This window comes from Hemicordylus capensis, chromosome 7 (assembly GCF_027244095.1).
Source record: "Hemicordylus capensis ecotype Gifberg chromosome 7, rHemCap1.1.pri, whole genome shotgun sequence".
NCBI lineage: Eukaryota > Metazoa > Chordata > Lepidosauria > Squamata > Cordylidae > Hemicordylus > Hemicordylus capensis.
In genome coordinates, this window is record NC_069663.1 from 20,677,092 (window position 1) to 20,817,299 (window position 140,208).

General features: G+C 47.8%; 6 protein-coding genes and 1 long non-coding RNA gene across 16 annotated transcripts in view; 3 read left to right on the top strand and 4 right to left on the bottom strand.

Annotated features, from left to right (window-relative positions):
* Positions 1 to 250: 250 nt before the first annotated feature.
* On the top strand, positions 251 to 31,538 carry LSR (lipolysis stimulated lipoprotein receptor). 4 transcript variants are annotated; one of them, XM_053268479.1, is made up of 10 exons: positions 251 to 388; positions 6,489 to 6,830; positions 14,196 to 14,315; positions 19,960 to 20,016; positions 23,558 to 23,704; positions 25,437 to 25,607; positions 26,853 to 26,912; positions 28,802 to 28,933; positions 29,137 to 29,753; positions 30,831 to 31,538. In XM_053268479.1, the coding sequence occupies exons 1-10, from the start codon at positions 361 to 363 to the stop codon at positions 30,864 to 30,866; spliced, it is 1,710 nt and encodes a 569-aa protein (XP_053124454.1). In that variant the 5' UTR covers positions 251 to 360; the 3' UTR covers positions 30,867 to 31,538. The 4 variants fall into 4 exon arrangements, with proteins under 4 accessions (XP_053124454.1, XP_053124453.1, XP_053124456.1 ...); XM_053268478.1 differs by lacking the exon at positions 251 to 388 and adding an exon at positions 395 to 883; XM_053268481.1 differs by lacking the exons at positions 251 to 388; positions 28,802 to 28,933 and adding an exon at positions 395 to 883.
* A 9,908-nt stretch (positions 31,539 to 41,446) lies between these two features.
* GAPDHS (glyceraldehyde-3-phosphate dehydrogenase, spermatogenic) lies at positions 41,447 to 59,528 on the top strand. 3 transcript variants are annotated; one of them, XM_053267523.1, is made up of 13 exons: positions 41,447 to 41,712; positions 43,037 to 43,200; positions 47,373 to 47,481; positions 49,144 to 49,341; positions 50,938 to 51,034; positions 52,043 to 52,149; positions 53,586 to 53,676; positions 53,925 to 54,043; positions 55,475 to 55,556; positions 56,064 to 56,215; positions 57,517 to 57,679; positions 58,418 to 58,515; positions 59,099 to 59,528. In XM_053267523.1, the coding sequence occupies exons 3-13, from the start codon at positions 47,414 to 47,416 to the stop codon at positions 59,172 to 59,174; spliced, it is 1,251 nt and encodes a 416-aa protein (XP_053123498.1). In that variant the 5' UTR covers positions 41,447 to 41,712; positions 43,037 to 43,200; positions 47,373 to 47,413; the 3' UTR covers positions 59,175 to 59,528. The 3 variants fall into 3 exon arrangements, with proteins under 3 accessions (XP_053123498.1, XP_053123501.1, XP_053123500.1); XM_053267526.1 differs by lacking the exon at positions 47,373 to 47,481 and having other exon boundaries at positions 41,556 to 41,712; XM_053267525.1 differs by lacking the exons at positions 43,037 to 43,200; positions 47,373 to 47,481 and having other exon boundaries at positions 41,558 to 41,712.
* Positions 59,529 to 67,298: 7,770 nt separating this feature from the next.
* LOC128332422 (uncharacterized) lies at positions 67,299 to 70,132 on the bottom strand. Of its 2 annotated transcripts, XR_008310650.1 has the most exons (4): positions 69,692 to 70,132; positions 67,942 to 68,103; positions 67,769 to 67,863; positions 67,299 to 67,560 (listed from the first exon to the last, which is right to left on the bottom strand). It is a non-coding gene; the product is annotated as an uncharacterized LOC128332422 (long non-coding RNA). The 2 variants fall into 2 exon arrangements; XR_008310651.1 differs by lacking the exon at positions 67,942 to 68,103.
* Positions 70,133 to 70,178: 46 nt separating this feature from the next.
* On the top strand, positions 70,179 to 76,984 carry TMEM147 (transmembrane protein 147). Of its 4 annotated transcripts, none has more exons than XM_053266681.1 (8): positions 70,179 to 70,319; positions 71,319 to 71,451; positions 72,625 to 72,694; positions 73,037 to 73,102; positions 74,094 to 74,230; positions 75,132 to 75,216; positions 75,947 to 76,068; positions 76,699 to 76,984. In XM_053266681.1, the coding sequence occupies exons 2-8, from the start codon at positions 71,375 to 71,377 to the stop codon at positions 76,817 to 76,819; spliced, it is 678 nt and encodes a 225-aa protein (XP_053122656.1). In that variant the 5' UTR covers positions 70,179 to 70,319; positions 71,319 to 71,374; the 3' UTR covers positions 76,820 to 76,984. The 4 variants fall into 4 exon arrangements, with proteins under 4 accessions (XP_053122656.1, XP_053122657.1, XP_053122659.1 ...); XM_053266682.1 differs by having other exon boundaries at positions 70,312 to 70,420; XM_053266684.1 differs by having other exon boundaries at positions 70,319 to 70,440.
* A 2,455-nt stretch (positions 76,985 to 79,439) lies between these two features.
* Positions 79,440 to 106,638, bottom strand: ATP4A (ATPase H+/K+ transporting subunit alpha). The gene is made up of 23 exons (XM_053267603.1): positions 106,627 to 106,638; positions 103,589 to 103,723; positions 102,205 to 102,264; positions 100,446 to 100,649; positions 100,158 to 100,271; positions 98,971 to 99,105; positions 97,978 to 98,095; positions 97,410 to 97,678; positions 96,139 to 96,337; positions 95,652 to 95,761; positions 93,985 to 94,119; positions 92,612 to 92,804; positions 91,507 to 91,682; positions 89,927 to 90,063; positions 89,666 to 89,816; positions 88,309 to 88,477; positions 87,442 to 87,596; positions 86,021 to 86,144; positions 84,678 to 84,823; positions 83,821 to 83,954; positions 83,286 to 83,387; positions 81,293 to 81,384; positions 79,440 to 79,833 (listed from the first exon to the last, which is right to left on the bottom strand). The coding sequence occupies exons 1-23, from the start codon at positions 106,636 to 106,638 to the stop codon at positions 79,805 to 79,807; spliced, it is 3,099 nt and encodes a 1,032-aa protein (XP_053123578.1). The 3' UTR covers positions 79,440 to 79,804.
* Positions 106,639 to 120,309: 13,671 nt separating this feature from the next.
* Positions 120,310 to 126,884, bottom strand: LOC128333261 (cysteine-rich and transmembrane domain-containing protein 1-like). Its single transcript, XM_053268533.1, has 3 exons — positions 126,786 to 126,884; positions 123,535 to 124,080; positions 120,310 to 121,302 (listed from the first exon to the last, which is right to left on the bottom strand). The coding sequence occupies exons 2-3, from the start codon at positions 123,871 to 123,873 to the stop codon at positions 121,144 to 121,146; spliced, it is 498 nt and encodes a 165-aa protein (XP_053124508.1). The 5' UTR covers positions 123,874 to 124,080; positions 126,786 to 126,884; the 3' UTR covers positions 120,310 to 121,143.
* Positions 126,885 to 137,200: 10,316 nt separating this feature from the next.
* LOC128332839 (synapse differentiation-inducing gene protein 1-like) overlaps positions 137,201 to 140,208 on the bottom strand; it is a 3,086-nt gene continuing 78 nt past the window's right edge. The window contains exons 1-2 of the mRNA XM_053267604.1: positions 140,026 to 140,208; positions 137,201 to 137,897 (exon numbers count right to left, since the gene is read on the bottom strand). The exon at positions 140,026 to 140,208 is cut by the window's right edge and continues 78 nt beyond it. Coding sequence (XP_053123579.1) covers positions 137,730 to 137,897; positions 140,026 to 140,208 — 351 coding nt within the window. The 3' untranslated portion in view covers positions 137,201 to 137,729. The remainder of the gene's footprint in view (positions 137,898 to 140,025) is intronic.

A 140,208-nucleotide genomic window follows, 5' to 3' on the forward strand; every position in this document is an offset into this window, starting at 1 on the left:
CAGGTAACGTATCTGAGGGCGGACAACCCTAAGTAGAGACACAATGCAGTTCAGTGTCCGTCCTTTCAACTTTTGGACAATTCAAACTTTGGCCCCCATGGGAGAGGGGGGGAAATGAGCTGCTGACCAATCACGTCGAAGCCTCTTGGAATGACAGCCCTTCGCCAGCACCAATCACTTTCCCTCTCGTGCACTTTTAAACTGTATCCCTTCTATTCCCAGGCAGTACCTGGGCGAGGTCATTTTCAAAGGAAGGGGGGGAGAGGCGGGCTTAACAAAGTTTGTCCTCACCCCCCCTTTCTCAGGTCGGTTGGCTCGCTCTCCATATATTCACAGTGGCATGGAGGCTAAACCACCTTCATGGGAGGGGGCGGGGGCATGCCTACAGGTGAGGTTTGAATACGTTCTCGTTCATCCTCGCCTTTGTAAACAAGCGACCTCCGAACAAGAGCAGGCTGGCGTTAACACAAAGTCTTCCCAGGATGAAGGAATGCCTCAGCAGTTGCCCCGCCCCCCTGCGAAGGGAGTTGGTAGTTCCCAGCCTTGGGGCGAGGCGTCGTCAGCCGGAGCAGCACCTGAGGCGCGCGCAGGGTCCACTCAGTCCAGAGCGAGGCGCGGTAGCCCGTCGGACGGGACAGAACCAACTTTGAACGGGTGCCGGGGGGAGGGCTCAGTCGAAGAGTCCACGAGGGGGCGCGAGGCGGGGGGGAGAGATCAGTGCGAGGCGAAAGAATCAAGAGGGCGCTTGTCGCTTCCCTTCGGACGGACCGTCTCCCAAGAAGTCCGCGCGCGCGGGAGGTGGAAATGGAGACGCGGCGCAGGACGACCCCTCGCCCGGCTCTGGCGCCGCTGCTGTGGCTCGTGGGCAGCGCGTGGATCTTAGGTAATGCCGCCTTTACTTTCTCCCACAGAGCGAGCGCCTAGACCCCCACCCCGCCCTCGTCCCTCCACCCTCCGCTGGAGGAGAAGGACCTCCGGGGTCTCTCGCTTTAGGGGACGGGGGCAGAGGGAACTCGGGAGCTGATTGGCTCGAGGGGGCCCGGTGCGCGCGCACTCGCGCCTTCTCGTGGGCTGCTTTTCGCGGGGCATGGGGAACCCCCCCCCCTTCGAGACGGCCTGACTGACTCCCTCGTGGGCAGGTGCAATGGGATGCCCGCCTGTTCCGAGTGGTGGTTCATTATGAGCAGGGTTCTCCCCACCCACCCAGCAGGCAGAAAGTCAACAGGCACAGACTTCCTTGCCATTACTTAGCAGGGAAATCTGCACTTGTTGACTTGCCACTTGTTGACTTGCCACTGTCTGAAGGCATAGGAGCCCTGCCAGAGAAAATCTGGCAACTGTGTTTTTATTTTTATGCATTTTATATTCCGCTCTTCCTCCAAGGACCCCAGAAGGGGGCCCATGGTTGTGTTTATCATCACAACAACCCTGTGAGGTAGGCTAGGTTGAGAGATCAGTGACTGGCCTGGAGTCACCCAGTGAGTTTCCTGGCTGAATGGGTGAGAGTTGACTTGAGTATCCAGCATTCCTCCAGCTGGAGTTTTATAGTTCTTGTCTCTCTGATCTCCTTCACTTCCGTGTTCTGCTTGTTTTTAGGAGAACCGTCTTACCTGCCATGTGGCTCAGGATGTCTTGCTGTGCTCCTTAAGTCTCCAGTGCTCCCATCACGGGATGCCTGGTCCCTGCTTGATACTGGTGGTGGTAGTGTTTCTTAAGCACCTAAAGAAAAAAGCATAGTTTGTTCCCCAAAACTTTCTTTCCTAAGTTGTTCTTACACCGCCTTATGGGATGGCTTATGAAAGGCAGTATACAAATTGATCCATCAATAATGTTCTCCATGCCTCCATTTTGCTATTTGGAGACCAGAAATGCATAGCCACATCATGAAGGGTCCAGCCCACTAGCCAGTGACCTCTTGGGAACTCTACTTTCCCCTGATTTGGTTGCCTTTGTTTATTTAGCCATTGTGATTGAGCCAGGTTTCTAGTATTGTGGGAAGGCCAGGAAGCTGCAGTTCTTTGCCTCCTAATCCTCATGCTCAATCACCAGACTTCTCATGCTCTGTTTTTATCTGGAATATAGGATATAAGCTTCTCTTCAGCCTCCCCAGGGTTACTTTCCTGGATTGGAGATCTAGCTTGTTCTGTTGACTCTATTTAAGAGTCAACTCCATTTTCACCCACCTGTCTTGCTTGATGGCTGCTTTCTCTTTCTTTGCATGCAGGGTTACCAGATCACAAATGAAAGATATTCCCTGTTTTCTTATTAATTTATCCAGTGCATTGGGGGGTTACTTCTCCTCCCTGTTCCTCCCCACTGTCTCCACAGGGCCTGTCATCTGCCTCCTTGTTTGCCGTAAATTCTAAGATGATAGATGGACCTGGGGGTGAATAGAACCCTGTGGGAGGGAGAGTTGGCCATAACATGTCTTGGCTTCCCACTCTGCTGAGGGATGTAAAGAGACAAGGTAGATCTCTGGGGTGGGATCTGCAAAGCTATGTGATGGGAAGCTTGCGTGTTGATGGAGGGAAAGGCAATAGTCTCAAGTGTCTGGGACCAGGGAAGCAGCTCCTACATCAGAGCTGCACAGTGTTGGCCCTCCTACAGTTGTTGGACTACAACTCCCATCATCCCTACTACTGGCCACTGTGGCCTGGGGTGATGGGAGTTACTGGCTGGAGGGTCTAAGTTATGCAGCCCTGTCCTATATGGTGGATTCTCAGGTGGTGGGCTATGGGAGCCCTGAGAATACTTTAACAAGTAGCCAGCAATGAGGTTATTTTGTTCCCAGGATAAGGACTGGTGACCGTTAGGATGCCGGTGATTACATTCCATTAATTGTCCCCTAAGTTTAGCTTTCCTGTTCCTTTGTCCAGCATCAGTCAGGTTGTTGTTTGTTGGGATGTGCTCGAAGCATGATTCAGCGTCCGAATCGCAGCAAATCCCTTTAAAACAGAGGGCTTACACAGCCCCTTTAACACGGAGGAGAGCAGGTCCATACCTGCTCCTCCTCCGCTCGCTGCCACTTCTGTAATCGTGGTGCTCCCCCCAGCTATGATTGTGCACTGGCAGGGCATCTCCCAGCGGCTCCTGTGCAATGCTGGCATGCACAAGGCCTCTGCACATGCACAGCGGCCATGTGCTGCACAATCATAGCTGGGGGGAGTGTCCTGATTACGGACATTAAGGTGAATGTTGGAGGAGCAGCCCTTCTCCGTGTTACTGTGTGAGTCCTCGGTTTTAAAGGGATTGTGCTGCGATTCGGATGCCAGATCGTGTTTCGAGCACATACATATTCCCTAGTCGTTTGGCACACTGCCAGGCTGGGCATGCGCTTGTTGTGTCATATTTGCATGTTTATTTTTTTCTGAGGTCAACACACAGCCCATGAAGGGCTAACCTTCTTCTGCAGTCCTGGCTTCATGACCTCTGGGGAGGGGGTGGTTCCTTCGCAGCAACTGATTAATACCTGGGCCCCATGTGGTTCTCCCTCCTGTGTGTGCGCTTAGCGCCGAGACTCAAGGTGTTCCCAACTGGGGAGCATGTCGTTGGCTTTTCTCCCCGGAAGGGCGATGGCTGAGCCTGGCTGGTGTGGCAGCCGTGACACACGCTCACGCACACACATACACGTCTGCCGAAACTCCCTTTGTGGAGGAAACTGATCCAGTATCAACCCCCTTCAGGCTGGAATGAAACCTCCAGAGCAATCGGAGAGGAACGGAACTGGGAAGAAGGCAGCTGTGAATAGGGGCTTGTTTTGTTTCAGTGAGAACGAAACTTCCATTGAAACTACTTGTCCTATTAACTCAGACGCAGGAAAATGTTTCGAATAAAAGTGAGAAGCATTTTATGTTTAGAACCTTAAAACTGCTTCTTCATCAAACAATGCATAAAGCAACAAGCATTAAGATGCGTAGATGAAAGAGGCCATGCTACAGGCACCTCTGGTTTTTCAGAAGCTAGGATCTTCTCAGTGGTGGTGCCCGATTTCTGGAACCTCCTCCCCAAAAAGGTTTGTTTAGTATTGCTGTTTTCATCCTTTAGGCATCAAGTGTAAACTTCTGAGCCTGTTTGTCAACAGTGCTGGCTTATTTTTTGTGCTACTTCTAGTCCTGTACAGTGGCTGTGGTGGTACGTTGGGTCTTAAATATATTTGTAAGGTACCTCAAAACATCTGTCTGACAGACAAACCTATTTCTATACCGCCCAAAACTTGAGTCTAGGCAGTTTACAGTTAAAATCATTAACACTGAAATCATTTAAAGCCCAACATTAAAAGTATTAAAACGTATGTGGAAAGGTGGGAGATAAATGTTTTATAACATGTTTTGTAAAGGAACTTGATTGAAATAGGGGCAAAACCTGGTGACCTGAATTTTGAGGGAGGAGCAAAATCTGCTTTTTGCTCTGTTCGCTGAAGAGTTGGGCTGACTGGAGGTCTTCGATTTGCTCATTTGCTTTCATTTGTATTGATCTGATTATAGGAGGAGTGCTGGTTTTGTGGTAGCAAGCATTACTTAAGCATGACCCTTAGCCAAGCAGGATCTGCCCTGGTTGCATATGAATAGGAGACTTGATGTGTGACCACTGTAAGATATTCCCCTCAGGGGATGGAGCCACTCTGGGAAGAGCAGAAGGTTCCAAGTTCCCTCCCTGGCAGCATCTCCAAGATAGTGCTGAGAGAGATTCCTGTCTGCAACCTTGGAGAAGCCGCTGCCAGTCTGTGTAAGCAATACTGAGCTAGATGGACCAAGGGTCTGCCTCGGTAGAAGGCAGCTTCCTATGTTCATATGGAACTGCCTTGTATTGTTGGACCTCTGATCCATCTTTCCCAGTTCTGACTGTAGGGATTGCCAGGGCTTTCTAAGAACTCCTTTCAGTGGTCATTATGAACACTTGTTACCTGAGATCTGAAATAAGTAAGTAAGTTACCTGAGATCTCGTGTATGTGTGTGTACACACACACGTCATTTCTTTGTCAGTAATTTAATAGCATTTGGTGGACATCTAGCCTTCTAACATGACTTTTGACTGCTGCTTCTGCTGGTGCAAAAAGCCAATGTGCTCTTTAGCAGTGGTCAGTTGTGACTTGGAAACTAGGATGTCATGTGAACTAGTTAAGGGGTGGTTGTTGCCCCGAATTTCATTTGAGTTCTAGGATGCTGGCCAGTCTTAACCAGGAGAAACACTTGGAAGCAGACCTTGCTATTCAAGGCGGAAACAGACTGGAAACCAGGACCCACAGGGGTCCTCTTCCTGCCCATTCACTTGCGAATCCTGCACCTCCTTCTAGATGAAAGGTTCACGCAGATAATAAGCTTCTGGCTCTCATTTTCTTGCCAGCCAGTCTCCGAGAGTGTATGAATGCAAAATGCTTCTCTTGTTGGTAGAAGTGTGTTCTCCCCTTTTTGGACAGATCCTCTTAAGACCCATTCCCATGCTCCCTTGCAGTGGTGATCCTGAAGTGTTACATTCTTTGCTCGATAAGCTTGTTCCTGCCTTCGTGATAGCAACACTCTCTTGCCGCCCGGGGCTAGAAAAAATGAGTTAAATTCCCAAGAGGTCAGCCAACTGGGACATTCCCTGCCCCGCCATTGCAGTTGACTTCTTATGTCTCAGATTCAAGTGTCCAGTGTGGAGCCGAGAACAATGTGATCTTCTGGCTGAGCTGTAGCGGTGATGGCTGGCTCTTGGCCATTTCATAGTATACTCTTGAATGGCATTTCTCTTGAAAAGGGAAGCAGAGAAGCCAAACTGGCATAACCAGGTGGTGGCAACTAACCATGTTCTCCTAGAACAGTGGTGTCTTTCTGGACACGGGAAAAGATGATCTAGCCCAGAAGAACCGGCTTCTGATAAAGTCAAGAGTGCAGCCTCCTCTCAGAAATCAGTAGGAGTGCCACTCAGAATAATTTCACGTGCCACTTTTGACACACATGCCACTGAATGCTGACTTCTGTCAACAAGCATGAAGTATGTTTTCTGAGAGAGATGGGGGGGATTGTGGGGGAAAGTGGTGGGAGAACAATCTGGGAGGGGGATTTATTTATTTATTTATTAGATGCTGGTCTACGACCGAAATAAAGTTTTACTTACTTTACTATTTATTAGGCATTTAATATACTGCCCAAATTAAAAACTAAAATAACTACCAAAGAACAGAAAAATGAACTACAGGGCAAAAGCCTGGCGAAAAAGAAAAGTCTTCAATAGCGATTTGAAGATCAGTAAGGAAGGGGCTAGCCAGATCTGTAGGGGGAGAGAGTTCCAAAGGAGCGGGGCAGCAACCGAAAAGGCCCTTTCACGGTCCTAGAGCCCTAAACATCTTGGAAATCAGGGACTGACAGAAGGGCCATCTGAGATGATCTAACCAGACGGGATGTAACTGGATGGGAGAGGCAGGTCTGTGGGTAGGGATCTGTAGCATTCAGTGCTAGTTTTTCCGTGTCGTGCTGCTCTGCCTTACGTGCCTCTGTCTCCCTCCCCAGATCATGCAGCTGCGATGCAAGTCACCGTGGCGACCCCCTTCAACGTGGTCATCCTCTTTCAGCCTGTCACTCTGCAGTGCAACTATCAGACCGCGGCCACCCAGCCGCCCATTGTCACGTGGAAGTACAAATCTTACTGCCGGAGCCGTCTGGCGGATGCCTTCAACCCCAGCGGCCAGGACAGTCAGATCACCAACCAGCTGCAGCAGAACAACCCCGGCTACAACCCGTACGTGGAGTGCCAGGACAATTCCCGGACTGTGCGGGTGGTGGCCACCAAGCAAGGCAACGCGGTGACCCTCGGGGACTTCTATCAGGGCCGGCGCATCACCATCATCAATAGTGAGTACGAGGCTGCCGCTGGGTGGACTGAAATAGGAAGTGGGGCTGTCCATAGCCCCTTAGCTGGTTGTCTGGGCAAGGAAGACCTATCTGCAGATAATCCCTATGGCCTGGTTCAGATGTAATAGGCAACCATGAATTCTTATTGCGGGAATGAGTCTTGGGGAGCTGTGGGCTCATGTGTGCTTTCCCATTATTATTATTATTATTATTATTATTATTAATTAATTAATTAATTAATCAAATCAAATCTCTTTATTTCGGTCAGCGACCAGCATGAGATTAAAACAGTTATTATTATCTATTTACACACAGTCTACTAGATGTTATTGACTGGATTTGGTACTTTAATTGTCGGGCCCTTTCCAAGGGTCTAGGATAACTAAGGAAAAATTAAAGATAGCGTCGTAGTATTCGTGCTGTCCCAGTAGTGTGGCCTTCTGTAGCTGATGTGTTGTAATTGTTTCGATTCCCAAGGTGTCAAGATGGTGTTCAAGTTCTTTTGGTGCTGCACCAAGGGCACCAACAACTATTGGCACCACTATTGTTTTCCTTTTCCAGAGCCACTCAATTTCAATCTGAAGGTCCTTGTGTATTGTTGTTTTCTCCAGTTGTGTTTTGCTGACTCGTCTATCCCCTGGGATTTCAATATCAATTATCAAGGAGAGGAGAGCTGGTCTTGTGGTAGCAAGGATGACTTGTCCCCATAGCTAAGCAGGATCTGCCCTGGTTGCATATGAATGGGAGACTTGATGTGTGAGCACTGCAAGATATTCCCCTCAGGGGATGGAGCCGCTCTGGGAAGAGCATCTAGGTTCCAAGTTCCCTCCCTGGCAGCATCTCCAAGATAGGGCTGAGAGAGATTCCTGCCTGCAACCTTGGAGAAGCCGCTGCCAGTCTGTGAAGACAATACTGAGCTAGATAGACCACTGGTCTGACTCAGTATATGGCAGCTTCCCATGTTCCTATGTTCCTAAAACCCAATTCTTCTTGATGACTGTTAGATCTGGCTTATTGTACGCTACATGTCTATCAGTTTGTATTCTAAAATCCCAAAGGATTTTTGCCGCCTCCATTTTCTGTGACCTTCTCAACTGGATGATTCCATGAATTCTTGCTTGCTGGCAATTTGTAATTCTTACAAAGGTTCCAGTTGATGATGATGATGATGATGATGATGATGATAAACAAGGAGGAGTGGATGCCAGCCGGGAGAGTATTCCAAAGCCAGGGGGCAATGATTGAGAAGGCCCTGTCCCATGTGCTCGACAACTGAGTCTCCCTCACTATAGGCACACTATAGTTGTCCCTGGCACAAGCAGCTGTTAATCAACTGCATAACATGAATTACTGCATGGTTATATCATGGGTTACTGCATGACATGAAGTGTATTTTGCGTATTCTTTAAATCCTAAGTATTCTTGGCTCTGGCTTTCTCTGGAGCAAACCCTGTCACTGTTCCCTCTAGCAGGGATTCCCAGATGTAGTGGACTACAACTCCCATAATCCCCAATCAAAAGCCATTGTAGCTGGGGATTCTGGGAGTTGTAGTCAACATCTGGGAATCTCTGTTAGAGGGAACACTGACCCCTGTACTTACCGCTTCTCCTACTTGCGTCTGACAGTGAATAACAAACGGCGCCCTGTCTAACTCCGACACATCTGACTTGTGCATAGCAGATTGCTCAGCCTGCAGGTTCAGCGGTTGCAGTTTCAGCCTGGGTAGATTGAGAAATCCTCTTTCCCGAAAGCCTCTGGAAATGCTCTTTCTTGGGGACGAGGTGCCTTTGAATACCAGCGGTAGTTTTGGGCCAAGGGCCTAGTTGGGAGGCGCAGCTAATATTGATAGTTGCATTCCATCGCGTGTAAACGAGCATTCTCCCTCCTGACAGGGAAACTGGGGCACAGGGAGGTAATGGAATCTGCTCACGCCCAGCTGTTCTTGGCTGAGCAGAGGGAGGAATTCTGGCTTTCGGCCTCTCGTCTCTCCCTGTGCTGGAGTTGGTTAAACTAGCTCTCCTAGTGCCATAAGTGGTACAAAAGACACTGAGCAGTGATATAGGAAGATGCTGAAAGGCATCATCTCATACTGCGTGGGAGGAGGCGATGGTCAACCCCTCCTGTATTCTACCAAAGAAAACCACACTGACTCGACGGCGCAACTTGGCTTTACTTTGTTCGTGTGAAGGTTCATGGGGGAATGATGGGGCACTTGACCTTGGAGAGAGCAAGTCATCTGAGCCCTGCTCACCTCCAAATGGATTCTTCTTCCAGCCCTGATTTGTTGAGGGGGTCAACGCCTGAACTCTGCATGCTCTGTTTCCAGGGATATTCTGTGGTAGTGTGCATGTGCAGCTCTTGGCCTCAACCTGTTTTAGGGGTGGGTTTATTTTTGGATAAGGGCGGGGGGCTTCTAGAGATCCCCTTCTCCCCCCCCCCACAGAGTGTAGGGCCTCAAAATGTCTACATTCCAGTACTCTTTTAAAATAGAGGGTGTGATGATAGGGATGTCTGCAAGTTTAGGTGTTTGATACTCAGTCTTTGTTTAAGCAGTAAGATAACTGGGAAGACAGCTGGTCTTGTGGCAACAAGCATGAAGTATCCTCTTTGCGAAGCAGGGCCTACCCCCTGGTTTTCATTTGAATGGGAGGCTACATGTGTGAGCACTGCAAGATACTCCCCTTAAGGGCTGGGGCTGGGGAGAACACCTGTTTCACGTTCCACGTTCTCTCCCTGGCATCTCTAGATAGGGCTGAGAGAGATTCCTGCCTGCAGCCTTGGAGAAGCTGCTGCCAGTCTGGGTAGACAATCCTGAGCTAGATGGACCAATGGCCTGACGGTAGAAAGCAGCTTCCTATGGAAATTTTGACTTGGGGTGCTTGGAAAAGGGAGGTGTACTAATCCCAATAATTTCATGTTGTTGGCTCGAAAAGATCACAGCTTTGTGATGAAGAATGTGGAAGGTGTAGAGTGTGTGTGAGAGAGGTATATATGCTTGGATCATTTATCTGCTTTGGCTGATTATAGGCTACAAGGAAATCTCTCGTCTGAGCTGGTGGATCCAAACCACAGAAACTCGGCTGACAGCAACAACATTCTTAACCTCTGACTGGCTGTGGAGCTTCTAATTATTTGCCTAGCTGCAGACAAACTTAACAATCTCTGTAGATAAGGTGAAGGAATACTTGATCTGGTGCACAGTTGGGGGTGGTTGAAAAGCTATTTCTAGTAGATTTGGCATGGAAGTGTGACATTGGGGGAAGGTGGCCTTCTAGGGCCCAAATTCCTTCGCTTCTACATACGCAAACTGTAATGTGTCCTGTCTGTGTTCTGCCTTCCTTAGCCCAATTTGATTAGTCATTGCTTCTGTATTAACATTTTTAAAGCATGTTTTTCAATAACATGTGATTCACTCTCACAACCAGCAAGTGAAAGGTTTTGGGACAGTTGCCAACCGCAGTGGCCATCCTGACTAAACTTGCTAGAGGAAGTCCTGTTGAAAGTTAGTAGTCTTTTAGAGTAGCTCCTGAATTAGTGCTATTGAGTAACTTAGTCTGGAAGTTAAGCACTGCCTGACTTGAAGTTGCTAAGAGCTTTGAGTCAGAGTTTCTCAGTTCCCAGTTCCAACACCATTGGCCCAGTTCTTGTCATCCTTAGAATACTGGCAGAAATCGCACAATCGAAGAGCATTTTAGGACTCATACTATGACTTCTGAAAGCAGCAAATGTTAGATCAACTATTGTTTGAATGGATAGGGGCTATCAACCAGTTAAAGAAATAAAACTGCATATAATTGCATGCGAGCAAACATAATCTAAAGTTATATGTAGTGTCTTAAATAACAAATATTTAATTCTGCTGATTGGGGAGGCCCCTCTTTAGTTAATGAAAATGCACTATAGCTAATTGACTAAGGCTTTAATCCTAAATATTCTTGCTGGGGAGCATACCCCATTGGACCCAGTTGGGCTTACTTCTGAGTAAACGTGCATATGATTGTGCTGTAAATTTATTTTAATCATCATCATCATCATCATCTTTATTAGCCGCCCCATAGCAAATTGTTCTCTGGGTGACTCACAACAGAGGATTAAAGCATACAATAAAAACACATTAAATCAGATTTTTAAAAGGTGAAAAGAAAATACAACACAAAACAAAAATTTTTACATTTATATCCTGCTGTTTGTCCAAGGAGCCCTGAGGGGTGTACGTGTTTATCCTCACAAAAACCCAGTTGTGAGGTAGGTTAGGCTGAGAGAGAAGTGCCTGGTCCAGAGTCACCCAGTGAGTTTCATGCCTGAATTGGAATTTGAACCCAGGTCTCCCCAGTCCTAGTCCAACAAGTTTCTTACGAATTGGAACGAAACACAGCTGCTTTTTGTTGTCTTTTCACAATCTTTTCCTGTGTATACTGCCATTGCAGACTGTAGAATCAGCCTCTGCTAACGTCGACTTTGATTTTAAAAAGAGAGGAAAAAGATCTAACAGCAAAGATTTAAGAAGAGAGGCAGAATGGGAACAAACAGAAATTACTGCTCAGGAAGGTCAAAAGTCCATGGCCAAACATCCAGCCTGCAATAACATGTTTCAAAACAAGAGTGGGTCTCCAGTTTCTGAATCATTACATGCTGTTCTCTCTCTTGCCTCCTAACAAGCCCACAGAAATTATAGTGAGATAACAGGAGATTTTCTTCCCTGCCACAGGATAGCCTGACTCATCTTGTGAAAATGCCCCTTTGCCTACCTACGGTGCCTTTTTTGCTTGCCTGATTTCCTTCCTGCTAGCACACGGTGAATTATTCAGGTGTGGAGCCTGGTTAGCAGCATCATAACTAGCAGTTAAAAATGTAATTATATCCTTGCCACACACTTTTCCATCCTTGCAGCACTTCTGAGCACAACTGGCGTTCTGATGGTCCAATTAAAACCTTGTGTGGCTGGGTTTGACAATTTGACGTAGTCCTTCTCAGCGTCCCCCCCACCCCGAACTCTGTAGGGAAAGCTCTGGGAAGGACTCCATTTCCTAGCACTCTGTTGATGCCTTCCCAGAGGACATGGGGGCTTGGATGGGCTCTGTTTCCCCAGTCGCCTCCTTACAGTGCCAGGGAAGCAGCGTGGAACATTTGGCTTCAGCCAAAGCATAGAGTTAGGGAGTTAGTTGCATAGAGTTGCATAAAGCATTGAGTGAGTTGCATAGAGTTAGGAAGCCGTACGTAGGGCTGATGGGAGCCGCCCCTGATTCCCAGGTGAGGCAATGAAGAACACTGCACTAAGGCATTCTGCATGGAGCAGAGTACGATGCTAGAATGGACTGTACCACTTCCGTTCAGCAGGCAGGGAGAGTCGTTTTTCATTACTCCCCTGCTCCTGAAGCCTCCCTGCAAGTAGAGAGTAGCATGCAAGGAGCATCTGGACTCATTTCTTTCTGGTGTGCTAGTTTTCTACTTGCAGGGTTTCTTCCTTTCTTTTTTTTAAATATGGAGAATATTCAAAACTTTTCTATCCCCTCCGCATCGAGTTTGTGGTGATATTGTCCATTCTGTCATCGTGTCTGCCTGCATATGTAAACCAGGCCTGAATTCCTTGCCCTTCGGTGTTGCCAACTTTTTTAAAAAATAGAGCCTGCCCACCTAGAGAGAGGGAGAGATGGTCTAGAAAACTGAGCGACTTTGAGATAAATCAGAGTTGCCACATCTGACTTATACTAGACTGAAAGGCAGGGGTGATGGACTTTAATTATTGTGGAGGGTCAAATCAGACATGTAATTTGTGCTGGAAGGTGCAGCCAACTTGCATGTCTAACAAAATTTGCAGGTAACTTTAATCAGTCTGGCAGATACAGATAATTCACGTTGCCTGTATTCTGTGTGGCATTGCGAATTTGCAATACAGAGGGTTGGGGCAAAGCTGAAAATGACTCCTCCAAAAATCTTTAGGAGATAATGGCTTGGAGAGGGGAAAGCCAATTTAATTCTGACTTTGACGTGCTTCTAAATGTCCTTGGCGGTTCTAGTTTGCCAGTAATGTTTTCCTGCATACTGTACCTTTTGAACTATGCGGGGCTTCAGGTTTTTCTTTTCTTCTTGAAAACGTGATTTCTTGGGCTACAGAGAAGTTGCCCTTCTGCTGTAAGACTGTCTGCATAAGTCTGTAAGACTGACAGGAATTGGCAACCCCCTTCACTCTCCCTTATCCTGTTATCCTTATTGCCTCTGGAGACATCATCAGTGGGCGAAAGGAGAACCTTCTTTCATTTCAGCCCCTGTGATGCCCCAGTCAGTGATGTGAGTTTTCTGGAAGTGTTGAATTAGAGCAGTGGTCCCCAGCCTGGGTTCCTCCAGATGTTGCTGAACTACAACTTCCAGCATCCCCTGCCACTGTGGCAGGGGATGCTAGGAGTTGTAGTTTAGCAACATCTGGAGGAACCCAAGTTGGGGACCACTGAATTAGAGAGAGTATTCCAATGCACACAATCAGTTGGGATCTGGGGTGCAGCATGTTTCTCATAGAAAAGCAAAACAAAACAAAAAACAACACAAAACACCATATTAATTACAGTATAACATTGCATAAATATCTCTCTAAGGTAATAGTCAAAAGTGTTTGAACTGAAATATTTGACTAGGGAAAAAATCAATAAAGCACACTTAATGTGACTTACATGTTATATCCAAATCTTTACTTGGCAATTATTTTTATGGGATATTTGTAAATATTTTAAGGCATGGCAATGCAATTTGCCACTTCCGTTATATTTGTTTAAATGTTCCCTCTAACAGGGATTCCCAGCTGTTGATCAGTGCAACTCCCAGCATCCCCAGCTGCAGTGGCCTTTGGCTGGGGATTGTGGGAGTTGTAGTCAACATCTAGGAATCCCTGTTAGAGGTAACACTGGAGCGAAGATGATTTTTATTATTTATACTCTACCTAACAGGAGGAGGCAATGGTAAACCCCTCCTGTATTCTACCAAACATAACCACAGGGTCTGTGGTCACCAGGAGTTGGAACTGATTTGACAGCAGTGTTCTCGCTAATCCCCCCCCCCACCTATGTGTGGAATGAGTTTGGGCAGCAATAACAGGGCAGTGTGCGCGCACCTGCATTCAGAGTGGGGGCCTTCCTGAATCCACCTGAGCGGGATCTAAAATGAACTGAGCGGACATCAGAAAAACTTGTGCTTGACGGCACACTTTACCTTTTACCTTTCTGGTATCACCTAGGATATGTGGCATGTGTGTTACAAACAAAGAACATGGCTCTCTTGCCCCAGAAACAGATTTTGTCCAGGAAGGTCTTGATTCTCATCGTAACACATTTTGGCTGCCTTTCCTTCTCTCCCCTCCCCGCCCCCATCTACAGATGCTGACCTCAGCATAGAGCAGACGGCCTGGGGGGACAGTGGTGTGTACTACTGCACGGTGACCTCCTCTCAAGACCTGCAAGGCAACAACGAAGGCTACGCCGAGCTCATCGTCTTGGGTAAGTCACACGGCTCCTCCTGCACACCAACATTTTGTGGGTTAGAGTTCAGGGCGGCCTAGCAGCTTGGCTTGTCGAAGAGGATGCTCTCCTTCTGGGCCAGCTGGGCCTACTGGCTTAATATCCAAGAAGGGAGGATGCCAGGCAGGCTGGCTTTGTTGGTTACCCATTGAAACTGGGTGTGCACGCTTTCCATCCCTACGGTTACTGTCTGGGTCCCACCCACTTGGTAAATTATATCTCCCCCTCTCTCCCAGTACAACATAAGAACAGCCCTGCTGGATCAGGCTCAAGGCCTATCTAGTCCAGCATCCTGTTTCACAGACTAGCCCACCAGATGCCTGTGGGAAGCCCACATAGGGGCATGCCCTCTTTCTTATTGTTGCTCCCCTGCAACTGGTACTGAGAGGCCTCTTGCCTCTGAGGCTGGAGGTGGCCTCTAGCCACCAGACTAGTAGCCATTGATAGACCTCTCCTCTCCATAGATTTGTCAAAGCCCCTTTTAAAGCCACCCAAGCTAGTGGCTATCACCACATTCCGCGGCGGAGAATTCCATAGATTAAGTATGTGCTGTGTGGAAACGTACTTCCTCTTGTCGGTCCTAAATTTCCAAATGTTCAGTTTCATGGGATGGCCCTTGGTTCTAGTGTTGTAAGAGACGGAGAAAATTTTCTCTCTCTCTCCAGTCTGAATGAGGAGGTAGAGGGCACCTCATTCTGCAGGTGGGGGTGGGCCGCAACCTTTTTGAATGCTTACCCAAATGAAAAACATACTCTGCAAGAAGAAAACGAGCACAGCAAGGAGACTAACTCTGCACTTTCCTCCGCTGTTAGTTTTCTACCTGCAAGGGTTTTTTTAAGACATAGGGGAGCATTTGGAAATGTGATTCTGCCCCTTGTAGTGGTGCAGTTCATTCTGCTGCATGTGAAGATCCTGCCCGAGTTTCTGTTTTTACATTTATATCCCGCTTTTCCTCCAAGGAGCTCAGAGCGGTGTACATAGTTAAGCTTATGTACACACAACAACCCTGTGAGGTAGGTTAGGCAGAGAGACACCTGGCCCAGATTCGACCAGTGAGTTTCATGGCTGAGTGGGGATTTGAACTCGGGTCTCCCCAGTCCTAGTCCAAGACTTGAACCACTCTTTGTGGGGACACTGCCCTAGCTTCCGTGATGACCAGGCATGTTGCTTGTCCTGTTGGTTGGCCAGCCACATGAGTCCCACTACCCTTTTATGATGGCTGTAGCCTTCTTCTCTCTCTTGCTTCCAGGTGTGTAGTTCTCTCTTGTCGTCCACTGCAGAGTTTGAAACTTACTCCCATGGATGTCTGTGCTGTAGACTCAAAGCAGAGCTCTGTCGCCTGAGGGATGGCGAGGCTGAGCTTTGTTTGCTGTGTACACATGACTCTTTCTCTGCAGTGGAGGAACCAGTTCTCTGTGGGCGTGTTGGTGGCGGGCTTTGTGAGACTTCCCTCTTTCCTGGGCAGCACCAAACGTCCTGACTAATTTCCCTGTGGCCAAAGCTGCGTCCTCCGTGCTGCTTAACCAAGGATAAAGTTAGTGCTTGAAGTCGGTGAGTGATGCAAACTTGCCTGACTCTGTGTCGCTGGCATGATTCTGCTTCCGTTAGTCACAAAGAAGGGCAGAGATCCGTGCAGGGCTCTGAAGCAGTGTGTTCTCCCTTTTTTTTTTCCCCCAACGGTGTGCGGAATGAGTTTTGTTCTGGGCAGCAGTATCAAAACAGTGTGAACATACATGCATTCAGAGTGGGGCCTTCCTGATTAAACCTGAGCGGGATCTAAAATTAACTGAGTGGACATCAAAGAAAATGTGTGAGCATTCATCCACGCCTTAGAGGGAACATTGCTCTGAAGCATTGCTTCCTGATGGCTGGAAATATTACTCCTGGAATTGATTGTTCCTAGGACTTTCTGCATGTGGAGCAGGGGCTCTACCAGCATTCCCTGTAACAGGGAGTTCCAGATGATGTTGACCACAACTCCCAGCATCCCCAGCTGCAGTGGCCTTTGCCTGGGAATTCTGGGAGTTGTAGTCAACAACATCAGGGATTCCATGTTAGAGGGCTCTACTATTGAACCATAGCCCTCCCCAGCATAGCTCAGGCACTGTAGCCCAGGTTCGATCCTCCTTTCTGCATGCAGAAGATCTCAGGTTCAGACCCTAGCAGCTCCAGCTACAAACCTGGTTTGCAGGGCTGAGACTCCTGTCTGAGATCTTGGGGAGTCACTACCAGGAAAAGCAAACGGTGCTAGTCTAAATCGTAATGCTTCTTGGCTGCCATTGACCAATCGCCTGTCCCCGTATGAGGCAGCATCATGTGTTACTTCATGCCCCTTGATTCCAACGTTACAAATCCTTTGCAAGGAGATCTCATTTTGCAAGACACTGCTCATGTGCTTTCTTGTGTAAGGACTAGACGGGTTCTAGACGTCACGCAGCATGGTTTTTAACCTAGAGCCGAGATTCTCGGGAAGCTGAATTGTGCACTTGCACAGAAAGCACACTGGCCATAGTAACTTACTTTGATCACTTTTATGGCAGGCGCAGGGATGAAGGATGTGGAGCAAGTTCAGCAGCAGAGGTATGCCTCGGTAGTTTCTGCTGAGCCACCTGTGGCAAGGCAAGGTGCTCTAGTTGGGGAAGGAACCATTTTTTGGGAGTGGGGATGGGGCCGTCACTCAGTGGAAGAGCATCTGCTTTACATGCAGAAGGTCCTAGACTCAGTCCCCGACAGCATCCCCTGGTAGAGCTGGGAAAGGCTCCTGACTGAAGCCTTGGAGAGCTGCTGCTAGTCAGTGTAGACCAGGAGTTCTCAACCTTGGGTCCCCAGATGTTGACTTCCAGTCCCATAATCCCCAGCCAAAGGCCACTGGGAGTGGGGATTATGAGAGTTGAAATCCAATAACATCTGGGGACCCAATGTTGAGAATCCCTAGTGTAGACAATACTGAGCTAGATGGATCAGCAGTACTGAACTAGATGGATCAGTAGACTGACTCTGTGTAAGGCAGCTTCCTATGTTTCTGTGTTTTACCCTGCTCCGATTGCTGTGAAATACCTGCTTTGAAAGAATCTTATTTAGCTGATCGGGAGAAGTTGCTTATAGGCAAGCACAGCTAGGTCTAAGGATTTATTACTCTCTCCACTTGTGTTCACTGCTGAGTGGTGGAAGTGATGGATGTGGCGAGGCTCTGAGTTTATTGTAGAGAAGGGAGAGGATAGCCAGAAGTGGTTAGTGATCTCTTGTGATACCGCACCCTGTTCTGGTTTTTGTCGTCATGACTAGCATTACTGTCTCCTCCTAGTCCCCCCTGGAAACATGCCTTGCATCTGGTTGCGGCCTCGGTAGTCTCTGCTGAGCCACCTGTGGCAAGGTGTATATTCTGTATTTTTCTACTCTTTTGGCAGCATCTGTGAACTGGGAATAAAGATCCACTTGGTCATCTGGAAATGGGTGGCTTTGATTTCAGGCCTCCATGGAAGAGCAATATAAAAACCCTGGCTCTACCAAAGAGTCCTCGTCCAGGCTGGTACTCTGTTCAAACAGACCGCACAGAGCAAGCTGGTCATTTCAAAGGCTCACAGTTTATGTGTTTATGTGGTTGAGGTGAAAATAGGCCTAACGCCACACTGAAGGTCATGGAAGTCCTAGAAGTCAGTTTCTGGCCAATTAGTCCATTGTTTTTCCAGTAGTGAGGCACAACATGCAGATGTTTTTACATAAATAATTATTTTACAATTAGCAAAGCACAAAATAGCTTGTCTGATATAGACAGATGGAGAGAGAGAGTTGCACTTGGAGACCTTTTGGGGAAGAAGAGAACAGAGCTGCAGGAGTCATATGGTGAGAATCTGGACTGTCCATTGCACAATTCCAAACTCTTCACTGCACAGGCAGGAGTCCTTGGGCTTCAGTTTGCAAATGTCTGGACATGCAAAAGCCTGTAGAAGTAGCCAGAAATACCATGTGGTGGTGGCCCCCAGATTAGGTGGCTTTAAGAAACAGTCTGTTGGAGAAGGATCAGACTGTCACTGGCGATCAGCCATGCTAGCTGAAATGAATCTCCATGTTCAAGAGTAGTCTACCTTTAACTACCAGAGAGCATGAGTGAGCATGCGCGCGCGCACACACACACAACAGGAGGGCTGCGATTCTGTGCTTACGAGCTTCCCATAAGTATCTGACTGGCAATTGCTAGAGACCAGATGATGATGGCAATGACTATTATTATTTTACTTTATTTTATTTTATTATTAATATTTATTTACCACTTATCAACAAAAGTTTCTAAAGTGGTTTACACAGATATAAATAAATACAGAAATGTAAAAAAAGATGGCTCTCTGTAACGCTTCAAATAGCCACAATCTAAAAAAGGAGCACAAGATAGACTCCAGCAACAGCTACTGGAGGGATGCTGTGCTGGGGCTGGATAGGTCCGGTTGCTCTCCCCCTGCTCAGTTAAGAGAACCACCGCTTTAAAAAGGCGCCTCTTGGCTCAGTTAACCACTTGCTCTGATCCCAGAGGGGGGCAGTGTTTGCGGCTGCTTACCTTGCAGGTGATTGGCCTCCCAGCCTATGCCCTGCTTCTCTTCCCACGCAATTCTGTTGTTGATTGACATCAGCACATTCCTCCCAAGGGCACCGAGTCGCTGCCGACGACGGAGGAGCCGCGCAAGCAAGCAAGCGCCCTGCTGCATCAGCACTGCCTCCGTGCAGGCAACTCTCCCATTTCTATATGCAGTGTCGTCTGGAGGCTTTGCTCCAACGTAGCTAAAATGGGGGGGGGGCCTGTTTCCCCCAGATACGGTCCGTCTCCTGCCAGCTCTGGCCCCTTGGTTGGTCCTTTCCTTCTCTGCCAGGAACCCAGCGCTACCTTAATGCTGGGAACTGCAGCGGATGGGGTGCCTGGCCGTGCCAGGATTTAAAGGGTTCTTGAAAATGTCAGCTGTTCACAGCTGTGGCTGGGAAAGGGAATCTGTTTCCAAACCTTTCGCTCTGTAGGTGTGAGTGAGACACACACACACTGGAATGCCGTCCCTTGAGTGCTGTCGCTCTTCGCTTAGCTCATTCAGGGCAAGTTATCGCACGCATGTTCTTTGCTACTCGGCTGCCTCCTTGACTGCTGTGGGCCTCTGTGCTTGACGCAGGCAGAGTTTTCCCAACGCAGCGTCTCCTCCGGCTCAGGGCCGGTCCATGGAGTCGCTTCACGAATTCTGCCATGAGGTGAAATCCTGATCCATCTGCATAGGCAGACCAGCCCCAGACTGGTGTCTCTGGGCAGTTTACAACACATGTGGCATCATAATGAAAACCTTAAAACAATTTAAAAGCAGATTAACAGTTTGCAAATCGAATTAAACCTTCCTTAAAAGGAGCAGCGGCTGTGGTGAGTCGGGAAGGCTGGCGGGCTGGGAATATTGTGCAGTAACAGGCCTCTCGCTGTTTACCAACCTGCTATTGAGTTCGTTTACTGATGCTTCTGTTGTTGCTTTACGGGGACACCATCAAGTCAATGTGTTGCCCTCCCAATACTTCTGGCCAACAAGTACCTGTCTCTAGGGCTGCCGGCTGTATCTAGTAACTGTTTTTTTCCTGTATCTTTTTTTTTTTTGTCCTGTAGGCAAATCATCCGGTGTCTCAGAGCTTTTGCCAGGCTTTCAGATAGGGCATATGGAAGGTACTGGCTTTGCTCCTTCTTCCATCCTTTCTTTCGTGGGGTGGGAGGGGGTGGGTTATACTCTTGTCTTGTCGTCTTTATTACTACTCATGTTTTAATATCTTAGAAGTAGGAATGTTTGGGAAGGATTCCAAAATGCCTGTCTTCTCTCACTTCTGAGAGTTTCTATTACTACCTTGCTGCTACTGCAGTGCTCTCTAGGCTTTTCTCTGTAGATCTCTTTGTAGATCTCTAGAGATCTCTCTCTAGATCTCGGTAAACCCTAAACCTACTGTAATGCGTTCGGAAGTATCCTTGAACAGGTGTGGATTGACGCAGAGCAATTGGGAGGTTCCGGGTTCCATGGAGTTTGTTTCTGAGCTGGGAACAAAAACTATGGTCCACCTCACACCATGTTTCTTTGGTGTGCCCCTAAAGGTGTGGAGTGTGGATGCATCCAGGATCTGTACCCTAAAGACACACATGTGCTACCACAAGAGAGCTGGTCTTGTGGTAGCAAGTATGACTTGTCCCCTTAGCTAAGCAGGGTCTGCCCTGGTTGCATATGAATGGGAGACTAGAAGTGTGAGCACTGCAAGATATTCCCCTCAAGGGATGAAGCCACTCTGGGAAGAGCAGAAGGTTCCAAGTTCCCTCCCTGGCAGCATCTCCAAGACAGGGCTGAGAGAGGTTCCTGCCTGCAACCTTGGAGAAGCCGCTGCCAGTCTGTGTAGACAATACTGAGGTAGATGGACCTATGGTCTGACTCAGTATATGGCAGCTTCCTGTTTTCCTATGTCAGAGGGTTAGCTAGCACAAGTGGGACCTAGCTAATTCCTGGAGTAATGATCAATTAGCCTTCTTGCCCTTTGGCTCCAAAAAAGAAAGAAAAGGTGTGACACTAATTTGAAGTCTTGGATTCATCTTTATGCAATTTCAAGTGGGTGGGATGAGTTGAAGACCCAGGTCTCCGAACTTTGCCGAGACTGCTGCTATAGGAGCCCTTCGAGTGCCCAGAAGAATCGAAAGCTTCTAGCATGGTCTGCAGTGTGCTGCCTCCATGCATTCAGTGTCTCTTCCATTCCCATGTTAGTGCTACAGACAATATGGGGAACGGGATTAGCACTGAAATAGGCTATACTTAGCAGAGGTACATTGGGTGTCAACACAAGTGGGGATGGGGCCGTAACTCAGAGGCAGAGGTTTGGTCCCTGGCAGCATCTCCAGAAGATGCTGGGGGAAAGGCCTGCTTCTGTAACCTTGGAGAGCCGCTGCCAACCTATGTAGACCGTACTGAGCTAGATGGACCAGTGGTCCAGACCAAGGGTATAAGTAAGTGATGTAAGTGGAACAGCCCCCTAAAAAGGGGGGGCTTTTAAGACCAGACCATTACAAAGTGGGGGAGTGAGTGGGTCATACCAAAGCAACTTGGCTCTGTCTTCCACTCCACCCTTGGGGACAAAGGCAGTTCTTAGATTGAGACGAGGCCATGTCTGCCATGAGGTGTGGTCTGTGTTTGAGGAGTGGTTTGTGTGGTCTCTGGCAGGGCTCGGCGAATCCCAGGGAGCGGTGGGGCTGAGACGAAGCTATTCAAACCCACGGCTATTGAATGAGATCTGAACTTGTCCAGGGCAGCCCTACTCCTGTGACTTGTACGTGGGATAAAGGAAAGGCCCATCCCCTACCCCAACACAGTGTCCATCACCGAATTCAGTTGTTTGTCCCAGTGCCCGTTGTCGGTCTCCTGAATTTTTGGGCAAGCTCCTAGATCCTAAGATGGCTTGTCAAGGGCCTGTCCTACAGGTTAAGGGAACCTATCATGAAGCCAGTTGTGTGACTTCGATCCCTCACATGCTCGTTGCTGCCTGCCTGCCAGCCTAGGATTGGATTTCACATGCAAAGGCCGAATTAATGATGCCAGGCCAATCTCTTTAAATGCTGGAAAGTTCAAAGTGAGTGTGTGTGTGTTGTGTGTTGTGTGACTTGGCGCAAAAGGGGCAGGCAAGTGGGGAATGCTGAACTCTCCCATACCTACTGCTTACTATCCCATTGCCCAGTGCTGCACAGCTGGGGCCCTCCTGCAGATGTTTGCCTACAACTCCCACAATCCCTGACGATTGGCCGCTGTGGCTGAGTGGGATGGGAGTTGTAGTCCAAAGACGGCTGGAGCCTCCAGCTTGTTTTTGGACTACAATGCCCATCCTCCCAGCCACAGTGGCCAGTACAAACAAAGAATACTTATATACCGCATTTTGACAAAAGTTCCCAGAGTGGCTTACCTAGAGAAAACGACAATAAGTTAAAAAGATGAATCCCTGTCCCCAAAGGGCTCACGGTCTAAAAAGCAACATAAGGTAGACACCAGCAGCAGCTGGGTTGGCTTCTAGTGATCAAAGCCCTGTTAAAGGGAAAGTGGACAGACTGTGGGTAGTAGGCCAGCTGCAGGAAAAGCAACATGCAGCACCCTGCCCTCACCCCCACCCCAGGCCCTGTTTGCTGCTTCATTCCCTTCTCCCTATGCATGGCTGAGGCAGACTGGCGATTAAATAGATGGACCTTCCATCATTGCATCTACTTTGGCCACGAAAAGCTGTTTAGCAGCTCAGGACAACAGCTCTATGCCGCTCCACGAGCAAGAGGTGAAAAAAATGATTGATGCTCTCTTTACGTGAAACCGTTTGTGACAGGTGAAATATTCTTGCTCAAGAGGCTAAAATGGAATGCAGGCCCAAGGCTGTAGCTGAGCCATTCGTATCGGTGGATACGGATACAGTGGTGGATATTTATCTACCGCTCTTGAACAAAAGACCCCAAAGCGGTGGACCTAGATGGGAATAAATACAATAAAGGGCCCCCTGTCCCCAAAGGGCTCACAGTCTAAAAAAGAAACATGAGATAGACACCGGCAACAGCCACTGGAGGGATGCTGTGCTGGGGGTGGAGAGGGCCAGTTGCTCCCCCCCCCCCGGAATAAAGAAAATTGCCATTTTTTGACCCGTTAGCAGGGGCCATCGATGTAAAACTAGATTGGATTTATCTGTTGGCTGATGGCCAACAATGCCACAACACACCGAGTTGTGGTTGGAGAAGAGGACACATATACATCTCCTTCTACATAGATGTAAAACTAGCAGGCTGGTTCTAGAAACCCATCAGGATGATCTGAGTGCAGCGGACAAACAGGAATGATGAGAAAGGCCTCTTGGGCCCTGGATCAGTGTTCCTTGTAGCAGGGGTTGACTACCACTCCCATCATCCCTGGCTGCCATGGCCTTTGCAGCTGGGAATGCTGAGAGTTGGAGTTGTCGGCTTCCGGGCATCCCTGTCACAGGGCACACTGCCCTGGTTCTGCCAGATTCTACGGAGGGCTTTCTGCTCTCCGTTTGCCTTGGGTGTCGAGGCGCCGACTGCCAGGGTTGCAGCTGGCATTCCCTCCCCCTGCCCAAAGCTTGTTGGCTCCTCGTAGAGGCTGCCAAGCTGGCCTCGCCCTGCTGCCTGGAGGAACCTCGGAGTTGGCTCCGTCTCAAAGGCTCTCTTCCCCCCCTCCCCTCTTTCCTCCCAGACTGGGTCTTTGTCGCCGTGGTGGTGCTGGGCTTCTTTCTGCTCTTCCTGCTCTTCGGGATCTGCTGGTGCCAGTGCTGCCCTCACACGTGCTGCTGCTACGTCCGATGCCCCTGCTGCCCGGAGAAGTGCTGCTGCCCCGAAGCACGTAAGTGTCCCTCGTGCATCCCGGCTCCTTCCCCGAATGACCCCGAGGGCTTCTGCTCTGCCGTGAACCTGCTCCCTGCCCCTCGGGCAAGTCCTTCCCAGGCAGTATTGCTGGTTGCCTACAGGGTGGCTTGTGTCCAGTCAGAATGCCTTGAACTCTGCCCAGAGGTGTGGGTGGGTGGGGGGGAGGTAGGTAGGTATTTCCTGCTCCCCCTCCCTTCTCTAAAGCAGATTTAAATTTGGTTCTATTGAATGTCTCCAGAATAAATAGCCTCAACTTGCAATCCGCAAGTTTGCGGAGATTCTCAAGATAATCTAAGACAGATAGTTGAGCCTTCAAAATGCTCTCTGCAGGATTGGGTTTGTTTTAAAAAGAAAAGTTCACGCAGGAGGCAGCTTTTGCAATTCCAGGCCAGTCCTGCCTTTGGGGCTAAATAGCAATAGCACTTACATTTATATACCGCTCTATAGCCAGAGCTCTCTAAGTGGTTTACAATGATTTTAGCATATTGCCCCCAACATTCTGGGTACTCACTTTACCGACCTCGGAAGGATGGAAGGCTGAGTCAACCTTGAGCCCCTGGTCAGGATCGAACTTGTAACTTTCTGGTTACAGGGCGGCAGTTTTACCACTGCGCCACCAGGGTGCAGTATAGCAATGGTATTGCTATAACGTAATACATTGGAATGACCACTCTCCGAAAAAGGCGCAACCCTCCCTGTAGTGCTCGGTGCTCCCTTTTATCCTGCAAACAAAGTGGCGAGAGTGTGTTAATAGGATAACCAGTGTTAAGGGATCTTGAAGAGCAAACTCCTCTGTGGGCCAGTGTTGGCATAATGCCCATGCAGTTCTGTTGCTCACTCAGGATGCTTTGCCATAGACTAGGCCTGCTCAACTTAGCCCCCCCCCAGCTGCTTTTGGACTACAGATCCCATAATCCCCAGCCACAGTAGCCAATAGCCAAGGATTATGGGAGTTGTAGGCCAACATCTGCAGGAGGGCCGAAGCTGAGCAGACCTGCCATAGACTTTTCAATATTCAGGCATCTCCACCAATCACAAGACTGAATCCTGGAAAGGCCTTGCACGACTTGGGTCATTGTTCTTCAAGGCAAGGCCCGGGAGCCAGTGGTAGCCCCCGTGAACCCTGAGGGTGGCTCCCTAATTGTTTGTGAGGCCTGTGTGGAGCTTCAGCTGAAGCCAAATATCCCAGACTCTTCCCTTCCCACTCTGCCCAGTGCAGGTGGGGGCTCCTTTAAGGGAAACCAAGCATTTCCCCCATAGAGCTATGCTTCCCAGTGTTGTGCATCTTCCAAGATGGCGGTGGAGCTCAAGAGGGCAGTGGAGCACTGCACGGAGGACAGCATGGTGGGAAGTGGCTCTCTCATTGAAGGGTGGTTTTCTTTGCCAAACTGGCCCAAAAAAACAACCAGTGAAGATCACCGACTTGTGGTGTTGCGGGGAATTTGCTTTTCTAGCAGCACCGACGTTCAAGGGAGTACCACAGCATTTGACCGTGGTCCTGAACAGAATGCAGTGATTTGCAAACTGGGCAGGAAAAGGTTCATGCCACACGTGCATCCATTGCTGCGTTCAGTGGGGGTGAGACGTTGGAGCTCATCCTGAACCGACACAATCTTGAATGCAGCTCTAGGATTCTGCTGACCACCTGGCTTAGATGTCTTCCTCCTGGTCCTCCGACCCCTCACTCAGCTCTGCTGTTTTCCCTCCAGTCTACGTTGCAGGCAAAGCTGCAACCTCCGGAGTCCCCAGTGTTTACGCACCCAGCATCTACGCATCCAGCCATCAGCTGAAGCCGGGGCCGCCAGCCACTATGATCCCCATGGGCCCCATGTCTCCCATGTACAATGGATACGGAGTGGATTACGACAGGGCCAGTTCAGGTAAGGCGGCTTCTCCTAGCCTGGTTCTTAAAGAGTCGGATTTCGTGCTGGCCAAAGGCCCCGCCGTTCCAAGCACTCTTGTCTGGGCAGAGTCCTGGTTTGCATGGACTGCCCACTTGGCAGGGTATCTAAGCATTTGGGGCAGCCGCTGTCTGCCTTGACCCAGTGGTTGGCACTGGCTTTGTCGTATGATTATTATTTATATATTTTATTATATTATTATACCGCCTGATATATACATCTCTAGGCGGTGTACAAAATTTAGAAACATAATCACAGATTACAATCCGCAGAACACAATAAAAACAATCACACAAAACAGTTAAAACAAATCATTAAAAATAGTTCTAATTAAAAGCCTGTGAGAACAGGTGAGTCTCGAGAGTCTTCCTGAAAACAAACGGAGAAGAAGATGCTCTTAGTTCAGCGGGGAGCATATTCCAAAGCCCTGGGGCAGCCACAGAGAAAGCCTGGTCCTGGGTTGCCACTAGACAGGCTGGCGGCAACCGTAACCGGATCTCTCCAGAAGTTGGTAACAGGCAGCAGGGTTCATGACAAAGAAGGCAATCTCTTTAAAACCCTGGGCCCAGGCCAATATTATGCCCATACACAGGGGTAAAGAAATGCTGGTTCAGTTTCAGCCAGACAACGTATTTTACTCGTCAAGTTATGTTGGTACATTACTCATAAGGAGTTTTTTCACTCGTCGGGCATCATTTTTCACTCGTCCAGTGAAAACTTTCTCGTTCGGTCTGATGAAAACTTTCTGTCTCGTTAAAACGTTCTACTAGTTGTAGACTGGTGGATTTCTGCAGCCCTGCCTGTTTACAGAAGAACTCAAAGTGGCTCACCGAGAGGATTAAAACCGTGTCTTAACAATCCATAACAAGCACAGTATGCCTGATGAGAGCCTTGCTGGATCAGGCCCGGGGCCTATCTTGCCCAGCATCCTCTCTCCCAGCAGATGCTTCTGGGAAGCCCTCAAGCAGGGGATGAAGGCGTGCCCTTCTCCTGCTGTTGCTCCCCTCCAACTGGCATTGGCGGTAGCCTGTAGCCATGGGCAGCCCTGACCGCCATGAACATCATACTGGGTTCCAGTGTGGAACTGTGGGCCTCGGAGCTGCCGTCAGAGCTGAGCTTGCTGTAGCAAGATCCGGGATTGTGGGCCCCTGTAACATGGCCAGACACTCGTGGCCGGGCGCCACCACGCGTAGAAGTCCTCACAATCTCTCAATTGCATTGCAGTTGGTGGAAACAGCTCCCAGGTGCCCCTCCTGAGGGATACAGATAACCCTGCAAATGCTGGTAAGGAACATGCACAGAGGCAGAAGTGTGTGGGGGACGTATTAAAAGGTGTTGGATATATATATATAAAGGTGGGGGATATATATACCGTAAAAACATGTACAGATTGTAGATCCACTCATTGGTGGTTCAGCTGTGGGGGCGCCAGGGAACGACCGCAGAGTTAACTGCCTGGGAAAGATGGCTGCTTGGGTTGGTTGAGCCACTCTTGCCATTCACAATAACTGACGGAGAGTGCATTGCTTTGGAGTGGTTGGTGCTTCCCTCTGCTGGCCAGCAACAGAATGGCTCACTTGGTTATTGTGTTGGAACAGAGATGGCCCAGCTGCAAGGCCCCTAGAATGGCACTGGGCAAGCTTCTGATTCTTCCCTGCTGACTGAGCAAAGAGGCACCTTTTAAAAGTGATGTTTCTCTGTATTTAGCAGGGCGGGGGAGCAACTGGCCCTCTCCATCCCCAGCACAGCATCCCTCCAGTGGCTGTTGCCAGTGTCTCTCTCATGTTTCTTTTTTTAGACTGAGCCCTTTGGGGACAGGGGGCCATTTATTTTATTTATTCCCTCCAGTGGCTGTTGCCGGTGTCTTACGTGGCCTTCTTAGACTGTGAGCCCTTTGGGGGCAGGGAGCCTGTCGGTTTGATTGTTTACAGTTTGATTGTTTATATCTATGTAAATCACTTTTGTTGAAAAGCAGTATATAAATATTCGTTGTCTTCGAATTCGAACTGGCTCAACATCAAACAAACCTGGTTCAAGGGCTCGGCGTTGAGCTGGCCATGAACTGAACCTGCCCTGGTTTGGCTCGAGATCGAGACGAACACCCCTGGTCGGTTCGGGGGTTCTAATTGTTTGTGGTTAAAAAAGTTTTTTTTAAACAAACTCAGGGTTATGCAGGTGTCCATTGTGCATGTGCGGCAGCCTCCAAGATGGCCACCACAACTGCCCGAACCAGGCCTGTATGATACTGGGGGAGGGGGAACCTTTGGAGACCCCCCCCCAAATGGCAGAACCCCAAGAGGCAATGGGTTTTTTGGGGGGAAGATTAACCCCCGAACCAGCTCGAGCTTGAACCACGCAACCCGGTGTTGTGCACACCCCTGGCTTGGGGTCCTATTGAGCCATAGCTCGGGATCAGGGTAGGCAACCTGGGCTCTCCAGCTGTTGCTGAACTACAACTCCCATCATCCCCAGCTGCAATAAAGTACAGCTGGGGGTGATGGGAGTGGGAGTTCAGCAGGAACTATAGGAACAACTGCTGCTCTTGGAAACTCCAAGTTCAGTGGAGGGGAGACTCAGCTAACTGGAGGGCATTTCCCTTAATGTGTGAGGAGAAGTTCCCTTTCTGCTATAGGGCATTTGTGCTGCAAGCCAGAGATGTCCCCCTTCACTTCCGAGTGTGCTAGTGAAGCATGAGACACGGTAGCTGAGGGCTCTCCTGCCCAGCCCGTCTGCTCTGGTATGCAGGACTCCGGGCATGCTGGGCAGCAGACAGGGTGGCAGGCAGGCAAGAGGACTCCGAGGGGGAAGTGAGTAGGGGGTGCAGCTGTGGCCTCTTCCAGAGTTAGAAGTGTGGTGGTGGGAATCCTTGGATTGCAATCCTACTTGCCCTGTTAGGAACACAAGAAGAGCCCTGCTGGCTCAGGCCCAAGGCCCATCTAGTCCAGCATCCCATTTCCAACAGTGGCTCATAGCCACCACACTGGTAGCCATTGATAGGCCTGTCCTCCAGGGATCTGTCCAAGCCCCTTTTCAAGCCACCCAAGCTAGTGGCCATCCCCACATCCCATGGCGGAGAATCCCACAGATAGATTATGCTGTTCCTCTCGGGAAGTGTGGCTCCTAGAAAAGTGGGCCCTCCGTCCTAAAGCCGACTCCTGCTGTCTCTCCCCCAGCTGTGCGCAGCGGCTACCGCATCCAAGCCAACCAGCAGGATGACTCCATGCGGGTGCTGTACTACATGGAGAAGGAGCTGGCCAACTTTGACCCCACACGCCCCGGCCAGCCTAATGGGAGGCTCGAGAAAGGTACTTGGCTTGGGTCTCCGCCCGCCCGCCCCCCCGGGCGTTCAGAAACAAGCTTGGTAGCCAGGCTACAAGCTTGGTAGCTCCCGGGTCTTGGTAGCCAGGCGAGCGGACCTAGTTGAGGCTTTGCCCCGTTAGCTGCAGCACAGAGCCCCCCCCAGTGCCAGAGCCGCCACGGTTGACCCTCTCTGCCGGTCTCCTTCCAGCCTCCGTGATGAGTGAGCTGAGCTCTCTGCACGAAGACGACCGGCGCTACGACCTGCGGCAGGGGCTGGGCCGGCTGCGGAGCCAAGCCATGACCCCCATCAGCGACCTGGAAGAGGAGAGCTTCCGGGGCAGTGAGAACCGGCGCCTGTTGCCCCCCGCTCGGCATGCCCGCTACGACGACTCCCCGCCCCAGAGCTACGCTCGGCGCCCGCGCTCCCGCTCGATGGATGCCCTCGACGACTTGGACCGGGACCCCTACCCGGCCCGGCCCCGAAGCCGGGACCGCCGCGGCTCGGACGACGAGTGCCATCGCCGCGACCATTCCCCTGACTCCCGCAATGACTATGAGCGCTCGGGCGGGCGACGGAGCCGCAGCCGGGATGACCTGCGGGACCTGGAGCGCGCCCGCTACGACGACCGGCTGCTGGAGGAAGCGCTGCGCAGGAAGCAGCGGGCAGGCAGCCGGGAGGAGCTGGACCGGGCCGGCGCCTCCAGCGGGAGGGCGGGAAACAAGAGGCACCGGGAGCCCGATGGCTTCCCGCCCCCGCCGCCGCCTCCATACACAGAGACGGAGTCCGTCTCTTCCCGTGGCAAGAATGACCGCAAGCTCCGGAAGGTGAGAGCAGAGAGCGGCTGGGGCGGCAGCCTTGCCGGGGGAAAGGGGGAGAAGCTGGTTTCTGCCTTGGCGGCAAGGCGGGATGGGTGGCGGAGCAGAAAGGGCTGGGTTCTGCTTTGGCAGGGCGGTGAGCAAAAGACTCTTGTCACAGTTGGAAGTTGGCGGGGGGGGGGGCAGAGCAGAGGGCATTTGCAAAGGGTTTGCCCCAAGTCAAAGCCTGGGGGGCCATAGCAAGGTTGGAGTGGGCCCGGGGACAAAAAGTGAAGATGTGCCCCCCCCTTCAGAGACGTCCAATGGGGGGAGCAAAAAGTAAGCTGTCACCCAGGTGATGCCCCTCCCAACAGGGCCCAGGAACACACACACACACACGGTCATTTTTCCAGTGGTAGCTATGCCCGTGTCAAAGACCCAGGGCTGGAGAAACTACAGAAAATGTCAGCTGAAGTGATTGGAATGAGGGAATAGCTTCCTTCTTTTCAAAGGTAGGCCATGACAAATTTTCTTTGGATCTAGGAGCCAGCCCCAAAATCTAGGAGCCATTGGACACTTCACAAAATCACCTGGCTTGGTGACAGATGTTTTGGGGGGGCAGTGTGTGTATATGTGTGTGTAAATGGTCTTCTCTCTAACTCCTGTACAAGTAACACTTTGAACAGAAACAGGCCTGCCTGGGACAATTTTTTTAAAATGAAATTGCCTCTGAATATCCTGGTCTAGGCTCCACGGTTGAATTTCTAGGTTCCCTGGCACCTGGGATTTTTCAAGCCCTGTTCTGCGGGGATTCTGCTCCAAGAGTTCCCTGTAGAGGGGGAGGCTTTCTTTGGTGGCAGCTCCCAAAGTCTAAAATTCCCTCCCCATGAAGATCCCACCACATTTATTTTATTTGAAGCTCTGGAACTTGCCCATGCGTGCGCCAGTCTGTCTGGATCTTGGAGTCAGGCTGTGAAATTGGGGTCCGATCGCATGCCATCTAATTGAGCTGATTGTATTGTACCTTGTTGGGCTCTTCTAAAGGTCCGGTAGGGTATAAATGTCTAAAACGGAATCCCTAACCTTGATTTTCTGTGTTCTCTACAGAATAATGCTGTCAGCAGGGAGAGTTTGGTAGTTTAACTCCACCCGGTTCCGGGCGCCTCCCTCCGGTAGGTGAGATGGACCCTGCGCCATGGATGGCTACCATAATGGTCTGTCTGTCGGCATTGCTTCTGTTCAGGAAGACTCTGGGCAGAGGCCAGTGGAGCTGCTTCTGCCTCCAGCTGGCAACAGGACAGGTCAGCTGCATCACACCCAAGGAACTGGCGACTTTTCTGTGCCTTTATTTCTGCATTATTGCATCTTGACTGAGATGCCTGAGGAGTTCGGAGACCTAGTTTTGCACGCCGCGAAAACGTTACAATCTTTGCTGGTACTCCTTTAAATTTCAGGCCGAGACTTTTTCTTTTAAAAGAGTGTCTTTTTGCAAGCGACTGAAGCCGATAGAATGAGACCATTCTGCATCAAACGAGGGCCTGTCTTTTCCTGCTTCTCTACTTCTGAAGACCATTCCAAAGATGACCCACTCAGCTGTGCACCCTTTCCCTCTTCCCTTTGGTCTTAATGCTGTTTGAACATATTTTTATACTTAAGCCGTGTGTGTGTGTGTGTGTCTGTGTGTGTGTTTTAAACTAGCTGTAGAACTCGCGGTGCTGTAAATACTCTGAATTGAGAAGCTTGCCTCTTATCACCTTTTGTAAATTTCTGAGATTACTATTTTATAGAAATGCAAATAAAATGAATAGAAGGTAACTTTTGGCTGGCTTGATGCTCACTGGAAGCAGGAAGGTGAGAAATACCCCCACAGTTTGGGGGGGTGTCCTTGAAGCCCCAATTCCAGTCGTCCCCCCCCATTTCCTTCTACCCCTCCCTCCCTCCCTCTTCTCATGACCTTTACAGCATAAATCTCCAGTGGAGATCCCTCCCCATCTTCACGGGACCGTGTCCGGGATATCTGAAGGAAGTAGAAACTCTATAATCCAGACATTTCTGGGACCTACCTACTCTCTCCCCACAACCCCCAGTGAGACACTGCATATCGCACACATTTGAAAGAGCTTCCCAATAGTATAATCTTTAAATGGGGTGCCCCGATCTTGAAAGCAGGAACAGGAGGAAGACCTGCTTAACTCCCCTTCTCTGGCCATTTCCCCCACAAAATCTGTCACTTTCCTCCCCAAGCCGCTTTGAATTTGGAGGAAGGACATGAGATGGGGTGACTTTGCAGAGGGTGGGGGCAGACTAGAGGGTTAAGCTGCCCTGCTCTCCTGCCATTTCTCCACTCAAGATCACAGCCTCTTGTGAATTTCGCACTTGGGGTTAAACCTTCATGGAGATGTGCACATTGATCTTGCCACGTTTATGTGGTTCGGCCTCAACGGTGGTGCCCACTGCCCAGGTAATGGGGACTGCTGTTCTAAAACTGTCCAGCAGGTGGCAGTCATTAATTGCTAGGTTTGGTATGCTGGAATGATGGTTGCACAAAGGACGTTCATTCATTGGGATGGTAGGTAGGAAATGCCGGAGCATGTCGTCTGCAAGCTGGCCACCAGAGGGACAGTGGGGGCGGGGGGGGGGGCGGAGCTCTTGCATTCACATGTCGCCTTGCGTGACCAAGTGCTGCAAAGAAACGCAACAGAAAAGCCTCTGCTCCTGGGGGCAGCAGAGGACACAGCCCACAAAGGCCTTTTCGGTCCAGAAAGAACAGCTGTTTATGAATGAAAAGCAGGAGCCTTGAATTAATACTGATCTGGGCATTGTGAGCAGTAGAAATCCAGACCCACAAAGCTCTCCCAACCCATGTACACGTCGCACTCTTCCCCCTTCTGGTATCATAAATGTCTTGTACAAGAAGTTGTTATACAACCAAACTTCAGCGAATGGTCGCAGGTCCAGGCTTTCAGTGATGCAGAGCTGAAAGAGTAATGGGAGTGATCCTCTCCACCGTGATTGTATTTGACAGCATTCAATAGCTGACACTCGATAGTCTTTTAATAGCTGGCAATATTTTGATAGATGACGTGCGGTAATATTTGTGTCTGAAATTTCCCGATTCACTGCTGCTATAAGAAGGAACCGAAAGGTAATTGTGTGGTGCCAGCATGTCTAACAGACTCATCTGAAGGTGCCATTTGACTTTGAAATGTTAGGACTGCATGTTCAGTTTTACCATGAAGTAGTCAATCTGGGCAGCACCAAGATCCAGTTCTCCAAGCAGTGGGTCTGCACACAAGCCGTGTTAGGTGGGACTCTGGCCTGAGCACTGGCCGAAAGAGGGAACAGCAGGATTCTCAGACAGACTCTTACATAGGAAGCTGCCATATACCGTCAGACCAGAGGTCCGTATTGTCTTCACAGACTGGCAGCGGCTTCTCCAAGGTTGCAGGCAGGAATCTCTCTCAGTCCTATCTTGGATGCTGCCAGGGAGGGAACTTGAAACCTTCTGCATGCAAGCAGACAGGTGCTCTTCTCAGAGCGGCTCCATTCCCTAAGGGGAATATCTTCCAGTGCTCACACATCAGGTCTCCCATGATCAGCCAGTGTGGTGTAGTGGTTGGAGTGCTGGACTAGGACCGGGGAGACCCGAGTTCAAATCCCCATTCAGCCATGATACTAGCTGGGTGACTCTGGGCCAGTCACTTCTCTCTCAGCCTAACCTACTTCACAGGGTTGTTGTGAGGAGAAACTTAAATATGTAGTACACCGCTCTGGGCTCCTTGGAGGAAGAGCGGGATATAAATGTAAAAATAAGATAAAATAAATTCATATGCAACCAGGCTGTGATGGAGACAGAGGAGATGGTGCTGCTGTTTCACAGCAAGGCCATCCACATGATCAGAATTAGGATAGGACAATTGACCTGCCCTGGGTTGGGAGCAGTGGTCCCTCTGATTTTTCTCCTCGTTATGGGTTTTGTTCTGAGTGGCAGTATCAGGCAGTGTATGCACACCTGCATTCAGGATGGGGCCTTCCTGGTTCAGCCTGAGTGGAATCTAAAATGAACTGAGCGGACATCCAAAAACCTGTGAGCGTGCGCGTGTGTGCGCATGCCTTAGAGGGAACAGTGGTTCGGAGCTGTGCACGCTCCCATTTTGTGATTGTATGCAAGGTGTGTATGCGGTGGGGGGGGGGGCAGGGAGGGAGGGAAGCAAGACTGAAGAAGTGATCACCTGGGAGAGGATAGCTGGGTTGTAGGGATGAGCAGAAAACCAGTTAGCCTGGACCGGATTCTAACCGGACCAAGAATGTTTGGTTTTGTGCACCCCTGAATAGCCCCCTGGAATTTTTTTTTAAATTTTGAACCCTGGGCCAGCTCCGAGCCAGTCTGTGAGGTTTGGCTCGAGGTCGAACCGAACTGGGCCCAGGATGGCTGGGGGTTTGGCCCGAGATCAAACCAAACTGGACCCAGCCCGGGGGGGGGGGGTTGGCTTGAGGTTGAACCGAACTGGGCCCAATGTGGCTGGAAGGTAAACCCTCAAGCTGAACCAGTTCAATGGCGAACTGGCTTGATCTCGAGCTGGTTCGCACATCCCTAATGGGTTGGCCGGCATTTCCTCCGACCTTGGTAAAGTACTGGGTATGATTGCACTTTCCCACCTCTCTCCCAGACGATCACTTCCTCCCCGCCTGACCTTACTGTTCCCCTCGCACACGATCACAAAAGGGGATCACACACAGCTGCCAAACCACGGCAGGACATAGCTGTAGGACGCCCTACCCTAATTATAATGGCGCGAACTGCCCTAATGTCAACTTCAAGTCATAAACAGTAGCAATGTGTGCCGTGGTATGGGCCGGGATTCCTGGCTGCTTTTCCTGAGCCGAGGCCAAAGAGCAGAGGCCTTGTACTTGCTAGCTGCCTCTGCTGAGCAGTAGCCACAGAGGGCCACGGGGCTCATGGGGCCGCTGCTGATCCCCCAGCTGCACAAACCAATGCAGAGCGATGACATCCATGGTCTGCACTGGTACAAGTGCTTAGAGGTTTAGGTTGCAATTTCAGAGAATAAGCACTTGCAGTACTTAAATCCCAGTTCTATCTTTCGATTTTGCTCCATCCTCTCTAGAATCCTCCCTAGAATAAAACCGCATGCGTTCCCAAGCTCTCCTTTGCATCTTGATCCTGTGGCTTTGTGCTCACCATGCTGAATAATTTAAAATGCAGAGTTCTGGAAATCCAGGTCAGCAAAGAGATGGGCAGCAACCAGACTGAAGACACCAATGCAGACATCTTTGCCTCATTGCCTCATGGAGAGGAGAGCTGGTCTTGTGGTAGCAAGCATGACTTGTCCCCTTACCTAATCAGGGTCTGCTTTGATTGCATATGAATGGGAGACTTGAAGTGGGATATTCCCCTCAGGGGATGAAGCCACTCTGGGAAGAACATCAAAAGGTTCCAAGTTCCCTCCCTAGCAGCATCTCCAAGATAGGGTTGAGAGAGACTCCCGCCTGCAGCCTTGGAGAAGCCGCTGCCAGTCTGGGTAGACAATACTGAATTAGATGGACCGATAGTCGCACTCGGTAGAAGGCAGCTTCCTGTGTACCTCGAGGATCTCATGCATACCACTTCCTATAATCGGAAGGGGCATGCATGAGCCACTGAATGGCGCAGCAAGGAAGCAACCTGCCAGGGGAGCAAGAGGCTGTTAGTTCAAATCCCCACTGGTATGTTTCCCAGACTATGGCAAACACTTATATTGGGCGGCAGCGTTATAGGAAGATGTTGAAAGGCATCATGTCACACTGCGCGGGAGGAGGCAATGGCAAACCCCTCCTGTATTCTACCAAGAAAACCACATGGCTCTGTGGTCGCCAGGAGTCGACAGCGGCTCGACAGCACGATTTCCCCCTTTCCATTCATGAGATCCTCCTACATAGAGAGCTGCTTATTAGATTGCTTTCGGCCTTCAGGAGTGCAGATTTCCCCCCACCCCCATTTTACTGAACTCCCCCCAACCAAATGCGATATCTACCCCCCTGCCCCCAAAAAGAATTAAGTGAGGAGTTCCTCCTCAAGCAATTCCCTCTGTCTCCACTCATCTGCCACCACCTCTTGCTTGTACTGATTCCTCCTTCCTCCATTTCTGCGTCACGGTCTTGCACGCTCCATCGGAGCGCCGGACGGGTTATTTTTAGCCCCGCTTCCCCACGGCCCCAGGCCTCCTGACCCATCTGCTGCAGAATGCTGCAGAGTCAAAAACACACCAGCCAATTCCAGAGGAACCCACCTCTTCCCCAGCTGTGCTGGGATGCCTGCACACACGAGTGGGGTGGATAATAAAGGGCGTTGCATGACATGTCCAAAGTCAGCCGTTTTGAAACAAATCCACAAAGGGTTACGGTAGGACAGAGCGCCTGAGCTTCAGAGGTCTTATCGTCACGTGGGGGGGGGCACACAGGCGCCAGCAAATTATTGATGCTCATTGATTCTGATGTTCACGCCGCCTCGTTTTCTGTCTCGTCAGCTGGGTGAGGGAATGGGTGGTGTTTTTAATGCAGGGACGCTTCTAGCGTGCTCTTCCTGGATAGAGATGATTCAGGCTGAAAATCCCACTTCAGCCCTGCATTGATTAATACACTAATCTCGTCTTTACAACACAGCCAGGGTGCATGGACATCTGTAGAGGGGAGATCTGTGTGCATTCATTTTAGTGTCTGAATGGAGTCATGCGACTGTGCATACAAAGGTAGGAAGCTGCCGTCTAGTGAGTCAGACTTGCCGGTCCATCTAGCCCAGTATTGTCTACACCGACTGCATAGGCGTAACTATAGGGGGGGCAGGGGGGGCACGTGCCCCGGGCGCCACTTGGCAGGGGGCGCCAAAAAGTGCCCCCGCCGATTTGCCGAAAAAAATTTTCTTTTGGATTTTATTTTATTTTATTGTATTTTATTTTTGCAGAGCAGTCCCCCTCCCCCGGTCCCGGCGCGCGCCCCCCCCCATTGGCATTGCTCATCCAGCACTGGGCGCCGTAAGGGAGGGGCATAATAATCATAATAATCATCATTGCATCATAATTCTGATGTTTGAGATACAAGCCAACTTCACAGGGTGGTTGTGAGGAAAAACCTAAGTATGTAGTGCATTTTGAAATTTTTGGTAATTTTTGTAATTTTTAAAATTTTTAAAATAAAAGTTTTCTGAAACATGTGTGTCAGTCAGATGTATGTTGGGGGGGGTGGCGGAGTGGCGCGGCGGGGGGGGCACAATTTCAGTGCTTGCCCTGGGTGCCGTTTTCCCTAGTTACGCCTCTGACCGACTGGCAGCAGCGTCTCCAAGGTTAGAGGCAGGGGTCTCTCTCAGCCCTTCCCAGAGCTGCATGCCATCCTGAGCCAGCATTAGCCTCCTGCCATTTTTGTAGGCCAAAACAGACTATTTCTATGCATGGTGATAAACAGAGACAAATCAGACCTTAGAAACCAGAAACTAGCAAGGGAGAATTTCACTTGCCCTACATGTCCCATAACATGCTTGAAAAGTGTTCATGCTTCCAACGAAGTTGCAATGGGAGAGTATGGTGTGGATACGGTTGCCATCTCCCCCGATTTTCCGAGTAGTACCTGGATTTTAAGCGTGTCACCGAGATTGCTTGGCCCACCCAGATTTCCTGGAATTTCAGCTTTCATTAAAAAACAACAACAAACAGCTAAGTTCTAGTCCTTTAGGAGTCGAGTTATGGAGCAAAACCTGTGGTCACTATTCTGCTCAACCGCTGGACTTGGATTAAGGCAGGTAAAGCACAGGAGGCTAGCTGGGAGGGGTTCACATGTACAGTAATCCCCTGAGGAATGTTGCCTTTGTTTGTTATCAGCAAGGGATCTCTATCAGGCAGTTGAGAGGATAGCTTGCTTTTGATGTAAATCACTGCCTGACTATTAGGATGAGTATTGTCTTGTAAGCACTTTGGCTTTACATTCTGTGTATGCCTTATTAGAAGCAAGCACTGTTGATTTCAACCAGATCTTCTCTCAAGTGTGTACAGAACTGCAGCCTTAACTGAAAAGTTGTGCATTTTCCTGTCCTATTGCTGCTGTAATTATGTCAAGGAAAATGGTCAGGCAAAGATATCTTCCCCAACTGTTGTTGGTAGATTGATTGATTGATTGATAAGTGCCGTCAAGTCGGTGTCGACTCTTAGCGACCACATAGATCGATTCTCTCCAGGATGATCTGTCTTCAACTTGGCCTTTCGGGTCTCTCAGTGGTGCCTTCATTGCTGTCGTAATCGAGTCCATCCACCTTGCTGCTGGTCGTCCTCTTCTTCTCTTTCCTTCAACTTTTCCCGGCATCATGGACTTCTCAGGGGAGCTGGATCTTTGCATAATGTGTCCAAAGTTTGAGCCTGGTCATTTGTGCCTCGAGTGAAAATTCTGGATTGATTTGTTCTATGATCCATTTGTTTGTTTTCCTGGCTGTCCACGATATCCTCAGAAGTTTTTTCCAGCACCAAAGTTCAAAAAATGCAATGCTTTTTCTGTCTTGCTTCTTCAGAGTCCAGCTTTCGCATCCATAGAGTGTCACGGGGGGAAACCATTGTCTGAACGATTCGGCATCTAAATATCCTTTCCAAGTCCTTCATTGCTACCCTACCAAGTGCTAGTCTGTGGCGTATTTCTTGACTGCTGGATCCTTTACTGTTGACAATCGATCCAAAAAGGCAGAAGCTTTCCACCGCTTCAATGTCTTCATTGTCAATTGTTGGTAGATATCCAGAGCAAATACAAATCAACTGGAAAGTGCATCTGCTAATTTGGATAATAGGCAAATTATTTGCAAGCCAATTTACATGGAGATTAGGGTACCTGGATTTGGAGAGCCAGAATATGGCAACCCTAGATGTGAAGAAGATACTGATTTGGGTCTTTATGTACCCTTTTCATCTCTGGGGATCTGGCCATAGCTCAGTGACAGAGCTCCTCTGCTTTGCATGCAGAAGGTCCCAGGTTCAATCCCTGGCAGCATCTCCAGGGAAGGCTGGAAAAGAGCCCTGCCTGAAACCGTGGAGAGCTGCTGAAAAGAGCCCTGCCTGAAACCCTGGAGAGCTGCTGCCAGTTAGTGTAGACAATTATGAGATAGATGGACCAAGAGTCTGACTCAGCAAAAGGCAGCTTCCTATGTTTTTTGCCAGTTCATCACTTCTGAATGTGGGTTACACCCACACTGATAAATTCCCCCCACTTCCCTCCCTTTTTAAGTGGATCTCATTTTCATTTTTGCTCTATATTCTTAGCCATCTCTTGCTTGACCTTTCCTTGGCCTTGTTTTGTAAGCAACCCCTCTCCTCTCTGTATTCAGGGGATATACAATACAAGATCTATTCACACCCATCACTCCATCTGTATCTACCCAAGTGGGCTGTGGGCCACGGCCGAACCCAGAGAACCCCACTTAAGCACGTGGCTCTCCGTGGGTTTAGATGGGCCTAACTGAATAGGATCAAACTGCACACACATGGCGAGCAACGGAAGCATCCAATCTGGAGACCAGTCGACAACCCTTAGACACGACTTCTGCCCTTGTCGGTTCATATCGGCAGAGATCCCTGAAAAGGGAGCATGGAGAGGGAGGCGTCTTTTACGGAGTACGGGGCTTCCATACTGGATGCCTGAGCTGTGCAAGCTGGATTCTCCTTGAGGCCTGGCCTTTCCAAAGACCTTGGGGAGAGCAGCTGCTACAGTCGCCCCCCTCCCCTGCTCTTGTCTCCTGAATTATTAACAGCTCAATTGTGCTGGCTCATCTCTCCGAGTGATGTCAGCACAGAGGCAGACTTGAGCTAGGAGAGGGATGGAGGAAAGCAGCTCATGTGACCCAGAAACTTGAATGGGAAGGCAAAATGGCTTGCAGAAATTCCTGCAGGACTCATCCGCTTCTGTATCATCTAACCCATCGTCCCTCAAGGTCTGTCTGATTTTATCCTAGCCCTTTCCCATTGTAATATTCATTGCTCTCCATTGTAATAATTCACAATGTCTGTTAATCTGTCTATTATTATTTTATTTTATTTTCAATTAATTAATTAATTAATTAATTATGTTATTTACACACAGTTGACCAGACGTTATTGACTGGATTTGGTACTTTAATTATCGAGCCCTTTTCAAGGGTCTAGGATAACTAAAGAATTAAATATTTCATCATCATCATCATCATCATCATCATTTATTTTATTATTGTTGCAATTAGCATTTCTGTCCCTCTAGTTTCCTTTCTTATTATCATATTGTTAGTACAGTATTTTGATGTATATATCCAGCAATCTTCTATATGTATAACACTGAATGCCTGTTTGTCTGTTCCCTCTACATTCCCACACCCTTTGAGCCATCAGGATCAAACTTGGCACAGTGACTGCCTAGGACCCTACGAGTAACCCAAGAATCCCGACAACCACCTCGTACACACAGACAGATGGATATACAACAGGTATAGCCACAGAACTGATATGGATGCAATAACAAAGAGAAACTTGCACTATAACCCTGAGCAACGCAAGATAAAGTGTGCCGTCAAGTCAATTTCGACTCCTGGCAACCACAGAGCCATGTGGCTGTCTTTGGTAGAATCCAGGAGGGGTTTACCATTGCCTCCTTCTGCACAGTGTGAGATGATGCCTTTCAGCATCTTCCTATATCGCTGCTGCCCGATATAGGTCTTTCCCATAGCCTGGGAAACATACCAGCGGGGATTCAAACCGGCAATCTTCTGCTTGTTATTCAAGCATTCCCTGCTGCACCATTTAAATGAATGAATACATGAATAAATAAAATAAAAGACATAGCCAGGGGCATGATCAAATGCACTCTTATCAAAAAGACCCCAAAGTCTAACCAAAGCCTTGTCAAAACTATTATTACAGTACTGAGTGGGGGGATAACAAGGGATACCTTGAAATCCCACAGATGGATTCCAGTAAATAGTGACTACTCTAGTCAGTTTGTATCAAAAGAACTTGTGGATATTCTACCCTGAAGTGCTTGCACCAGACGAGTCAGTTTGATTGTGTCAGTTACACTACAAAATTTCCTAACAAACTCTATTTCCGTCAATATTTGATTATTTCCCCCCCAAGCTGGAAACAACTTCTATCTGTGCTTAGTAGTATATTTACCATTAATTCTAGCCTCCTTTTATTTTGATGTCTCTTTCAAAGTTACTTTTGTTTTTGTTTTCAAATCCTTTGAGCTGCCTTCATTTATTATATTTATGCAGTTTGTTTATCTTTATTGATTTATATTTATTTAGACCATCCATTTATATCTGGAAGCAGGCATCTTGAAGCGGGGACAGACAGGTTTGTCACCTGCCTAATTGGGATTCAGACTTGAATTTCGGCAGGCGAGGGGGTAACAATAGCAATAACAAGAAGAAGAAAAAACAATAAATGAACGTGCTCTGACGATGCTCTGACTGACAAGAGGGAGGGAGGGGGAACCACAACGCCCAGAAGCCTTTGCGCGACCTCCCTCCCTTCAGCCGCTCGCCGGCCTTTGGCAACAGGTGCACCGCGCCGCAGGATGCTCAGAGTCAGAGCTGCGCATGCGTGAGGAAGCGCTCGCGCCGTGGCCGTTGCGTGCAAGCAAGCGCGCGTGCGGCTCATCGCGGTCACGCGCTAGACGGAGAGAGAGGGAGGGAGGGGAGCGCGTGGAGTGGGGAAAGAGGCAGCATCCCCCGGGAGACAGTTTGTTGTGCGCACACGCGTCGCGGCTTGTCTGGGGCGCGCGCCGCGCGCCGATGCCCGCTGTTATCTCTAGAACGCGCGCTGGGAGAGAGACAGGCGGGGGCGTGTCCGTTCCGGAGCGGTGTGGGGGGTTGATTGGGCGTTGCCAGGCAGCGGGACGAGGGGAGGGGCAGCGGGGTATATAAGCCGCAGCCCAGCCGTTGCTCGGCTTGTTCGACGCCATCCAGTCGCTGCCGGTCTGGATAGACTCGTAGGTGAGGCGCTGCGGGGAGGAGGCTGGAGGTGCTGCTGCTGCCGTGGCTCTGGAGAGACGGTGGCTTCAGGAGGCGGATGGAGGGCGGGTCTCTATAGGGGACGCGGGCAGCATTGGGGGAGGGGGATTCCAGGTGACAGTTGAAGGGGGGGGTTGGGGTGCTGCTGACTGGGCGCCTCCTGCAGAGCATGCTGGGAGAGAAAAGGGCTGCAAGACCGGGGGGGGGGGGCCCGCAGGAAACTTGGGCGGGGGTCCTGAGGAGAGACCCAATCAGTGAGGTCTCTTGGGGTGAGTGCCTAGTGTAGGCGAGCTTGCATTGTGTGTGTAGAAGCCTCCCCTAAGGCTAGGGGGTGAAAGAGGGTGTAGGATTGGGGGGTCACTGGTAGGGGGTGCTCAGAGGCTGTGTTGGGGGTATAGTGCAGGAGAGTTCCCAGGGGCGCTTAGAAGCCTGAAGGGAAGCTTTCTGGGTTTGGAGAAGGGAAAGAGGGGTTGGGTGGGTCACCTATAGCTGTAGGGGATGCTCAATAGCATCCCCTACAAAGGGTGTAGCTTTGGAGATGTAAGGGCTGGCATAGCTTTCAGTGACTGGGCTGAGGAGGGTGCTTGAAATAGACAGATGAGGAATGAGTCAGTTTTCTTTTGCAGTGCCCCTGGCTTTGGTGGGGGGAGGAGGCTGGCAATGGTCCCTGTGTGGAGGCTGCTGCATGGGAGCCATCTCTTGTATTTGCATGCCTGCCCTTAGCCCAAAGGCCATAGTCTAGTGCATATTAGGAGGGGCTTTCTGGGGCCAGAGGAGAGGGGAGTAACTAGGGCTTTGGTGGAGCACATATACTGATGGGGTTTGGTTACGTGGGATGCCATGTACGGCTTCTGGAGTTCCAAGTTTGGCTGACGTACCAAAATAAAATAAAATAAAATCCAGCTGCTTGGGAATCTGATGGTGCAAGGGGAGATATTGTTGGTCTTTGTAGGAAGGATTCTCTTGACATATTTGCAAGGGGAAGGGTTCTGGGCACTGGGGAAGCTTTTCCACCTCCTTGTGAGGGACAGGCGGACGGTGAAACTGCTGGAGAATGCACTACATGGAATGAAAGTGGGAGATGCTACTGCAGATCCATCTGGTCGTGCTCTGCCTCAGTACCATGGATCTCTCTAGAAATGAAACTGCGTCAGGAATGCTGGTGATCCATTCCTGGACAGTCTTGTTTTTATTGGACTGACAGTTTAGATGGGCAGTTCCTGCCCTTGTCTTATGAGCACACGCATGCACACACACATTTTCGCTCAAAGGAATTTAGTGAAAACAGGTTTTTTTACTCCCACAGCATATATAAGCCCAGCTTTTTCTGTTGCCCTCTTCCTTTGTGAGAGAGGGCTAGCTGAAGACGACAACTTGGAGATTCCTACAGATAAACTTGCATACATCCAAAATAAGAGTAAATCTCAGCTGTAACAGTACCTTGCTCTGCCCTGCAGCTATCAGTTTCAGGTGAGAGGAGTTGTCTGATATATATATATTTATTGCCTTCATATAGGCTAAGCCAATTATTGTAATGCCTAGGAATCTCTTACGTAGGCAGGAAACGCAAAGACCCCTATTGCCTAGTGAATGAGTTAATTTGCTTCTAGATCGACAGCTAATTGTATGGCTCCATCGTGTTCATGTGACTGTCGCATCAGTGAGATTAGGAAGCCATGATGAGCTGCGTGCAGACAGGCACGCTCCAGAGAGCAGCAGCTGACAGATAGCCGGGATTCTCCTTTGGGGATTGCAAGGATGGGAAAAACCACTTCTCCCCCATAGAAAATACTATTGCTAGAAGCAGAAATGGCTTGCCTTGTATTTCTGGTAGGAACCAGGCCTCAAAGCTGTGCAGAGAATTTTTCCTTGCAGCATAACTAGTCCAAGACAAAACCATAAAATTATGTTGCATTGTTAGAAAAGTCTTATGTACTCCAATGCAGTAGACCATGAATGGAATGTAGATCAACATTCTCTTTGTGTGGCGTAACTCTCTTGTGCTCATATCGTCTCTCTTTAAAAACAAAGAAAAAACCAAAATCCTTTCCAGGACTGGCAGTTCAAAACCTAAACACTAGTCTGATCAAAACTGCCATGTAACTGATTTAATTCAACTGAAGTGAGGCACTGAATGGTTCTCCAGACTGTTACAGGAAAGAGTGCATGAATCAGTGGTAGAGATGGTCTATGGATGAAGAAAGAACATGGCCTCTTTGCAGAGGGAGTTGTAAGTTGCTCTTGCTGACTTGAGCAGGCAGCAAACTTATCTTGCTCCCTCCTTCAGGCTCCCACAAGCAAAAAGGAAGAGGAAGGTTGGCAAGTTGGGTTAAAACCTCAATAAAACAGACTTCCTGTCAATGCTTGTTGAAATCGGAAGTCAAATGACCAGTTTCCTAACAAAGGTTTGGATCCCAACTGTTCCTGTGGCGACTGTAGCCCTAATAGGAGCAGTGGGTAGATATAGATAAGTTTATAGCCTGACTTTATGCAGTGTTGGATGTGCCTAAACCTGTTGGAATCGATGGATTTGGACACACCTAACACTGCAGAGGATTGGGGTGTTTGCGACTTCCCTGCAGACTCTTCCAAGGTCACAGATGCTGCAGCTAGGATATGATAGTTGTAAAATGCTTGAGACGCTGTGAGTACGTGCCATGGCTGCATTGGACTGTGGTGTCTGCTTAACATACTCTTGGGTAGGTTTGGCACTCTGCTTCTGGCCGCTGAGTGTCACTGCAGCAAGTGGATGCCTGCAGTAGAATGGGCATCTGTTCTTGTCGGCGATAGACTACTGTGCTCATCCCATCAGTACATAAATGGAGGATCAGAATAACGAAACCACACACAAAACCTAATATAGCCAGTATGCAATCAAGCTGGAGTTCATATTTGCTTTGGCCATCTGCTGTGGTTGCATTCATAGGAATATAGGAAGCTGCCATATACCGAGTCAGACCACTGGTCCACCTAGCTCAGTATTATACATAAGAAAAGCCCTGCTGGATCAGGCCCGAGGCCCATTGTGTTTCACACAGTGGTCCACCAGATGCCACTGGAAGCCTACAGGCAGGAGTTGAGGGCATGCCCTCTTTCCTGCTGTTACTCCCCTGCAACTGGTCAATTGTCTAGAGACTGGCAGTGGTTTCTCCAAGGCTGCAGGCAGGAGTCTCTCTTAGCCCTGTCTTGGAGATGCCAGGGAGGGAACTTGGAACCTTCTGCATGCAAGCAGGCAGGTGCTCTTCCCAGTGTGGCCCCATCCCCTAAGTGGGGGAATATCTTACAGTGCTCATGCACGCTGTCTCCCATTTACATACAACCAGGGCAGACCCTGCTTAGCAAAGGGGACAATTCATGCTTGCTGCCATAAGACCAACTCTCTTCTCCCTCAGTTGTAGGCTGTTACAAAGGAGTTCGTGCTGATGGATGCTGCACAAAAATAAGATGCTGGGATGGCAGGGAAGGTGACAGACTCCTCAGTATCTCGATAGACCTATTTTTGCAGCCGTGCTGTGAAAAACAGGTCATTTCTGTCACAGCATATGCAGCCGGATGCTTCAGTATTTTATAGTGGGAGGGATACAAATGTCCTCTTGCTATGTGATGTCCGTTACTAAGAGATGTCTGTTTCTAACTACATTGTTGTGAAACTGTTAACAAATATATAATGAGCTTCAAAACGATGAAGGCTCTGAAAAAGTGTTACAGTACAGAGAGTTTTAGAAACGTCTCGGGGGTACTGCAGAGATGAGTAGGCTGCATTGAAATAAAATGGCTTCTGCTTCCTCCAGCCATGGCTGCCTGGATATTTTCTGGCCTGATGCATTTTAATGCAAGTGAAAATGCTACAGGTCAAACACAAGGCTCTTCATGAAGGTCCTGGAGATGTAGTTCTTGGCAAAAACAAATTGTGAATTGTCTAGATTTCTTTTAAGATCGCCTTGCTTGGGAGAATGTTCGCCTTGCCAGAACTGGCAAAACAGCTTCTCCCATTGTAGAACAGAACAATTTCAGATGTGGGAGCCCTGGAAATTGAGATCATGAGGTTTGAGCTTTTTGGAATGTAGCTGTAGCACATTTTGCAAGCTGATAGAATTGCAGAGTGCCTCAAACTGCGGGTCTGGCAAGTTCTCTCCCAGGAGGAATTGCCACTTGCCTTGGGCAAGCAGATATGACTAAGAAGTCTGCTGTAGTAGGGCAGTTGGGAGGCTGTACTCTTGTTTTGGATACATCTGCAGCATCCCTGTGGACCTGTTCTCTTGCTGTCTTCTACATTTTGTAATGTTCAGTAGCCACCTTCTTATAGAGGAGAGCTGATGTGATCTTGCTCAAGGTCAAACTGGTAGGATGCAATTATGATGGTTGGAAACCTGATGCAAGTTCTGAATCGCCATACTGCTATAATTGCCACTATCTCCAAGGGAGAAATGAAAGCAGCAGTGTCAGACCATCAAGAAAACCAAGACTCCCATTTGTCTTGCCTGCCCCTTGAATTTTATGTCCTACAGCCCATGGCTAGACTAATATCTTCAGGATCAAGGCTTCTTGTGGCAGAGACCTGAGTCGGGGAGCAGCTTGTGCCACCCTTAAAAACCACTTGACCTCCCATTTAGAACTGTAAATTACCTGTAGCTTAAGTGGGAGACTTCTCTTTCATTTCTCTATTGATTGAGAGGTACCTGGAGAAATCCAGTGTTTGGCAGAGCAGGTTCTGCACCTTCCATAGCAGAGCTATTAAGATAATCTTGCTTTAGTACTGCACAGCATTGTAGCTAAAGCTTGTAAAATGATTTGCCTGCAAGATTGTTCTCATGGCTCTTTAAGCTCTTGCCTTAAACCTGGCATACGTGGGGCCAGCAGCAGTATATAAAATAAAGTTGTGGTATTCATCCTGCAAAATGCAGGTGGGGAGAACAGCACTGCAAGACAAATGAAGATGGCAGTGCTTACGTGACTGTCCTGAAATGGTGATGCTGTTTTCCCTTGCTTCATGGCCCTTGTTATGAAAGGGGAACAGCCCTACAATGGTTGCTTCTGGTCAGAGTAGAAACACACTGCAGATAGTTGACTTGACACAGCCATAGCTTCCAGAGCAAGTGCCATCACTCAATGAGTTGCTGTAAGATACCTCACTACTAGGATGTTTCATCTTTGCCGAGGTGCTACTGACAAAATGTCCTTGCTCTTTGCCCAATATAGTTGGACTATAGTCCACCTGAAGATTGTATTATGAGAAGTGGGACCCCTAAATCTGTAATTTCAGTCTGAACTTTGGTCCAGTTTCCAAAGAGCCAAAGTGTGGTGTTACTGATGTAACTGGCAATTTTACAGTCTTAAGCTGCTTCTCACAGTAGGACTTCCAGGACAGCAAGATTCTTGGGAAGTTGTTGGTAAGATGCATATCTAAGAATTGTCAGAGGTGCCTGATAACCCCACACTACCAAGCCTGGTTCTTGTTTAAAAACAGTCATTCAGCTGATGCACATTAAGAACACATCAGAGGAATGTAACATGAGAACTATCTTTGAAAGGGAACTGAAAAAACCAGGGGTGATGGGAGCACAGGAATCATCATGGTCACAGCAAAAGTCTAGTTAAACCTGTGAGTGAAAGTTAACAGATGTCTTGAAATCCTGTTCCAGTATTTCTAGGTAGAGAAGCGGTAGATAGGTCAGCCAGCAAAATGAGTCACTGCAATAGCTCAACATCATTGGAGCCTGGTAGTACGCAAGTTAGTGTCAAGGTTTTCAGGTAAGCGCACCTTGAAAGGCTTTTAATAGAAAGTAAGTATAGTTGCATTTCTCCAAGTTGGTATAGTCCCCATAACCAGTAGTAAGATCTCTTTTGATCCACTGCAGTGTACCACAAGAATAAAGGTAGGCCTACAGATGTGCAATACTGTGTTCAAAAAAGGGTCTCTCTTCCATGTGTAAGAAACCAAATTCTCTGTAGCAAATTAAGGTTATGCTTCAGGAGGACATTAACACTATATCCAGGATCTTCACAATCTATTTGGAAGAACCCTGCTTTCCAAGAGAGCCCTTCCTCAGCAGAACCAAGTATTGGTTAACACATTTTAAGAATTCTAGGGGTGTATTGACCATTCTCCCTAGTTTTCCTGGGAGACCTTTGATTTTGAAAGAGCACACAAAGCAATAGTAATATTGTCTGCCATCTGATCAATGACTTATCTATACCATGTACTCAAGCAAGTTTAATAGCAAGTTTTTGGCTAGCTAGTGCATTCTTGTGTCCCAAAATGTGCAGCCCGTCTTTGTGGTTGTAAGAGCCCCTTACTGGAATTCAGTTGCCTGGCATGAGGCACAGTGCAACACAACTGACATAGTTTGCCAGAAATAACAGCTAGTAGCCTGACTGCAGTGGGAATATTGTAGCTACAGTTCTTGTATACGAGGAGCTGAACTTGTCTAGTATAAACAGGTTGGATCTGAAAAGTGTGACTGATATGAAAATGGATCTGAAAAGTGTGACTGATATGAAAATGGGAGTGACAACAGATTGTTCTGCAGGATGAACCCAATTTCCTCCCACTGTCAGAACAGAAATGATTTATTTGAATATTCATGAATTGCCTTAAGGTGAAAAATCACTTTAGACCTACAAAGCTGGAGGTAGGTAGGATTGTAATATCACAGCCAGCAGTCAGTCAGTGCTATGCACAACCAATTTCTGATCCAGACTCGTAGAGCTAGTTTTCTTCTGGGCTTGAGACAGCAGAGAACTTTTCTTTTGAGCAGAAATTCGGAAATGTGCTTCTAAAGCTGCATATAGTGCAAATTGTTGCATCGTTATGCAGCTATTCAATTTCTTCATAGCTGGCCAGAAATTAATTCCAAAACTCGAACTGGGTGACATCCAGTAATTCACTTGAGTAAGAAGTAGACCTCCCATGAAGCGTGTATTTCTGACCTCTTCTACTGGCAAATGCTGATTTGTACAATGAGTTGAGGTGTACTGCAGATCACAGGAAAGGCGTTTCTAAGCTAGATGGGGTGGGGAGAATAGTCCTGGTTAAACAAAACCAAGTCCATTATTGCTAGAAAACCTTTGGCCTTAAAAATTTGATATACTTGTATACTGCCTGAGCATATTGTCTATCTCAAGGTCTTTTACAAATCTTGGAAGTTTGTCACTTTAAGACCAAGCTCTTGAAGGTGAATTAGGGATACTTAAAGAATGAAAAGAGGATCCTTGGACTAATCTGTGCCATAAACAAGCTTATAGTCATGACTTCCCCCAAAGAACCCTTGGAACTACAGTTGGGGGATCATCGGCCCTTCTCCCAGAACTTCAGTTTCCAGGTTCCCTAGGGCGAAGGAGCAACTGGAGCAGATAGGATCGTCCACTGCATCTGTCCAAGCAAGCATGCCTACCCCTTTCTTGCTCTTCCAGGCTTGAGATCAGTGAAGGGTCTCCCCCAAAGATCTCTCCTGAGCCAGTAGTACCTGACGCCAAAACACCAACACCAGAGCCAGGAACACCAGAGCCAGAGCCGGAACCAGAGCCAGACGCGCCACCACCACCACCACCGCCTCCTCCACCTCCTCCACCTCCAAAGCGTATGGCTGAATTAGCTGTTGGAATCAATGGGTAAGATGCTTTATTCACTGCCTGGGCTGGGATTTGTCTGTGTTTATGGTGCAATTGGCCTTCTATGTATGGGAAGGAGCCTGCTAACTGAGCCAAGCGACACCTTTTAAAAGTAGTGATTCTCTTTACAGAGCGGGGGAGAGCAGCTGGCCCTATCCAGCCTCAGCACAGCTGTGATGTCATCAGCACAGCCACAGTGGCTGTTCCTGGTGTCTTATCTTATGTTTCTTAGACTGTGAGCCCTTTGGGGACAGGGGGGCGTCTTTATTTATTCATTTATTTTATATCTATGTAAACTGCTTTGGGAAAAGCAGTACATCAGTATTCGTCTGTTACTGAAGAGATCTCCACACTGCAGAGACAAAATAAAAGGAGTTCTTCCTTACGGGTTCCCTGCAACATAAGGAGCTTTACAAAAGAGAATCTGTTTTGAAGACATCATGGTTGGAAAGAAACCACTTGGCTTCCTTCAGAAGAGGTTCAGCAGTGAGCTTGAAGCACTGATGCCACAATAGCAAACCCTGCCAGCCAAGAGGGTTGGGAATATTGGCACTGACCAGTGGCTTTCATACTCTCTGCCTTCATAGAACCTTTGTTGCATTGGCTTGTTTGCTGAGTCGCCTTATCCATTTCTCCCTCTGAATCCCTGCATGTTGCAGATGATCCTGGGGCCTTTTCTAGCATGCGTGCACACTTTTCATGTGTGGTGCTGGCCAAGCCTCTCGGGCCTCTTGGTAACGCCTCATGAACTGAGCACTACAAGAGATCCAACACTATTGCAGAGGAGTATTGATGGTATGAAGCAGCTTGTTGCCACTGCCAATCTTATTACCACCACCACCTCCAACCACAGGATTCCTTGGAGCACAGTTTAAAGGCCCCTGAGAAGTTTTGAACATAGGCCATTGAAGCTGCAGCTGGAATGCTATTGGCATGTTGTAGTTGGGGCAACTTTTTAATACCTAAACTTCACATCTGTCTGTCGTCATTTCCCATTGGAGAAAAAATTGCAGACTGACATGGGGAGCGTATGAGCCTTCCTAATCAAAAATGGAAACTGGTGGGATAATTATATTCCGGCTATGAAACATAAACCTTTCACCAAGGCATACATCCATATAGGCTTCATTCTTGGTCACAATGTGAGAGGGCATGCATTGCAATCTGTTGATTTAGTGGGGGAACTGCTTCTCCCAGTGTTTCAGGATTAGATCATTTTCACATTCCCAAGCTCTGAGGATCCAGAGTTTATGATCCAGAAGAAGATTCTATGCAAATAATTCAGTCAGTCTTTCCTGGATCACAGCTGAGGCTTTCCCCAGATCTGCTAATAAGAGGGGCTGCAGCATAAATAAGCTAAAAGTTTGGGATCTCTTCCTAGCCAACATAACCATAGGTCTCTAGCAAAGTTCTGAGCTTGGCTGCTCATTCTAGAAGTCCTGATGGCAACTACAAATCTCTTTGGAAATCAGTCTCCTAATGCTATGTTATCCACTTGGAGCAGGCCTGTTCTACTAATCTCTTTTGTTTGCCTTAAATTGTGCAGATTTTGAGGGCATTCAGACTCTTAACCAGTTGGTTTCTTTCCTTCTGCAGATTTGGCCGTATTGGGCGCTTGGTCCTCCGAGCCTGTGTGGAAAAGGGGGTCAAAGTTGTGGCTGTCAATGACCCTTTCATTGACCTCAACTACATGGTAACAACTTAAGTTGGGTGACTTCTGAAATCCAGCACTTCTAGTGGGGCTTAGCAATCCATAGACGAAAAAGGGAGAGTTCTGTGGCAAAAGCTGTCCTAAATTTAGCACTTATAACCTAGGTGGTCAAGAGCACATATGGTTTTCTAACTTGGAACCTCACTATAACGAACTGATTCTGTGGTATATTTGGGAATAAAGTGCTTTCTAATTCACTTGTGGTCATATAGCCCTGTTATCTTCTCATTGCTTATGTTCTGCTTGTCTGCACGATGCCACATGAAATTGCATTAAGATCTTCTGTAAAACATGGGAACATTAGCAAAGGGTAGAACTCCCTTCTCATGGGCATTGACTAGGCCCATTGTAAATGGCTTTTGCTCCAGAGAAGTAATGTTTCTTGAACAAGGCTATGAGATGGCCAGCAATAGATCTGGAAGTGGGCTTTCTTGCACTATGATGTATGACCCAAATGGCCCTTTAGTAGGAGTCCCTTCTCAGGAAAACTTTGGCATTGTATTTCTAGTGTAATGCCTATGTGGCAGTTCTTAAACTGGAATTGCAAAGTCTTAACCCAATTGTTGCTTTTATTTATCTAGAAGCACTTGTCAAGATAAATCTCTAGTTCTGACAGTAATTTTCTATGTAGTGACAGTGGTATATATGGTCACACCAGCTGACTCCACAATATTGGGACACCACCAATCGTCATGTTTGCATGGGGCTCACACCCACAAAACCTAGTATGTGTAGGTGTGAACCAGGAAAAGTGGAAGCCAGAATCTTCTAGCATACACAGCTGGGCTCTATGTCTGTCTGTCTGCCCATAGGCAAATGGAACATCAGCATTTAAACATGGGGCCCACTGGGGAGGAGGAGAACTGATGTAATCTCCCTGCACAGAAAATGACTGTCTGCGAAGGGCTTCCAGTTCAAGGTGGAGAGTACAGAATTTGTGCCATCTGCTTTGCATTATCTGATGTTGGCTGGCTTGGTCTTCTTTTTTAGGTCTACATGTTCAAGTATGATTCTACCCATGGGCGCTTCAAGGGAGAGGTGAAAGCCGAAGGTGGCAAGCTAGTAGTGAATGACATGAAAATCTCTGTATTCCAGCAGTAAGTGGGGACTGAGGAGACACTGTCTTGACTATAAATGTGTTGCCACTTGATTGATGTTGTTGTGAGGCTGTGATCTGCAGTAGGCTTTTGAAACTCGGGCAATGTAACCTTGACCAATTGTATTGGCTGGGAAGCCTGTATCAAAAATGTACACAAGCACTCTTTAAATCATGAGTATATATACACATTTGTCCCTCTCTCCACAAGAGAACATATTCTGTTCTCTCATGCGTGTTTTATAAAATGTTGCCCTTCAGCTGGCAGTGATAAAATGCAACCGAACAGAGCCAGGATGTTCTGTGTGTATGTTAGACTTGGAATGGGAAACCTAGGTTTCGATTCCCACTGAGCTCACTGGGGAACCTTGAATGCAGTCACTATGTTTCATCCGAACCTCTTGGAGAGAGTTTTTAGGATAAAATGGAGGTTGGGAAACCAGTACACTGCTTTGAACTCCTTGAAGAAATAGTGGGACAATACAACGTAATCTCTCTTCTCTTCTCCCCACCTCTCCCTGGCCATCACAGGTGTTAATGAACAGTAGTAATGAAGCTGGCTTGTTTCACAGGTGTGAGCCTACCTGGGTCTGACTAGCTCAGCAGGCAACCTACCAACATGTTGGCCATCTTAAAGCTAAGATACTGGCACTCAGTCCTCAGTGGACTGCATGACAAAACCAACTTGCCCTCCTGACTTCATGAATTCCCTCACTGGTGACTAGCCTTGGGTCACAGTTGGATGTTAGGATTATGCATGCAGCTGCTAGCAAGAAAAAGGAATTGGGCTAGTCTGTCCTCTCTCCTGGTGTCCCAAGCTGTTCTAGACGTGGTAGTTGTATTCCCCGTGTCTTGATGTTAGAAGTGGGCCGGAGGGAGCGAGATGCATAACTGCTCTGTTTGGCCGTAGTGGGGTGTGTGCATATAATTATGCCTAGTTTGGGCTTCATGCTGACACTGCACATAGATTCAAAGGTGCATTGGTTGGTTCGGAGACTGTCAAAGTTTGTTTATTCAGCCAACACTGTCACTTCAGAATTCTCGGTTCTGTTTTAAAGATATTGGCTGTAGTATAGATTAGCAGACATGTATCTGTGGATCATGCATGCCTGTTCTAGCTGCTGCTAATTTCCAGGATGGGTTTTTGCCCTTTCAGATACACTCAGGGGCGTAGCTAGGGGAAAGAGGGCCCGTGTTTGCTCCTCTCCTGGCAGACCTTTGGAGTGAGGGAGATAATGAAGAAAATAGGGAGGGGTGGAGCTGGAGGCCCCTTGGGCTCTTTGGGGCCCTTGGGCTCTCCCCAGGTTCTTTGAACCCATCTGCTCAATTATAGCCACACCCCTCATACACTATAAGTTCAGTATTGGGAACTGGCTTCGTGCCAGAACAGGAGTCTAACACAACTGATAAAAAGTATCGCATTCTTGTCTCTTACAGCATGAAACCAAATGAGATCCCTTGGGGTGAGGCAGGAGCTATGTATGTGGTTGAATCAACTGGAGTCTTCCTCAGTGTTGACAAAGCATCGGTATGTATGTAGAGGCGTCCACCGCTTGCTCAGAAACGGAAATGAATGCTGGCCACTCCCATGGAGTGGTGCTAAGCTCCTCTATAGGTGCTTGGCTTGAATGTATTGGGACAAGTCTCTGCTCCGTATTCGGCCTGAATTTGGGAGCATGCAGTCTCCTTTTACTGGTTCCCTTCCTGCATAGCACTTTTTGCACAGCTGAGTTTGATCTTTGACTGACTAACCCCACAACTTGCCCTCCTCGACAGGCTCATCTCCATGGGGGAGCCAGGCGAGTGGTGGTGACCGCCCCATCCCCTGATGCTCCTATGTTTGTTATGGGAGTCAATCATGAGAAATATGACCCGTCTAGCATGAATATTGTGAGGTAAGATGCATCTCTCTAATGGAAGACCTGGGTGGGAAAGGACTCTGCTATAATGCCACTTCAAGGTCAGACATTTGTGGATACTGTTGATGAAAAGAAGAAATAGAAATACACACACGTTGGTAGGGAGCCTTGACTCCTGCTTGTGGATATGGAGGTTAGAGTTGAGGGTTCCATCAAGAAGCAAAGCCTTCCCTCCTCTCTCTGCCTCCGTAGGTTAAATTGAACCTGTACTATAAAACAAGGTAGTGATGGTGTGCGTGGTGTAGTAATAGGACTTTATTGATCAGTCAGACGACCAAATCAAGTGACCATGAGTCTAAAAACATGGCAAACATAACACATAGAAACTTGAGCCTAAGAACCATCTCAAAAGCCCACAAGTCTGAAAACAAGGATATTTAAATCTAAAACCAGTAGACTTGCAGTATAAAAAGGGAAAATATAGCAGCCCTAAGCATCGTGGGTCTGTAGTAGATTCAAGGTGCATCCCCAAACGGCTAATGTACTTTCAGGCTGCCTAGAAAGCTGGAACTTGGCATGCTGGTATACATAGTTTGACCAGTTATTAGCCTGAAAATAAGATACCTTTTCATATCTTCTGGATCCCAACCTCTCTCTGATGTCCAAGGTTGAGGCAGCAGCCAGAGGTGCCTTCTGTTGGCTTTGGCAGATACACCAGCTGCACCAGTTACTTGAAATAAATTACCTTAAAACAGTGGTAGATATGCTGGTGACCTCCATACTTGACTACTGCAATGCATTTTATGTGGGCTGCCTTTGTACATAGTCCAGAAACTGCAGTTGGTACAAAAAGAGTTTTCTTTTTCACCATGATTCTCACCACCTATTAAGATCATCTGGAGAGGCTCGTCTACAGTTGCCACTGGCTCGTCTGGTGGCTACTCAAGGATGGGCCTTCTCTGTTGCTGCCCTGAGGCTTTATGTGCTCCCTGTTGAAATAAGAGCCTCCCCATCTCTTACAGCTTTTCAAAAGTTGATAAAGACACATCTGTTCACCCAGGCTTTTAATTAGATTTACTGTCTTAAAACAAGGTTAAAAATTAAGTTTTAAACATTGTTTTAATGTTTAAATTTTAATTGTGTTTTAATTGTATACTGGCCAGGGATGTAAGTTTTGGGCGGTATAGAAATCTGTTAAATACATAAATTTCACCATCCAGACTTGGGGCATGAAATTTATCTTGTAATAGAGAACAGTGTGCCAAACTGCATGAAATTTGAACACTGGTATGTAGGATTTGGCTTAGTACTTATGATTTGAAGGAGAAGGGACTTTGGTAGTTGCCAAAAAGTAGGTGTGTGCTGGCAAGCTGGGTGAAACAGGATGCTGGACTAGATGGGCCTTGGGCCTGATCCAGCAGGGCTGTTCTTATGTACTAGCTTCAATGTCTTCTGCTTGCCTTTCAGCAATGCTTCCTGTACCACCAACTGCCTGGCACCTTTAGCCAAGGTCATCCATGACAACTTTGGCATTGTGGAGGGCCTTATGGTAAGAGTGATGGAAAATTCCCTTTAGGAGCCACGTTTCCTCTTCCTGCCAAACTCTTGAATATCCTCACACCCTTATGGAGATAAGAAACTGGAAACTCTGTAGGGCAGGGCATGTTTCTACACCGGGTTACTGAAATCTGCAGGAAATACTTAAATCCTTTCGACTACAATTATATAACTCTGTACAGACTTGCTGGTTGCAATAATATTGTTACCGTTGTTAATCACTCTTGCTTCTTGCTTACATCCTGCTAGTAGAGGCAAACACCGCCCCCCCAGCATGCAGTTGAGTCCAAAGGTCTGCTAAACACAGGCTCTCATCAGTCAAACCTAGATTTATGACCCGTAAGGCTAACAAACATGCAATAAAATTATAGTGAGTAAACTTCAGATTTCCAGGGTAAACAGAAGTGTGTGCAGCAGCCAGAGTGTAAACACCAGAATCCAATTCTTGAAATGTCTTGTGACTTCTCTTGCGATACACAGTGTCTTCTCTTGTTTGCAGACCACAGTTCATGCTTATACTGCCACTCAGAAGACTGTGGATGGTCCCTCTGCCAAGGCTTGGCGTGATGGGAGGGGTGCCCACCAGAATATCATTCCAGCTTCTACTGGTGCTGCCAAAGCTGTGGGCAAAGTTATCCCTGAACTCAATGGGTATGGGGTGTATTTTATCCTTGGAGAGAGGTCTTTGGATGACGACGAATATTGACGACAAAATCTTATGTACTCTTTTAAACAAATGTTCCCAAAGCAGTTTACATAGATATAAATAAAAAAAATGGCTCCCTGTCCACAAAGGGCTCGCAATCTAAATAAAGAAACGTAAGACAGATACCAGCAACAGCCACCGGAGGGATTCTTGCTGGGGATGGATAGGGCCTTGGTAGCAGGCTTAGCTCTTTGGCCCCTGGGAAAACCATCTCTCAAGCTGCCAAGAGTAGTCTAGAGCAGGGGTTCTCAACCTTGGGTACCCAGATACTGCTGGACTACATCTCCCAGCATACCCAGCCACAATGGCCTTTGACTGGGTATGTTGGGAGCTGTAGTCCAACAACATCTGGGTACCCAAGGTTGAGAACCTCTGGTCTAGAGCACTCGAATATGCCTGTGGAGCAGAGTGAGAAGCATATCATTACCCAGGATTCCACATGTAGAGCAATTTCCTGAAGCCTAAACACCCTGAGGATTACCTCCCCACAACACTTCTGCATTGTCATTTGTGATAGGAGCCAAAGTTGGTAAAATCCTGCTAATTCCTGTGGTTATCTGATATTGGAACAGCCCTTTCTGGAAGCATTGCACTTCTGAGATGATGTCCTAGTTTCCCCAAGAAATGCACTACATATAGTTGCAGTGTGAAGGACAGTTTAATGTCCAGACCCATGGACACTGTATGCAGCAGGGCTGCTCAGCATCAGCCCTCCTGCAGATGTTGGCCTACAACTCCCATAATCGCTGGCTATTGCCACGGTGATCGGCAATTACGGGAATTCTAGTCCAGAAACCACTAGAGGGCTTAAGTTGAGCAGGCCTGGTATACAGCCTAATAGTGAGCTCAGGTGGTTGAGGGTTTATTCAATTGGAAGCAAAATGGGGCCACCCCAAAACAAGATTGTGGATTCCAGATACTTGGGGTGTGGGAGGGGGGAGTATGTATATGCAGAAAAACATAAGCTGGTAAACCAAGACACCCCCCCCCACGCAGTCTGATAACAGTCAGAGCATGTCCGGTGGCCCCCAGTAGCCATGGTTAGGTGAGGTGGCAGTTGGAAAAACCAGTAGAACTCAGGACTGAGGGGGAGAAAGACTTAATCTGCTTGAGTCTTTTAACAGTTTCTAGTATTCTGAAGGTGGCCATTAGGATTGTGGGGGGATATAATTGTTCACTGCAGGATGGTCTTGTGGGTGTGTGTATAGTTTGGCTCTGCTAATGACTAAACTCCCCTCTTTAACAGGAAGCTCACTGGCATGGCCTTCCGTGTGCCGGTGTGCGATGTCTCCGTTGTTGACCTGACCTGCCGCCTTCAGAGGCCAGCCACCTATGCTCAGATCAAAGATGCTGTCAAGAAGGCATCTAAAGGACCAATGGCTGGGATCCTGGGATACACCGAAGATGAGGTGAGTATGGCTAGTGTCTCCAAGTGGGCAGGTTGTGGAGGCTGAGAACAAGCACCAATCGACTGGCGTGAAGGCACAGAAGCCGTCAGACTCACTTCTGTCAGAATGAAGAAGACTCACTTCTCTCAGAGCCAGCGTGGTGTAGTGGTTAGAATGCTGGACTAGGACTGGGGAGACCCGAGTTCAAATCCCCATTCAGCCATGAAAATAGCTGGGTGACTCTGGGCCAGTCACTTCTGTCTCAGCCTAACCTACTTCACAGGGTTGTTGCGAAAGAGAAACTCAAGTATGGGCTTTTTGGAGGAAGAACTCTAGGCTTTTTGGAGGAAGAGCGGGATATATAATGTAATAAATAAATGGGTGCCCTTTCAGTTAGCTACTGCATAGTTTCACGGAACTGAGAAGTACCAGCTGCAATATGTTCCAATAGTGACTGTTCACCAGAGCAGTTTTTGAACGGATTTAAAAAAACAAAACCCAAACCCAGACACTACAGGACCTGTCCTCAAACATCTAGTTAACCTCTTAACCACACTACCTGGCGAGCCCTTAAGCTGAAAAACTTCAGAATGAGTTGGGATTGTTTAAGGTTCCTCTTACACATAAAGAGCTCTAGTGTATTCTTGATCCTGGAATTCCACCTGCTGGTTAACATCTGCCGTCAACAGCCCTTCACGTCTTTGTATAGAACACACTTTTCATTTCTCTAGGAAAATGGGAACTGTCTCTGTCTTGCAGGTTGTGTCTACTGATTTCATTGGTGACCATCGCTCCTCTATCTTTGATGCCGGAGCAGGGATTGCTCTCAATGATAACTTTGTGAAGCTGATCTCCTGGTAAGAATGAGCAGGGGTGGTGTGTCCACTCATTTTTCCTGCTGGGTTTCATAAACCCACTTTGACAGTGGGACAAATCTATCTGCTTTTCTAGTTGCTTCACCTGAAAATCTCTTCCCAGAACTCATTTATCTCTACAATTGTTCTGCTTCGGTAGCAATGCTGCTTCTGTTGAAAGCTGACCTTGACCTAGCATGGAGCATTACTGCTTAACCACAGTAATCTTAGCTCAGTTTCTAGACCAGAGATTCCCAGACTTGGATCTTGCAGTGTTTGACTACAACTCCCATCACCCTCAGCCACAATGGCTGGGGATGATGGGAGTCATAGTCAAACACTGGAAGATCCAAGTCTGGGAATCGCTGGTCGAAAAGAAATCTCAACATTGGCTTCTAGCTTGTTGAGCAACTTATTAGCTGGTCAGTATCCTTGTTCAAGTGCCCTTCAGTATAATGGCTAAATGTGAGAGATTACATCATTGGGCATTTCCATTATTAAAGACTGGGAACGTCTGACAGGCATAAATCCTCAGTTTGGGGATATGGAGATTGCTTAAGTTTTTCTTTCTTTCCCTGATCTGCAGGTATGATAACGAATATGGCTACAGCTGCCGCGTAGCTGACCTTCTGAAGCACATGTTCACCAAGGAGAATAAATGAGCACTGCCCGCACTCGACATTCCAGGCTGTCCATCAGAGTGGCCTCACCCCTTCTTTAGTCAATAGGTTTGATCTCCTGGCCAGTTCTTTGCTTCAACCACAGAACCCTGAACACTGCACCTTTGTGTTTCACTGTAAAGCTTTGTGTATGTGTGTGTGTATGTGAGTGCGAGTCCTGCTTTCCACAGCAGCTTGTATGAGCTTAAAAATTGTAGTGAAGACAGATTGCACCAAAATCCCCCTGGAGAAAGAGGAGTCCAGTACCTGGGGTTAAGCATTGGTTTTTGTGGCTGTAGTTACTTGAGATCTTGTAAATGTTGAAATAAAACCACTGAAGTTATGTGAACCTGGAAATGTTCTCATAGTTATCTTAATTCCTTATGGGTCCAAAAATCTGGATTTTGGCCACACTAAACGTGTGTTAGTGAGTGTATGAATGAATCAGAGAACATGGACATGGCAAGATACTCTATCTTACAACGTTTAATCTCAGTGGGAGATGAGTTCTGTCTTGCAAGGGATGGTTTGGATTTATCTGTCAGGAACCACTTGCAGGATGTGGTGGTATCTGTCACTTGGCATAACCATGAGAAATTTAAGCTTTAAATTAAAACCACACAAAAATCTCAGTTCCTAATTCCCTTGGTTGCAGTACATCCTGATAGTATCTGCCAAAGGTATGATTGTTCCAGAGTGAAACTTCTGGATACCTTAGGAGTGCCTGTCATATGGCTAACACTTCCATCTGCTACACAGCCCCACTTCTGGCCACAGTAATGGGTCTCATCATAATACTTCTAATTTTTACAGATTTCTCTGGCAGCAATTTCTCTTTCCACTTGGAAACACTTTGTAGTAGTCAAACCATTTTCACACACACTATCTTAGTAATCCTCACAGAACCATAAAGTAGGCTACTATTATCTCTAACCACTCATGGAGATAACAATGGTTTGTGTAAGGGGACCTGGTGAAGTGATGATGGAAAGTGTGCTGACACTCAGCCCCCAATCTGCAGCATCCACTCTTTCCTCCATTTGATACTTAGGCTAGCATTTGCCCTTTTCTCTGGCAGAGACTGGTGCCTGCTGTAGGACTGCTTTATTTTCCCACCAGTTCAGGGTTTGATAAGCCAAGAACAGGTTTGGAAGACAGTTGAGTAGCAATGAAATGTGGAGCTAGAAGCAAGGGTTGTTCTCACTCCTAGACAAATGGATTGCTGGTGCATCATGTAGAATGAGAAGTTTCCTACATCTAATTTCCTATACTACAACAACAAATACTTATATACTGCTTTTCAACAAGTTTTCAAAGCAGTTTACACAGGGGAAAAAAAGATGGTTCCCTGTCTCCAAAAGGCTCATAAAAAGGAAACAGAGGTAGACACAAGCAACAATCACTGAAGGGATAGGGCCAGTCGCTCTCCCCCTGCTAAAGGGAAGACAATTGCCACTTTAAAAGGTGCCTCTGCTTAGCTAGCAGGGGATAACAGTACAGAGCAGGAGGCAGCAGCACGGAGCATAATATACAGAGGCAATAGACCTCTGGATTTCTGTTGTGCAATAGGGTGAAGGGGCCCATCCTTATGTTCTTTTAAATTCCCGAAAGCATGCTTGGAAACCAAATTGATGGCAAGTAGATGTTCTTCTGATTCTTATTTAGGAAGTCACTTCAATACTGCAATAGCATTCTAGGAAATGTAACCTACAAACAAGTGGCCTAGAGGTCAATAAGGGATTCTCTTCCTCCTAGTCAGTGGTTTCAGGTGAAGCTGTCCTGACCACCAGTCAGCACTCTGAACAGAGCTCTTCAGTATCTGCAATAGAACTCACCTTAAATGCCAAGTCATGTTAAAGACAGAGGCTCTCAGTTCTGAGCTGGGCAAGGATAATTTGCCCTTGCAAATGTTTCAACAGTGTCCATTGTCCTGTGTGCCTATCTCTTCATGAGTCAGCAGTCGGGAGAAAATAATCCTTGCTTCCACCCTGGATGGAATGCTTGCTGCTGACTCTCAAATCATATTATGAGATTTTTGCACAGTATCGAAGATTTTTCAATAAACTGCACTTTCATTTCACTGCAAAGCACAAACCGAAATACATGTAAAGGCTAAGAGAACTCTAGGACTCTTCAGGATATTGGCAGCTCTCTTATTTCAGGAAGGGTTGGTCCTGAGAACATCACCTTAAATTAGAACAGGATTAAGGAAGAATTTTCAGAGGACCACTTTAAGAGTAGGGCAATTTCACGGCAAAGCTTGTGGTTCACCTATACTGAATTGGATTCTTAAGAAGGACCATTGTGAGTGTTGAGCTTACTCGGTTGGCTAAAATATAAAAAATCAACACATTCACTAATGAGTGAGGTTTATCAACTAGTGAAGTGCTAACTTGCCAGAGGGATATCCATTTTAGATGATCTTCACTTGTAAGACATTAAAAACGTGTACATGGTTTTCTGTGTTGTCTTTGTATTCAGTGTATGGGCAAAAGCTTCCAACAAAGTGTTGGAGTAGGACCACTGAGGATTATCAAGGAAACATTCAAGCAGGCAGCTGAATGAGCTAGCATCCACAAGACAGAGGTTCCCAACCTGGAGTCATAAGAACAGCCCTGCTGGATCAGGCTGAAGGCCCATCTAGTCCAGTGTCCTGTTTCACACAGTGGCTCACCTGATGCCTCTGGGAAGCTCACAGGCAAGAGCTGAGGGCATGCCCTCTCTCCTGCTGTCACTCCCCTGCAACTGGTATTGAGGCATCTTGCCTCTGGAGCTGAAGATCACCTATACCCAGTGGGCCCTCTAATTCTTTCTATGTCTGTGTAGAACGAGTTTTGTTATGAGTGTCAGTAACAGCCAAAGCGGCCAATAGCCAGTGATTATGGGAGTTGTAGGCCAAACCCCTCTTAAAGCAATCCAGGTTGTTGGTTGTCACCACATCTTATGGCAGAGAATTCCATATGTGTTTAATATATCCCCATTCATTGCATACATCCCCAAATGTTGGATCAACATTTCCAGCTGTAATGGCCTTTTGTCATGGCTGGGGATTGTAGACAACATCTGGGGACCCCAGGCTGGGAATGCAGTAGAGCTTAATAAAGGCTTTGGGAGGTTCCTGGCAGTCTACTGGTGCTGGAGACAAATGTATGTTTCATTGACTGCTGAAGGGCAGAGGCTTGGGTGTCTTCCAACTGCAAATCAGCTTAATGCTTCTGTTTAATATGACTCATTTTGAATGTTTGTTATGGAATACTATTTGTTTGGAAGGTCCCTTTCAGCTCCAGTTAGTTCTACTTGGATGACTGTGGCAGAAACTGACATGTTAGAAAAGAGGACAACTTGCCCCATTACTGCAGCTGAAAGCACCGCTGGAGGGCAAGACCAGAGACGTGTCTCAAACAATCTTCTTTCACCATCTTACAGATACTGTATTTCCTGCAGGTTTGTTTGAACTGAACTAGGACCAGGCTTAAACTATCATACTTGGGACACATTATGCGAAGACCCAGCTCCCTTGAGAAGTCCATGTTGCTGGGAAAAGTTGAAGGAAAGAGAAGAGGACGGCCAGCAGCAAGGTGGATGGACTCGATGATGACAGCAATAAATGCACCACTTAGAGACCTTAGAGGCCAAGTTGAAGACAGAACCTCCTGGAGAGAATCGATCTATGTGGTTGCTAAGAGTCGACACTGATATGACAGCATTTAATCAATCCTACCCTTCCTCTGAGGAGCCCAGAGTGGTGAACACGTTTATCCTCACAACCCTGTGAGGTAGGTTAGGCTGAGATATAAGTGACTGGCCCAGAGTCACCCAGTGAGTTTCATGGCTGAGCAGGGATATGAACTCAGGTCTCCTCAGTCCTAGTCTAACTCTAACCACTACACCACACCACACGTACACCTATGCCAATTTTTACAGCTTATCTGGCTTGCAGAATGTGGGGCAACTGTGAGCAGAACTGTGGACCGTGGAGGTCAGAAAGGACCTGAAGGCAGCTTGTAGCCATGCCATAGCAAGAATGGATAGGACGCTGAGCCTTGCCTTTACTAGTGAGAAGAACTGGGGCCATCTTTTAAACAGGCAAAATCTGGTTTTCCTTCTCTCCTGTTCCTGACTGCATGGATCAGGGAGGGGAAGACCCCAGTGGCTTTGGTTATCTCTCTAGTACAGATTTCCTGAACTGCAAACTCTGGCTTTATTATCTAGCACTGGTGCTTTCACTTCTTCCAGCTATTCTTGGAAGAATGATGGTGTGAAAAGAATGATGGTGTTGCATAATGTTTTGACTATGTTTCTATCCCACCTTCTTACAACTTGTGTAGGATGGAATACATGGTTCTCTTCTCCACTCCACCCCCCACCTCAACCACCACCTTGTAAGGTAGGCTAGGCTAAGATGAGATGTAATGACTAATCTAATGAGCTTCATGCCAGAGGGGGGATATGAACACCCCCACCAGTCTGGCCCTCAAAGTCTTCCACTGTGCCAGCTCGCTGTAACCATAGTGGGATCTGGCCCTCAAGAGATATTTTAGGTACTTTTCCTGAATACTCAGCTTTCATTTTGTAAAAACAGCCTCTTTATTTCGTCTCTAGCCCAAGGCAGATCTGGACACAGTGCTAGATCTCTGGATACCAGCTGCAGGGAAGTAACAGCAGAGGGAAGGGAACATGCCTTCATCTCCTGCCAGTGGGCCACTGTGGAAACCAGATGCTTTACTAGATAGGCCTGATCCCGCAGGGCTGTCATGTTCAGTAGATCAGCAACTGTTCCTGACTTCCATCAGTTTTAAGGATAGCAAGTTAAATTGCTTTTTGGTTACCCTCCCCTAACTGCTAGAGCCAGTGTGGTGTAGTGGTTAGAGCGCTGGACTAGGACTGGGGAGACCCGAGTTCAAATCCCCATTCAGCCATGATATTAGCTGGGTGACTCTGGGCCAGTCACTTCTCTCTCAGCCTAGCCTACTTCACAGGGTTGTTGTGAAAGAAAAACTTATGTAATACACCGCTCTGGGCTCCTTGGAGGAAGAACGTGATATAAATGTAACAACAACAACAAACAGCTAGACTTGCTTAGATCTGGAGTGTGTACCCAAGAGTCCTGTTGATGTAGGTGGCTGGGAAACAAAGGTTTCTCCATACAGTTTAGTGTCTAATGTTCTTAACCAGAGTTTCCCAACTGTTATTGGCCTACAACTCCCACCAGCCCCAGAGACAATGGCCAGGGAAGATGGGAGTGCCCCTCCTCGCCGAACAAAGAGGCAGCTTTTAAAAGGGATGATTCTCTTGTATTTAACAGGGGGAGAGCAACTGGCCCTATCTGACCCCAGCACAGCATCCCTCCAGTGGCTGTTTCTGATGTCTACCTAACGTTTCCTTTTAGTTTGTGAACCCTTTTGGGACAGGGAACCATCGGATTTATTTTCCTGCCTAAGCCATGTTGAGAAGTTTTGTTAAAAAGCAGAATATAAATATCCGTAGTAGCAGAATTGTAGTCCCACAATGTCTGGGGACCTCTTGCCCTTAACAATGGCAGACCTGTATCACCATCAAGATGTTAACTGCTCTGCTCTAGTGACACCTAGAGGCCAACACTGTCCTTGCACGCACACACCCAGCCACCCTTTTTGCTGTTCAAGGTCATCCTGCCTTCCATATAGGAGTGGGAGAAGTATAGTGCAGGGGTGTGTGTGTGTGTGATCCACTTAAGAGATCACGTCATCAGGCTGGGATCCTTCACAAGAGAGATAAAAGCTGCAGTGCGCTGCTGCGGCACTCTAAAAGCGGAGATGATTTACGAGCCGAATGTGGGACTCCGAGATCGATGACTGCAAGCACAGAACAAATCGCCAGATACATCCTGGCTGCCCGGGGTCCAAGCTGTTTGGCTCCAGAAGCTGATTAGTGGATTAACAACCTCATTAACTAGATTCTTCTAACCTGTTCATCAGCAAGACTCTGTTACACTTGACATCACGTAGGTACAGAAGTAAAAGCCCTTGCTGTGCGGGCTTCCAGAGTTAAGTTTCATAACATGGTTTGAAAACAGGATTTTTTTTCTCCCTAGAGATCTATTGTGAAAAAATGAAGAGAGGAGAGCTGGTCTTGTGGTAGCAAGCATGGCTTGTCCCCTTTGCTAAGCAGGGTCTGCCCTGGTTGCATATGAATGGGAGACTTGATGTGTGAACACTGTGAGATATTCCCCTTCTTAGGGGATGGAGCCACTCTGGGAAGAACATTTGAGGTTCCAAGTTCCCTCCCCGGCAGCATCTCCAAGACAGGGCTGAGAGAGATTCCTGCCTGCAACCTTGGAGAAGCTGCTGCCAGCAATCCTGAGCTAGATGGACCAAGGGTCTGACTCAGTATATGGCAGCTTCCTATGTTCCTATCTGAATATGTGAAGAGCAGGGTTTCCTGTCTTGGGTGCCCAGATGTTGGACTACACCCCCCCCCCCCCGGCATCCGTAGTCCAACATCATCTTGGGACCCAAGGGTACGAACTCCCTGCATAGGGCAATGTTTCACATAACTTACACTCAGCAATAGCTGGTTTAAGTGAAGGTTGCTGGTCCTTTGCTAAACAAAGTCTGCCTTGGTTTGCATTTGGATGGGAGACAGCCTGTGAACTCCGTACGATTTGGGGCCACAGATCAGAGGAAGAGCAGTTGCTGAGCCCCAGGTTCACTCCCTGGCCACTCCCTGTGAAGTGAGCAAAGAGACACCTTTTAAAAGTGGTGATTCTCTTTATTTAGCAGGGGGAGAGCAACTGGCCCTATCCATCCCCAGCACAGCATCCCTTTGGTGTCTCTCTCTCTCTCTTTTAGATTGTGAGCCCTTTGGGGACAGGGAGCCATCTATCTATCTATATTTCCCTTAGGCGTACCCATCGCTAATCCCATGCGTGGCAGCTCTTGCGAGAGTTCGTGAGCAGTTGCCCGGATAGCAGTGGGGATGGGGGAGAAAATGGTGGCGGCGGTGGTTGGCCGGCGGGCACAGAAAACGGCGGCGAATGGAGATGGGCAGCCAGCCAAAGAAAACAGTAGCAGTGGGTGGGAAGGTGGTGGCAGCAGCGGGGCTGGGTGGGAAGAAGATGGCGGGTGGGAAGAAGATGGCGGGTGGGAGGTGGGCAGGGAAGATGGCCAGCGGGGGGAGGGGAGGTAGAAAGAGCGGCGGCAGGGGGTGCGGGGAGAAAGCAGCAGCAGCCAACGAGAGGTGCAGAATGCTCTGTGCCTGGCCCAGCTAGTTTTATTTATGTGTTTATTATTTTTGTTTGTAAACTGCTTTGGGAACTTTTGTTGACAAAACGGTATATAAGTATTCATAGTAGTAGTAGGTAAGACAGGGAGAGACTCCTGCCTGTAACCTTGGAGGGCTGCTGCCAGTCAGTGTACTGTAGACAATACTGAGCTAGATGGTCTGACTAGATATGCGGCAGCTTCCTATGTCCCTAAATAGGAATTTAGGGATTTATTGAATTTAGGAATTTAATAGGCAGCTAGTCAAGGGTACCACTTTGGTCAGTTTCTCCACCTTCAACTCCCTTTTGTATGCTTTGCAAGCCATGCACTTGCCTGGATGCCGAATGGCCATCGTGCTGGGACATTCGTTTCCTCGCTTGACACGAGCCATTCCAGGAGCAAACAACGAAGAAACTGGGCCACGGGGAGAAAGCATCGATGGCGGAGTGGTAGGCATGGCCGGTAAGCTCCCATCCCTCTGATCCTTCAATCTCCGCCTCAATAAAAGGGTCAAAGATAATCTCGCTTTATGCAATGGGATTAGGCATACGGAAGAGAGAGAATCCTACGCAGCTCACAGGGGCCTCAGCAGGGAACATCTGGCCGCAAAGGGATGGATTGAGCTGCCTCTAGTTCTGCACAGGCTGATTGTGGGAATCTGGGGGTGGGGCCACGGGCGCACCTATGTGATTTTGGAACCTGGACCTAAAGGCCTTTGGAGCCCCCCCCCCGTTAAGCATCATCACCTAAAGACCTCTGGTGCCCCCCCCCGCCTATCCTGCAAGTTAAGTATCATCATCTCATCATCCCCCCCACCCACACACATTATTTTTAAACACGTGGATTCTTGAGGGCACAAACAGTAACCGAACTCACAAGAACGTACAAATATAAAACAGCTATATTTATGCAAATCTGCATCAGCAGAAACATTTCAGCATGATGCAACTTAATATATTCCCATCCCACATGTTTCTTTCTCCACTCCTCTCTGTCTCCAAGGAGTCCCAATTTTTAACTGATCCAAAAAGATTCTGAATGAAGGGGGAAATACTCTCCAACTTGAAACTCACGCCTTCGGTTGATCCACCAGGGCTGATCCAGCTGTTCTGCTCTGTCAGGCACTTGCAGTTTTCCAGTAAGATCTAGAACAGAAAATACAGTTTATCAAGGCCCTGTAATTAAATACATACACACATACACCCCATGCCAATGAACTCAAATTCAACATGGCTGGAATCTAGCAATAATGTCTTGATTAACAGATAACTGTCATCAACAATTAGATGTGGCCCTGTCTGCCGACTGAAAAGCAGCAACACATAAAATGAAAACATACATCTACTGGCTCACCTGCTGATGGTTTCCTTTCATTAGGCCAACATTCTTGCTTGCATCATGCTAATGAATCCAACTATCAAGTGGCTATGTGTCTGCCACCTGAAAACCTGCAACACAGAAAATGAAAAACAAACAAACATGTTTTGGTGTGCAGCAGGAACTATCAACACACACACACCTCTCACCTGCTGATGGATTCCTACAGTTAAGGCAAATTCCTGCTTGCATCATGCCAATGAATCCAAAAGCAAAAGGGAACATTAACAACAACTTCTAGCAACCATTTCAAGAACTGTCAGCGATTAACAACATGTGACTTGGTCCGCTGCACAGAAAACGGGGGAAACCTGCAATACAGAAAATGGGGGGAGAAGGAATTGGTACACAGCAAGTACTAGGAGGAGAAGTGTGCATGAAACAAGCCAAGCTATAGCTACTAACTTCAAATGGGAACTCTTCAGGCTTTTCTGGCAGCAAATTCTTCAATAACAGCTTCAAAATTGATTTCTCTTGCTAGCTTGCTTTTTCAATTGACAGGATGGCCAGACTGCTTAATCTCTCTTCTGTCATGGTTGATCTCAGATAATTCTTTATGAGCTTCAGTTTACTAAAACTTTGCTCACAGGAAGGCACTGATACAGGCGAAGTATTGAAAATGCAAAAAGCAGTGTCAATATTATAGTACGTTTCTTTTGAGTTATGTTCAGTAATTATGTTCAGGAGACTCACTGGGTCTGTTGCCTCTGGGCAGATAGTTTCTATGAAATGCTTGAAGGTGAGAAGCTCATCAGGGAGGATGTCTGCTGAGAGGTCTTTTAGATATATTTGAGAAAGCGTTTCACACTTTTGCCGAAGCTCGACCTCACTCATTTTCTCTAATGTTGCCATTGTTAGCATGGGAAATTTCTCCTCGATGTTCCGCATAGCATTGAAACCATGTTCTAGTTCACTGGCAATATTATCCAACACTCTTGCAGAAGATGTCATCATGGAACCTATCCTCTTCAGATAAACTCTGAGCTTTGTCATGTGACCATTCACCATAAAAACCTTTTCTTTTCTTGCCCTTGTTTCCTCAAAGTTTTCACTTGCACCTTCAAGTCTTCTGGCTTTTTCTTTTGCGCCTGTGTCAGTAACTTTTCACATCTTGTTGAACATCTCATTGCTTGCACAGTGTCAATCGCCGTTCAAATAAGACTACATGCAGTGGTTAACACTTGAAGCAAGCAACAGATCTCTCTGTGAGACCCATCACACACTCTCTCTCACCCCCGATTCCCCCAGCCACTCCAAGACCCCAACTTCCAGTATAACAAGGGAACTCAGTACTGTACCACCCATACACTAGTCCTTCCCTCTAGTCTCTTGGCATGCAAGGAGCATTGTCTGCAGTTGCACTCTGCACATGCTCAAGAGCACTTCCATGGATTCTTGCTTCATAAATTCCAAGGCTGGGCTCTGGCGCTGAAACCACATGCAAAGCGGTGATCCAGTGTTACACAGAAAGTGCAATTGGATGTAACCCACGCGCCAGATAGCCTCAGCACCCACCACACAGGGAAGCACAATCTGCAGGCTATGTAAGCCGATACTGTGTTAGGGAAGCCATGGAATTTGAAACAAGAAAATAAAATACAGCACATAAAATACAATAAAATACATTTCCTTAAGCTGGGCAGGTGTGCACTCAATCAGTCCCTTGGATGGGAGACCAGTGGGTGGGGGAAAAGCCCCCTTCCCCAAAATAAAGAAGCCACAGTAAAAAGGGCAACCCAACAATAAAAGACCACAGATGAGGAGGAGAAACTGTGTACATGTTATATAGATCCAAAAGGACAATAGCAATGGTATTGCAAAAAGATAATAATGAAATCCAATTACAATGCAAAGGACTGAGCTCCAGAAGCCCTCAAACAACATCATAAAAAGACTCACTGAGTTGCAGGTTGTTGGTAGTTGCTTGCTCTCACTGGCGGCTGCTGCCGCCCAGTGCCCGGTCTGGACTGAACGGAGCATGCCGGTGCTTCCTGAAGGAGCCCTTTCTTGCTTACACAATGCATGAATTACAACAAGGGGGCTTTGCTACTGGTTTTATGGGGCCGGGGTGAGTAAAACTGAGGGGCAAAGTCTTTTAATGCACTGCCAGGAACACACACAGAATACACTCAGCATCATCCGCAGTAGTAGCTGAAAACGCAGTCTCCTTCGCTTTACGGCATTAATGCAACCCCTGGAGGCAATAGCTGACAAAAGAACTACAGTTCCCACCATGCAATGCTCCACGCCACGGGGTCGTCCCCATATTGCGTCGCCTGTGTGCCCACCTTTCCTCCTCTCTGTTTCACGCGCTTTCCGCGAGCGAAGGCGGACACAAGTTGCCTTTACGACTACGCCTCCCGTGAGGCATTGGCTCCATTCCCGCGTTGCACGATGGGGATTGTGGTTTGGCGCCGCCTTGCTGGATAGGAAGGGACGAAGAAGGGAACTACATTCCCCAAGAGCGGAGCCCTGGAGCGCATGCGCCTATGTGATAAGGAAGGAAGCTAGCTGTGTGGGGCCAGCAGTGAGTAGTGCATCAATGGGTCGGGGGAGAATGGGGGTCGCTGAGCAAAGGAGGGAATGGGTCTTGTGTGGGTAGAGAAGGTGGCCTGGATTCATGCAGGAGTAAGAAGTTTACAGGGTTGGTGGGTTCTATCGTCTTGTTATGCACGGAATCCCTGTGCATGGCTCTAAGCTAAAATCTGGGGTCGTCCCGGGATGCGTTATAGGAACATAGGAAGCATCCTTATACTGAGTCTGACCCTTGGTCCATCTCGCTCACTATTGCCTACTCTGACTGGCAGCAGCTCTCCAGAATTCTAGGCAGGGGTATGCATAGCAGGGCAGGGGTCTGCTGCTGAGCTATAGATGATCCTCATGATGATGAAAAGAGGAAGCTGCTTTATACTGAGCCAGTTCTTCTAGCTCAGTTATGTTAACTAGCAGGGCTCTCCAGGGCTAGCCTTCCCAGGGATTGAACCTGAGACCCCCTGTATGCAAAACAGGTGCTCTTCCCCCACTGAGCTGTGTCCCCATCCTTCCCAATCTTAAAGAAGACCCCTGCTAACTTGGCAAAGAGGAACCTTTTAACGAGGTGATTCTCTTTATTTAGCAGGGGGAGAGTAACTGGCCCTATCCACCCCCAGCACAGTACCTCCAGTGACTGTTGCTGGTGTCTGTCTTATGTTTCTTTTTAGATTGTGAGCCCTTTGGGGACAGGGATTTATTATTATTTCTCTGTGTAAACCGCCCTGAGCCATTTTTGGAAGGGCGGTATAGAAATCAAATTAATAATTAATAATAACAAGAGTGGGATGGAAGATGGAAAAGACACTAGATTCATAGGGAGTTACCTTTAAAATTAAATTATCCTATTCAGTTTTGGAATTGGCCGGAGAGATCAGATCTTGAACTAGAGGAAGGAGTTTTTAGTTCCCTTTCCCGAGGACTCTGATCTGTTCGGCTGTGCGGAAGAACAGATGTTCCTGGTCCTCTGCTATGTTTTCTCTTTTCTTTTGTCCAGGTGGGAAGAAAGCCCCTCCCTGCACCTGAGCCAGGATCCATCGGGCTGGCACAGAGATGACCCTCTTCCATTTTGGCAATTGCTTTGCCTTGGCGTATTTCCCGTATTTCATCACCTACAAATGCAGTGGCCTGTGAGTGCTGGGAGTGGGGAGGTGGCGGCGATGATGTGGGGCGGCGGGGACTGAACTGGGGTGGGCTTGTGTTGCCTTTCAGGCACACTTCACGAGTAGCGTGTTCAATCAGTAGCTTGTCAAGGAATCCATAAAGGATGGAAAACTGAAATGAGAGTGGGGTGAGGAGGGCCCAGCTGTCACACCTGTGGGGTAAAGATGTGATCAGCGGTGGCAGGACAACCTGGGTGACCGTTGAGTAAAAAAAAAACAACCCCTGAGTTTCCATCACTGAAGTTTCGCTTCCGAGGTTGCCAGTTCCCGACTCGGAGGGAATGCCTGTCTCTTTAAATAGTGCAGGGTGCTTAGTGAGGTTTCCACCTCCAGGTCTCTGCCGGGGCTGTCTCCTGTGCTTCTCCATAACCTGCTGAGGGATGAATTGTCTGCTGGTGACAGCAGATAGGAGGAGAAGGGGGCCACTGGAGGAGCAGGATGGAAGATGCAGTCACTGTAGACTTGCCTGGTGCCTTGGAACATTTAAAGGTGTAGACACCATCTCCGAGTGAGGGCCTGGCATCCTTCTCCATTTCCCATTGCTATTGTTAGATGCTGTGCATGGGGAGTTGGCTGTTGTGAACTGGTGGCTCTGTTTTTCACCTTTTGGACAAATTCATGAAACGCAGGTCTGCCAATAGCTGCTAGGCTTGATGACTGTAGGTTATCTCCATGTTCAGAAGTGGGATGCTTGAAGTCCCAAATACCCGTTGCAGGGGAACAACGGCAGGAGAGGGCCGTGCCTTCATCTCTTGCCTGTGGGCTTCCCAGAGGCATTGGTTGGGCCATAGTAGGAAATAGGATGCTGGACTAGAGAGGCCTTGGACCGGATCCAGTTCTTAGGTTGACTTTGCATCGCTCATATTTCCAGCCTACATCCCACTTATCCCAGTTTTTCCATGAATGGGTCAAGGGGATCATATACATACAGTCTCATGAAGCCTTTGGGCTTTCTCATTGGTGAGGGTCTTCCGGTGCAGGGAAAGGTAATCCCCAGCTATTGGCTCTCCAGCTGTGGTTGAACTATAATAAATTATGGCTGAGGGTGATGGGAGTTGTAGTTCAGCAACCTCTGGAGAGCCCAGGTGGCCCAACCCTGCTGCCCCAACGTATCAATCCCTTTCTCTCTGCTTCTTTCAGGTCCGAATACAATGCCTTCTGGAGATGTGTCCAAGCAGGTGCCACCTACCTCTTTGTCCAGCTCTGCAAAGTACGAGTTAAATAAATCCTTTGTTATCCTGAATCTGCTGCTGCTGGTCAGTGCAGACATTACTAGATGGACCAATGGTCTGACTCTCTATATGGTAGCTTCCTGTGTTCCTAGGTGTGATATTAGCTGACTACTGCTACTACTTATATTTATATGCTGCTTTTCAAGTAAAGTTTTCAAAGAGAAAAGATGGTCCCCTGTCCCCAAAGGGCTCACAACCTAAAAAAACCCCATCAGACAAACATCAACTGCCGCCACTGGAGTGGTGTTGTGCTGTGTTTATGGGATGTTGTGTTCAAGTTTCTGCTCATTTCATCTCGACTGTTGCCCTCTTTCTTACAGATGCTGTTTTTAGCGACCTTCTTTCCTACTTGGGAGGGCGGTGCCGGAGCGTATGACTTTGTTGGAGTAAGTTTTGGCTTTGTCGAGTAGGGCAGGAGTGAAAACTGGCGTCCGATTCACTTGAAAATAATCGGGGTTGAACACCCTCCCTATGAGCAACAGCAAAAAGCAGTTGGGGCTTTTTATTGATTGATCTCTCCTCCTCTCCCATATATTTATATCTGCTTTTAAAAACTCCTCAAAGGGATTTACAGTCCCTTAACCAGTATAAAACATAAAAACGTTATCCTTAAGACGAGCCGTTTGATTACAGTTCTGGCAGAAGAACAATTGCCAGCATCAATAAGTCATCAGTTAGGGATGCTGTTGTAGATTTATGGACTGAGCGAGGGGTTTAACTAGAAGACCTCCAAGCTCATTTCCAACTCTGAAATTCTGTGCTAAAATTCAAGAGTGACAAGGTAAGAGGTTGCTCAAATAAATAAATCTTGATTAAGGGGCTTAGCAAAGCCCTGCTGGGGCAGGCTAAAGGTAGATCTCTTCCAGCATTCTGTTCTTCCCGTTCCTCCTTCACTGTTGTTCCCCAGCAAGTGGCATTCAGAGATATACTGCTTCTGAATATGGAGGTTCCATCAGTAGCCAGTGACAGCACAAGAAAGCAGCTTAATCTACCTCAAAGGCCATGGAAACAAGCCAGGTTTTAACCTGGTGCCTGAAGGGGTATAAGTTTGAAGCCTGGTGGGCTTTTAGGGGAAGGGGTTCTAAAATGTTGGGGCCACCACCAAAAAGACTCTGCTCTTCCTGAATGCTCGGCTTGCCTCTGATGGTAAAGGTGCCTAGAGTGTGGCCCCAGCTGTTGAGCATTGTTTGTGAGGAAGGGACATACATCACCAGCAAAGACTGCTATTAGTAGTAAACACTGGGGACGTATATTCTCCTGAATATACAGGAGAATCCATGCTGGCATGAGTGGTTGGTTTGGGCCTAGGTGGGGAGGTGACATACTGAGAAATTCCAAAGTGTTGACTGCTCTTTTTGGATGCTTGCCTTGTGCCAGGAATTCATGAAAGCAACCGTGGACCTGGCCGACCTGGTGGGGTTGCATCTGGTGATGTCGCGGAATGCAGGGAAAGGCGAGTACAAGATCATGGTGGCCGCCATGGGATGGGCCACAGCAGAACTCATCATGTCTCGGTGAGTTGGGCATTAGCCCCGCCTCTTGGCAAGGGGGTGGAGCCAGGGGCAGGCTGTCCCTGCAGGGCCGCACAGGGAGGAGGTGGGCGGAGCTTAGTCGGTGTTCGCCAGCCAGATCCTCAGTGCTGACCTCATTTAATGGTGTGGAAGGTTGTGCTTGCACCCCCCAACACGCCATCTGCAGAAATACGTGCTTGTACCCCACGTTCATTCACCAGCCATTCACCAGTTTTTATTATCAGCCCCTGTTTTTAGTCATTAATGTGCACTAGCATTCTGACTTCCCCCATTAGATCTTCATGACTTCTTTCTAACAGCCATGATTAGTATTATTTAATTTAGCATATACTTGTTAAACCGATTAACACAATGTTGTTGCTTGTGTTGGGATTCTCAAACATGGGTCCCTGGATGTGTGCTCTGTTTTGTTTGTTTAACACGTTTCTGTATCGTCCCATATTTATTTGTTATTTATTTTATTTTATTGAAAATATTTCTGTACCGCCCAAAACTTGTGTCTCTGGGCAGTTTACATATGCAATTCCTGAGTGGTTTGCAACCTAAAAGTGCAACAATCAAACATCGGCACAATCAAAACGGTTTAAAATACAGATTTAAAAGCTCGAAAACTTTAACATTGTTGGACCATCCATCATCATAAGCCACAATGGTCTTTGAACATTATGGCTGGGAATCTGTGTTCCCTGTAAGAGGGATTCCCAGCTGTTGTTGACTACAACTCCCAGAATCCTCGGCCAAAGGCCATTGCAGCTGGGATTGCTGGGAGTTGTAGTCAACGACATCTGGGAATCCCTGTTGCAGGGAACACTGCTGGGTATGATGGGAGTTGTCCAACATCATATGGGGACCCAAGGTTGACATTCCTCCATTGTTCCGACAGGTGCATCCCACTGTGGGTGGGGGCTCGCGGCATCGAGTTTGACTGGAAATACATCCAGATGAGCATCGACTCCAACATTAGCCTGGTGAGTGCTGGTTTTGCCTCTGTTTCATGGGATATCCCTTCCAAAGCAGTGTCTGATTTTATTGTCTGCCTTTCTTCCAGGGCTGTGTATGCAGGCATCCTTTCCTCCCCACCAGTTGGGGCACTGCTGTAGGGAAATTCAAGAGTAAGCAGAGTGGGAGGCTTTTCCCTTCCGCCAGGCCTGCTTGCGCCTATGAAATCTAGCCCGACGGAGTTGCGCAGGAGTGCAGCTGCACAACAAACTGGATATGTGCCCTTGCGCATCGGAGCTGTCATTGGGCTCAGTGGAAGCTCTGCTGCACAAATGCAGTTGCACATTTCTGAACGGTCGCACAACGCTGCGCAGCTCCACCAGGCCTAGATTGGATGTGCGCCGCCGCCGCCCCAGTGAAAAGGAAACGGGGGTGTTGGCCTGCGTGTGATGTCGACCACTAATGATATAAATTGATCTTTTACTAAGGAGCAGTGTTTCTTCTAAGAGGGATTCCCAGATGGCGTTGACTACAGCGCCCAGAATCCTCAGCTGCAGTGGCTTTTGCTTGGGGATTCTGGGAGTTGTAGTCAACAACGTTTGGGAATCCCCGTTAGAAGGAACGCTGCTAATGAGTGTTTTCCCATAACCAGTCTAGAAAAGTAACGTTCTAGTCGAAGATGCATTGCTAAGTAGATGTGCCATAGGAGCTAGAATTTTGGGATCATTCCTCTTTCTATTTGCCTGTTTTCCTCCTCAGGTCCACTATATTGCCACAGCTGCCCTGGTGTGGATGTTTACGCGTTACGATTTGCCGAAACACTACCGATTGCCCCTAACTTTCCTCCTGGGAGTCAGTGTCTACAAAGCCTTCTTTATGGAGTGAGTAACTGGGTGCGGTTAGGGACAGCCTCTAGTCCTTGTCACTTGCAGATAATTGTCTGTTAAAGCAGGGCTCTTTCTGATGTGCAACTGGACACAAAATGTGCAATTCTTTTTTTTTTTAAGTGAAGTTCTAAAGGAACTTTTGTGCAATCCAGGAATTCAAGTCCTGCATTACATAGGAACATAGGAAGCTGCCATATACTGAGTCAGACCATTGGTCTATTTAGCTCAGTATCATCTTCACAGACTGGCAGCGGCTTCTCCAAGGATGCAGGCAGGAATGATGTACATCATCTTGCAGGCAAGATGATGGAAAAGTGGCTGACTAAAGCTGGGACCTTCCACATGCGAAGCAGATATTCTACCACTGAGCTGTAGATGTTCCTGATGAACAGAAAGCGGCCTCCCACTGAGTCAGTCCCTTGGTCGATCTCGCACAGTATTGTCTGCTCTGACCGGCAGTGGCTCTCCAAGGCTTCTCGTTGAAGACTTTCCCAAACCTACCTGGAGATGCCACCAGGGATTGAACCCGGGACCTTTTGCAGGCCAGGCAGACGCCCTGCCCCTGAGCTACAGCCAATCTCCAGACCCTTCCCAGCCACCCCTGCCTCCTTTTTCTCTTTACAGATCATTTGTTCACATTTTCCTGCTGGGCAGCTGGACGGCGCTCCTGGTCAAAGCGGTCCTCACTGGCCTCCTGTCTCTCAGCTCCCTAACCCTCTTTGTCACTCTGGTGCATGGCAACTGAGCTCCTGCCCCCATCCTCCAGTGCTGAGAGTAGCAACCTCTGCATCTCGGGCAGTCCAGCCCAGGCCCCGTGGCGGAGATGGTGCTCGGCTGAATCCTGCCGTCGCAGGATCCGTTGTGATGTCACTTTGGCGACGGGGATAAGAATAAAAATTCCCTAACTTTTTGTGTTGTGGTCCGCAAGTTCTAAATGCTTCTGCCCCACGCCTCAACATGCTGGTTCTGCAATACGGTTTGAGAGGTCTCCTCCTTGTTGCGGATGGGATCTCTCCAAAGATTTCAGGCTGGAGTCTCTCCCAGCCCTACCGGGCGATGCTGTCAGGGACTGGGCCTGAGACCTTCTGCGCGCAAAGCCGATGCTCTTCGCACTGAGCTGTGGATGTTCCTGATGAATAGAGGAACCTTGGGCTGTCTAGCTCAGTATTGTCTTCACCAGGGTTTCTTAACCTTGGGCCCCCGGCTGTTGTTGGACTACAACTCCCAGAATCCCTAGCCACAAAGGCCATGGCTGGGGGTTCTGGGAGTTGTAGTCCAACAACATCTGGGGGCCCAAGGCTAAGAAACCCTGGTCTACACTGACTGGCAGCGGCTCTCCAAGGTTTCAGGCAGGAGCCTGTCCCGGGCCTACTTGGAGATGCTGCCAGGGATTGAACCTGGGATCTTCTGCATGCAGATGCTCTTCCAATGAGCTCTGTCCCCATCGCTTAAGGGGAATATCTTGCAGCGCTCACATGTACCCAGCTATCTAAATGCAAACCCTGGTGGAGCCTCTATAGCAAAGGACATCTTATTCTTGTTACCACAAGACCAGCTCTCCTTCCCACTCCAACATGCATTCCTTTGAAAAGTGTGAATAACTGTCTACCCAAGTTAGGGATGTTTATTTAATAATATTATGCACCTTACAAGGAGTGCAAAGATAGGTCCCTGCCCCAAGGGGTTCACAGTCTAGAAATAAGATACATAGGAGATGAGAGCAGGGAAATGAAGGCAAGGAGGGGAAGAACATGTGAGAAATCCATGTATGTTTATAGGCTTGGTTACAGCAGAATATGGAGATTTGGGCATGGGACAAAGGCTTCTGGTGGTGGTGGTGGTGGGCGGGGTTCCATGGTGGGGAACGACAGCATTTGAGAACTGGCAGACGGGCTCATGCCCTATGCTGTTGTGTATATAGCACCCTTAATGTACATGGTGTAAAAAAAGATCTCTGCACCAAGGACTATGCAATCTAAATTTAGATCTAGGAGAGAGGAAAGAGTAGCAGCAGCAAATGGATCAGCAAACACACACTTCTAGGCTTAGCTTCATTTGAGGGCGGGACTAAAGTATTTAAGCCAAATACCTCACGTGGCAGGTTTTGTGTGCAATTATGAGGGTTTTGAAATCACGTGGAAAGGTTTTGTGTGAAAGTGGGGCGAGGGAGAAAGGGGTTCAGCAACCTCTCTGTGGGGTTTCCTTACGCCAAGGTTTCTTAACCGTGGGACCCCAGATGATGTTGGACTACAACTCCCATCATCCTCAGCCACAAAGGCCATGTCTGGGGATGATGGGAGTTGTAGTCCAACAACATCTGGGGGCCCGAGGTTAAGGAACCCTGCCTTACACTTTTTTCCTGGGAGTGAGTTTGTAACAGTAAATGTAGGTGGTAATGTGACTGTTTCAACTTCTGTACAGGTTGGCAGGCATATCTGAGCACACCCTGCTTGAGTGGTGGATGTGTCATTTCACCTGCCACGGGCACTGAAATGACAGCGACTGCTTCCAACAAAGAAATCTGATGCCTTGTTCCCAGTAGCTGAGATTGATCATGTCCAGAGAAGAAAAGGTTGCCACAGGCAAGGAATCGTGTGGACAGTGGCCTGAACTTTACTTAAGGCCTATTAGGAAAGCTTTCCTAGTAAGATCATGGAAGCTACCAGCCCATAAACCTTCTTAGTAACTCCTCTGTGTTTATTAATTATTATTACTGATGGCATTTCAATATCCTGTCTTTCCAAGGTTGTCCAAAGCAGCAGTATTCGTTAACTATGGCTTAAACTTTTTTAAAAAGGCTTTTATAAAGGCATTCTTGTTTGGATGCCTTGAAGTGATCCTGCCTCATCCCAGGTGAGTGGCTACCGACAAGCTTGCCTTATACACCCTGTCAGTCACAGTCTGCAGCTGCGTAAACTATGCTTAAAACCCTGTCAACAAAATCAAAATTGGGAAAAAAGGTGGCCCAGATTCTAACCCCAATAAAAATAGATATGCCTAAATGATGAAAACTTGCATAAGTTAGGCTCTGCATAATTTATTTTGATGCTGCCACTGATGGCTGGGGAGCAGTGTTCCCTCTAACCGGGATTCCCAGATGTTGTTGACTACCACTCCCAGAATCCCCAGGTGCAATGGCTTTTGCTTGGGGGATTAAGGGAGTGGTAGTCAACAACATCTGGGAATCCCTGTTAGAGGGAAGGAACACTTGTGGGGAGGACAATTAATTACAGTGGGCATGTGATGCTCTGATCACCCCAATTCTTTCTCGGCTTTGCTCACCCTCTGTGCTCCCATCTTTTGATATTTTAACATGGCATCCTCAGAGTTTCAAGGTTTCTTCCATAGTCTGAAAAGGCCAGAAAGTTGGTATTTGGTATTTAATTATTTTTTTAAAAACCACTTTAATTCTCACAATTCTTCCAATACCAATTTCAGTACTTGTCCGTGATTTCAGCATTCCCACAGCCCTCTTTCTATTTCTCCCTCTGCAAGATCACACAGCCCGGACTGCCACCCTTCTCCCCAAATAGTTTCTTGGTGAACAATCAGTTCTTTGCCCAAAAGTAGCTGAGTTGGGACCCCTGGACTATGACGCCTAATCTAGAGAGGTGAAATGCAGCCAGTTTGGTTCAGCAGTGCAGTCAAAGACAGAAGCAAGTCCTTTTGATTCCTTGTTGCTGTAGCTTCTTGTGCTGGTGGTGAGAAGCAGACTCCCAAAGTGCAGTTCTTAATAGTAGAGTTCTTTATCCCACCAACCTGTAGGAGAGGAGAATTAATCATAATTAATGTTGCAAACCACTCCCAGCAGTAGTGTACTGGAGGGGTGGGGTATCAATATTTATAAATAAATAGATGAGGTCACACTAAGGATGGTGTCAGAAGGTAAGTTCACCCAGCAATCCCTTGGGTGTTCTAGTGCAGGGATCCTCAACGTTGGGTCCCCAGATGTTATTGGACTTAAACTCCCATAATCCCCAACCAAAGGCCATTGGGGCTGGGGATTATGGGAGCTGAAGTCCAACAACATCAAGGGACCCAACATTGAGAATCCCTGTTCTAGTGGGTAATAAGACCCCCAGTTACTCATAGGAATATAGGAAGTTGCCTCATCCCAAATTAAACCATCTTAGTTCAGTACTGCACACTGACTGGCAGCAGCCCTCCAAGGTTTCAGGCAGGAGTCTTTCCCAGCCCTACCTGGAGATGCTGTCACTGGCCAGGGATTGAACCTGGGACCTTCTGCTTGCAAAGCAGATGCTCACCACTGAGTTATGGCATTGGTCCCATCCCCAAAGGTGGCATACATGGGTCTCCCATCCAGGCACTGACCACACCAAGACCTGCTCAGCTTCAGCAAAGCGGTGGTATCATTGCCTCTAGAATACGACAGATCTTTATATATGGCTTTTCAACCCAAGTTCCTAAAGTGGTTTACATCGATATAAATAAATTAAATGGCTCCCTGTCCCCAAGGGGCTCGCATTCTTAAAAAAAGAAACATAATATAGACACTAGTAACAGCCACTGGAGGGATGCTGTGCTGGGGATGGAGAGGGCCAGTTGCTCTCCCCCTGCTAAGTAAAGAGAACCACCACTTTAAAAGGTGCTTCTTTGCTCAATTAGCAGAGGACCATCTTGCATTCTGAAGCAACCATCGTGGGATGGAGAAGCTATGCAATGATGCTTCATGGTAAGGATCATAGGGTTTTTTGTTTTACTTAAAAAAAAATCCTGCTCTTCCTCCAAGGAGCCCAGAGTGGTGTACTACATAGTTAAGTTTCTCCTCACAACAACCCTGTGAAGTAGGTTAGGCTGAGAGAGAAGTGACTGGCCCAGAGTCACCCAGCAAGTGATATGGCTAAATGGGGATTTGAACTCGGGTCTCCGCAGTCCTAGTCCAGCACTCTAACCACTACACCATGCTGGCTCATTAGCTGCCAGCTCATGAATTGGAGACAGTGCCTGCTTTGTTGAATCAAAGATTTTTAGAGCAGGGAGGTAACGTTAGAGTGGCAGCTTCTACAGAAGGTTTGAAGTGAACCAGCTCACTGCACACCTGTCTACTATATTGTGGTAGTTCAGCTGCAATGGATGAAGACAGGAGGAAAAAGTGGTCTGAAGGATGATGGCAAAATCAGGGCAGTAGATGGTACCTGAAGTGGGGGAAAGTCATACAAGAGGCCAATTTTATGCAGACTTGGCACTCATTACTTACTTCCAGGGTGTCTTCGGACTCCCAGCTTTCGGATTTCATCATAGACGAAGATGAGGAGCCCGTAGGGCAGAGGCACTAGCCACCACTGGAATCTGGAAAGACCCAGAAGACGGGGAAATTGGTTTGACACCATGTCGTTTAGCCAGTTGGCTCTGCCATGTACCCAAATCAGATCTGTCTCCAGTGCTTTGAGTATCGCCCTACTAGCTCAAGTAGGACTTGAGGGCTTAGCGTTGCATCTTTTATTTTTGAAGGGTCCATCATTTCCATCAGGGGTGGGGAAACTTGGCCCTCCAGCTGTTTTTGAACTACAACTCCCATCATCCCCAGCCACATTCAAAAGCAGCTGGAGGGCCAAGTTTCCCCACCCCTGATTTAGATCCACCAGAACCTTAAAGGAGAGGCTTCCATGACCAGCACATTGGAAAGGGGACCGCTGTCCGTGGTCCTGAACTGGAGGGAGCCCTTGTGTATTCGGCTACCAAATGTATCTGCTTGTCATCTTGCAAACTAGAATGGGGAATTAGGAAGGTGAAGTGGGTGAGGATAGGAAGAGCTAAGCTGTGGAGTAAGACATGGAGTTCTCCCCTTTCCTCACCACTGCCTCCCCCATGTTTCTCCACTGAATGTGTCATGTGGTTACTAGCAATGCCCAAGCTTTTCACAAGAACACAGGAAGTTGCCTTATACTGGGAGCTGGTCTTGTAGTAAAGGTAAAGTTGTGCCATTAAGTCAGTGTTGACTCCTGGTGCCCACAGAGCCCTGTGGTTGTCTTTGGTAAAATACAGGAGGGGCTGACCATTGCCTCCTCCCGCGTAGTATGAGATGATGCCTTTCAGCATCTTCCTATATCACTGCTGCCCGATATAGGTGTTTCCTATAGTCTGGGAAACATACTGGTGGGGATTTGAAGCAGCAACCTCTTGCTCCCTAGGCAAGTTACTTCCCCACTGTGCCATTAAGTCTTGTAGTAGAGAGCATGAATTGTCCCCTTTGCTAAGCAGGGTCTGCCCTGGTTTGCATTTGAATGGGAGACTACATGCGAGGATATTCCCCTTAGGGGATGTGGCAGCTCTGGGAAGAGCATCTGCATGCAGAAGGTTCCAAGTTCCCTCACTGGCGGCGTCTCCAAGACAGGGCTGAGACTCCTGCCTGCAACCTTGGAGAAGCCGCTGCCAGGCTGTGTAGTCAGTAATGAGCTAGATGGACCAATGGTCTGACTCAGTATATGGCAGCCTCCTATGAGTCAGGCCTTTGGTCTATCTCGCTTCAGTATTATCACCACTGAATGGCAATGGCTCTACGTATTACCTTGCCATCACGAATGGCTCTATGTATTATTATGAGTCTACAAATGGCTCTACATATTAATGGCTCTATGTATTATTGACACTGAATGGCAATGGCTCTACTCGCCAAGGTTTCAGGCTCTTCCAGCCCTATCTGGCAATGCCAGGGATTGAACCTGGGGCCTTCTGTGGGCCAAACAGAGGCTCTACCTCTGCGCTATAGCCCCAGTCCCATAAGAGGCTCACGCTCTCCACATATAGTTTTCAGGATCCAAACCTGCGCAGGGAGACCCCCTTGGATTTCTAGTCCATCATCTTAACTCAGCCACCATCATGAGACCCTTTCCCCCAAACCTCTACCCTTTCTACCCTTTCCCCAGCATTCTACCCTTTCCCCAGAACCTCTACCCTTTCTACCCTTTCCCCAGCATTCTACCCTTTCCCCAGCATTCCCTTCTACCCTTTCTACCCTTTCCCCAGCATTCCCTTCTACCTTTCCCCCAAAACCTCTACCCTTTCTACCCTTTCCCCAGAATTCTTACAGGGGCAGAGAAGGTTCCCCAGGGACCCTCTCTCCTTCAAAAGCCATTGGCCATTCTAGGCCTATCAGCACTGCTCCCTCCTATGGAACATCTCCTGGGTGGCCCACTGGGGAACCAGTTTCACCGCTCCGCCCCCAGGTCTTACAGCCTGTGGATTCTTACCGTATGGGCATGAAGTTGAAGATGTTGGGCATCCCGGGGCAGTAGCAGAGGAAACAGCCCAGGCAGAGCTGGAACACGATTGCAATCACCAGGACTTTATTTCTGAAATGGGAAGGAGAGAAGGGAAGGAAGGAAGGAAGGAAGGAAGGAAGGAAGGAAGGAAGGAAGGAAGGAAGGAAGGAAGGATTGGCGGCGATTGGCTCCTAAACCGTATGTCAGAGTTCTTCATTGCGAGGCCTGGACAGCTCCTCTCGATCCTACATGTGGGTCCCCCCCACCCCCGCTAATGGTTGCTTAGATCTGTGAGAAGCTGTGGGGAAACACATCTGTGTTTCCAAGTTCCTTCCCTGACAAGGGGCTGCCAAGGAGGGGCGAACATGGGCCCCCTCTCCCCTAACAAAGCCCCTGTGTTGGGCTCTGCACCCTGTTCCTGGAACGGGATGAGGATATCCAAGATACTTCTTCCTGGATCTCATCTGCAACTCAGGGTGAACTATGGGTTTCTGCTCCTGGAGTTCCTTGGGGTGCCACCTACCGGAAGAAGCCCTGCTGGAAGACGGAGAGACGCCGCGTCTTGCGGATGAGTACGTCAGCAATCTGGCACATCTCAATGCTAATGAAGAAGACAGTGTAGCATGTATATTCCTGGTACAGGCGTTGCCCGAAAGTCTGCAGGAGGGGAGGACAGAGGGCGTGTGCATGAAGTCGCACTGGATGTGGTCTTCTCTCTCCCACTGCACCAGCCACGTCCATCAGTCTATGCAGGGCTGCTCAACTTCGGCCCTCCCGCAGATGTTGGCCTACAATTCCCATAATCCCTGGCTATGGGCCACTATGACTGGGGATGATGGGAGTTGTAGTCCAAAAACAGCGGGGGGGGGAGCTAAGTTGAGAAGGCCTAGTCTAGGGCCAGAGGTGCCCCTTGGAAGGGAGAGGGTATGCTTCCTAATGACTGATGATATATTGCCGTTTGCAGTTTAATTGCTGCTTTTATTAATACCGTGTTGCTCATTTTTTGTGCAGTTTTTAAAAAAAAATCCGGTTAAGCCTAATGTTTATTTTATTGCAAGCCACCTTTGACTGAAAGGTGGCCTAACTTTTTTTAATCAGTTAATCAAATACATATGGGTTCAGATCTTGGGTTTCCTGGAGCAACTAGGAGAGAAGAAGGTGAGATCGGTCAGTTCAGACATCGCAATCTTGGCTTCTCCTAACCTAGATACAGGTAGATGCTTGGATGGGGATGGGAGAGGGAGTGTGAACTCCTGAAGCCAAGGGAGATCGCGTGGCACTCAGCTCTAACTGAGGATCTATGTGGCGTCTGGACCAATCTCACGTGCCCCTTGAGCCGGAGGAAGCAGGCGTCCTAAGCCCAATGGCGGCCTAACTCACCCATTCCTGTCCGTAGCTGTCCTGCAGGTCCTGCAGATGGTCGTTCTCCCAATCTGCCCGAAGGCCCACGCACTTCAGAGGATACCAGCCCTCCTGGGCCATGGCGGTGAAGTAGTCAGTGAAGCCCGCAAAAGACTGGATGGCTCCTGGACGGTGTGGAAGCACGGGGGGGGGGGTGTCAGGAACCAGCCAGTCCCCAATCAACAGGTTTCTTTGACTCCTTGGGACATTGTGGTGGGTGGTGGGGGGTGGACCAAGCCCCTCCACTACATACAGAAACCTCCCTCTGCACACTTAGCACTGCACGAAGAGGCCACGTAGGAGGCCTCACTGCCCTCCCTCACTGGGGGGTGAAAATCCCAGCAGGGCCAACTCAGCTTTCCCCTGCTTTAACCACTAGACCTCACTGTCCACCAAAAGTACCCTTGATGACTCTGAAGAAAAGTGGGCACTCCCCCCATCTAACAGACTGGAACTTGACAGCAAAATGTCAGACAATACAGCTCCTAGCCTCTCATGGCCCTATAGCTTGGATTAATTATTGTAAAAGCCCTCCATTGCTAAAAGAAGCCTCGTTCGCTCACTCCTCTGCCCCAGCAGAGGCCACGGCAGCCAGGTAGGTAGGACTAGGAGATTCCTCCAGCCTCCCAGCAGCCAGACCAACCTCAACTTCACGTCCTTCCTGGGCAGGAAGTGGGCTGGGTGATACCATGTGTGTGCGGGGGGGGGGGGGTTCAGGGTAATCTCCCCTGCAGATTTCCGCTGGCCTGGCACTGACCTCTCTCCCCACCCCAGACCTTCCTGACACATGGTCTTGAGTGGGGAGGGAGCCACCCCGAGCAGGTTTGAGTGAATCCAGCAAGATAGTGAGGTCATTCACACAATCACGAACTACCTGGGTTTGGGAGCTGTGTGTGCTCCTGATTTTTGGTTGTGTGGAAGTAATAAGGTAAGAGGAAAACCTGGGTGGAAGTGATTGTGTGGAAGCAAGGTAGGAGGAAAAGCTACCCAGGTTTTCCTCCTACCTTGCTTCCACACAATCACTTCTACCCAGCTTTCCCTCTTACTTTGCTTCCATACAACCAAAAATCGGGAGCACACACAGCTCCCAAACCTGGGTATACTGTAATGTTTGATGGTGTGATTTTCTAAGAGGAATCTGGAGTCTGATCCATTTTCCGAATAAGTTTGAAATCATCAAGCAAGCTTCCTTAACAAGGTCAATAAGCTGACATTTGTTTCCTTACCTCTATATCAAGATCCTCACTCCCCCAATAACATTCTTGGCCACCCCTTTGCTTCCCCAAGTTAGTTGTTCCAGAGTCGCCCCAACAAGGACTTACCGATCTGGAAGTAGGAGTAGACGGCCAGTGCTTCATTGACCAGACGGTCCCGTCGAGGGTTGCGTGGCTTCAGGTGCATGATATCACTCTCCGCCCTCTCATAGGCCAGAGAAACAGAGGGGAACTACAGGATACACGAAATCAGCAGGGTCAGAACAGAAGGAACATCTAGGAGTCCTGAGAAGGAGCTTTCAGTGGACATTGTCCTCTGTAGCATCTACTGAAGCCTTGACTTCAGCTCCAAACTCCTGCTGTATATCTAAAACATTCCTCAAAAGGGTGAGTTCCATAGCTTGGGTGCCACAGCTGAAAAGGCCCTGTCCCCACTGTGGGACACAGACTGTGGAACTCCTTATTTTGGGAGATTTACTTGATCACCTCCCTGCAAACCTTTAGGCATTTGGAAGATACTTTTTGTTGTTGTTGTTCGGATGTCCCTTTGGCTTCTGCAATCTTGTCCTTCTGTTATCTGCTGGGTTCCTGATGTTTTGTTTTGCAACTGATACTGTGTTAACTGAATGTAATTTTATTTGTAATGTTTCTAAACTCTGGTTGTGAGTCACCTTGGGAATTCCCATTTTGTGGGAGAGGAAAGCTAGATATTTAATAAACACACACATCCTTGGACTTTAAAATGGAGGACAAAAATCCTAGATTTGTCTGATCTCCTTATAAGGCTCCCTAAGCCAGAGACTATCACCACATCTTGTGGCAGAGAGTTCCTAGGTTAAACAAACATTCGGTGAATAAGTACATCTGTTTGTCATGAATCTCCTGTCCACAATGTTGTTGGGTGACTCCAAATGCTAGTGTTTTGTTTTGTTTGTTTATTGATTAATTATATTTGTACAGTGCCCCAAATGTCCATCTCTTGGTGGTTTACAGCAACATAAAACAAATTACAATGTGTTCCCTTTATAAGAAAGGGAGAAAAACATCTCTCTGTGTGTTTTCCCTACACAGCGTATAATTTCATAAAGCTCTCTCCTGACCTCAAGTCGTCTTTTTCTTAAACATGCACATGTCGTTGAAATTATTACGAAGGGAAACTTCTACTACAAATATTTATATACCGCTTTTCAACAAAAGTTTCCAAAGCGGTTTACATAGATAAATAATAAATAAAAGAAGAAGATGGCTCCCCCTTCCCAAAGGGCTCACATCTAAAAAGAAACATAAGAGAGACACTTATCTATTTTACACTTATCGGTCTTATCAATCTATAGATGCTGTGCTGGGGACGGATAGGGCCAGTTGCTCTCCCCCTGCTAAATAAAAATGTGCCTCTTTGCCCAGTTAGTAGGGAAAGAGGGGCCTCAGAGTGCCTTGGAATAATTGAGCTTTAAATGGTTAAAAACCATTTCTTGATTAGTGCTACGCATCCCCAGATGTGTTTGTGTTGGCTGAGGGACTCCACTCACAATGTCTGTGCACAGCTCGATGAAGAGGATGGTGATGCAACCGAGTGGAAGAGGGACGCTGACTGTGATGTAGATCAGATATGGGGTCAGCTCTGGGATGTTCTTGGTCAGGGTGTAGGCAATGGATTTCTTGAGATTGTCAAAGATCAGGCGGCCTGGAAAGACAGATGGGTTGAACTCACTTCCTTCATTGCTGAGACAATTGCGCTCCTCCTGCTTTCTGCAGTCTCATGAGCCTTCCTGTGCAACGGATTATTTATTTAAAATATTTATACCCTGCTCCTCCAGTACACTGCTGCTCCAGGGGAGGGGGGCTCACAAAATCAGTAAATTAGATACCCCCAGGGTTCTCAAACTTGGGTCCCCAGCAGTGATCCCTCTAACAGGGATTCCCAGATGTTGACTACAACTCCCATCATCCCCAGCCAAAGGCGATTGCCGCTGGGGATGCTGGGAGTTGTAGTCAACAACATCTGGGAATCCCTGTTAGAGGGAACACTGGTCTCCAGATGTCGTTGGACTTCAACTGCCATAATGGAACTCCGAGGAGAAAGGAAGTGAACTGGGAACATCGGGAACTGCCTTTTACTGAGTCAGACCTTTGATCCATCTCCCTTAGTATTGTCTACATGGACTGGCAGTGGCTCTCCAAGGTTCCAGGCAACGGTCTTTCCCAGCCCTACCCAGACCTTCAGCACGCAAAGCAGATGCTCTATCACTGAGCTGTGTCCTCCGTTAATTATGGGTTGTGAACGGCGCATGTGTACTAATCAGTGTGCATGCTGTACTCAAATTGTGCATGCATGAACATAATCTGTAAATAGGGTGCGTCCCCATCCCCTTGCACGAAATTGTCCATCAACAGACCCTGTTCGACGCCAGTAACGATGGAGGCGAAGTTGTCGTCCAGCAAGATCATGTCGGCAGCGTTCTTGGCTGCGTCAGATCCGGCGATGCCCATGGCCACACCAATGTCAGCCTTCTTCAGGGCAGGCGAATCGTTCACCCCGTCTCCTGTCACTGCCACAATTGCACCCTGCGGAGGAGGACAGGGAGAGATGGGTCTTCAGGGATTTGTCTTCCCAAGATGCTTTCCAATTCCAAATTCAGAGCAAGGTGTTAAAGGACCTATTCTGTGGAAGTGTCATCCAAAATGACATGGACTGTTCCTCCTGGTTGCAGCGGGACGTGAGATGAAACAGCGAGGCCCCCTCCTTTGACTCAGATGGGACCAATTCACATAAGGGGAATGCTGGCTCCTGTGTTTCCTGCAATGACCTCTCCACTTAGCCCTTATTTAACTTAGTTCTGCAACAGTGCAGTGTAGTGGTTAGAGTGCTGGAGTGGAGACTGGAATTTTTATTTATTTATTTATTTATTTATCTATCCAACCTTAAAAAACAACAACCCGCCTTTAACCAGGTTTCAAGGTGGCTTACAACTAACTGAAACATCCCTGTTAGAGGGAACACTGGTCCCCAGATGTCGTTGGACTTCAACTCCCATAATGGAACTCCGAGTCGACACCGACTCGACGGCACAACTTTACCTTACCTTGCTCAGCCACAAAGCTTCCTCGGTGACCTTGGACTAGTCACCTTCAGTCTAATCTACCTCACAGGGTTGTTGTGGGCATAAAGTAGAGGGGAAGACCTTGTACTCCACCTTCTGGAGGAAGGGCGGGAAAAATAATTGTCTGGAGCAGGGATTCTCAATGTTGGGTCCCCAGTTGTTGTTGGATGTCAACTCCCATAATCCACAGCACCAGTGACGATAGGAGCATAGGAAGCTGCCATATACTGAGTCAAACCATTGGTCCATCTAGCTCAGTATTGTCTTCACAGACTAGCAGCGGCTTCTCCAGGATTGCAGGCAGGAATCTCTCTCAGTCCTATCTTGGAGAAGCCAGGGAGGGAACTTGGAACCTTCTGCTCTCCGCAGAGCAGCTCCATACCCTGAGGGGAGGATCTTACAGTGCTCACACTTCTAGTCTCCCTTTCATATGCAACCAGGGCAGACCCTGCTTAGCTAAGGGGACAAGTCATGCTTGCTACCACAAGACCAGCTCTCCTCTCCTAAGGCCTTTGTTGAGGTTTATGGGAGTTGAAGTCCAAGAACATCTGGGGGCCCAACGTTGAGAATCCCTGGTCTAGAGAGGATGGCCTGAGCTCCCCACCCCCTCCACTCCCCACAGTTCTTCCCCCCTGGAATTTGTAGCCCTTACCAATTTCTGGCAGCTTTCTACAATGATCAGCTTCTGTTGAGGGGAGGTCCGTGCAAAGACCATCTCTGGGTGCATCTTGAGGATCTCCACCAACTCCTCGGTCTCCATGTCTTTTAGCTGGCCCCCGTTCACCACACAGGCCCGAGCATCACTGGGTGAAGCAGCAGAGAGAAAGAATGGACCTGGTTTCCTCCCAGGGTGAACAGCAGCCAGGGGGGTCCTTGTGCTCCATTCGTGATGGCCACGTGTTTGGATACTCACCGCTTGTTGACCTGCTCCACAGGGATGCGCAAGCGAGTGGCGATATCTTCCACTGTTTCGCTACCTTCTGAGATGATGCCCACGCTGGCAGCGATGGCCTTGGCGGTGATGGGGTGGTCACCTGTCACCATGATCACCTGGCAAAAATGGGGCAGAGGGGAGGAGGTCAAAATGGCTGCTTGGGAGATTATGTTCCATTGAATCAGTGGGGTGTTTGGACCTAGCTCACTGGTCGATAACTTGTTTTGCATACAGAAGGTCCCGGGTTCAACCCCTGGCAGCATCTCCAGGTGTGGCTGGGAGAAAGACGCCTGCTTGAAACCCTGGAGAGCCATTGCCCGTCAGTGTAGACCAGGGATTCTCAACCTTGGGACCCCAGATGTTATTGGACCAACTCCCATAATCCCTCACCTTTGGCTGGGGATTATGGGACTTGAAGTCCAACAATATCTGGGGACTCAAGGTTGAGAACCCCTGGTGTAGACAATAGGACAAGAAACAGTTTGACGTCAAACCAAACCACCCCCTTGATCGGTCAGACCTTGGCCTAAACCCCCCTGATGGTTTGGGAGGGGGGGTTCATGAATTTTTTAAAACCAATTAAAAAACAACAACACCTTTCCCCCTTTCAAGGGAGTTCCTTGGGGAAAATGGGGGGGGGGTCAGTGGAAGTTCCCCCTCCCCCCGCCAGCCTCCGTTATTACCCCCTCCGGCCCGTTTGGCTGGTTCTTTGCCCAGTTCGGACCTCTGTAGTTCAGCGCAGCACCCAAAATGGCGGCTGCCGTGCATGTGCAAATGGTCTCTGAGAGGCCCTGGGCCATGGAGGTGGCCTATAGTCCACAGACTAGTAGCCATTGCTAGGCCTGTCCTCCATGAATGTATCTAAACCCCTCTTAAAGCCATCCAGGCTGGTGGCTGTCACCACATCCTAACCTATCCACAACTTATAGTCCAAAGACGTGGATTGGATAGGATATCCTATCTGTTATCATATAGGACAAAGGGCCTGCCTTGGTAAAAGCCCGCTTCCTATGTTCCTAGGGCTGTTGTGAGGATAAAACAGGGTGATCCTCCCATGCAAGAAGATAAGCATCCGCCACATTCTGTTTTGTGTGTCCAAGTACATCTTTCTCCATGAAGAAGATATCTGCAGTATCATGATCTGGTGGTGGTAGGGTGTCAGTTTTGCTGTGAATTCCAAATTGGTCTATATCTTGTGCCAGACCAAAGTAGTCCCACCCAGGGAATTCTGGGCCTCAGCCTAGGCTCATATCATTAGCAACACATGGCAGGGCAAACATTCAGTTCTGGGAACCCAAAGTGAATGTATGGGAAAATAATTTGCAGGTTCCAATCCTTAACGGGCAGGAAGCAACGGAGGTTGTTCAACCCTAATTAGATAAAAGATGGCAGCCAGGACTGGGTTGCCAGACGCCAGTGGAGGCAACGTTGTGTGGGCAATGTTGACTGCAGTGTGGTAGTGGTGGTACGGCATATAAATGAATTAAACATTGCTAATTCTTCCCAGCTGTGGGATTCACTGGAGCGGCCCAGGTTCCTAGAACCCTCCGGGAGCATACCCGGATTCCCGCAGTGCGGCACTTCATGACGGCGTCAGGTACGGTGGCTCTGGGTGGGTCTATCATGGAGATGAGGCCTGCAAAACACAGCCCGCTGGTAGGGAAATTCATCTCGTCACTGTTGAAGTGGTAGCCACGAGGGAACTCGCTCTGGGGAAGGAACAGGTGACAGAACCCTGCAGACATGAAAGAATCAGGGTGAGAATGTAGGAGGAACATAGGAATCTGCCATATACTGAGTCAGACCCTTGGTCCATCTAGCTTAGTATTGTCTACACAGACTGGCAGCAGCTTCTTCAAGGTTGCAGGCAGGAGTCTCTCTCAGCGCTGTCTTGGAGATGCCAGGGAGGGAACTTGGAACTGTCTGCACAGAAGCATGCAGATGCTCTTCGCAGAATGGCTCTATCCTCTAAGGGGAATATCTTACAGTACTCATACATGTAGTCTCCCATTCAAAAGCAACCAGGGTGGACCCTGCTTAGCAAAGGGGATGATTCATGCTTGCTACCACAATATCAGCTTTCCGCCCATACAAGACCAGCCCTCCACCCATAAGGTGAGACCCATGCCTTGGCCAACAAAACAAGTTTCTCCTACCATAACGCATGGAGGATGTCCTATCCTACAAGGGTTCCCAGTGCTGAGTCCCAGAGTTCTTGGTGGCCTACAACTCCCAACACACCAATAGCCCAAAGCTGGCAGAGATGGGAGTTGGAGTCCAGCAGATCTGGGGACCGATGCTTTGAGAACTCCTATGGGAGCTGGTATCCCAATCGAGCTGGTGGATGGATTTAAAAGGGGCTTAGACAGATTCGTGGTGGACAGGTCTATCAATGGCTACTAGTCTGGTGGCTGTGGACCACCTCCAGCCTCAGAAGCAGGATGCCTCTTAATACCAGCTGCAGGGGATTAACAGCAGTAGAGAGGGCATGCCCTCAACTCCTGCCTGTAGGCTTCCAGTGGCATCTGGTGGGCCACTGTGTGAAACAAGATGCTGGACTAGATGGGCCATGGCCTGATCCACCAGGGCTATTCTTATGCTCTTTTGTTATACAGAGCACACATTTTGCCTCGATCAGGTCTCAGATCCCAGCATCCCCCTTACCCAGCACACGTTCACCCAGCCCGCCAAGGTCCATATACGCGGTCTGGAAAGCTTCCTTCCACTGCTCATCCAGGGGTAGCTCTTGGCCCTTGATCATGATGGTGGAACAACGCTCCAGGATGCGCTCGGGAGCTCCTTTCATCACCAGCAGGTAGCGCTGGTCTCGTGGGTCGTCTAGCTCATGAATGGAGAGCTGTAAGTGGAACAGTGCAGACCCGATGAGGATTCATTTATGACTGTGTGTGATTCTTTTTAGCTGGGTGCAGCTCCCTCCATATGAAATTGAAACGTCCTCCCTCCATTTTACGGAATCCTCCCCATAACTGATATCTCCCCACCGAAAGTGTCTTTCCTCTGCCCCACCCCCAGTTTAAGAGAGGAGCTGATTCTCAAACTTTCCCTCTGTTTGCACCCCTGATTTTCAGCTCATCCCCCCCCCGCATTAGTATTAAACAGTGTTGCAGGATCGAGGCTTTGTCTATATCAGTGCTTCACAACTTGGCCATCCTGCTGATGTTGGCCTACAGCCCCCATGATCCCTAAATATTGGCCTCTGTGGCTAGGGATTATGGGAATTGTAGTCCAGAAACAGCTGGAGGGCCAAAATTGTGCAGCCTTGGTCTATATGCACTGAGGTGGTACAGTCCTGGGGAGGGGGGTAGCATGGATTGTACCACTTCCAGGGTGTGTGTGCCATTTTTTAAATGTTTCCCCATGTTTAAAAACAAAATCCCTGCAAACAAATAAACTAGCACATTAAGGAGACAAGTTCTAGGCACACCTATTCTCTGTTCTACTACAAAGAATTACTGTGCAATGGCACAGAATCCCACGAGCTGTGGCTGGGGGTGTGCACAAAACCAGTTTGCCCAGTTTGCTTTGAGTGTGGACCAGACTCGAACCGGACTGGGCATGTTCGGTTTTGTCACCCTGCCAAACCCTGTCTGGTCTGGGTGGGTTTTGCGATTATTATTATTTTTAACTCACCCTCTCTGGGTTTCTCCAAAGCCATGGTGTGTGTCTGTCGTCTGGAGGTTCCCCCTCCCCCCCCGCCGGCCTCCATTATGGGTAAAAAATGGCCCAACCCGTTATTTAGGTAGCAGGAGAGCCCAAGAAAGGAGGTATCACTGCCTCTGCTGCCATCCCCACCTCGGTCACCCCTCTCCCATCCCCTGCCAGCTATGTCTCCACCACCATGTGGTTCTCTTTGCCCCACCACCAGCCACTAGATGGAAAAATGGGCTGTCCTTTGTTTAGGTCATTCATTGTCTCCTTATCCAGGGTAATTCTGAGCTAACCAAACCAGGATCTCCATTAGTGGCAGGAGCTTGTTCGGTTCTCTGGAGCGAGGTAACGGCATGTCAGCTGCTGACCTGGAACTTGTTGGTAGAGTTGAAGGGGATTTCACAGGCTTTTTTGAAGCGGTCCCGATACTCCATCACGTTTCCCAGGGTGATCTCGGAGAACTTGAGCAGGGCGGTCTCCGAGGCGTCTCCAATCACAATCCGCTAGCGTCAGGAAGCGAGGAGAAAACGGAAGCAGATTAGTACATCTGAAATGCATGATTTAGAGGAAATATGCCAGCATGGTGTAATGGTTAGAGTGTCGGACTAGGACCGGGAAGACCCGAATTCAAATCCCCATTCGGCCATGAAGCTCACTGGCTGACTCTGAGCCAGTCCCATATCTTGTCCTCCTGGGGGCTCAAGGTTTTTGCATTCAGATGAAATGGAGAGCCGACCCTCTGCAGTCAGGGAGTCTGCAGAAAGGAGAGGGTATTGGCTGTGCAGGCTTCCTTCTTGCTTGAAGGACAGCCTGCACAGCCAACCACATCTGGAGGCTTTACACACAGGAATTTTACTTCAAAACTCCTCCAGAATGGAGTGGGCCAGTCCACATATTAGCTGCATTTACCCCGAAGTAGCTGTGTGCTATCAGGGACCAGTACAGACAGGACTCTGTTTCCCCCCGAATCGAGGCTGTGCATTCTGGCTTAGCCCAAAGTATGTCTAGCTTTAAACAATCCTCTAGTTTCAGCAGCTTTTGAGAAAAACTCCCGAGGCTTCTGTTATGCCGCTTCTTGATGTATGGAGTAGCCATGCCAGTAATTCGGAGTTTTTTCAGAACTCAATGAAGGGAAGTTTATATCGGCTTTAGATATGCAGAATGGATGTAACCTGAGCCTTTTTGTCTGTGCTGATTCCATTTGCCTGCAATTTCCTTCATGGCAGAGAGAAAGCAAAGCTCGGATGTTGGCTTTAAACCCCCCTGCCTCTTAAATCATCTGGGGTTTGTGTGTTGGTGGTGGGGGACATGAGGTGATGAAGGCAGTCACTTACAAAGGCAAGGGTTAAGCGTTCTGCTGTTTGATGGAGCTTTGGGCAACTTGTCCTGCCGGTCTTCGGCTCCTCTGTAGCTCAAACTAACAACAACAAAGCTCTCTCGCTCTCCTCTGCTCTGATGTGATTTGTGATTGGTTGGAGGACAAACCCGGAGTAAGCCAATGGGAACGCACAGGAAAAAGATCAGCCGGGGATTGTGGAGAGGAGCCAACCCTATGTGAACTGTCCATTGAATCCCCCCGAATTAAACACCTTGCGAATCTGCTGCAGGCATGTGTGAATAACAATCTGGAGAGAGGGAGGAGCTCCCTCCCTCAACTATGGTCTGACCGAATGCAGTCTCCAGTGCTGTATTCACACAACATCACACTCCCAGACTGGAACATGAACAGTGAAACTCTCTAGAAACTAAGTGTTCAAATTGGAGTCTGCGGAGTGCAACCTTGGGTCACTGGACGAGTGGAACCGGAGTTGCATGCATTTGGACGTAATGGTAGGGAAACCTCTGTCTCCTGCAATGCCGGTTCCGTGTTGCATGTGAATACGGCCATGGTTTCCAGTTGGGTGGTCTCCCATCCAGGAAATAACCAGACCCCAAGCTGCTCTGCTTCATCAAAGTTTCTGCATTCATCACATGTCTTCAGATCATGCCTTCAATTGCAGCAATGCACCATGACTGTTCCCTCTGCTTTCCTTACCTTTGGCACAGGTATACTATCCTGGCCTGATTTGAAAGAGGCCCGGTTGCAGAGGCTCACCACCTTGCAGAGAGCTCTCCAAGTCTCCGAAGACTGGTCAAAAGTCTGCCCTGCAAAGCAAAAAAGAGAACATGAGGGGTGGGAGAGAACAAGGACCAGGGTTGGTGTGCTGAAGCTTTTCCACTCTATAGCAGCGTGGCCAGCCTGAGGCTCATTGGTTGTTGGACTACAATCCCTATCATCCCTAGCTGAAATAATTTGGACTACAACTCCCATCATCCCCAGCTGTAATCAACTGATTTTCAGAACGTGATTTTTAAAAAGTTTAAAATGTGACTTAAATCGCTGATTTAAATTCTTCCTTTTCCTTTATTGATTTAAAATAGGATTTAAATCAATTCACCCTTCTGTATGGCCAGCACCACCCTTTTGTGATGCAGTTGCCTCTAGTATGGAATAGGGCAGCCGATAGAATATACCCGCCTACCCGACTGATCCTCTGTGGTGTCTGCCGTATGGATCTGATTGTCGAACCAAAGGTGGGAGACGGTCATGCGGTTCTGTGTGAGGGTCCCGGTTTTGTCAGAACAGATGACAGACGTTGAGCCCAGAGTCTCTACAGCTTCCAAGTTCTTCACCACACAGTTTTTCCGGGCCAAGCGCTTGGCTGTGAGGGAAAGGCAGACCTACCAGGACGCAAGAAGAGAGAGAAACCTCTAATATATAGGACTTAGGTTGCATCCAGCATATGTCCGTTTCTGAATGAGACCTAGTTACTAGGGAGGGGCCTTTTTGGTGGTGGCACCCTCTTTATGGAATATCCTCCCCAGTGAAGTTCACCTGGCTTCATCACTTTGTTCTTTTAGACCCCAGGTAAAGACACCTTCTTGTTCACTCGGGCCTTTACAATTTTGATCTGATCTTAACTGATTTTTTTAAAAAATGTATTTTAAATTGTTTTGTATTGCATTTTGTATTTTCTCTCCCCCTCCTTTTTTTGGTGTGTTGTGTTGTGTGATTTTATCTCATGTTTTAATGTTGTGTTGTAAGCCACCCAGAGAACAATTTGTTATGGGGCGGCTTACAAATAAAGTGTATTATTATTGTTTTTATTTTATTATTTGTGTAGCAGAATGAGGTGGTAAAATATACCATTTCAGAAAATAGGTAGGAGCAACAGTTTTGCACGTTTCCCCATGTAAAACAAAACATAAAATAAAGATAAACCTCCTTGCAAGTAAAAAGTTGTATTTCAGGGTTTTAGCTCAGAAAGGTCTCTGTGGTGCTACTTTTCTAATTGCAGGAAGCTTTTTGTGCAGGGGATCATTAAAAAATTTAATATTTCCCATTCTACCACCTCAGAGCTCAAATACCTCATTCTTTTATTCTGCTGAATGTACAAACCAGAGCTTAGTCTAATTGCTTTAATAGAATTGGGTCTTCTGTGGTGATGAGAAAAATTAGTCACTTAAAATTCATCACCTGCTGAATTTCCACATGCCATCTAGGTGTTAAATTTGCAGGAGTCCTGTCAGGGAAAAAAAAGATGGTGGCTCTAACTCCTCACAGGACAGCTATTCTTCCCGAAGAACTCTATCTTGATCCATAGGCAGGTACAGGATATTGGATTATTAACCATTTGTGGCCTAGTGTCAATTCCATTCTAAATTTAGTGTGCTAACAATAACAGTGTGTATGCATGGTGTGGTGAAGGGAAGAGGCCATGTTTGTCTGTTGGAGAGACTCTAAGATACTCACAGTGACAGTTGCCAGAAGGCCCTCAGGGACATAAGCCACCACGATGGCCATGAAGAAGACCATGGCCTTGAGGAAGGGGTAGCCAATAACCATAGCGACGACAAAGAAGGTAAAACCAAAGAAGATGGCCAAGCCAGCAATGATGTCTACAAAGTGCTCTATCTCAATAGCGATGGGTGTTTTCTCGTTCTCCACACCCGAGGCCAGGCTGGCGATACACCCAATGATGGTTCTGTCTCCAGTGTTGATGATAATCCCAGTCGCTGTGCCTGAGGAGGCGTGAAGACATAATGTAGCTAATATGGGCTCATAAACATGACACCTAACCGCTTGAGGGGCTTCTCTCCAGATGGTGATGTCCCACCTAGCACATTATTCCCCAAGAATACCACCTTGTTCACTGTTGGAAGTCTGTTCTATGGGCTGCAAGTTGACTTCCATTGGGCCCTGTTGAGCTATTTGGATCAGCAAGGAACAGTGCGGTAATTTGAGGAGCATCTGAGATGATGATCTACCACAGACAGCCAATGGTCCCTCCCTGGTTCAGTCATAACACAAAAGACCTTACCTTCTAAGCACATGGTGGAGAAAAAGGCAATGTTTCTGGTTTCCAGGGGGTTCTCATGGGTGCATTCTGGGGCTCTGGTTTGAGGCTCGGATTCCCCAGTCAATGAGGAATTATCCACCTGAGAGAAAGAAAGACAGAGAAGTATGATCCACCCATGCACTGTGCCGTTTGGCCATTTTGGCAGGGAACTCTGTGGATGCAGCTTGTGTGTGTGTGTGTGTGTGTGTGTGTGTGTGTGTGTGTGTGTGTGTGGAGAGAGAGAGAGAGAGAGTGTATTCAGCTGGGGTGTATGTCTGTAGATGCAGCTGGGCTGTGTGTGGGGGGGATACAGCAGGTGTGTGTGTGTGAGAGAGAGTGAGCAAGTGAGTGAGTGTAATAATGTGTGTGTGTGTGTGTGTGTGTGTTTGTGTGTGTGTGTGTGAGAGAGAGAGAGAAAGAGAGAGAGAGATCTCCCCCCTGCCCCGGGGCATTTTCCACACAGGACTTTTAGCTTGTATCTCCTCTGGAATGGAGGGTGTGCGTTCACATATTGGCCAGATTTACCCCAAAGTCCCTGCGAGCTATAGGGGAGCACTTCACACACAATTCAGGTTTTTCATTGCACGTTAGAGTGTAGTCTGATTTATATCCAGGATAAAAAAAATCCACTTTTGGGGTCAGGTTTTTTTTGGGTGGGGGCCACTTCGAACGTGCAGTCAAGCCCTGCAGTGAAGACATGCTAATTTTTTCAGAAGTTTTTCAGTGCTGTGTGGGAAACGCCCAGGGTTTGTGCACATCCCTACAATAAATCTCTCAGATAAGTAAGTCAGACTTTATAGTGTTTGCCAGCAGAGGGCAATAGCTGCACATTTTATCAAGTTACGAGAAGGTATTCTCCCAAAGACAATCACAGGGTTCTGTGGTCTCCCGGAGTCGACACCAACTTGATGGCACACTTTACTTTACTGGCTCTTCGGAATTTCTTTGATTCTCTCACAGGTCTCACTCACGTACTTTGCACCCCTGTGATGTAATAATCCTGATGTCCGCTGGGATCCGGTCTCCCCCTTTGACTTCTACTAGGTCGCCCACCACCAGCTGGTTGGCATTGATCTGGAACTTGTCCCCATCTCGAATCACTGTGGCTTGCTGTGGATGAGAGAAGCCAGAGTCTAGGTTAAATCTAGGAACTTGGACAATCCCATGAGGTTTGATCATCTTAAGGAGCAGAGACGTAAGTACCCTATGCGAGAGGGGAGAATATGGAGATCAAACAGGGTGCTTTCCAACAGCAGCAAAATGCTTCCATTCAGGCAAATCTTATTCAAAACGTAAACAGCAGGGGGAGCAGTCTCACAAAAACTAACCACCCAAAAAACCAGCAACTTTTTAATGCCGGATATACAACGTCATAGCACTATACCACAGTGATTAAATTTGAAACAAGGCATTGGAAATATGAACGGCACCTTGCTGTCAGCGAAGGGACTGCGGTGTCACAACACAGGAAGTGTGGAAGCACACTTCAGAGATTCGCCTTGACCCCGTTGCAGGGTATAATCTGGAAAGCACCCAGGACAAGGGTACTCTGTATCTTTAAGAGTTGTGTAAATGGAGACATTTCCGGTAATGAAGTTTAATTTTTTTAAAAAATTTTTAAATCAAATTTGTACACTGCCCCAAACTTTCCTCTCTGGGCAGTTTAACTTGTGTATGCATAGAATCATGGCATGTCAGAGTTGGAAGGCACCCTGGAGGTCTTCTAGGCCAGGGATTCTCAACGCTGGGTCCCCAGATGTTACTGGACTTCAACTCCCATAATCCCCAGTGGCCTCTGGCTGGGGATTATGGGAGTTGAAGTCCAATAACATCCAGGGACCCAACATTGAGAATCCCTGTTCTAGACCAACACCCTGCTTAGTGCAGGAAACTGCGAAAACACTCTTCTTCATAGCTCAGCCCGTGGGCCATGGCGGCCTGCAGAGACCCCTGTGGCAGCCCCCGGCTTGCCTCTCCCCTCCCCGTGGGAGAGAAGGATGTAAGCTCTTCCCCCCACTCCTCCTGGCCTTTGAGGTGGCCTTCAATTTTAAAGGCACAATCACCCAAATTATTTTTTGCATTTGTCCGATTTTTTCATGGTCTTCTGCCACAGGGGGTCTTACACCACTCAGTACCCAGGGCTGCCTTTTCGTTTTCCTTACCTGTGGCACTAGATTCTTGAAGCTTGCAATGATGTTGGTGCTTTTGAACTCCTGGTAGTAGCCAAAGCAGCCGGTCACAACCACCACAGCAATGAGGGCAATGGCCAGGTACAGCTGCATGGGAGGGAGGAAGAGCCCAAAGGAGCAAAGGTTAACTGCCAGCCTCCATCAATCAATCAATCAATCAATCAATCACCAATGGCCCAAGCTCCAACCTGATGGTTTTCCTTTGCATGCACTCACCCTTGCCAGCTTTAACCCTTTGCAGCCCCCACTTTAGCTACTTACATTGTCGGCACTGGTGAGATCGCCTTGTCCCGTCTGAATGCCAAAGGCAATCAGGCAGATGGCGGCTGCCACCCACATGAGGCACTGCAGCCCTCCAGCCAGCTGACGGGCAAACTTCACATACTCGGGAGTGCCCTTGGGAGGCTTGAGCTCATTGGGGCCGTCGCGAAGAAAAACCTCTCCCGCCACTGTGCTGGTCAGACCCTGGAAGGAGGGGAAAAGGCAGACCTCCCTAGGTTAGGGCATGGCTTTCGATGGTCACTTGTGTGCCTGACTATCTGGGCCCAAATATGCAACAGACACCCAGAATCCATTTACGATTCTTGTTCATCTACCCCTCTGATCCCCACCGTTCCAGTCCCCCAAGCTAGAACAAAAATGAACTAGGGTGGTGGTGGATCTGGCGAGAAAGGCTTCCCTGCATTTTATTTTTATTTTATTTTTATTTTTACATTTTATATCCCACTCTTCCTCCAAGGAGCCCAGAGCAGTGTACTACATACTTGGGTTTCTCTGCACAACAACCCTGTGAAGTAGGTTAGGCTGAGAGAGAAGTGACTGGCCCAGAGTCAGCCAGCAAGTCTCAGGGCTGAATGGGGATTTGAACTCAGGTCTCCCCGGTCCTAGCCCAGCACTCTAGCCACTACAACATGCTGGCTCCTCAGCATTTCTCATTTGGCATTTCTCAGTTTGGGGGGGAAATGCACATCTGGAAAATTCCCATCTCAAATTGATGATGCAGCAATCTCAAATCTGGGTCTCCAGATGTTGGACTACAATGCCCACCATCCCTCTATGTGACTGAGGATGATGGGAGTTGCAGTCCAACACTATTTGGGAACTCGTGTTCGAGAAACCCTGTAGCTGCAAACTTGGACTTCTAAGTTTTGAATCTTGCTTGTATCTGAAACTCACACAGTGGCTTTAGGTAAGCCATCCCTTCTCGGCATCAGCTCCACTGTAAGGATTTATTTATTTATTAAAACGTACTTTATGGCTTTATCTTAAAGACTGCATTAAGACAGTCTGAATGCACATGCAAATTTAAATATTAGTTATGAGACAGGCTACTCTAGCCACTGGCTTACCTCCAGACTGAGTTACTTATGAGTATTCCCATTGAAATTAATGGGACAAGTGAACTTGTCACATTAATTTCAGTGGAAGTACTTACTTTTCATGCTAATTTTCTGAAGCCTGCCAGCCAGGTTGAGGGGAGGGGTACGCTGAGCCAATCAGGAACAGAGGAGGCGTGGCTTCACCCTCCTCCCTCCCCTTCAACATAGCTGAGAATGCATCGGCTTCAAGTGTGGGGAAGAATTGGCAACCCCTGTATTAAGATAATATATTTGAACTGCACTAAAAGGGTGGGAGGGCTATACAAGTGCTAAGTATTTTTCAATTCCAATCTCGAAATGCAAATCTTGATTTTGATTCCCAACTAGGGATAAGGTCAGGTTTAGATATTTCAGGTAGTTGAGCCACCATCTAACAGCTTTGTATCTGAGAAGTGAAGAGGTCATTTGAAAGCTGAGCCAAGCTCAGATTCGCTAAACAAATATCCTCCAAGCGGAATCTCAGGAGCGACATTTGCAAACATTTGCGCTTCTGAAAGGTATGCATTTGTAACCCAGTGGCATGCTTGGTCTCAGCTCTAGGTGGCACTCATACATTTTGGACAGGGAATGGAGCAGCCAACCTTAACAGATCCGCATCATTCTCAACGAGTTCTGTATCTGCTTAAATCTGAAAGCCTCACCTTGGTGACACTGGTCTGATACTTCAGCTCCAGTTCTTCCACTTCTAACTGGTGGTCATCCTAGAAGACAGAAAAGACCCATGAAGAGGAAGTAGCTTCAGAGATAGTCTTCCTCTGCACTGTAACTTCTGGCTGCATAGTCTTTTGTTCCAGTGATACGTGTGATGTCTGAATGTATAGGATCAGGGCTATATATATATATATATCAGGGAAAATGTATAGGATCCGGGCTATACAGCCATACATAGTTAGAGTGGCCAGGCTATAGTGGAGCTGCACATTTTGGTATCTTCTTTGCAGGGTCAGGTTCAGTACACACAGTTTCTGCTTGTTCTCAGCAAAAGCTGCCTGTGCAGTGCTGATTGGCTAATGCCTATGACCTCATGAAGCCGCCCCACCATCCCCAGAGGAGTTTTTCAATTATTATTTTTAAAAAACACCACTACCACTAGTAATATTTATATACTGCTTTTCAACAAAAGTTTGCAAAGTGGTTTGCATGGAAAGATAAATAAATAAGATGATTCCCTATCCCAAAAGGTTCACAATCTAAAAAGAAACATAAGGTAGACACCAAAAGCCACTGGGGGGGATGCTGTGCTGGGGTTGGAGAGGGCTAGTTGCTCCCCCCCTGCTAAATATGAGAGAGTCGCCACTTTGAAAGGTGCCTCTTCGCTCGGTTAGCAGGGGTGATGCAAGTTTATCTAGTTAAAAGTTTATGAGGTGTTTAGAAATGGAACAATATTAATCATGTTGGGCAACAGTCAGACTAATATGGCCCTTGCCTTAGAATGTTTTCTGTACACAATGTTTTTTTCCCTGATTCCCCGCTTTCTGATGTATGGCCCCGAGGTCCCTGCAGTTTTCAGAGACATATTTTGGGGGCAAGGGCAGCACAGGGAGAACAAGCAAGAGTTAGATTGTGCTCACTAGCTCCACCCCCAGCTTCTGCATGTTTAGCCGAAGGTGCGAACGGGACAACAGCATGCCTGTAAGCTCTGATGTATGTTTGGTAACAAATATGCAAATGAGAAAAAAGATCAACGAATCAAATAAATACGATGGCTGACATACTGAGCAAGGCTGCACCGATGCAGCAAGGGAGCAGCCTAAAAGAACTGGTGCAGTGGGGAACTGAATATTCCCTGAAGGTTCTGCAGCCCTCAGGGACATATTTTTGGATAGCACAGAAGTCTTCCTGGGGAAAGGGTGGGTGTCAAAAATGGCCACTTTCCTGCTGAAGTGAGTTGGGGAGTTCTGTTAGGCTTGTCTCTCTGCACCATCTTGCTCTATATATGTCAGCCATCAAATGTGCCACTCAGCACCCGGGAAACAAATGCTCCTTTGAGAATTTCCACCTTGGCCCTTTGGCTTCCTAACTCACCACAACCATCTCTTTCTTCATGCTTTCCAATTTTTCCTTCTTCTTTGCACCTTTGGTGGCCTTCTTCTTGATCTTCACCTCCATGTCCCGGCCCGGCTGCTTCTCCATCTCCACAGAGTACATATCGTATTTGTCCTAAATCAATCAATCAATATCAGTCAATCAATCAATGTGGAGGGGAGAGGCTGAGGACTTGGATCACTTCATGAGTGTGATTAATCAACTAAAGCTTTAATTGCAGGGAGGAAGGAATTCAGCACATGCCCAGAGGCACTATCTTCTACCACCTTGCATATTTCAGGACTCATCTCTGGCAAGCAGAGCACATTCCATGAGCCCTGAGGAAAATTAAACCCTGTTGTTAGTAGCTGAAAATCTATCATATCAGTAAGAGGCATCCCCCCTTCAATCCCACACAGAGAGGGAATGCCTCTTTCAGGGTGCTGCCTGCCTTGTGCAACGTTTGTAAGAAAATATATGAGAATCTTCTTCTTACTAAAAATATTTATATACTGCTTTTTGGCAAAAGTTCTTAAAGCATTTTATAAAGCAAGAGGTATAAGAAAATGTTTTCCTGTCTCTAGAAGGCTCACATGATCTAAACACATACACAACACCAGCCTTACTACTAAAGATAAAGTATGCTATCAAGTTGGTGCTGACTCCTTGAGCCCACAGAGCCCCGTGGTTGTCTTTGGTAGAATACAGGAGGGGTTTAACATTGCCTCTTCTCACGCAGTATGAGATGATGCCTTTCAGCATCTTCCTAGATCGCTGCTGCCCGATATAGGTGTTCCCCATAGTCTGGGAAACATACCAGCGGGGATTCAAACCGGCAACCTCTGCCTTGCTAATCAAGTCATTTCCCTGCTGAGCCATTAGGTGGCTTGCCTTACTACTTCTACTACTACTACTACTACTACTACTACTACTACTTATATACCCCTTTTCAACAAAAGACTTCTCAAAAGTGATTTACATAGAAAAAGAATGAGAAGATGGTTCTCTGTCCCAAGAGAGCTCACAATACACACAGACACAGAAACACAGAAACACACACACACACCAGTGTTATTGTAATTAGTATTACTATTTTTATACCACTTTCAACAACAACAAAAAGTTTTCAAAACAGTTTACATAGGAAAAAAGAATAATAAGGAGATGGCTGCCTGTCCCAAGGACGCTCACGATCTATACACCTCCCCTCCCCAAGATGCAGAGCTGCACCTAGGTAATAATTTTGGAGCCTGGACCTGAAGGCGTTTGGGAGACCCCCTGTACACACACACACACACAATTTTTAACATGTGGGCTCTTGAGGGCACAAACCGCAACTGAATTCACAAGAAAGCAAGAATATAAAACAGGTCTATTTCTGCAAATCTGCATTAGCAGAAACATTTCAACACACAGCTGAACAGATTCCCATCCCACATATTTCTTTCCCCACTCCCCCCCTCTGTCTCTAAAGCAGAGGTCACGCTCGGCCATCTGGCAGAGGGCACAGTCCCTCTCCGTCGCCTGGCGCAGGGCAGTTTGGAAGCATGGTGACCACACCACCCGGGACAGACGAAAGAGGAGTTGGGGGCCCCCAGGGGACGTGAAGGCCCTGGACTTTGACCCAGAGGTCCACGAATCAGTGGGCCTCTGCCAAGATTATTACTGTCACTAGAAATATTTATATACCATTTTTAAACAGGAAACTGTTCTTGAAGCAGTTTACATAGAAAGAAGAAGAAGATGGTTGCTTGTCCCCAGAGGGTTCACAATCTAAACACACACACACACACCACCACCACCACCAGCAGAAGCATTACTACTACTACTGTTTATGTACTGCCTTCCAACAACAAAAGTTCTCCAAATGGTTTACATCGAAAAAGAATCATAAGGAAGAAATGGTTCCCTGTCTCCGAAAGGCTCACAGTCTAAAAACAAACACACAATGCATAATCTGCTTGTGGAATTCTCTGCCACAAGATGGGGTGACAGCCAACAACCTGGATGGCTTTAAGAGGGGTTTGGACAACTTCATGGAGGAAGTCACAATGCATAATCAACTTGTTTGTTATTTCTCTATGTTCTCTATGTACCCTAACCCTGAGCCATTTTTGGAAGGGCGGTAGAGAAATCGAATTATTATTATTAGTCAGAGGGCTATAAGCCACCACCAGCCTCAAAGGCAGGATACCTCTGAGTACCAGTTGCAGGGGAGTCACAGCAGGAGAGAGGGCATGCCCTCAACTCCTGCCTGTAGGCTTCCAGCAGCGTTTGGTGGGCCACTGTGTGAAACAGGATGCTGGACTAGATGGGCCTTCTTGGGCTACTCCTGCAGTTGCCAGATCAGAAGGAAACTAACCTCTCACACCTTTCTTTTAAACAGTGGTCTGATGGGAGAGGAGCCGCAGTTCAGTGGCAAAGCATCTGCGTTGCATGCAGAAAGTCCCAGGTTCAATCCCTGGCATCTCCAGGTAAGCCTGGGAAAGGCTTCTTCCTTAAACCTTGGGGGCTTCTGCCAGTCAATGTTGACAATACTGAGCTGGATGGACCAAGGGTCTGACTCCGTCTGGCAGCATCCTGTGTTCCTGTATTTATTACTTTGTATCCAACTGCTCATCCAAGGACTCAGGACAGCATACATAATTCTTTCCCTCTTCTCCTCCCACCAACCCTGCAAGGTCGTCTCAGCTGAGAAATATTGGCTGATATCCAGACGACGTTACTCAGCAGTACTACTCAGGAGTGATGCTAAAGGGCTGCTTAATTTCAGTAGGACTACTCGGGAGTAGTTTAGTCTGGCTGTCAGCCCAGGACTGGTCCAAGGTCACCCAGATGAGTTTGATGACTGACTAAGTGGGGATTTGAACCCGGCTCTCCCTGGTTAAGGATACTCTAACCATTACACCATATAGAAATCAACAAAGGGAGCTCAGCCGTAGCTGAGGCTGCCGTAAAAGGGGGCAAATTCTGACACACACACCCCACCAAGCCTCTGCTTTTGTGGCACATCTAGGTGAAAACAGGGGTGTCCTTACCGCCTTCCCCATCTTGATTCCTTTGGGCCTGGTCCCTTCTGAGGCCAACAAGACTGACCCCGGTGGGCCTCGTGTGTTTGCCGCTGCTGCGAGAACTCCCCAGCACCGCTGCCGAAACAGTGACCCCTCTCTACTGGCCCCTTTTATAAATTTCCGTGGGTGCCACCCTATCTTGGGAATGGCAGACGGCTCCGAGTGTCACGGCCAGGTGCATTTACGTGCTTTTCGAAGTCACACACCAGGAGGTGACAGCCTCAGGAGGGAGAGAATAAACACCCAGCCGCCAGCTTCACCTTGGAACGACCCGTCCGCCCTCCGGTCTCTCCTCCTGGAGCAAACACATCCAGGCCTCCAAGGCAAAGACCGTGAAGGTGAGAGAGACGAAGCCATGGCTTGTATATAAGGACACAGTTGAGGGCAGTCCTGCGGGGAAGTGGATTGGGCCCAGGAGCCATAGGAAGAGCCCAGTGAGATTCAAGGGTCATCCAGGCCCACATGCTGATTGCAAAACACATGCTATTGGCTATCTCACAAGCAGGGCTTGTAGGCAATCACCCTTTCCTCCTCTTATCTCCCCACCATCAACTGGTATTTAATGGTATAGTGCCTCTGAACATGGAGGCTCAGTATAGCCAGCATGGTTCTATGTGTACCATGATGAGTAACAGCCACTGATAGACGTCTCCAGCACGGATAAGTCAAAACCCTTTCACAGCCATCTAAGACAGAGCTGCACAACTTGGACTCTTGGACTACAGCGCCCACCAGCCACGGTGGCCGGTAGCTAGGGATGATGGGAGCTGTGGTCCAAAAACAGCTGGGGGACCGAAGCTGTGCAGCCCCAATCTAAGGTCATGGTCCTCACCAGGTCTTGTGGCAGGGAGTTCCACACACTAACTATGGGTCGGCCGATGTGCTTCTTTTTGCCTATCCAATCTCCTGCCAGTCAATTTCATTGGATAACAATGGGCTGGTCCAGATGGTGCGGTGACTGCCCCTTTTAAAGGTGTGGGGTATGAGCAGGGGTGTGTAACCCCCCTTGCACTAGCAGGCATGCCATTACGCATTCATCTTGTGTGTTTGTGTGGGGTGGGGGGAGGGGTAACACACAGGTATAATCTGTATTTAACCTCATCTTAAGGGGTCATCTTAAATCCAGGGACGTCTTCTATTCGGGCAAACGTGGTACTTCATCCAGAGATGATCTAAAACAGGCCCCTGTAGCGGTCGATGTAAGACAGGTTGGTGTGCGATCTGAGCGCACAGACGGAAGAACCACAAAGTGGAAGTTGAGACCGGGTATTAGCTTCACATCTCAGCCCAAGGGGAAAGAACATGTGGTCTGGTTGCATGCCAATCAAAGCTGTGCTTGCAGCTTTTTGTAGGTTCCCAACGTTTCGTGGTATCGGCGGCCCCGGCTGCTGAACAGTAACATACAAGAACATGAAGTGAGAGTGAGGGTCAGGGTTCTCAGACCACAGCCTGTTGTCATGGGGGAAATAATTACTCTACAGTTCTCTGTGCTTTTGCGATTGCCTCCCTTATGGTCACCTTGCATTTCTTTTGCCAGAGTCTGTGTTCCTTTCTTTCTGTTCTCTTCATTTGGACAGGCCTTCCAATTTCGGAAAGAAGTCTTCTTCCCCTTTATGGCTTCCTTGACATTACCTGTTAGACATGCTGGCATCCTCCTGGACTTAGTGGTACCTTTCCTCCTTTTGGGTATACAATCTAACTGGGCTTCTACCATTGTGGTTTTGAGAGCCAGCATGGTGTAGTGGTTAGAGTGCTGGACTAGGACTGGGGAGTCCCGAGTTCAAATCCCCATTCAGCCATGAGACTTGCTGGGTGACTCTGGGCCAGTCACTTCTCTCTCAGCCTAGCCTACCTCACAGGGTTGTTGTGAAGAGAAACTTAAGTATGTAGCACACCGCTCTGGACTCCTTGGAGGAAGAGCGGGATATCAAATGTAAAAATGATGATAACAATAATAAACTCCATGCATTCTGGAGCGAAGTGACTCTCCTGATTTTCCCTTTCAGCTTTCTTTTCACCATACTCCTCATTTTGGAGAAGTTTCCTCGGTGATTCTCTCCCCTTACGTAATGCGAAACAAGCACACTGGTTTCCACAAAGGTTTCTGGGTATCGGTTGGATGTGGGTATGCTAGGAGGCCAGACCACATGAGATGGTCTCTTCAGATGCTCTAGCCCTGCATTCATCCACTGGGTCTTGTGGTAGCAAGCATGAACTGTCCCCTTTGCTAAGCAGAGTCTGCCCTGGTTTACATTTGAATGGGAGACTTCATGTGTGAGCACTGTAAGATATTCCCCACAGGGGATGGGGCTGCTCTGGGGAGAGCATCTGCAGGCTTGCATGAAGAAGGTCTCAAGTCCCCTCCCTGGCAGCATCTCCAAGATAGGGCTGGGAGAGACTCCTGCCTGCAACCTTGGAGAAGCCACTGCCAGTCTGTGTAAACCAGACCTGTTCAACTTTGGCCCCCCAGCTGTTTTTGGATTACAACTCCCATAATCCCCAGCCACAGTGGCCAATAGCCAGGGATTATGGGAGTTGTAGGCCAACATCTGCCGGAGGGCCGAAGTTGAGCATCCCTGGTGTAGAAAATCCTGAGCTAGATGGACCAAGGTTCTGACTCAGTAGAAAGCAGCTTCCTACGTTCCTGTGTCCTTAACTTGTTTGTTAATTCTGCTCCTTTCTTTAAAAGAGTATTTTTGTGTGTCGTCCTTCAGAGGAGGACATGACTGATACGGTAGAGCAGGGTTTCTCAACGTTGGGTCTCCAGATGTTATTGGACTTCAACTCCCATAATCCCCCACCCCAGTGGCCTTTGGTTGCGGATTATGGGAGTTGAAGTCCAATAACATCTGGAGACCCAACATTGAGGATCCCTGTGGTAGAGCATCTGCCTCCTATGCAGAAGGTCCCAGGTTCAATCCCTGGCTCCTCTCTAGGTAGGGCTGGTATGCGAATGACTCCTGCCTGAAACCTTGGAGAGCTGTTGCTGATTATCATAGACCAGGCCTGCTCAACTTGGGCTCTCCTGCAGATGTTGGCCTACAACTTCACCCCACACCCTTGTGGGGTGCGGGGCGAAGGGGTCCACCCCCAGCCTCTGACGTCCCCAGCACCAGGAGCCGCACACGTGGGCAGTCTGCGTGGGCAGTCTGGCACAGCGGGGTCCCTCCAAACGCGGGGCCCGGGGCTACCACCCTGGCCACCTCGCCCTAAGGTTGAGCCTGCCTACAACTCCCATAATCCCTGGCTATTGGCCTCTGTGACTGGGGATTATGGGAGTTGTGGTCCAAAAACAGCTGGGGTGGGGTGGGGCGGGGCTAAGTTAAGCAGGCTTGGCATAGACAGTACTGAGCTAGATGGATCAATGGTCTGACCAATGGCAGCTTCCTATGCTCCTCTTTTGCTCCCTCCTCTTCTTCCTTTTTGAATTTGCTGGGGGAGGAGGAATGGTGGTTACTTTCTTACTAGCCGGATGTGACTAGCATTCCCATTAGTCTTGTATTATATGGGAAGCCCCATATCTGAGGCAAAAATCCCCTATTATTGGCAGAGCCTGGGGCTCTCCTTCATCTCTCAATTCATTTGCACTGAGCTCTTTGAAGTCTGGGCGAAGTCCATATTATAATGTAAAAGCAACAACAAAGTCCACAAAAGAAGCCGGAGTTGCTCTGCAAACTTGCAGACTTGCAATAGCCCGGTTTGATTGACATCTTGCAAGTTGCTAATTGTTTACTTATCAGATATAAATAGACCTACAGACTCCTGCTAAGCGGGCTCACCACTTCTGGCAGGTCAAAAAGCCTTTCTGTGAAGCTTTCAGTGGGGAAGGTGCTGGGATTTAGTGTGTGTGTGTGTGTATAAACCTGAGAGATCCTCTTAATTTTTCACCGGACACTTGCTCTATGTCTCGGTGGGATGGTTTGTATGAACAAGAAGCTTTGTGAAACCATGGGGCTTGTTTTTGCTGTTGTTGTTGTTACAAATGCATTGCTACTCAGGCTTCTAGGATGGCCCCACCCACAGATTACTCCCCCCCCCACTTGTGTCCCATATTCAGGCAATGAAATGTTGGCAACCCTAGCGTGTGACCCAAATCCATGCCCCAAATAAGGCAGTGAAAGGGAACAAGGAGGAAGAACAGTGAATACTTCCCTGCCTGCGCGGGAAGAGGAGTGTGACTCATCACTGTACATGAATTTAGAGTGTGTCGGGAAACGGAATGAGAACAATGCGAACTTCATGTGCCCTGTTTCAAGAGCGAGAACATCCTGAGTTGTCCCTGTTTACTGATTGGAATAATCATAGGAACAGAGGAAGCTGCCTTCTACCGAGTCAGACCTTGTTTTAAAATCTTATTTTTAAATTTATTTTAGAAACTTATTTTACTTTGGCTGAAGACATATCCTGGACATCCAGATGAATTCTTTTGAAACGTCATATTGTCTAATTTTAATTCTAGGTTTACTAATTCGGTGGCTAAATACTGTTATATTGTGTGTAAGCGCTGCTCTCTTGTTTACGATTCTGTTTCTGGTCAATGACTGAAATAAAGTGACTGACTGAATGACCGGCCATTGGTCCATCTAGCTCACTCTGGTCTACCCAGCTCTTGCTCATGCAAGGAGAGCTGGTCTTGTGGCAGCAAGCACGTATAGTCCCCTTTGCTAAGCAGGGTACACCCTGGTTTGCATTTGGATGGGAGACCACATGTGTGAGCACTGGCAGATATTCCTCTTAAAGGATGGGACCACTCTGGGAAGATCACCTGCCTGCTCACATGCAGAAGGCTCCAAGTCCCTTCCCTGGCATTGCACTACATACTTGAGTTTCTCTTTCACAACAACCCTGTGAAGTAGGTTAGGCTGAGAGAGAAGTGACTGGCCCAGAGTCACCAGCAAGTCTCATGGCTGGATGGGGATTTGAACTCGGGTCTCCCCGGTCCTAGTCCAGCACCAACATAGTTTTTATGTTACCTGCCCAGAGATGAAGGTTTGGGCGGTATAGGTTTAAACAAACAAACTAACTAACTAACTAACTAACTAACTTTCCCGGGCTCTCCAGGGCTTTAAGCAGCGCTCTTCCCCAGCCCTGCCTGGAGATGTCGGGGTCTGAACCCAGGAGTTTCTGCATACAGAGGAGATGCTCTTCCACTGAGCTATAGCCCCATCTCTGACCTTGATGGAGCCTTGCCCTACAGTGTTCCAGCCCTGGAGCTGACGCTGCCTCCGGCATGCCTGCATACCTCGGTGTGGTACCAAAGGCCGGAATTTCCAGCAACCGTTGCCTTTCCTCCACACTTATCAAGCCGTGACCTTATAAAAAACGAAGGAGAGATGGGGGGGGGGGAAGGATCGACACACACACAAGCTGCGTACAGAAGCACAGGTGTGCATACCTGATGGCCTTCAAGCTGGGCTGCCACTCCTTGAGCCCTTTCTCACAATCTGTGAGAAGGGCTCGAAGGGGTGAGGGGAGGAAACCCCGAAAAGCTTCCCTCCCCTGCAGACAATCCATGTTTTTTGTCGCCGGGCGGCCGGATCGGCCGTCAAGTTGCCGGGACGCGGGTTGCCCGATTTGGCTTTTCAAAAGTCAAATTCTGGGTGACGGCTCTTGTTTCACACGAGTATGCCCCTCAGGTTCTGGCAACCTCCCCGCCTCCTGGAACACCCACAACGCACCGTGTGTGTGTGCAGTGCATTATGGGAACCCCCCTCCCTTCCCGTCCCCTCCCCAAAGCCGGTCAGGGGCCCTGTAGTCTGTCAGCCCAGCTGGGACTGGCAGACGAGCCCCGTAAAACAGGGTTAGGAGAGGACTCTCTTTCCTAAGCCCATTTAAGAGCGGGGGTCCGGAGGTGGTTTTGCTGCCAAGGCGCTGCCAGGACCGGGCGCAATCCTGGTGGTACACACACTCCGGCCCAACTGGCCTGGGCTTCCTTCGCCCAGTTCTGCCCGTGCGTGTGAATCGCTTCTGAGCACTGCCATCCACCTTCACCACCCGCCCGCTTTCTATTCCCGTCAGCGCTTGGAGAACAGTTGCGAAATATGCGGTCCCTACAGAAGAGCTGTAAATCACACCCATGATGACAAAAGGAGCCGTCTTGGTGGCTTGTATAAGACGCTACCCTCAGGCTGCGTTTGAGAAGCGCGGTGGGGGAGAGAAGCGGGAGAGGTTCTCAGATCTATCCGCTGCTTACAGGACTCGGCCTGTAATTTGAGTCAGTGCAGCTGTGAAGTTGACACGCACGGCGCAGAATGACGTGACATGACCAGCAAAAGGAAGTACTCCTCCTCGCCCCCGGTTCCCAAACAGGGGAGAATTAAGCTATGGAATGTCCTGCCACAACAGGATGGGGTGATGCCCACCGGCTTGGATAGCTTTCAGATGGAGAGCTTTAACATTAATTAATTAATTTTAATTGATTGATTGATTGATTATAATACTTCAAATCTGTCTACTGCCCCAAACTTCCGTCTCTGGGTGGTTTACAGCAACATCACACCGATTAAAAATAAAAAACCTTAAAACAATTAAAAACCACGTCTTTAGAGACGTCGGAGAAGTTGTCAGAAAGGGGGAGGCTCTTATTTCAGCAGGGAATGCATCCCAGAGTCTTGGGGGCAGCAATAATGGCGGGTTAACCGCTCGGAGGCCACCGGACTCGCCTTGGTGGTTCTCACGGTCAGGAGAAATTGGGCTACGCTCCCCTAGCCCGTTTTCGCCTGATCGCGGGAATAGCCTCATTCTCTTAAATACCTGTTTAAGGCTTTATAGGTTATAAGCAGCACCTTATATTTTGTCCGGAAACGTATTGATAGCCAGTATAGCTCTTTTAGTATATGAGTAATATGGTCTCTCCGAGATGACCCAGAAACTAACCTGGCTGCCTCTTTCTGTACTAACTGCAGTTTTTGGACTATGTACAAAGGCAGCCCCACATAGAGTGCATTGCAGTAGTCAAGTCTGGAGGTTACCAGCATATTTACCGCTGTTCTGAGGTTGTTTATCTCAAGAAACACACACAGTGCATTAGACAGGAGCATGGAGGTGTATCAATGGCTCCTAGTCTGAGTGGCTATTGGCTACCTCCAGGTTCAAAGGCAGGATGCCTCCGAATACCAGTTGCAGGGGAGTAACAGCAGGAGAGGAGGCATGCCTTCCCTTCTTGCCTGTGGTCTTCCCAGAGGACTCCTGTGGGAAACCACGTGCTGGACTAGATAGGCCTTGGTGGTCCTGCCCTTTCAGGGTTCTTCTTATGACGTCAGGATGACGGCTGTATTTGGAGTCCTGCCGGGGAGATGCTGCATTTATAGCCTTGTACAATAAATCTGTAATGCTTGCTGCCATCAGAGCAGTTTGCGAAGTTGGAATTCCATAGTCAAATTTCAACAGATAACACAAGGTGTTGGGAGTACTGGCACAGACCGGTGCAGTAAACTATGCCTTATGTGGACTTTGGAACTGTAAACACTGCCGAAAAATCAGACTTGGTGGAAGGCAGTCATGGGAGCTGAGTTTACAGGGCTAGAGTCCAGGCCAGACTAGATGTGAAACGGGGCTTTATCTTATTTACATTATTTATACCCTGCCTCTCCAGCACCTTGCTGCTCAGCGCAGCTTACAGGAAAACCTTAAAACGGATGGTGTACAATACAATAAAAGGCAATAAAGCACAACATAACATAATAAAACCCAATTGTGCTGCAATTTCCTTTAAAAACCCAGCTGTGCTGTGGGTAGGATTTGAATCAAGGCCACAATTCAAGGGTCATGCCGCTGTGTTAATTACCCAGTTCAAATAATCCAGGGTACAGGGGTGGCCCTTTCATGAGGTGAGGCAATCACCTCAGGTGGCAGGCTTTTGGGTCACCAGGAGGGTGGCAAAATGCCCACCATCTTAGAAAGTGTGCATGGCCTGCTGGGAAATGTAGTCTTTCCCAGGGCTTTCCTCACAGAGCTGTGCAGAATGTTTGGCTTCGATTGAAGCTTTGTATGGGCCCAATAAACAATTCGTCAGGGAGCCCCACTTGAGGTTGATGGAAATTGCCACCGGCTCCCAGGCTTTGCAGTGAAGAGCACTGACCTAAGATGAAGGGGGAAGAAACTGGAGATAAACCTTTCTGGGTTGTAGGATTCTGTGGCTGGCACGCTCTCTCTGGAAAGGCTAAACTGATGCCAAGTTAAGGAGGTCATTCATACAATTAAAAAATTGTGTTCTATCTGGGGTTTGGAGCTGTGTGTGCTCCCAGGTTTTGGTTGTGTGGAAGCTAGGTAGGAGGAAAACCTGGGTAGAAGTGATTGGGTGGAAGCAACGTAGGAGGAAAAGCTACCCAGGTTTTCCTCCTTCCTTGCTTCCACACAATCACTTCTCCCCAGGTTTTCCTCCTACCTTGCTTCCCCACAACCAAAGCACACACAACTCCCAAACCCAGGTAGAAAAGAGTTTCTGATTGTGTGAATGACCTCACTAAGGCTCTACATGCGATCAGTGTGCAGGGCCGAAAGGAGTTCAGCGGGGAGAGCGGGTTTGACCCACTCTCCCCACTGATGATCACTTACCCCTCCTCGGGTGGGCAGATCACCCGTCCAGACGACGGGTGGCTTGACTCCGGTGCTCCCACGCCCAGCTGCGGCTTGCCCAGTAACTCCGGGGGTCGGGCAAAGGGAAGCACTGCCATGTGGTGCAGTACCCCCCGGAGCCCCAGTAATGCACCGTGCAAGTGTACGGCGCATTCCTGGGATCCCCCCTCCCCAAGTGTGCCTGCTGCGGCTGTCACTCTGTTAACCTCATTTAAGGGGGAGGATATTTAGGCCGGCTTGCTGCCGTGGAACCTCCAGCTTCGCCCATGAGCCTGGTGGTTCTTACAAGCAAGCCAAACCAGGCTAAGGCAGCCCAGCCCGCTTCTATTCGCTCTTGAGAATAGCTTCACTGTCTTTTCAACCCCCGGGCTATGCAGAAACCATATTGGTTTTCTCAGACCTTTTAGTGTCAACTTGGAACATCTGTGTTTTCTCTGCTGCTTAATTGTTTGAGGATGCATTTTTTTTCCATTTTATTATTTGTTTTGCAAACTGCTCTGAAAATATTTGTTCAAGGTGGGTTGTTAACCTACAAACCAACCATCTGAAGACAGGGAAATTCCACCAAGGGCTCATTTTGCCAGTGTGGAACCCAGCTGGATAGAAAACGAAATTTCATAAAAAATGATGTGAGGAGAAGCACTTGCAAGAGAGAATCAAGAGGCAAGAAAAGGGTTAAACACCCTCATTTTTGACGGCCAATTCTCCCCTGCAAATGTGCCCCCATTCCTGCATTAGTATTACAAGGGAACATGGAGTTGGGATCCCTCTGTTTCTGTTGTAATATCTAGTTATGCTGCCTGAGTTCCAAATTATGGCCTTGGGAGACACAACTTCCTCCTTAGGAAGAGGAGCCTAAAGGGGTTTGGGTGCTTGAATGAGGGGTGTTCCCTTTATGGGGCAAAGTGAGGTGGTTACCTCAGGTGGCAGATGTTTCGGGCTCCAGCAGGGTGGCAAAATACTCCATTGGAGCAGCTCTTCCATTGCAGCAGCTCATCTGACCCTTGCAAGCTCTTTGGGGAGTGTGAGGAGGAGATAAATGGTTGCCTTCTCCTCCTCACACTCCTTGCAAAGCTTGCAAGAAAGACGACAAGAGACGGTTGGCAACCTTCCCTCCATTCCCACTCACAATGTCATTTTTCAGAGCTCTTAAAAGTTTTTCAGAGCCTTGCATGGGGCAAGGCAGCATTTGACACCTTGGAGCCATTTACACGATCGGGCGGGCAGGTGAGGGGGACGGCTGGTCCAACTCACCTCCCCCCGCCGGCCGATGATTGCTGAAATGTTGCTGGGAGTGCGCAGGACCTCAGATGACCTGCGCTGCATGGTGCAGCACGGAGCTTCAGAAGATGGGAAGTGCCGTTCTGGCCTCCGGATATCCCACAATGCACCACACGACATGTGTGGTGCTTTGGGGGATTCCCCCAGGAGATGGGCACTCTAGGCGCCCGTCTCTGTGTCCTCTGGGGCTGATTGCAGCCCCAGCGAACACATGATCCCAGATTAAAAAGCTGGGCTAGGAAGCATTGTCTCCATGGGGTCGGGCCCAGTTCTGGTGGTTCTCATGCACAGCTTGGCCCAGGTTGAGCTTCCCTAGCCTGGGTTAGGGTGCACATAAGCCTCAGATACTGCAGTACTTCAGGCTACCCCCGGCTTGAACACTCAGCCTCCCCCTGACCTGAACATCTTCTGCTGTCATCTGAAAAGAGAAGCAGGAAATGTCAGCATTTCAGTTTCTTGGATATTCCATGCTGGGAAAGCCCCTGAACACGTTCTATCATGCTGGTCAGATTGCTGATGCAATTAGGTTTTGCTTCCCTCTATTACAACCCGCAATTTATCTGTTGTTTTGTTATATTATGACTAACTTTGCCCTGACCTGTGCTGGACAGTGCTTATAGAGGGAATGTTTTTCAAACATACAGAGGGAGGAATCTACCCACAATCCACCTTGGTAACCAGCCAATTCACAGTCGCAGGACTGGCATGGGGGGTGTCATGGCATTGGTGGCCCACTGTCAGCAGGGGTCGTGTCAAATTTTTGCCCTGGTTGGTACCCCACCTTCTTTTTTTCTCTTGAATTTATTTCTGAAATGTTTCTGTATAGAAATTCAATTAAGCACAGCTTACAAAAAAGCATTTCAATTTTTTTTTTAAAAAAAGAACCCCATGAAACAAAAACCATAAAAACAATCTCACTGTAAAGAGCAGCAGATAAAAATAGACACCCTCGACGAAATGTGTTCTGAAAGGCTTCCAAAATAGATCAGTCAGTTTTTTGAAGCTGTCTCTGAAGAAATTCTGTTTGAGCAGGGGCGTAACAAGGTTGGAGTGGAGCCCCCACCGGCTCATGAAGTAAAGAAATCTTAAATGAGGCTGAATAGTGGTAACAAAAAGCATCTATATCTATATCTATAATCTATATCTATATCTATATCTATCTATCCACACACGTACCACAACAGAACATCATCCTAAATTATTTTCAAAAAGGTTTTGTAAATTGTGGGCGATGCAAGTCATTTAATGGTACTAGAGAAAGACATGCTGCTGTTCTGGTAGCTCCAGGTCTTCACACTCACATTGATTTCAGAAGATGAATACAACTGAAGGAAGCCCAGGAGTGTGTGTGTGTGTTTGTGTGCGGCTAGGGGAGTCAGTCATATGACTTGCCTCTGGGGGGGCCCCCAAGGCAGTGGGCCCCCAGACAACTGTCTCCCCTTGCCCTTTGATAATTGTGCCCCTGTGTTTGAGTGCCAGTGTGGTATAGTGGTTAGAGTGTTGGACTCAGACTGCGGAGAACAAAGTTCAAATCCCCATTCAGCCATGAACCTCCCTGGCCAACTCTGGGTCAGTCACCTATTTCTCAACTTAACCTAGCTCACAGGGCTAGGGACATAGGAAACTTCTACTGATCTGAATCAAAACAAACTGAGTGAGACCATTGGTCCATCTAGCTTCAGTACTGGCTACACAGACTGGCAGCAATACAAGGATACCATTGCTGATGGTATTAAAAGCTGCCAAAAAAAAATCCAAAAGGATCAACAGAGTCACACTCCCTCTCTCAGTACCCAATTGGTGATCACCCTTAGGCTGACCAAGGTAGTCTCAACCCCATAGCCCTCCTGAAAGCCAGTTTGAAATGCATCTAGATAATCCATATCCTCCAAGACTGCCTGGAGCTGAGAGGCCACCACCCTGTCAATCACCATGCTCAAGCATGGGAAATTGGAGACAGGACTCTAATTGGTTAACTCTGAGGGAGTTAGGTTTCTTCAAGTAAGGTTTAATAATGCCCCCGTGGCATTCTGCCGTCCCTCAGAGAAACATTTATAATATGTACCAGATCAGTGTTCTCTCCAATTTTTTTCATCTGTGTGCAGAATGAGTTTTGTTCTGGGCGGCAGTATCAAGGCAGTGTGTGCGTATGTGCATTCTGAGTGGGGCCTTCTTGATTAAACCTGAGGGGGATCTAAAACTAACTGAGTGGACATCAAAACACTTCTGAGCATGCGCATGTGCAGACACTTTAGAGGGAACACTGTACCAGACCCCCTCTGATAGTAATATTGGCAGATGAAATGAGCCACATTGGGTAAGGGTCAAGAGAACAGGCGATAGGACACACAGTCCAAACAGTTTGCCCACATCCTCAGGAGTCACCAATTGAAAGTGATCCAATCTGATCCCCTAAGAGTTGCTGCTGGACATCTCCCTAACAGACTCTGCAATCAACGTGGAATCCAGTTCGGCCCGAACACGAGAATCCAGTTTGGCCCGAACACGAGAGATTTTATCGGCAAAAAAGGTATTCAAAATGTCACGGCGGGTGCTCAAAGGTTCCACATTTGAGTTCAAGGGGAATTGAAAGCTGGCACATTATTCTGTTATTGTTCCTGCTTGTCATGAAAGAACAAGGAAGACATACATTCAGGTAAAGCTCAGGTTGCTTTCAGCGCCTCTCCCTTGCAGTCTTAAGATGGCGGGTACGGTACACTCTTTGAAATCCTTTTTCATATAAAGTCCTCTGTAACCATGGGGGTTGGGGAAGAGCAGACAGGGTGGGAGGTACCTTTAACACTTGATAAAAGCGGCCTCCACTGCCTGGCATCCTGTGAGGCCGACCAGCTGGCCAACGAGCATGTGTGGCAGCCGTCCGAGCTGTCAGCATGGCAAATTTACCATTGCGCATGTGCATTGGCCGGCTGGGCAGTGGTGGAGCACATGGAGGACCAGCTGCAGGGGATGCTGGGTAGCAGGAACTTTTACTGAGCATTAAAAGTATACTCGGCCTTCTGCTCTGCTCCCTGCCCCAGCTTCTACCAGCCACGTCTGCCCTGTTATTTCTCGGGTTTTGATGCCCTATGCTTTGTCTATGAAGTGGGCACATTGGGACCTTGGCAGTTGCTGAAGGGAGCCTTGTGCTGATCCTGGTTCTGCTTTTCAACCCTCTCACTCATCCTCATGAGGAACGCTTGCTAGTGCAATATGCCTAGATCAGCATTTCATGGTGGGGTGTATTTTAAAGAGAGATAATGAAATGGATGGCTTCTCTTGACTAAATAATGCTGGGAACTTGTTTCCACCCCTGTATCTCTCTCACTTGTGCTCACCCGTCCCCCACTTTCAAAGAGAAAAGGCTCACGAAATCACCGTGTCCATACAAAACAGATTTGCAGCACATGGGAGGGCTCCCTATGAATGGGGCTATTTTCCTTTTCAGATCTTCCACCATTTCATGTTCAAGATGTTGGCCACACAAAGGATAGGCATAGGGCAGGGAAGTTGCAAGAAGCAGAAAGTAGGCTCCGTCAGTTCTACACTGAACAGCTTTTTAAATTTTTCCATCAGAAATAGAAGAGATTTCATATTTTCCATCCGAGATACAAGATAACAAGCAGGCTTGGGGCAATGTGGATATTAAATGTGCCGGGTAATTTAAATATTCAAATGATTAATCCAAAGTAGAGATGATCACCTCAGGGCAGTTCAGGGCTTGAGGGCTGCGGAGAAGAAGGAGATTGCCCCCTTGGGCCCAACCACCACTCCTGATTCTCAGCTGAAGGGATGTAAGAGTCATATTTTGCCTTTTATTATAATATTGCAATATTAAAATGAAAATTATAATATCACTTAATTTTTAAAAATTCTTTTAAACAATTATTATCATGAAGCATTTTTATGTGCCACTTTTCAACATGAGTTCTCAAAGAGGTTTGTAGGGGGGTGGGGGGTGGGAAAGAAAAAAGGAAAAAAGAGGGTTCCCCGTTCCTAAAGGAACTCTCTAAAAAGAAAGACAAGATCAGAAAAAACTCCTGGAGGGATACAAGGGAGTTGCTTTCCCGCTGCTAAATATAAAAGAGACACCCCTTGAAAAAGTGCCCCTTTGCTCTGTTAACACAGGGCCAGGCCTGAGAAAGATTGTGACTTTTTACCAATGGGGAGTACTAGAGCAGAACAGTCGAATTATCTTGGAAACACAGCTGATAATATTGATGCTACCCAGCAATCAAATGGACCAGTTTTTGACTCCAGGTAACCTTTGGTGTCAATCAATTTGCCTGCCCCTGTTCTCTTGCTTCAGTTGACCATGTTTGGGTAACATAGAGCTGGACCACACATAACGTTCATCACTTGATGCTCATGGGTCATTGCAGATCTATCATAGGCAGTACCTTCGGATCACCTGTTGTCGCCTTCAACGCAGCATTACACAGTCTATACATTCGACTGCTGGTCGTCAAGCCAAGTGGAATGGAAAGGTGTTGCATATGCCTGTGTGAACTGGCCCCAAGTGTGTCTTTTCATGAAATGGCTCCTAGAAAGAATGGCTTCAGAATGGGACTTCTCCAGTGGGGTGTACAAAGGGAGGGCTTGTATCATATGGCTATTGTATGGCCATCCCTAGGGGCGTCTGTATACGTTAGTAAGTATCACCATTAAGGTGATATACAGAATCAGGATCACAATCCCCAACCCAAGGGCTGTGTGGTTGAAGATGCGTGACATCCTTGAGTTGCGCTGAGCAGAAGCAATATTTCCACTGAGGTTGGCTTCTCGGGTCTAGTGAGAAAGAGGGATAAGCAACAGATCAGTGAAGAAACACAACTAAGAGAACTCTCCGACATACTGAAGTGGGTGGTTTTGAGCCACTGGGGAACAGGTTTCCTTGTGTTGACTGACAAAGAGTCCTTTTGTTCTGGCCTCTCATACCCTTACTTGTAATATCACATGATTTGGAGTGCAGCCTACCATAGCAAAACAAGACTAGTGCTAGACTGCATTCTCTGGTCCAGGTTTGGGCAACCTTGACTCTCTAGCTGTTGTTGAACTACAACTCCCAGCGTCCTCAGCTGTAATACGTTGTGCTTAGGGCTGATGGGGTAGTAAGCAAGAACCGCTGGAGAGCCAAAGATTGCCTACTCCTGCCCTGGTGACACTCAAGCTATCCATGATGGTAGCTAGGGACATGCTCGAATTGAATTTTTCGATTTGAATCAAATTCAAATACAATTCTAATCTAATTTTGAAAATTTATTTTGAATTCAAATCAAATTTGAAAATTCATTTCAAATTCAAAGAGTTTCTGTTTTAGAGTCTTTTTTAACCAATCAGGGGATCCGAATGGTTTTAAAAAGGTGCCCAATGGCCCTTGAATTGAATTCAAACTGAATTTCAAAAATTTGATTCAAATTCGAACCTAATTGCCCTTTTAAAGGGTGATTTGATTCAAATCCGAATCTTTCAAATCAGCCAGATTTGAGTCAAATCAATTCAAATTTGAATCAATTTGCTCATCCCTAATGGCAGCTTGAGTCTCTTTCACTGTATAGTCTGTTCCAAAAATCACATGCAAACTTACATTTTAATTCTGTCATTCCAAGGAATTCAGGGTGGTTCTCTACCCCATTCCCTTGTGTTCTCAAATCAACCCTGTTGTGATTGGCCCAAAGTGGCCCAATGAGCTTGATGACTGAGCAGCGATTTGGACCCAGCTCATAGTTGCAAAGTATTGGCATGGAGGAAACTGTTGTGGGTTACCTTAAGATAGCTGGAGGACTTTTTAGACTGCTTCCCAAAAGGAGATCACCATTTCTGCATGTGCTTTCATGTGTTCCCCTCTATTTACTTTTGTGTTTACAGTCCAATGCAAACTGAATCCAAGGCACATGGGATGGGGTCCTTGGGGACCCCAACAAGGCTACTTCTCCCCCGCTGATAGGAACATAGCAAACTACCTTCTACCAAGTCAGACCATAGGTCCATCTAGCTCAGTATTGTCTACCCAGACTGGCAGAGGCTTCTCCAAGGTTACAGGCAGGAATCTCTCTCAGCCCTATCTTGGAGAAGCCAGGGAGGGAACTTGAAACCTTCTGCTCTTCCTAGAGCAACTCCATCCCTTAAGGGGAATATCTTACAGTGCTCACACTTCTAGTCTCCCATTCATATGCAACCAGGGTGGACCCTGCTTAGCTAAGGGACAAATCATGCTTGCTACCACGAGACCAGCTCTCCTCTCCAGCTAGTTTCAAAATGGTGGCCACTCAAGCTATAGATGCAAAAAAGGGGAAACCAGAGTCACACCATGCTGTGAAATTGTTTATTTCAGCCCAACACCTATCGGCCAAAGCCTTCTTCAGGGGCAAAACATTTTCCATTGGAATCCTGTCATACAAAACCAACCTCTCCACAAACAGGTAAAAACCTTCTTGGACTAGCCAAAACTCCTTAAGCAGACTTGCTGTTCTGTTCCTCCCAGAAAGTAGCTCAGGAGTAGAGCATCTGCTTTGCAGGCAGAACGTCTCAGCTTCAATCTCTGGCACTACCAGATGGGGCTAAATAATATCTAACTGAAAATCTGGAATGCTACGGCAGTTACTGTAAACAATAGTGAGCTAGATAGCCCAGCATTGTATAAAGCAGCTTCCTACATAAGTTACGTCTTCAAAGTCAGCACAGACCTTCACAACACCCATCTCCTGCTCTCTGCCTTGGACTCTGCCTACCCTTGTTCCCCTAATGGGCCCCCTTCCTTATATGCGTTCAGTGCACCCCGCACAATTCATGATCTGTAGGACGTGACACCAGGGCCTGATATTATGAGGATCAGAGAAGAAATTGTGGGGGGTCCTTAATGAAATCCACAGGTCTCACTCCGACACTCTCAATCTCAACCAGATCAGCAGGTCCTCTCTGTAGCTTCCCAAAAACTGTTGCTGGAGGTGGGGCAGCAGAAAGGGACAAGGGCTCCATGCTCCCTCTGCTCCATCTATAAACACCGCCCCCCCCACTCACCTGTATAGAGTAGACCAGGGCTGCGATCCCCAAGGGCAGGCAACAGCAAAGCATGGTGAAGATGGAGTAGCCCAGGTAATCCGGTTCATTGACGGGCTGCGTGATGAAGACCGCCTGCATAGGTTGTGTGATGATTGGGCCATGGCCATATCCTGCACCGGGCTGGCCATACTGCTGGTATTGCGGTGCCATCGGTGGAGTTGCCCCATAGCCCATGGGACCTGGCTGTGGCTGTTCAGCAAGCATTTTCTTGCTGGGATTTGGTTCATCTTCAGACAGATTCTCAGAATAAGGTGGAGGGTTCTGAGTGGGAAACGGAGCGGTTGGGTAACTCATCATGAAGGTCTGTCTCTCCTCTTTTGTTTCCCCCTCTTTGCAGTTCTGCTGTCTCTCCCTGCCACGTTTTCAGGCCCTTTCTGGCTTAGACTGAATGCCTGGCGGGTCTTCTGTCCTCTGTTTTCCTCTCAGCACTTCCTCTTACTTTTCTCGCCTTGTAGTGGGCCAACCGCTCAGCTCCTTTAGATCAACAGCACTGTGTCTGGACGCCTAGAAGAATGAAAGTGTGGGTGGAGAGAGGAATTAGGCAATGAGTGATCTGGAGAGGCAGTGTACTTTCCACACCCTCTAAAGTTTTATAAGTGAAAACAAGGAAACGCTAACTTCCTTGCAAACTTGGCAAAGAGGCACCTTTTAACATGGTGATTCTCTTTATTGAGCAGGGGGAGAGTAACTGGCCCGATCCACCCCCAGCACAGTACCTCCAGTGACTGTTGCTGGTGTCTGTCTTATGTTTCTTTTTAGATTGTGAGCCCTTTGGGGACAGGGATCCCTCTTATTTATTTGTTATTTCTCTCTGTAAACAGCCCTGAACCATTTTTGGAAGGGCGGTATAGAAATCGAATAAATAATAAATAATAATGATGCTCAGATACTTTTAATGCTGCTACTGACATGATCCCCAAAGATCACTTGGTGTGCAAGAAAAACCCAACGTTTTGTCATTTTATTCGCTTCTGTTATCACAGGCTTCATTGGTTTAGTTAATTGTCATAATCGGAGGTGGTGCCTGAAGTGGTTGCAAACCAACAGTTAAAGGAGGAACTTTAATTCTTTAATTTCAACGGATTGTGGCCGGGGATGAGGGGGGCTGTAATTCAACAACAGCAGCAGTGCCAAAGGTTGGATACCCCTGTGCTATAGCAGGCCTGACAGATGCCTGTCAGCCTCTGTCTGAAAACTTGGAGCGAAAGAGAGTCCACCCTCCCTTCCTGAGGCAGACAGTTCCTCTGTTAACAAATCCCTCCTCATGACTAGGCTGAATCTGCTTCCTTGTCATTTCAACCTGACACCAAATGCAGAAACTGTAGCTCTACAAGCCTGGGTCACTGTTGAGGCTGCCGCAGATGCTTAAGGCAAACTCGATGCTGTAAAAAACAGTTGGTTGTGCAAGCAGCACTTCCAGAGATTTCTCCATTTGCAACGGGGGGTGGGGGAGTGCAGAAGTTCTGATTGCACTGTAGGAATCCACAGCAGCTCTGTGCCTCATTTTAGTCATCAGTTCCAGCCTTGCTCTCTGGGGCAACAGAGAACCAATCTACCACCACAACAAATATTTATATATCACTTTCCCACAAAGGTTCTCAAAGTGGTTTGCATCAGTCAATCTATCAATCAACAGACGGACAAACAAACAAACTGCCCACTCAACAGGGTTGTCAGAGGGGTCTTTGCTCTGTGTGCCAACATGGAGAGAGGCTAAATTGCTGTATATGCAGGACAGGGCCTTCTCTGTTGTTGCCCCCCAGGCTCTGGAATGCTCTCCTTGTGAATGTCCGCTCTTTGACACCTGTGGCTGATTTTAAAACAACAACAAAAGGCCTTTTTATTTGTTCAGGCTTTTAATCCTTAGGGGTCTCTCAGCTTTTCTCTTCTGTGGGTGAGTGGAGGGGAGGGTGTGTGTGAGTGAGTGGAGAGGAGGGGGTGAGTGAGTGCAGTGAAGGGGAGGGGTGAGTGAGTTGAGGGGAGGGCGTGAGTAAGTGGATGGGAGATGAGGGGGTGGGTGAGTGGAGGGGAGGGGTGGGTGAAGGGGAGGGGTGAGTGGAGGGGAGGGGTGTGTAAGTGAAGGGGGAGAGTGAGTGGAGGGAAGGGGGTGAGTGAGTGGAAGGGAGGGGAGGGGGTGAATGTGGGGGGCGTACCAAGGTTGGAGCGGGCCCAGAGAAGACATTTTAAAATGGGTCCCTCGCTGCCTCCTCTCCTTCTCCTGGGCCCATGTCTCTGCTGCAGAAGAATATTAAGGGCACGGGTAATATAGTGTAGCAGATTAACAGACAACCCAAACTGCCATCTGAATCCACTCCAAGGTGTATGGATCAAATGATGGGGGGTTGTTCTCAAACCCAACAAAACAATCTGCAAAATATGGGAAAGGCAACTTGCTGCTTTTTTAGTATACTGGCTTTTCACAGTAGAGGTTTTACATGGTAACATATCATGTCCTAAATTTAACCTAATTTAACATCCAAACAATCCTGCAAACAAAACAAGTGCTTGCATGTGGTTCTTTCAGAGTTTTCCCAATCTAGGGTAGTCACCAAGTGACTCAGTTTGAAAGCCTTGACCCTTATTTCAAAACACAACCCCTTCACTTGAGGCTTTGTGCTGATATGCAATCCTGTGTACACTGGGAAGTTAAGCATCTTTCCCCCCTCCGCACACACACACGGGTTCTTGAGGGCACAAGCACCAACTGAACTCACAAGAATGTAATAATATAAAACTAGTATATTCATGAAAATATGCGTTAGCAGAAATATTTCAACACACAACTTAACATCCTGCATAATTCCCTATCCACTCCCCGCTCTGTCTCTAAAGGATCCAATATTTAAACAACTGCATTTGCAAGAATAAAGAGATGTTAAAAACAAACAAACAAGGTAATGGGTTTTTTGAGGGGGGTTGGGGAGACCTTTGAATTTTTGTTGTTTTTTAATGCAACTTGGGGGCTGGGTGGGAAAGAGACCCACCATTCACAAAAGCAGGTAAGAAGTCCCTTGCACCTCTCTCTCCTGGCTTGCACTCTTTCCCTCAGCATAGCTGAGAGGAGTGTTTGGAAGTAAGGCATTTCCCCCCCTCTCCCAGTTCCCTCCTGCTGCCTTTGCTTTTTCAGGACATTTGCAGAGTTCCGGAGTTTTGCAAGCACAGAACACAGACACTGGACAAAAACATGAAACAAACACACACAGACAGACCCGATCTCCACGAGGGTGCTCCATTCTCCATGCCCACATACACATGAAACTCCTCCCCTTCCCCCTTTGACGAGAGACAGTTTGCAAACTGAACTCCAAGCTCCACACTTTGCAAAAAAACAAAAATGGGGTGGGAATCCCTAATCTGTGTTAAATGTGGTGTACGTTTGTCTGTTAGGGATCATGGGGCTGTAGTTCTGTAAAAGACAAGAGCACATATTTTGCATGCAGAAGGGGGTTCCCAGGTTCAATCCATGGCATCGTCAGATAGGGTTGGGATAGGGCCCCTGAAATTCTGGCTGGGCAGAATTTGACCAGTAGGTGGCCATCGGTCTCTTAAGGGAAAGCATCCAAAGTAAGGTAATACCTTTATTGGGACCAGCTAAAATATCAGAAGCAAATGTTGAAGTTATCTTTTTCAGGCTGAATGTTAAAGAGAGACAAGGACAAGCCCCAAATCCTGGTGTTAGGCGTGAGATGGCGTACAGGAGGTTAAGACTGATAGGGCTTAAGTCGAAAGAACTCTGAGTTTTTGGTTTGTTAGTGCTGGACGTAGATTCAACCAACTGCTAGATTTTATATTAAAGTGGGGTTTTTCTTTGTCCCAGTGCCTCCTGTGTACTGAGATCTGTTCTGCACCTAGTAGAAGGTGAAGGAGAGGAAGGCAGTGAGGGGCCCATTTTACAATCCCATCTCTGGGCCCACTCCAACCTTGGTACACCCCTGAAGTAATGCCAGCAGTATGTTTCATTTCCCAACAGCAGGGCATAAAGAAGCAGAAAGTGTGTTGAACGCAGCCCTCACCTCCTGTCCTGTTTTTTATTAAATCTCAACTGCACTGGTGTCATGGACAGATATGCATTTGGAATGATCTAGCCTGCTTGACATGAGTGCAGCCATCTTTGTTTCGACCTTCAGCCAAAACGTGTGGAGTCCTTGTATTTGGGGAACGTTTATTTGACATTCCTGCTGTGCCGATACCAGTGCGATTCAGAACCTGCATTCTTATGCCTGATACTTTGGAGCTGTTTGCCTTGACAGAGAGATTGGAGAAAGTCTAAACGATCCTGTTATGGAATGGTGGGTGATGCTTGCTTTGAGCAGTGGAAAATTACTGATACTTGGACATTTTGGCTAGGGAGCAGGGAAGTGAATGAGAGTGAACCTTTATCTAGACAGTTTTATGGTGACGGAAGGCAGAGGCTTTGGGGACATCATCCTTCATGCTTTCTGTTTGTGTAAATTCTCAACTGTGTTGGGCTGATTGGAAGGAATGTGCTCATCTTGGAGGAATCCAAGTGGGGAGAGGGAGAGAGGGAGGGGGAAGGAGAGGGGGAGGGAGAGAGAGAGAGAGAAGGGGAGGGGGAGGGAGGTATTTCTTTTAATTAGGCCTACAGTGGAATAGACATTATATTTTTATTATATTTAATAGACGTTATGAATATAATAGACATTATATTTTTATGGACATAATCATGGACATAAAGAGAGCCAGCATAGCATAGTGTTGGACTAGGACTGGGAAGATCCAAGTCTCCGAGGCGTCTCCAATCACGATCCGCTAACGTCAGGAAGCGAGGAGAAAACAGAAGCAGGTCAGTACATCTGAAACGCACGATTTAGAGGAAATATGCCAGCATGGTGTAATGGTTAGAGTGTCGGACTAGGACCGGGAAGACCTGAGTTCAAATCCCCATTCGGCCATGAGACTCACTGGGTGACTCTGGGCCTGTCATGTATCTCTCAACCTAACCTACCACACAGGGTTGTTGTGAGGATAAATATAACCATGTACACTGCTCTGAGCTCATAGGAACATAGGAAGCTGCCATATACTGAGTCAGCCCATTGGTCCATCTAGCTTAGTATTGTCTCAGTATTGGCAGTGGCTTCTCCAAGGTTGCAGACAGGCATCTCTCTCAGCCCTGCCTTGGAGATGCTGCCAGGGAGGGAACTTGGAACCTTTTGATGTTCTTCCCAGAGCAGCTCCATCCCCTGAGGTGAATACTTTACAGTGCTCACACATGGAGTCTCCCATCCATATGCAATCAGGGCAGACCCTGCTTAGCTAAAGGGACAAGTCATGCTTGCAACCACAAGACCAGCTCTCCTCCCCAGCTCCTCAGAGGAAGAGCGGGATATAAATGTTATATATATATATATATATATATATATATATATATATATATATATATAGTTTGAATTCTTAAACAAGCCTATAAGCTTGTATTTGTTTTTGCTCCATTTGGAATTCCAATTAGGGTGAGCTCCTTTTGTACGTAACTTAATAATTTTGCATTTCCCCACTGATTTTAACAAGCTTATATGTAGACGATAAAGGCTTTTGATAAAGATCAAAAGGAAAAGAGTCCACGACCCTATATTTTGTCCATACTATGCCTCCGTACTGTCACAGTACTGATAGTTTCAAGGCAAGGGGTATTGATTGGGATAAAATATGTTCCTGGCGAGTTTTACACCTTATTTGACAGAGTCTCTTTCACAGCATATGGGGAAGGGATCTAGGGTATCCTCATGGGAGTATCCCGCCCACCATCTTGAAAAAAGATGGTGGCCACTTGAAGTATATGGCCCACCACTTTGGAACTCATGTGTTAATCACCAGTCCAAACCATATTCACAGCAGATAGGAGGGGCTCCCAGGATATGCGGACAGGGAATAATTTCATTAACCTCCCCCCCCGCCCGAAAATAGATGGCAGTCATATATATGATAAGGACCTTCCCTTTATAATACTTTTTGGGGGGAAACACAGAAGAAACCATTCCAATTCCCAAGAATGATAATCAAATACTCTCAAAAGGATTTCATTCTAAACTCTTAGTGTGGCTTGTATGCTGAAAGAAACAGAAACCAGGCTTCTTTCATTCTAATTAGAATGACTTGTTTTATTTTCTCATCAGAAATACAAGATCAAAACAAAACATTTTAGACAATGTCCATATTAAATGTGCCAGATAATTTATACCACATTAAAAAAATATTCAAATAAGTAATTCACAGCTGAATTATGATAAAACTCTTGTTATATTATTGATTACCACTCTTTGGCTATGCCAAGCTTCCATATATCGGGACCACTGTTCCCTCTAACTGGGATTCCCAGATGTTCACTACAGATCCCAGCATCCCCAGCAGCAATGGCCTTTCACTGGGGATTATGGGAGTTGTAGTGAACAACATCTAGGAATCCCTGTTAGCAGGAACACTGGTTGGGACCATCTGATCTAATGCTTTATAGCCCAACCCATCATCTGATGATTCTGTTTTCCATTTGTTCATTAACTCATAGAATGTTAGAGTTGGAAGGCACCTTAGAGATCTTCTATTCCACCCCCCTGCTCAGAGCAGGAAAATGCTACAGTGTTCCTGTCAGAAGGGGTTGTGATTTTTTTTAAAAAATTGTGAAACCCCCCCCCCCCAAACTGAACTGGGGGTGGGGAGGTTCAGGGGAGGCCAACACTGAACATGTCAGGTCTGGTTTGAGTCCAGTACGGAACTGAACTGAACCAGGCAACCCAGTTTTGTGCACACCCCTATGGAGGGCTAGGGCAGGGATTGGTGTGAGAGCTCAGGTATTAGCAACGTGTCTCATTTTCCTCTGTGAAATGTTGGAGTGTATCGAGAGCAGACTGAGGGAAGAAGAGGAGACTTTGGCAGGAAAAGAAAAAGGCCCAGAGGAATGAGAGGAAGAAGAAGAATCAGAGGAAGGACATCTGGGCAAGAGAATGGGCAGAAAGGAGAAGTTCACCTGGTCAGGAACTGCAGATGTGAGGCCGGCTGAAGGCTCACGTGATTTCTAAGCTCATCTCATTATATCAAGTGGAAGTCACCGAGGACAGGTCTATCAATGGCTACTAGTCTGGTGGCTATAGGCTACCTCCAGCCTCAGAGGCAAGATGCTGCTAAATACCAGTTGCAGGGGAGCAACAGCAGGAGAGAGGTCATGCCCTCAGCTCTTGTCTGTGGGCTTCTTAGATGCATCTGGTGGTCTACTGTGCGAAACATGATACTAGACTACATAGGCCTTGGGCATGATCCGGCAGGACTGTTCTTATGTTCTCAAGGTACTGCCACTGGCAGTACTAGATTAGATCAGCTGATACCTTGGAAACCCAGCTGATAATGCAGATTCTTTCCAGCCATCAAATGAGCCAGGTCCCCCTCCCTGCCCCCACCACGTAACCCTTGGTGTCAATCAATTTGCCTTCCCTGTTATCCGGTTTCAGTTGAAAAAGTCTGGTTATCGTAGAGCTGACCATGCATTATGTTCACCACTTGATGTTCATGGGCTATCATGGATATATCATAGGCAGAAGCGTTGGACCACACGCCGTCACCTTGAATGCAATGTCACCCAGTTCATACATTCAGCTGCTGGTTATCAAACCAAGTGGGGTGAAATCAAGCGACGTGCTTGCCTGTGTGAACCAGCCCAGAGTGTATTCCATCATGGAATGGTTCCAAGGACAGCTTCAGGACGGAACTTCTCAAACGGGGAGCATGAGCAAAGGATTTGGAGCTTGTATCCTTAGGTACCTGGCATGTTGGCAGAAAGAATCAGTAGATCGACGACACTAAGGCGATCCAGATAATCATGATCACAAGCCCCAGCCCGAGTGTGGTGTGGGCCAGGATGAGTGTCATTCTGGAGTTCCTCTTCGCAGCCTCGAGGTTTCCTGTCCTATTGGATTCTTGGGTCTGATGAGGAAGAGGGAGAACCCACAGATCAGTGAAGAAAAACAACCGAGAAACCTCTCTGGCATGCAGAAGTGGGTAGTTCTGAGTTCTCTTTGTGTTGGCTGCCAAGAATTCTTCTGTCTTGGCCTCTCATGCCCTTACCAGTAATCACACCACTTGGAATGTAGCCTAGCATATCAAAGCAAAACTAATGCTAGAATCAGGGGTAGGCAATCTAGAATCAGGGGTAGCCAATCTAGAATCAGGGGCAGGCAATCCTTGGCACTCCAGCGGTTGTTATATACCGCCCAATATCGAAATCTCTTCATGGTGGTTTCTATTTCTATACCGCCCATCCATTTTTGAAATCGAATGAATGAATGAACCCTACAGAGCCCTGTAGTTGCCTTTGGTAGAATCCAGGAGTGGTTTACTATTTCCTCCTCCCTCACAACATGAGATGATGCCTTTCAGCATCTTCCTATATTGCTGCTGCCCAATATAGTAGCCACAGGGATAAGAACTGGCAACCTTCTGCTTGTTAGCCAAGCATTTCCCCACTGCGCCACTTAAGGTGCAGAGGAGGAGAGCTGGTCTTGTGGTAGCAAGCATGATTTCCCCCTTAGCTAAGCAGGGTCTGCCCTGGTTGCATATGAAAGGGAGACTAGAAGTATGAGCAGTGTAAGATATTCCCCTCAGGGGATGGAGCCGCTCTGGGAAGAGCAGAAGGTTTCAAGTTCCCTCCCTGGCTTCTCTAAGATAGAGCTGAGAGAGATTCCTGCCTGAAACCATGGAGAAGCCACTGCCAGTCTGTGAAGACAATACTGAGCTAGACAGACAATGGTCTGACTCAGTATATGGCAGCTTCCTATGTTCCTATGTAAGGTGGCTCTGTAGCTGTACTAGGTTTGAAAAAGAGTTACTGTGGGAGTGGAAGAGTAGAAATAGATAAGGAGTCAATGCCCCCACCCCTTATCCAATCACTGCATCCCTCCACACACAATGGCTCACCTGGCAAGAGAACACCACGGCTGCAATCCCCAAGGGCAAGAAACAGCAAATCATGGTGAAGATGGAGTAGCCCATGTAATCTGGTTCATTGACGCGTTGTGCGATCAAGACCATCTGTGGTGGTTGTGTGATGATAACTGCCTGCTGAGGTTGTGTTACGAAGACTGCCTGCGCTGGTTGTGCCATGATTGGGCCTTGGATGTATCCTGCACCAGGTTGACCATACGGCTGGTAATGTGGTGGTGTAGAGGCAAAAGCGTTCTTGCTGGGAGATGGCTCATTGTTGGACTGATTTGTAGAATAAGGTGGCGGCATTTGAGCCTGATGGTTTGGGTCGCTCATGATGAAGGCCTGACTCTCCTCTTTCGTCCCCCTCTTCTTTGCAGTTATGTCCTTTCCGCTGCTTTTGCAGTTTTCAGCTTCCTTCTCTCTTAGGCTGACCAGGTGTCGGCTGTTCCGTTCTCTCCTCTATTTCACACTCCGTACTTCCTCCTGCCTTTAGAATTCCTCCTCTTGTGCCCAACCCACCACACCACTTCTTTACATCAACTGTCCTGTGCCAACGCCCATATGAATAAAATAGTGGCTGGAAGGAGGGATTAGGCAATGAGTAACCAAGATTCCGAGAAGATCAGGTGTGGGACCTTGTTGTGAGCCAAGCCGGATTTGTACACTAAACATGCTCCGGAGCTAGCATAGGAATTGAGACCTGTTTCACCAGTGTCACCAAGTGACCAGTCCTTTATACGGCGACCATGTCTAGTCTGGGCTCGAAGGTAGAAGGAAACCAAACCCTCGTACATAATTCAATGGGCTTTAATGAGTATAAAAGATTGCCAGAGCAACAGGATCAATCTAACTGAGCAGACAACAAAACAATCAATTATAGCTACTAGTAACAGCAAGGTAATGGCGCAGCGGGGAAATGACTTGATTATCAAGCCAGAGGTTGCCGGTTCGAATCCCCGCTGGTATGTTTCCCAGATTATGGGAAACACCTGTATCGGGCAACAGCGATATAGGAAGATGCTGAAAATCATCATCATCTCATACTGCGTGGGAGATGGCAGTGGTAAAACCCTCCTGTATTCCACCAAATACAACCACAGGGTTCTGAGGTTGCCACGAGTCGAAACTGACTCGATGGCACATTTTACCTTTAACACCAAGGCAGGATTCCTAACGATCGTGTGTGTGGAGATGCATGTCATCTCAGTATTTACTTCTAGCTAACAAGAAAGAAAGAAATTGCAAAGGGAGAAGGGGGAGGGAGCTGCTTGGATTGGGGGCGGGATGGCAGAGTGCCAGGGTTAGTAAAGGGGGTGGAAGTTGGCGGCAAAGGCTGGTTCTTGAAAGAGGCATTCTACCAGATCTTGTTGTGGAACAGCAAGTGTGTGCAGCTTGGGTCCGATGCTTGGGAGCGAAGGTCAGGCAAGGTTTCAGATGAAGAGTTGGTGCTGGGGTTCACAGGCAGAGATAGCCCCTGATTCCTCACCCCATGGCAGAGAATCACCAAGCAGTCTCTTGTCTGCAAGCCAAGGTCCTCTGCTAGCTTCGCAGCTAGACAGCAGGCACTTGGGATACACACATGAGCAAATATTGCTTGTTAGGCAAAGATTGCTGATCTCTTTCCAGAGAGCTGACTTTTTTAAAAAAATAGTTGTTTGATCATTTGATCTCAACATTGAGTCTATTCAAGATACCAGCAACCTTCCTGAATCTCAAAAAGGTGTCAGTTGCTGTTATCCTCTGGACAGGGGCACACTAAGGGAACTTGGATGACCGAATTGGCCAGTTACGACTCGAGCCCCCCTCCCCGTGTGATGCCCCCTGAAACTTGCTTTGGTGAGGCAGGCGTGGGGTGGCTCAGCTACCGGAGTGCCCTGGCCCCGGCCATTTGGAGGCTCTCCCAGACCTTGGCGGACCAGACTGAGTCCCCATGGTCCGGGGGTTAGTTCACCTCTGCCTCTGGATCTTGTCTCCTGACAGATAAGTCTGAATTCCATCTCCTGCTCTCATTAACTGTTATTGGGAAGAATCTTGTTCTGTTCATGCTCCCCAACAAATTTGCATCTCTGCACTTGCAAATGGGCATCTTCTCTTGTCCCCAGGCTTCCTGGCTCTATGCCTCAAAGAATGTCAAAGGTGTTAAGAAGGAATCAGGAAGGGCCTAAGTTTTGCGTGTGAGACAGCAATTAAATCACTTCTTGTATAAAGCTACTCAGAGTGTAATTCTAAAAACATTCCCTAGTAATAGCAAGAGGCTATGTGTGTGAGACTAGTGACCAATGCAGCCGATTAAAATATTGCAGGTTACAGCAACATTGCAAATATTTTTTAAGAGGGAAGACTCTTAAAAGGGATGGGAGACTACATGACTACATGAGAGTTCTATAAGATATTCCTCTTTAGGGGATGGGTCTACTCTGGGAAGAGCAGAAGGTTCGCAGTTCCCTCCCTGGCAGCATCTCCAAGATAGGGCTGAGAGAGACTCCTGCCTGCAACCTTGGAGAAGCTGCTGCCAGTCTGTGTAGACAATACTGAGTTATATGGACCAAGGGTCTGACGCGGTATAAGACAGCTTCCTATGTTCCAAGCTATGCTACATTCCTGACAAGAGTCAGCGTACCTCCACAAAATAGTCTGGCAATTCTGATTTCTTACTTTACAAATATTGTCAAATGAACATCTGTAACCACGTGTGCAGCCTAGGTTTCTTGATGGAAAGCGGCGTTGGTCCATTGATCGTGGTGTTACCTTTACAAAGTTGAGCAAAACTGATTGTATACTCATGGGATGCCTTCCTAGGCCAGCTGAAAGCGCCTCTTATGTAGTTGAACACAGCTCTTCCTTTTGCTTGTCTTTGCTTTGTTAAAATATAGTTACACTTCTGTTTTAACTGGGGCTTTGGTGCATTATTCCTCCGATTCACCGCTTCAGCTCTAAGACAGCCTAAACTGACCCCATCCATGTTCTATTTACACATAATACCAGCAGTCTGTTTGCATCCCCCAACAGCAGGGCATAAAGAAGCAGAAGCACCTAGCACAGAGTGTTAAATGCAGCCCTCACTTCCTGTCTTGTATTTAATTGGCCAAATTCACAGGTAGCGTGAAACCGTGGTTCTGCGCTTCTCCGCTTCTCCCCCGTCCAAATTCGGATGTTCAGGAGAGCTGTCTCTCTCGGCAATCAGCAAGACTGCAGAGAAGTGGGGGAGTTGGCGGTGTGGGTTTCCTTCTTGACAGAAGGACGGCCTGCACAGCCAATTGGGCCGAGGGAGGGAGGAGCCTCCTCCTCCAACTCTCATGCCATTGGGCTGTAATTGCTGTGCCAGCATTCAGATGTAACGCTGGCACTACAAAATTCGAGTTAAAGGTGGCAAAACTCCACTCTTCAGAGCGGAGTTTGGGGAGGGAAACCGCGGGCCCCCTTTCTCCCTCAACTCCAGTTTCCTGAATTTGGATGTACGGCTTCAGAAACCAGAGGTGAAGCGTCTTCCGGTTACTTATTACGTCTGAATCCATTAAGTCTAAACTGCACTGGTCTGTGAGGTTGTTTGTGCATGCTTGGATTAGAAAGTTATCCAATGCCTTTCCTATATTTCATGGAACCAATTCGGTTCCCCCTCCTCCCCACTATTTCTGTTCGTTGCCATAGATTATAGTATATGCTTCTAAGAATCAGCTAAGAAGTTTAACCGTAGAATAATTACATTATGCTACACTAGAATATGTAATATGACCATAGTAATGACGATTCAGATATATCATACAATATGATATGAAACACATTTACAGCACATGTGTGACGGTCTATTGGGGGCAATTTTTATTTTGATCCGCCATCTTGTTTCAGGATGGTAGCCACTCAAAATATAAGCACCAACTCTTTAGAACTCATATGCTGACAGTCTGATACATACAACTTTCACAGCATATGGGGAAGGGATCTAGGGTGTACTGATGGGAGTATCCTGCCTGCCATCTTGAAAAAAAGATGGTGGCCACTTGAAGTATATGGCCCACCACTTTGGAACTCATGTGTTAATTGCCAATCCAAACCATATTCACAGCAGATAGGAGGGGTTCCCAGGATATGCTGTCAGGGATCTTTGATTGATTGATTGATTGATTGATTGTTAAATTTATATACCACCTTTCATTCAAAACAATCCCAAGGTTACAAGTCAAAAAACTTTTTGACACAAGTCAAAAAACATACAATAAAAATGACAATAAAAATATTAAGCTAAAAATATGAAACAAATCTGATTTAAAGTATATAAAACGCAAACAAAAAAACTATACGCAGGTAAAACACACAGAAGCAGCAATAGACACAATCATGTAAAGGCCTCATGTAAACCCCCCATCCTGAAAATAGGCGGCCATCACACACATGATAAGGAGCTTCCCTTTATAATGCTTTTTTTTTTTGGAGGGAGGGAGGGGGATGACACAGAACAAACAATTCCGATTTCCAAGAAAGAGAATCAAATACTCTCAAATTGATTTCATCCTAAACCCTTAATGGTTTATATATGTTGAAAGAAGCAGAAAGTAGGCTTCATTAGCTCTACGTTTATAATGACTTGTTTTATTTTCCCACCAGATATACAAGATAAAAACAAACAATTTTAGACAATGTTCATATTAAATGTGCCAGATGATTTATACTACATAAAAAAAATTCAGATGACTAATCCACAGCTGAGTTATGATAAAACTCTTGTTATATCACTAATTGAAAGGAAAAGGAGATGGCCCGAGGAAGGAGAGCTGGGCAGAAAGGAGAGGTTCACCTGGTCAGGAACTGCAGAGGTGAAGACTGCTGAAGGCTCCTGTGATTTATTAGTCCATTTCATGATTTCAAATGGAAGTCACCGAGGACAGGTCTATCAATGGCTACTAGTCTGGTGGCTGTAGGCCACCTCCAGCCTCAGAAGCAAGATGCTGCTAAATACCAGCTGGAGTGGAGTAACAGCAGGAGAGAAGGCATGCCTTCACCTCTTGCCTGTGGGCTTCTCAGAGGCATCTGGTGGTCTACTGTGTGAAACACGATGCTGGACTAAAAATGCCTTGGGCCTGATCCAGAAGGGCTGTTCTTATGTTCTTAAGGAGCTGCCACTGGCAGTACTAGATTAGATCAGCAGATATCTTGGAAACCCAGCAAATAATGCAGATTCTTTCCAGCCATCAAATGGGCCAGGTTTCTCCTGCCCCAAGTAATGCTTAGTTTAAATCAATGTGCCTGCCAGTTTGTAGAGTTGTTGCCACTAAAGCGATCCAGATAATCATGATCACAAGCCCCAGCCCAAGTGCGCTGTGGGCCAGGATGCGTGCCATTCTGGAGTTCCTCTTTGCAGCCTCGAGGTTTCCAGTCCTATTGGCTTCTTGGGTCTGATGAGGAAGAAGGAGAAGCAACAGATCAGTGAAGAAACACAATTGAGAAACGTCATCACAAACTATGCCCTTGAGTCGTCCCTATGTGTCCCTACACCTGTAGCAAATTTTGTTCAAATTGGTTAGGCAGTACACAAGTTACACTTGCACCTCAAACATCCACCATCTTGAATCGGGGTGGATGTCATAATCACAAACTCTGCTGTTGACGTGTCCCTACAACTGTACACAATTTAGTTTGTACTGGCCCAGGCATTGCGAAGTTGATTGCGGAGAGGCGCACACACATATGGGCACAAACAAACAAATGCTGGGTGATCTCATAAACTTACTTTCCTTAAGAAAAGTAGGCGAATATTTTCCTTAAGGAAAATAGGCTAAAATAGACTCCAACATCATTGAATTACTACAACCCAGAAGCTTTCACTCTGCTTATTTCATATATATATTTAAAAATAGTTTATGCTTGCTGATAACAGCTATTGTATAGAACAACTATTGAAGTACATGCAGAAGTGGGTGGTTCGAGCCAGTGTGGAACAGCTCCCCTTGTGTTGTCTGCCAAGAATTCTTCGTTCTTGGCCTCTCATGCCCTTACCAGTAATCACACCACTTGGAATGTAGCCTAGCTTATCAAAGCAAAACTAATGCTAGAATCAGGGGTAGGCAGTCTAGAATCAGGGGTTGGCAGTCTAGAATCAGGGGTTGGCAGTCTAGAATCAGGGGTAGGCAGTCTAGAATCAGGGGTTGGCAGTCTAGAATTAGGGGTTGGCAGTCTAGAATCAGGGGTAAGCAATCTTTGGCAATGCAGCTGTTGTTGCCTAACCATTGGATTCTCTGGTGAGACTCACACTACCTGTGAGACTAGCAGGCCTCTCTGTGTAATTGTGGCTCTGTCTCAGAATCACCTATGAATGTATACCTTATTTATCTGAACAGGACTCTGAATTCAAGATGATCTCCTGGAGAGGTTTGATTTAGGTCATACCCCTGTTTCCCAAAAGGAAGAGGATTCTGAATTTAAGAAGACCCCCTGATTTCTAAAACCAAAGAACTTGGATAAAAAACTAGTCTTGGATTCAGGTAAATACAGTATCTCAAATGTTTATCCCATTCTTCCTCCAAGCAACTGAGGGCAGTGTTCGTGAGTATTCCTACCGCTGTGTTCTTACAACAACCTTATGAGGTAGGTTAGTCTGGGGAATGCTGATTGACTGAAGCTCACCCAGCGAATTGGTGAATTGGTAGTTGAGCAAGGATTTGGACTTGGGTAGTTGCCTCAAACTATTGGCTGTTGAGGATGATGACGTGGGTGACTTTGAACTGGCTGGTTGACATTTTAGCCTACTTTCTGAAAGGAAGACGGATGCTGAGATCACTGTTTGTGTTCGTGCACGCGTGTGTGTGTCCAACTAATATGTCAAAATAATCGACATAGAATACCAGGGGATAGTGGAATAGAAGAAAAAGAAATAGAAAAAAATCACCAAATACAAAGATCTACAAATTGAAATGGAAAGGCTGTGGCAGAAGAAGACCAAAATAATCCCAGTGGTAATTGGCGCCCTGGGTGCAATTCCAAAACAACTTGAAGAGCACCTCAACACCAGAGGGGCCACAGAAATCTCCATCAGCCAATTACAAAAAGCAACTCTACTGAGAACAGCCTATATTCTGCGAAGATATCTATAATAATAACAGCAACAACATTGATAATAAAATTCAGCCATCCCAGGTCCTTGGGAAGGATTTGATGTCTGGATAAATCAAACCATTAAATAACACCTGTCTGACTGTGTAAACAAGAAATAATAATTTTAATTAATTATTGGTATTGTTGTTGTTCACTGCCTAGAGTCTTTGGAGGAGGAAGTATATAAGGAAATTCTAATGAATAAATGATACCATGGCCTGATATTATGGTGGGGGGTTATGTTGAGTTGTTAATGAAATCCATAAATCCCACTCTGACACCCTCAGTCTTCATCAGATCACCAGATCTCCTCTGTAGCATTCGAAAAACAGTTACTGTGCGGGTGGGGGAGTAAAAAAAGATAAGCGATCAACATCCCCACCCTGCTCCCCCATAATCCAAGCCCAACCATACCCGCATTCTATTGCTCACCTGGCAAGAGAAGACCAAGGCGGCAATCCCCAAGGGCAAGCAACAGCAAAGCATGGTGAAGATGGAGTAGCCCATGCAATCCGGTTCATGGACGGGTTGTGCAATCAAGATCATCTGCCCTGGTTGTGCCATGATTGGGCCTTGGCCGTATCCCACACCAGGTTGACCATACGGCTGGTACTG

Bases quoted from the DNA above. Each gene is read 5' to 3' on its own strand.
- LSR (XM_053268478.1), top strand. From the start codon at position 805: ATGGAGACGCGGCGCAGGACGACCCCTCGCCCGGCTCTGGCGCCGCTG. The intron at 884-6,488 runs GTAATGCCGCCT...CTCCCTCCCCAG, and splicing joins GGGCAGCGCGTGGATCTTAG to ATCATGCAGCTGCGATGCAA. The intron at 29,754-30,830 runs GTGAGAGCAGAG...TGTTCTCTACAG, and splicing joins ATGACCGCAAGCTCCGGAAG to AATAATGCTGTCAGCAGGGA.
- GAPDHS (XM_053267523.1), top strand. From the start codon at position 47,414: ATGAGTCACTGCAATAGCTCAACATCATTGGAGCCTGGTAGTACGCAA. The intron at 52,150-53,585 runs GTAAGTGGGGAC...TGTCTCTTACAG, and splicing joins AAAATCTCTGTATTCCAGCA to CATGAAACCAAATGAGATCC. The intron at 56,216-57,516 runs GTATGGGGTGTA...CCTCTTTAACAG, and splicing joins GTTATCCCTGAACTCAATGG to GAAGCTCACTGGCATGGCCT.
- TMEM147 (XM_053266681.1), top strand. From the start codon at position 71,375: ATGACCCTCTTCCATTTTGGCAATTGCTTTGCCTTGGCGTATTTCCCG. The intron at 75,217-75,946 runs GTGAGTGCTGGT...TTTCCTCCTCAG, and splicing joins TCGACTCCAACATTAGCCTG to GTCCACTATATTGCCACAGC. The intron at 76,069-76,698 runs GTGAGTAACTGG...TTCTCTTTACAG, and splicing joins TACAAAGCCTTCTTTATGGA to ATCATTTGTTCACATTTTCC.
- ATP4A (XM_053267603.1), bottom strand. The intron at 97,679-97,977 runs GTAAGGTCTTTT...ACGCCTCCTCAG, and splicing joins CTCCACCATGTGCTTAGAAG to GCACAGCGACTGGGATTATC. The intron at 87,597-88,308 runs GTCTGTTGATGG...CTGTCTTTCCAG, and splicing joins CGTTACTGGCGTCGAACAGG to GCCGCCTGATCTTTGACAAT.
- LOC128333261 (XM_053268533.1), bottom strand. From the start codon at position 123,873: ATGATGAGTTACCCAACCGCTCCGTTTCCCACTCAGAACCCTCCACCT. The intron at 121,303-123,534 runs GTGAGTGGGGGG...CTTTCTCACTAG, and splicing joins CCCTGGTCTACTCTATACAG to ACCCGAGAAGCCAACCTCAG.